At 47.6% G+C, this 144,179-nt stretch overlaps 2 protein-coding genes across 3 annotated transcripts in view; both read right to left on the minus strand.

Annotated features, from left to right (window-relative positions):
* TGOLN2 (trans-golgi network protein 2) overlaps window positions 1-642 on the minus strand; it is a 30,944-nt gene extending 30,302 nt beyond the window's left edge. For both annotated transcript variants that reach the window (XM_068121407.2, XM_068121406.2), the window contains exon 1: window positions 517-642. In XM_068121407.2, coding sequence (XP_067977508.2) covers window positions 517-556 — 40 coding nt within the window. In that variant the 5' untranslated portion in view covers window positions 557-642. The remainder of the gene's footprint in view (window positions 1-516) is intronic.
* Window positions 643-24,757: 24,115 nt separating this feature from the next.
* Window positions 24,758-110,685, minus strand: LOC137413698 (uncharacterized). Its single transcript, XM_078782243.1, has 13 exons — window positions 110,557-110,685; window positions 102,222-102,319; window positions 101,810-102,078; window positions 82,530-84,174; window positions 77,884-78,050; window positions 74,958-75,141; window positions 74,591-74,782; window positions 52,025-52,139; window positions 46,873-47,058; window positions 35,826-35,960; window positions 31,317-31,412; window positions 28,014-28,184; window positions 24,758-27,091 (listed from the first exon to the last, which is right to left on the minus strand). Exons 2-13 carry the CDS (start codon window positions 102,257-102,259, stop codon window positions 26,951-26,953), a joined length of 3,339 nt encoding a protein of 1,112 aa, XP_078638369.1. The 5' UTR covers window positions 102,260-102,319; window positions 110,557-110,685; the 3' UTR covers window positions 24,758-26,950.
* Window positions 110,686-144,179: the final 33,494 nt, after the last annotated feature.

Consider the following 144,179-nt stretch of genomic DNA (forward strand, 5'->3'; position numbering starts at 1 on the left):
GTTACTTGCAGCGACGCTGGAAAGCATTTTGAGTCGGGGGTGTTGAAGGTCAGTGGCATACATACCGTACAGTGCGTAGTACAATGTCATACTATATGCTGTACTTGTACCCCATTGAACAAAACAGACAGGATAATTTATATCTAACGATTTTAGCCAAAGAACCTCACACAAGGCAGAAAGCCAAAACGGTTATATAATTGCACAATGCACACCAAAAGACGTGAAGATTGTGAAACCCGCCTTGGCAAACCGGTGATATCGGCGTGCGCGATGTGCAAATCAAAAGAAATCATCTCTAACTCAGTTATCAAAAACTGCATTAACAATACATGCATCAGTTCAATAACTTGAACTCTTACTTAACTTAACTTTTAAGTTCAATAACTTTTAATTGCCATTGCAGTTAAACAATACAGAAAAAGCAGGGGGTGCTGCATCACCCTCAGCACCCCCAATTCCGGCGCCCATGGTTACTTGAGCGTCACCAATAACACAGAACAATCACAGACTTACCGGGAATAAGAGAGAATAAAAGCAGCGTGAGGGCTGCCATTGCGTTCTCTGGTTAATGTAGCCCAGTTGTTCAACGTCTTCGAGTCCACGTGTTCTTTTTCCAATGAATTCGCCTCCAGATGTACGAGGCTCTCTCCATGTACGCCACGCCCCCCCCCCCCCCAACGTGGACCACTGAGTGACGTCACAAACCAGGTTCTCTATACCTACCTTGCGTAACGGTAATGGTATCTGCCAGCCAGGCATGACCGCAGTGTTTGAAACCGATCCTGGTTCATACGATTGAGTGAAAAAGCCATGTATGTGTAATATGTATAACACAAGTTGATACATTGATTCAACCTCATGCCGGGGTTAGGGTTAGGGTTGTTAGGGTTAGTGTTAGGGTTGTTAGGGGTAGGGTTGTTAGGATTAGGGTTGTTAGGGTTAGTGTTAGGGTTGTTAGGGTTAGGGTTGTTAGGATTAGGATTAGGGTTGTTAGGGTTAGTGTTAGGGTTGTTAGGGTTAGGGTTGTTAGGATTAGGGTTAGGGTTAGGGTTGTTAGGATTAGGGTTGTTTAGTCTAGTAGGAAGACTAGGTCCCCCTGCACCCCCCGGAGATATACTTCTAATCAGTGTTTCTAGATTGGAAAAAATGTGTAGAAAATGACTAGCTATGGCCCCAAGCTGAAAACATGTCCCACATACCATTTTTATGCAAATTACTGCTGCAAATTTTATGCAAAATTATGCAAATTTTATGCAAATTTTTGATGAGGAGTAGAGTTGAGGGGTCTTTGAGGGCTTCATCGAGGTGCTCTCGGTTGCAAGACTGGGTCATTCTGAGAAGCACAGCAGGGTCAGAGATCATGATGTTCTCCTCCTCAGTGAATCTCTCCATCAACAGCCTCTCCATTGCCTCACACACTGTTTTGAGGCAAAAGAGGGACTTTGCGTAGGCCTTTCCACTGAGAACACCTTTGAGAGATCCACTTGTTACTAGTTGTGCCTCAAAGAGAATCTCTGCATATCCAGAACCACGCATCTTGTGTCCAGTGAGCATCCCGATGTAGTTCATGGATGTGTGGAAGGGTCCAATCGTTACTACATGACTAGCAAATTCATTTGGCCAGCGCCAGATGATGGGAAGGGCTTTCATGCAGACACCCAGATCAAATGTATTCAGGACCCATCTCTGACCCACCTCAGCAGTTGCTGCCTCGGAACGCTTCAGTAGCTCACGAACAACTGCGTTGTCTGTGATCGGTTGGTGGATAGGCGTGCAGTAGTCGACTGTTGATTTGCTGGGTGGGGGAGAACCAGTTGCAGAGGTGAAACCCCCTAGCCCAGGCACAGGCTGCAGGCCATTGCCATGCCATGCAGGCACCAGGCACAGACCGATCACAGACAACGCAGTTGTTCGTGAGCTACTGAAGCGTTCCAAGGCAGCAACTGCTGAGGTGGGTCAGAGATGGGTCCTGAATACATTTGATCTGGGTGTCTGCATGAAAGCCCTTCCCATCATCTGGCGCTGGCCAAATGAATTTGCTAGTCATGTAGTAACGATTGGACCCTTCCACACATCCATGAACTACATCGGGATGCTCACTGGACACAAGATGCGTGGTTCTGGATATGCAGAGATTCTCTTTGAGGCACAACTAGTAACAAGTGGATCTCTCAAAGGTGTTCTCAGTGGAAAGGCCTACGCAAAGTCCCTCTTTTGCCTCAAAACAGTGTGTGAGGCAATGGAGAGGCTGTTGATGGAGAGATTCACTGAGGAGGAGAACATCATGATCTCTGACCCTGCTGTGCTTCTCAGAATGACCCAGTCTTGCAACCGAGAGCACCTCGATGAAGCCCTCAAAGACCCCTCAACTCTACTCCTCATCAAAAATTTGCATAAAATTTGCATAATTTTGCATAAAATTTGCAGCAGTAATTTGCATAAAAATGGTATGTGGGACATTTTTTCAGCTTGGGGCCATAGCTAGTCATTTTCTACACATTTTTTCCAATCTAGAAACACTGATTAGAAGTATATCTCCGGGGGGTGCAGGGGGACCTAGCCTTCCTACTAGACTAGTTAGGGTTAGTGTTAGGGTTGTTAGGGTTAGGGTTGTTAGGATTAGGGTTAGTGTTAGGGTTAGGGTTGTTAGGATTAGGATTAGTGTTAGGGTTAGGGTTGTTAGGATTAGGGTTATTGTTAGGGTTGTTAGGGTTAGGGTTAGGGTTAGGATAGGCGTGAGGGAGGAGGGAGGGGGTAAGTGTAGGGGCATCATGGTGATGTTAGGGTTTGTGTGTGTGTGTTTGTCTACTGTGTGTGTGTGTTTGTCTGTGTGTGTGTGTGTGTGTTTGTCTGTGCTTCTGTATGTGTGGTACGTACTATCATGTATATATACATCTGCTATAATATAAGAGACACGTTTATCTGTGTGTGTGTGTCTCTGTGTGTGTGTCTCTGTGTGTGTGTGTGTGTTTGTCTGTGCTTCTGTATGCGGTACGTACTGTCATGTATATATACATCTGCTATAATATAAGAGACACGTTTATCTGTGTGTGTGTGTCTCTGTGTGTTTGTCTGTGTGTGTGTGTGTGTGTGTGTGTGTGTGTTTGTCTGTGCTTCTGTATGCGGTACGTACTGTCATGTATATATACATCTGCTATAATATAAGAGACACGTTTATCTGTGTGTGTGTGTCTCTGTGTGTTTGTCTGTGTGTGTGTGTGTGTGTGTTTGTCTGTGCTTCTGTATGTGTGGTACGTACTATCATGTATATATACATCTGCTATAATATAAGAGACACGTTTATCTGTGTGTGTGTGTCTCTGTGTGTGTGTCTCTGTGTGAGTATCTGTGTGTGTGTCTGTGTGTGTGTGTGTCTGTGAATAAAAGAGAGAGATGGAATTGTGAGGAACAGAAATGAAAAAACGAGATGTGTGTGTCTGTGTGTGTGTGTCTGCGCGTGTGTGTTTGTCTGTGTGTGTGTGTGTGTCTGTGTGTGTCTGTGTGTGTTTGTCTGTGTGTGTGTGTGTTTGTCTGTGCGACTGTGTGTGTTTGTCTGTGTGTGTGTGTTTGTCTGTGTGTGTGTGTGCGTGTGTGTGTTTGTCTGTGTGTGTGTGTTTGTCTGTGTGTGTGTGTGTGTGTGTGTGTGTGTTTGTCTGTGCTTCTGTATGTGTGTGTCTGTGTGCGTCTGTGTGTATGTATGTCTGTGTGTGTGTATGTGTGTGTTTGTCTTTGTGTGTGTGTATGTGTGTGTTTGTCTGTGTGTGTTTGTCTGTTTGTGTTTCTCTGTGTGTATGTGTGTGTGTGTGTGTGTGTGTTTGTCTGTGTGTGCTTGTCTGTGTGTCGGCATTTTTCTCAGAGATGGCTGAACGGATCTTCGTCAAATTTCCAGAGGTTCATAAGTGAGTCGGTGTTTTACGCAAAATATATATATATTTTGATTTTTTTTTGGATTTTTAATGGATTTTAAAAATCGCTCTGTGGTGGTTGAGCCTTGGGAGCTTAGGGTTAGTTAACTGTAAATTGATTAATTATTTAATTATTATTGATTTATGAAGTACTTATTTATTTTCTTTCTCATCTGGGCATTATTTCAGGCGCCTTTTGAGCTAGTAAGCTAATATTTGGACATGACAATGACCAAGTGATTTGGCTATAAAGGGTATTTTTGATTTATTGATTAATCAATTGTCTATTGATTAATCAATAAATTCTTTATTTAATTAATTTTTACAAAGTAACAGCTTCGGATGAAACACTGGTGGTTTGGGTATGCTGTTAGCCAATGAAGAAATTAACTATTTTACAATCATTATTTATTTATTTTAATTACGCAATTAATCGATCAAGTATTGTACACCTCTTCCTCCCCATACCATATCAATGTGCTGCACAGCGGCGTCAGCGACAAAGGCAATGCCGCGTGCTGGAGGATGTGTTTTTGCCCTGCGCTCGTACTAATGTTATATGGGTCTATATATCCACATCACTAACATCATCAAGCAGAGCAGAATTCATCATACTCAGTCGATATAAAGATCTGTGCAAGGTAATTTCTTGTGCCGGCATGGGCATCTCCGTGATGTGCATTGGGCTTGTATTGTCACCTGAGCTTGACCTCTTGCTCCCATGTTCTGGTCTGGACATGGACTCTGTTCACGTGCTGCTTGAGTGTCTAACTCTTGGTGGGAGTGTTTCACTTTCAGCCATGTATTTGCAGAACAGGTGCTGCCTTAGCTCAAGAATACTGGTGATGTCGATGCCTCTTGGGAGATAAGCCTTGCACACAAAATCTGGCCAAAGTGTTGATCATACTATCTGAGATGGAATCATTATATAGAGGAGCATCTGGAATGTCTTCATCATGTCATGCTCTACACATCGGAACAGTTTGAACCACTTGGTTTCACCCACTCCTGAGAATCTTCCTGCACCAGTAGGATGTGTTTAACTTGATGTGGACACAATGAACGAATCACAATACCACTGGAAATGAGACGGTACGGAGTATTTATTGGAGCACAAAAGCACAGCCAACAACAGGCACAAAGACCCCGGAACACACACAGCCCGGAAGCCCTACCCACAGTGGGTCATTAATATATAATGACGTGACCTCTTTCTATTAATCTCCCTTTTATATTAAATTTCTTGCTGTTGAAGGAGCTGTGCTCCCACGTAATCGGAAGAATGGACGCGCCAAAAAGCTGGAATTCGTCCGAGTTTCTTTATTGTCACAAAACAACTCGGGTACTCTGAAAAGCCCGTTTATCGGGCAGCAATATATATACACACATTATCCCGGAGCGTTTGCCCGGGAAAGGCGAGAGGGGGCGTGGCCGGGCGTCCTGGCCGCGGCCTGGCAAGTCGAGGGCGGGCATGCCCGGGCGTCCTGGACGAGCCCGGCATGGTAATCGCTCCGCGTCCTTGGTAGGTGCAAGGCGATTGTGTAAACCCAGCGGTAGCCGCTACACACGTCCCCCCAGAATCGACTTGCACCGGCAGGGTCAATTTGAGGGGGGTCCTGATGACCCGGCCGAAGCGACCCCTGGCGGGTCGTGGGGCGGGGGCGGGGGGGGTCCGGTGTGGTGGTGGGCGGTCGAGTGGGGGGCACCGCGGACGGGGGGTTGCCTCGCCGCGGCGGAAGGGCCAACCGTGGCGGTTGGTCGATGTCCACGTGCGCCGGCTTGAGGCGGTCCACCGCAATCTGGTCCGACCTGCCGCCGATGTCGATGACGAACGACTTGTCGTCCCGTCGCAGGACCCGGAAGAGCCCGTCGTACGGCGGCCGGAGTGGCCCCCGATGTGCGTCATGATGCACAAAAACGTACTCCGCTGTGCGAAGCGCTGGGGGGACGTAGGACTGGGGGTCACCGTGGTGGGATGTTGGCACGGGGGCAAACCGTCGGGCGGCCTCCTGGAGGTCCGAGCGCTGGTGAGCTGCGGACCAGGGACTGGTAGCGTCGGGCACGAATTCGCCCGGGACGCGTAGCGCCTGGCCGTAGACAAGCTCGGCGGTGGATGCCCGGAGGTCCTCCTTGGGGGCCGTGCGGAGGCCCAAAAGGACCCACGGCAGCCGGTCGGCCCAACAACCGTCTTGAAGGCCGGCCATGAGCGCGGCCTTCATGGAGCGGTGGAATCGCTCGCACAACCCGTTGGCTTGGGGGTGGTAGGCCGTAGTACGGTGGAGCTTGACCCCCAGGTTGCGGGTGACCGCGCCCCACAGCTCGGAGGTGAACTGCGGTCCGCGGTCCGATGAGATGTCGGCCGGTGCGCCGAAGCGGGCGACCCAGGTGGCGATGAAAGCCTGCGCCACGTCGGCGGTGGTGGTGGAGACGAGGGGAACGGCCTCCGGCCACCTGGTGGTCCTGTCCACCATGGTGAGCAGGTGTGTGAACCCCCGTGATGGGGGGAGGGGGCCCACCAGATCCACGTTGATGTGGTCGAAACGTCGTTCGGGCACGGTGAAAGGTGCCAGCGGGGCCTGGGTGTGTCGGTGGACCTTGGCCTGTTGGCAGGCTGTGCAGGTGCTGGTCCAATTGCGGACGTCCCGTCGAAGGCCGTGCCAGACGAATCGCGCCGACACCAGCTTCTGGGAAGCTTTCCGGCCCGGGTGGGAAAGGCCGTGGAGGGAGGCGAAGATGCGGCGTTGCCAGGTAACGGGCACGATGGGGCAAGGCTGGCCTTGGGAGACGTCGCAAAGCAGGACAGTGTCCGCGAAGGGGATGTCGGCCAGGCGGAGGCCCGTGTCCGCCGCCCGGAGGGCTTGCACCGTGGTGTCGGTGGTTTGGTCCACCGCCATAAGCGTGAAGTCCACGCCGAGGTGGACCGCGTTCGCGCTGGCCCGAGAAAGACAGTCGGCCACGGCGTTGTTTTTGCCGGCAACGTGCCGGATGTCCGTGGTAAACTCCGACACGGCGGAGAGGTGGCGCTGTTGGCGGGCCGACCACGGCTCCGTGACCTTGGCCATTGCGTAAACCAACGGCTTGTGGTCGACGAACGCCGTGAAGGGTCGGCCCTCCAGGAGGTGGCGGAAATGGCGAACGGCCAGGTGTAGACCGAGGAGCTCACGGTCAAACGTGCTATATTTGAGCTCTTTCAGCCGGAGCTGCCGGCTGAAAAAAGCGAGTGGCTGCCGAACCCCGTTCACCCATTGCTCATGTACGGCGCACACCGCGTAGTCGGAGGCATCCGTGGTGAGGGCGATGGGAGCGTTGAGCACCGGGTGAGCGAGCAGTGTTGCGTCGGCGAGGGCCCGGTTTGAGCTTTGGAAGGCCGCGTCCATTGCTGCGGACCAGACGATGTCGTGCTTGGCCGGCTTGCCCCAGAGGGCTTCATAGAGGGGCCGCATGAGTTGAGCAGCGCGGGGCACGAAGCGGTTATAGAAATTCACCATTCCCAGGAATTCCTGCAGGGCCTTTAAGGAGCGGGGACGCGGAAACGTGGTGATGGCCTCGACCCTGGTTGGCAGCGGCACGGCCCCGTTCTTGGTGATGTGGTGGCCCAAAAAATCAACGGCCGTCGTGCCGAAGTGGCATTTGGCCGGGTTGACGATGAGGCCGTGCTCGCTGAAGCGCCCGAACAGTGTTCGGAGGTGGAGGAGGTGCTCGGCCCGGGACGTGCTGGCGACGAGGATGTCGTCCAGGTAAACAAAGAGGAACGGCACGTCACGCAGCACGCCGTCCATCAAGCGCTGGAACGCCTGATCCGCGTTTTTGAGGCCAAACGGCATCCGTAGGAATTCGAATAAGCCGAACGGCGTGATGACGGCCGTTTTAGGGACGTCGGCCGCCCTGACAGGTACCTGGTGATATCCCTGTATGAGATCGATTTTTGAAAAAATGACCCATCCTGCCAGACGGGCGGAGAAGTCTTGGATGTGTGGGATCGAGTACCTGTCGGGGGTGGTAGCGTCGTTAAGGCGGCGGTAGTCGCCACATGGGCGCCAGCCGCCCCCTGGTTTTGGGACGATGTGTAGTGGCGAAGCTCACGTGCTATCGGAGCGCCGCACGATGCCGAGGTGTTCCAAAGCGTCGAACTCGGCTTTGGCCACGGCGAGCTTGGCTGGGTCGAGGCGGCGGGCTCTGGCGTAGATCGGCGGGCCCGTGGTTGGTATGTGGTGCTCGATCCCATGTCGTACTGCAACGGCCGAAAACGTCGGCCGCATGAGGGCCGGGAACTCCGTGAGCAGGCGAGCAAACTCGTTTGCCGCCGGGAGGGCGCATGCCAGCTCGGTCGGAGCAGAGCTGCTCAATGTGCATACCAGGGAGCTGAAGGTCTCGGCGTTGATGAGGCGACGCCGTTGGACGTCCACCAGCAGTCTGTGTGCGCAGAGGAAGTCGGCGCCTAGCAGAGCCATGGGCACGCTGGCGGTTACAAAAGTCCAAGTAAAGCGTTGGCCGCCGAAGCAGAGGGTGACGTTGCGCGGGCCGAAGGTGCGGATGGCCGATCCGTTGGCCGCAACCAAGGAGGGGCCGCAAACCGCGGACTGCCTGTCCTGATCGGAGGCGGGTATGACGCTCAGTTGGGCGCTGGTGTCGCACAGGAAGCGCCGTCCGGACGCTTTGTCCGTCCTGATCGGAGGTGGGTATGACGCTCAGTTGGGCGCCGGTGTCGCACAGGAAGCGCCGTCCGGATGCTTTGTCCGTAATGAAAAGTAAGTTGCCCGTGTGGCCGGCGCTCATGGCTGGTAATGAACGCCGGCCCGGCCGTTTCCCGGCCTGCCGAAGGTGCACGGGGGTCAGCATGTCCGGGCCTTCTGTCCGAACCTGGCATGATAGTAACACCACGCTTGGTCAGGTGGAGGCCCTGGTCGTCGTGCTGGTGGTGGTCGGCTCGGCGTTGCGGCCGCCAATTGCGTCGGCCGTTCGGTCGTCGACCATGCTGGGTGCTCGGGCGCCATGGGCGTTGCGTCGGACGGCGGTGGGCCCCAGGTCGCTGCTGCAATGCGTTGGCCTGCCGCGGAGATCTTGTCGGCTTCCCTGGCGAGGGCGCGGGGATCCGTGATCATCGTGCTTGCCAGGGCGAAGCGTACCGGGCTAGGCAGCTGACGGAGGAACAGCTCCCGGAACAGGATTGCCGGAGAGTGCTCGCCGAGCAGCGAAAGCATGTAGTCCATTCGCTCGGACGGGCGCATGTCGCCGAGCTCGGGCAGGTCGAGCAGGTGCCGTGCGCGTTCCGCCGATGGGAGGGCGAAAGCGTCGAGGAGGAGCTTTTTAATCGCGCCGTATTTGTCAGCGGCTGGCGGGCTCTCGAGGAGGCTCAGGGCGCGGGCCGCGGTGGCTGAACCGAGCGCTGCTACCACATGGTGGAAGCGGGTGTCGTCGGCCGTGATGCCTCGCAGGGCGAACAGGGAGCCCGCCTGGGCGAACCAAACCGCAGCGTGAGCCTCCCAGAAGGTAGGCAGTTTAAGGGCAACTGCCGTGTCCATGTCGGTAGGTCACCAATGAAGGAGCTGTGCTCCCACGTAATCGGAAGAATGGACGCGACAAAAAGCTGGAATTCGTCCGAGTTTCTTTATTGTCACAAAACAACTCAGGTACTCTGAAAAGCCCGTTTATCGGGCAGCAATATATATACACACATTATCCCGGAGCGTTTGCCCGGGAAAGGCGAGAGGGGGCGTGGCCGGGCGTCCTGGCCGCGGCCTGGCAAGTCGAGAGCGGGCGTGGCCGGGCGTGCCCGGGCATGCCCGGGCGTCCCGGCCGAGGCCTGGCAAGTTGAGCGCGGGCCTGCCCGGGCGTCCTGGACGAGCCCGGCATGGTGATCGCTCCGCGTCCTTGGTAGGTGCAAGGCGATTGTGTAAACCCAGCGGTAGCCGCTACACTGTATCAATTAACCATGGTACAAAGGGATGAACAAAGATACCCAGGCTGAATAAATGCAAACAGGTACCTCAACACAGTATTTCTCAAGCAAATACAGGGGAGCAAGGAACAACCAAATTAATGTAAAGAATATAACCACGTCTGTGTGAAAACAATCCAAACATGCATGGGCATCAACAAACCATGTACATACAGGGCCCAACGTTCAGACATACTAAAGCAGTTCACGTGAGTGGATGACATTGGAACAAGAAACAAGTATAAATTGTCCGTATGGAAAATACATTGTCAGTGCAACAGATGTTAGATAACTGGTGGCATTACAGGGCCATTATTGGGGTAGACTATCCTTACGAAACTGGGGTTTATTCTGCCCCCATATTATTCACATCACTACTGAAGTATGTAATCTGTTAGATGTTTTGGAAGGCGTCTCTGTCGAGTTGAGTGCCTCAGAGTGGGCGCTGATGAAACCGGGCTAGAGGGACAAGGAAATGGCGGGGTAGGTGTTGTAAAAGCTGATGTTCTGGGATCAGGAGCCTGGACCGAGGTCTGCAGCACATGACTAGGCGAGGAAGATCCAGGCTCTGGATCAGGTATTGGCATCTCGACACCAAGAGGCAACTCAGGGATTTGTTCCAGAGCCACTGATTTGGGCAAACTGGTGGATCCATCATAGGCTGCGGAGTTTGCATAATGGGCTGCATAGTCACCAGTATTGGAGCTATGGAAATGGTAGACAGCTCAACTCGTATATCAGGGTTGATAATAATAGAATCAATCAGAGGGGATAAATCACTGTGACCAGTGTGACGAAGGTCAGAAGTAGAGTAAACTGTGGGGTCAGCATAGAAAGAAGGGACTTTGTAGCACTCAGATCTCTTGATTCGATAAGTTGTGCTACGTAGCTGGGAACCGATGAACTTGCGAATAGTGCACCAGCCATCCTCGACAGAGGTAACCGAGTAGCGTTGGCGGGACTGAGATTTGTTGCGATCGGCATGAAGGTAAACCAGATCACCAATAGCAACTGACGTCAGTGTTGGTTGAACTCCTAAGGGGGTTTTGGACTTCTGGCTATACGGGTGATTGATCCGGCAGAGCCGATGCTGAGTCTCAATTACCCTTTTGTCGGACAGGGGAATCTGGACATTGGAGAACTGGTCTCTCTGTGTCCATAACTCTCTTGCGGAAAGCTCTTGGGAACGAAGACACAACTTGAGTCGTAGAGTGAAGATAGACAGAGCCAAAGGTGTGACAGGGCCTCTATGTGGTTCCTGCCGTAGAAGCTCGTCCTGCAGCTCCCACACTGCTTTCTCTGCTACAGGGTTCTTGTTGAGGTTTTTTGTTCTACTGAGCTCAATGGTGATGCGGTGTTCTTGTAGTACCTTATCTCCTAACATGGTGTAAAACCGAGGTGCAGGATCAGTCCGTATAACAGCTTGGGGACCATCCAGCGGAAGTAACACAATGCACAATTGAAGCAGAGCATCCCTTAAGGTGTTATGGCATTCGTTGGCAATGATACAAGCAGCTGTGTATGACGTGACACCATCTCGTACGACTAAAATGAGTTGTCGCTCACATTTGATGACATCAGCCGCAAATGAGATGCCAACCACCTATGGAAGGTCATTGGAAGACTGGGGAATGACAGTGTGCAGGACTCTCTGGAGAGCAGCGCAAGTATGGCAGCTAGCAGTGACTCGTTCAATAGAAACATCCATGTCAAGTGCATAGAAGTATCGGTGGGTGACCAATTTGAGTTGATTACATGACGGGTGAGAAAGGTGTAGATGGAGGGCAGTGATCAGGCCTTCCAGTACACTTTGCGGAATGATAATGCATTCCCTGGAGGGGGCAAGAGGCTCATCCCCCCGGATGACGAGTAAACCATCTCGTGCCATGGTAGCAACTTGGAGGTAGCGTTTGACATCGTGAATGTTGGTAAGCCTCTTTGAAGGGCGAGTACCTTGCAACAGGTGAGCATGTGTGCGCCGGAGGTGTGGACATTCAGATTGGATAGCAAGCAATGATGGCCCTGCTGGTGAAAGGAAGTTTTGTTGAGCCTGACACAATGTCATCAATAGATATCTGGTAAACAGTGGAATCAGAAGTTTGGTGTATGAAAGAACAGACCTGGCATGTGGGGTCTTCGCATTCAGGTGCATTACGACTTGCGAAGTCTGATGGAATGTTCACAGATCCGGCTAGGTGTCTGATAGAGGCGTGGTAGCGACTGACCATAGAAAGGAAGGTAATGATACATGGACTGGCAGAAAACTCCCTCCTGCATTGTTTATCAGCGGCCTGTACACACGGTTTGCTGTCTGTGAGAACACAAGTACTGTGTTTGGACTGCACAATGTACGGGCTGAAGTGTTTAATAGAAGCCGCAATGGACAGGGCTTCAATTTTACAGTGTAACCATGTGATTTGGCGACCACACAGTTTGGCACGGAAAAACACAAAGTTTGAGTTTATTGCCACTGGTCACATACAGGGTGGATGCGATGCCATACTTCTTAACAGCACCATCTGTAGCAATCCAGAGTCGATCTTCTGGTCGGGGGAGGGTAATTATTTCAGTGGATGCAAGAGCAGACTGTGCTATTTGGATGTTTGTGCGGAGGTCATCTGTCCACTTGATCCTTTCACTGGACTCACGTCCGGTAGTGACAGCACCCAAGGGGTTTGTGTACAAGGTGCATTGTGGAAGGACTCTTGCAAGCATCTTGTAGGCCCTGATGAAAGATCTCATGCCCTAAACCTTATCTGGTGGAGAGCAGGTAGAGAGAGAGAGAGAGAGAGAGTGGCCACACAGCGTGGGCTGGCTTGTAAAGTGCCCTGAGGCCAAATCCATCACAGAATAGTTGTCGTCTTGGGATAGATGACAGTCTTTGGGGCAGATAGGCGCAGATAACATCGTGACAGGGCATGTAGTACAGGTTGCCAGTTGAGAAGAAGTTCCTCAGGACTGTTGCCACTACAGTCGAGATCATCTGCAAGCTTGAGGACTCCCCTACCCTTCTAAAAGATCGACAAGGCATGTCAATTCCTCAAGGGTGGTTTCAGATTCAGGCGTGCCCATGGCAGAATGAGTGTATACACGAACACATTTGTAGGGTGTGACCACTCCACAATACTTCATTGAATATCATGCTAATGGAATCTGATAAAAGGCTTTGGTCAAGTCTGTTGCAATCTTGTGTTTCTACTGGGCAATGTTGCATAAGGTTGAGTTAACATCGCGCATGAGTAAAGGTTGAGGCTTACTGTAGCGCCCAACATCGGCAAATGCTGTGACAAGTTGCAATCCCCCATTTGGCTTCTTCGCGAGAAATGATTGGTTAAGGTACTCCACGGTGACTCAACAAGTTTATCTCTGGCATACTGGGAAAGGTGACCGTTGCGTTGTGGGGGTAGTACAAGTCCCATGTTGACATTCGCCTTGAAGGGTCCAGCTTTGCCATTGCATCCTGGGAATTCCAGATGAAAAAGGTCATCATACTCCTTAAGTAATGTATGGAACTGAATACATGTTTGAAGAGGCAAAGTGTGATCTGGGTCCACAAGAACAGACTCTGAAAACAGCTGATCATGCTTTAGCTTGGATTGCTTCAGAAGCGGCTGTGTCATGTCAACCTGGGGATGTTGTGAATGTTGGTTGTCAAGATTGAAGACAGGTCGTACACGAGCAAAATGCACATTGCGAGACAAGCCTTGAGGTTCATTGGAGAGGTTTGCGATGCGAATTTTGTCAGCAACACTATTTAAAATATGAGGTGGAGGCCAAGTCTTAACTGGTTTGACACACCCTGGTCCTGGAGGAAGAGGGGATGGCTCAACTGCAAATGTTGTGAGGTCTGCAAGATCATCAGGTAGGGTCATCTCAATAAATTCCCCAGGTCAGATTGTTGTTGACCTTGGGGTGCACGAATGACATGGGCTCACCTCACTCTACATGGGTTAGAGAAAGCATGGGGTCAGGATCCAGAAATAGATGGAGGAATCTCCCACTAGCACCTGGTGTTTGGCTGGTCGAATTGACATGTCATTGGTTTCCATGAAATGGGTGCCTGTAAGTACCTCAACATCAGGGTTCTCCATGACGAGGTCCTCAAATATAAGATTGTGATGGTCTCTGGACACCAAGAGCTGCGTTTCACCAACAACATGCGAAGGAGATGAACCATCAGCCTGTTGGGCAGATTGAGATGAGCTCTTGACGGTGACACCAAGTCTCTTAGCTGTGGAAGAACGGACCATGTTGCCTGTGGCTCCATTGTCAATGGTTACACGAATAGCATGATGTTGGAAGAATGTGTCTAAGCAGGGTGACTGACGAATCTGTACACGGAGTGTAAGTAAGTCCAGCACATCATCCAGTGGGTTCATCACCCCCTTTTTGCAAACACACACCTGAGATTGCCTCATCATCATCCTGGAGGATAGCAACTATCTTATGAGCTTTAGCCATATATTTGCGGTCTTGATCTGGTAGAAAATTACATTTACTGAGAAAATGTCTATCTGGCCGTCCGGCTTGCTTACATAATGGGCACGATACCTGCCGTGTGCGTGAGGGGAGGGAGTTATGAGGTCTGGTCTTTTCCATTGGGGGTGAAACTGTCTTCCACTTCTGGAAGGAGGAGGTGGAAGCACGGAGAGCCTTGGCATCAGCAGATGTGCAAATCTCCTCGAGCAGCGAATCCAAGGCTTGTGAGATCTCAGGCTTGATGTACGCCAGGGTGCATGACCTGAGCTCGGTGCCATACCTCTGCTTCACGAGACACCATAGGTCAGGATGAACGAGTTGTAGCCAGCGTAGGACCACGATGCTCTCCAGTGACGGTGACGTTTCCTCATTCTTGTCAAGAGATAGGCCATGATGGCTGAGCCCATCTTTCAGCAAGAGGTTATCCTCAAAGAAAGCCATCAGGCATTGATACAAGTCCTCATGCCTTTCATCTGACTGCATTCTAAAATCAGCCAAGTCTAACAGGTGGGCACCGGTGGCCTGAAAACCATAATGCTGGCGGATGGTCTGCCATATTGAAGCAAGCGACGTTGATGCTTTGACTATACAATTGCATGATATAACTGAGCAGTAATTCGCTACCTGTCCGAACATCAAATCCAGTAAATTCACCTTTTGTTGAGCTGTAAGTCCCGGGGAAGCACCAACACCTTTCGTGTCTCTGAATCCACGAAGAGCGTTAGCCTTGGTTCTCTTCTCCCAGGTAAAACCATCAACGAGGAAGAGAGCAAAGTTTGAGTCGAGTGTCAAAGTGCAGGTGAGGTTCTGGCACCAATGATCGAATTAATTGATAGTCTCGAACTTCCCCGAGCAGCACTGCTTCGGTGTTTGATGGTAGGCTACCATATTCTCCACTTGTACCGTCCCGTGGTATTGAGGCCTAAGTCGAGGTAGATATCCGAATGAATGTTCCACGTAAGCTCACTGATCTCCTTTGATGAGAGGCATGAAAATGATCCCACAACGCTGCCACAACACCAGTGGGAAGTGTTTAACTTGATGTGGACACAATAAACGAATCACGATACCACTGGAGATGAGACGGTGCGGTGTATTTAATGGAGCCCAAAAGCACAGACAACAAGAGGCACCAAAGACCCCGGAACACATGCAGCCCGAAGCCCCACCCACAGTGGGTCATTAATATATAATGACGCTGTGTTGTCAGCACCAGAGAATGCATGTAGTGCTGGTAAGGCCTTTGCTTTAGCATCACCAAGCCAAATCCACAATAGTTTAATGTCTATGATACACATTATGAAAGGGGAGGCAGCAGATTTCTGCACAAAGGACACATATCTTGCATCACGTGTATCACATTTATTTTACGTTATTTCTCTCTTTCTTTATCTATCTAAGGAGAAGTGAGTTCTTGCAAAAGCATTTTTTAAATGTAAGGCTCACTTGGCTGTGGCTGGATGGATTTGGGGGTTGTGGAGTGTAGTGGAAATCAATCAAGTCCACAACTTTGTCCCATAGGTAGGTTTAATAACAATCAGATCTCTGGCAACATCCTGTAGAATACAATCATGCAATATATATATCAGGATCTTGGCATCATATAGGAAGGATCGATAATATTAGTCAATGCAAGCAAGCCTAGAATATCTGCATGTACGTACCATCCGAGTCTACATGTCATCGAGTAAATGTCGCAGGAGTGGCCCGGAGCCACGGACGTCCGAGGTCTTATAGACGCCTCTCAGTGGTTTAAGTGAGCATCACACCTGGGTTCAACTTTGATACATTTTCACTACATGGAGTATCAGCTGAAACCTGAATCCTATCTAGTTTCCTCCTGATGGCTCCATCTTTGCTTATTCGGGTTCCTTCTGATGACTCCAATGCAGTACCGGTACCGTATTTGGTCTTCCATTTGATTACGTTTGTACCGTATCCTGATGTTGTGTGGACTGTGTTTCCCTGCTGACGGACCTCTCATAGCTTTGTACCTGTTGCTCAGTTTGAACCTGGGGAATAACTGCTGAAATCTATCTATCCGGGTCTTCCTGACATATTTGTTGTTTGTTCATTTCACATTTCTTCTTACTTTTTCATATTTCTCTGTATTCATTCAAATTCTTGCTTTTTATTTATTTCTCTCTTTCTTTATCTATCTGTCTAGGAGAAGTGAATTCTCACAGAAAGTTTTCTGTACGCGACTAACGGTCACACGCTGGTGGTTGTAGAGATTCAACCTCTTCACCCTTCTCCACCCTGAGGGGTGTGTGTGTTGAAGTGTATATCCGTATTAAGATAACTTATCGTGATGGTTTTTCCAAAGCCGCTTCTAATAACAAAAGTCATAATAAATATAATAGTGTAGCGGTTACCGCTGGGTGTACACAATCGCCTTGCACCTGCCAGGACGCGGCCAGGGCGCAATCGCCATGCCGGGCTCGTCCGGACGGGCCCAGACGCGCCTCTCCCGGGCATGCCCGAACTCGCTGTTCCCGGGCTCGCCCGAACCTCCCGGGCACGCCCGGTCTCGTCTTTCCCGGGCATGCCCGCTCTCGCCTTTCCAGGGCTCGCCCAGAGCGTCCGGGCATGCCCGCTCTCGCTTTTCCAGGGCTCGCCCAGAACGCCCGGGCATGCCCGCTCTTGCCTTTCCAGGGCTCGTCCAGGACGCCCGGGCATGCCCGCTCTCGACTTGCCAGGCCTCGTCCAGCACGCCCGGGCAGGTCCAGACTCGCCTTTCCAGGACTCGCCCTTGACACCCGGGCATGCCCGGTCTCGCTTTTCACGGGCAAACGCTCCGGCATAAATGTGTATATATATTGCTGCCCGATAAACGGGCTTTTCAGAGTACCTGAGTTTGATACGTGCAATAAAGCAACTCGGATGAATTTCCGTCTTTGGTCGCATCAATCCTTTCGACTCGCGTTGGAGCACAGCTCCTTCATTGGTGACCACGAACATGGACACGGCAGTGGCTCTTAAACTGCCTACCTTCTGGGAGGCTCACGCGGCTGTTTGGTTCACCCAGGCGGACTCCCACGTTCGCCCTGCGAGGCATCACCGTGGACGACACCCGCTTCCACCATGTCGTGGCAGCGCTCGGCTCCGCCACCGCGGCCCTGAGCCTCCTCGAGCGCCTGCCAGCTGCTGACAAGTATGACGCGATTAAGACGCTCCTCCTCGACGCTTTCACCCTCTCACCGGCGGCACGCGCACGGCGCCTGCTCGACCTGCCCGAGCTCGGCGACACGCGCCCGTCCGAGCGCATGGACTACATGCTCTCGTTGCTCGGTGAGCACTCTCCGGATTTTCTGTTCCGCGAGCTGTTCCTTTGCCAGCTGCCTCACCCGGTACGCCTCGCCCTGGCTGTCACGTCGATCACAGATCCCCGCGCCCTCGCCAGGGAAGCCGACAAGATCTCCTCGGCGGGCCAGCACATCGGAGCGGCTACCTGGAGCCCGCCGCCGTCCGAGGCGACGCCCACGACGCCCGAGCACCCGGCGCGGTTGGAGGCCGAACTGCCGGTGCAACTGGCGGCCGCCACGCCGACCGCTTCCAACACGACGGCCGGGGCCTCCACCTGACCAGGCGTGGTGTTATTACCACACCAGGTTCGGACACAAGGCTCGGACATGCCGACCCCCGTGCACTTTCGGCAAGTCGGGAAACGGCCGGGCCGGCGTTCATTACCAGCCATGAGCGCCGGCCACTCGGGCAACTTGCTTTTTATTAAGGACAAAGCGTCCAGGCGGCATTTCCTTTGTGACACCGGCGCCCAACTGAGCGTCATACCTGCCTCCGAGCAGGACAGGCGGAACGCCGTTTGCGGCCCCTCTTTGGTCGCTGCTAATGGCTCGGCCATACGCACTTTCGGCCCACGCGACGTCACCCTCTGCTTCGGCAGCCAGCGCTTTCAGTGGACCTTTGTGACCGCCAGCGTCCCCATGGCTTTGCTGGGTGCCGACCTCCTCTGCACGCACAGGCTGCTGGTCGACGTCAAACGACGTCGCCTTGTTAACGCCGAGACCTTCAGCTCCCTGGCGTGTACGATGAGCAGCTCCGCGCCGACCGAACTGGCATGCGCCCTCCCGACGGCGAACGAGTTCGCTCGCCTGCTCGCGGAATTCCCGGCCCTCACGCGGCCGACGTTTTCGGCCGTCGCAGTGCGACATGGGATCGAGCACCACATACCCACTACGGGCCCGCCGGTCTACGCCAGGGCCCGCCGCCTCGACCCGGCCAAGCTCGCCGTGGCAAAGGCCGAGTTCGACGCGTTGGAGCGCCTCGGCATCGTGCGGCGCTCCGATAGCGCGTGGGCCTCACCACTGCACATCGTGCCAAAGCCGGGGGGCGGATGGCGCCCGTGTGGCGACTACTGCCGCCTCAACGACGCTACCACCCCCGACAGGTACCCGATCCCGCACATCCAGGACTTTTCCGCCCCTCTGGCGGGACGGGTCATATTTTCAAAAATTGACCTGATACGGGGATACCACCAGGTACCTGTCCGGGCGGCCGACGTCCCGAAGACGGCCGTGATCACGCCGTTCGGCCTGTTCGAATTTTTGAGGATGCCGTTTGGCCTCAAGAACGCGGCCCAGGCGTTCCAACGCTTGATGGACGGCGTGCTGCGCGACCTGCCATTTCTTTTCGTCTATCTGGACGACATCCTCGTCGCCAGCACGACCCGCGCCGAGCACCTCCTCCACCTCCGAACGCTGTTCGGTCGCCTCAGCGAGCACGGCTTAATTGTCAACCCGGCCAAATGCCATTTCGGCACGACGACCGTTGACTTTTTGGGCCACCGCATCACCAAGACCGGGGCCGTGCCGCTGCCGACCAAGGTCGAGGCCATCACCACGTTCCCGCGTCCCCGCTCCATCAAGGCCCTACAAGAGTTCCTCGGCGTGGTGAATTTTTATCACCGATTCGTGCCCCGCGCTGCTCAGCTCATGCGGCCCCTTTACGAGGCCCTCTGGGGCAAGCCGGCCAAGCATGACATCGTTTGGTCCGCGGCATTCGCGAGCGCAAAGCGGGCCCTCGCCGACGCAACGCTGCTGGCTCACCCGGTGCTCAACGCGCCCATCGCCCTCACTACGGACGCCTCCAACTACGCGGTGGGCACCGTCCATGAACAATGGGTGGACGGGGTTTGGCAGCCACTCACTTTTTTCAGCCGGCAACTCCGGCCGAACGAGTTGAAATACAGCACATTCGACCGCGAGCTCCTCGGTCTATTCCTGGCCGTTCGCCATTTCCGACACCTCCTGGAGGGCCGCCCGTTCACGGCTTTCGTCGACCACAAGCCATTGGTCTACGCAATGGCCAAAGTCACGGAGCCGTGGTCGGCCCGCCAGCAGCGCCACCTCTCCGCCGTGTCGGAATTCACCACGGACATCCGGCACGTCGCCGGCAAAGACAACGCCGTGGCCGACTGTCTTTCTCGGGCCAGCGCGAACGCGGTCCACCTCGGCGTCGACTTCGCGCTCATGGCGGCCGACCAGACCACTGACACCTCGGTGCAGGCCCTCCGGGCGGCGGACGCGGGCCTCCGCCTGGCCGACATCCCCTTCGCGGACACTGTCCTGCTCTGCGACGTCTCCCAGGGCCAGCCTCACCCCATCGTGCCCGTTACCTGGCAGCGCCGCATCTTCGCCTCCTTCCACGGCCTTTCTCACCCGGGCCGGAAAGCTTCTCAGAAGCTGGTGTCGGCGCGTTTCGTCTGGCACGGCCTTCTACGGACGTCCGCAACTGGGCCAATGCCTGCATGGCCTGCCAGCGGGCCAAGGTCCACCGCCACACCCAGGCCCCGCTGGCACCTTTCGCCGTGCCTGAACGGCGTTTCGACCATGTCCACATGGACCTGGTGGGTCCCCTGCCCCCATCGCAGGGGTTCACCCACCTGCTCACCATGGTGGACAGGACCACCAGGTGGCCGGAGGCCGTGCCCCTCACCTCCACCACCACCGCCGACGTGGCGCAGGCGTTCATCGCCACCTGGGTCGCGCGCTTCGGTGCACCGGCGGACATCTCGTTCGACCGCGGCCCACAGTTCACGTCCGAACTTTGGGGCGCGGTCACCCGTTCGTTGGGAGTCACTCTGCACCACACCACGGCCTACCACCCCCAAGCCAACGGGTTGTGCGAGCGGTTTCACCGCTCCACTCATGGCCGGCCTTCAGGACGACGGTTGGGCCGACCGGCTGCCGTGGGTCCTTTTGGGCCTCTGCACGGCCCCCAAGGAGGACCTCCGGGCGTCTGCCGCCGAGCTCGTCTACGGCCAGCCGCTCCGCGTCCCGGGCGAGTTCGTGCCCGACGCTACCAGTCCCTGGTCCGCCGCACGCCAGCGCTCGGACCTCCAGGAGGCCGCCTGACGATTTGTCCCCGTGCCAACGTCCCGCCACGGTGGCCCCCAGTCCTACGTCCCCCCGGCGCTTCGCACAGCGGAGTACGTCTTTGTGCGTCATGACTGCACATCGGATTTTTATGTGAAAAATAAATAAATATTTTTTCACATAAAACCGCTTTTTTGCGCGCAAATTTTTTTTTTGCTATTTTCGGAGAAAAACAAATATTTCGCCCTTTTTCGGGAAAAATAAAATAAAATGCCCTTTTTGGTCGAAAATGTCTGGCAATGCTAAAAAAGATTAGGGAATTTTTCGTAATTTTTAACTGCGATCGAAATGTTTAACTGCGATCGAAATTTTTAACTGCGATCGATCTCAAAAACAAAACGTTGCGTCCACTTGCGTGCGTTGCGTCCCCAGCGTGTACAGCAGTGAGGCGGTGTACTACAGTGAGAGAGTGTACACAAAGTGTGAACAAGTCTCCTATCAAGATGAGTGCTGCTCTTCGTGACAAGTGGCTGAAGGAATTCAACGCTGGCGGCGATGGGGCCACCTTCAAGTACGTGTCGAGTGACACGGCTTTCTGTCGAGCTTGTGAAAAGACTTTCCGGGCGAAGCAGAAGTCTGAGCTGGCCCAACATGTCCGAGGAGACCGCCACAAGAACAACTTGGCCTTGAAGAAGAAGAGGACGGTCACGCAAGCCACCATGGAGGACTTTGGTGGCAGAAAGAGGCACAAGTGCGACGTCGTGGCTCAGGAGCTGTGCCAGGCCATGCTGGCCGCTGGCATCCCATGGTCGAAATTGGAAAACCCTGCCCTCCGGTCGTTCCTGGAGAAGCACATCACTCTCCAGATCCCCGATGAAAGCTGGATTCGAAAGCACTACCTCGACAAGTGCTACGACGAGGCCTTGGCGGGGTTCCGTGCCGACCTCGGACAGCAGCCCATCTGGCTGTCCGTCGACGAGACGACCGATTCGGCAGGTCGATATGTGGCCAACATCATCGCGGGACGCTTGTCCAAGGAGGGGTACTTTCGTCCCCACCTCGTCCAGTGCATGTTTCTGGAGAAGACCAACTCTGGGGAGATCGTGCGTGCAGTCAACGACACGCTGTGCTATCGTTGGCCTGATTTCAAGCCGGAGTGCCTCAAGGTCCTCGTCAGCGACGCCGCGGCCTATATGATCAAGGCCGGCCATGCCCTGAAGGAACTCTTCCCGGACTTGCTGCATGTGACTTGCATTGCCCACGCGCTCCACCGTGTCTGCGAGACAGTCCGAGAAATGTTCAAGGACGTCAACGACCTGATTGCCACGACGAAGAAGGTGTTCGTCAAAGCCCCGTCGCATGTTGTCCTTTGGAAGGAGCAGCAGCCCAATCTTTATCTCCCCCCCCGGAGCCCATTCTGACTCGGTGGGGGACGTGGATCGACGCCGCGGTGTTTTACGCCGAGCACTTCGAGGCCGTCAAGGACATTGTGGACCAGCTGAACGATGACGACGCGATGGCAATCCGGAGTGCCAAGGACCTGTTCGGAAAGGCGGACATCAAGCTCAGTTTGGTCTTCTTAAATGCCCACGTGTTGTTCATCCCGAAGATCCTTAAGCAGCTGGAGGAGGCCGGCATGGAGCTGGCCAAGGCCTTCCAGCTCCTTGATCAGGCCAAGGAGGAGCTCGAAAAGATCCGAGGCTGCCGTAAGGAGATCCTGCTCACCAAGTTCAAGGCGGTGCTGCAGCGCAATCCCGACATTGGTGTGCTGAGGACAGTGGCTTTGATCCTGGATGGAGATCAGCACGGATCTGAGGTTGGCGTGCCGGCTGGAGTCAAGCTTGCCGACATCCCCCTCTTGAGGTACTGCCCCATCGTCAGCGTCGACGTGGAAAGGTCCTTCTCCGTCTACAGAAACGTCCTCACCGACCGCCGCCACCGCCTCACCAAGGAGAACATTACCAAGATAATGATTTCAAACACCTACTTTAACCGTTCCTAAAAGGGTCTTGTCAATTTCTTCTAGTCCTCTACTTATCAAACAATGCGGTTGCAATAAAGGTACCTGAACGTCATTTTGTACCTGTTTACTAGCCCAGAGTGCTTAATGTTGTGCAGGAAAAAGCTTACCATTTTTTGTTCTTTTTTTGACTGATTTCTGAAAAACTTGGTAATAATCAAAAATGAATAAAACGGGGGAAAAAAATATTTCGGGATTTTTTCACATAAAAAAAAAAATTCCGCTTTTCAAAACATAAAAGGCCTATTTTCTTAACATAAAAATCCGTAGTCTAGTCATGACGCACACCAGGGGCCACTCCGGCCGCCGTACGACGGGCCCTTCCGGGTCCTGCGACGGGGCGACAAGTCCTTCGTCGTCGACTTCGGCGGCCGGTCGGACCGGATTTCTGTGGACCGCCTCAAACCGGCGCACATGGATGTCGACCGACCACCACGGTTGGCCCTTCCTCCGCGGCGAGGCCGCCCCCCGTCCACAGTTCCCCCCGCTCGCCCACCCACCACCACATCGGACCCCCCCCCCCCCACGACCCTCCAGGGGTCGCTTCGGCCGGGTCATCCGGACTCCCCTTAAATTGACCCTGCCGGTGCAGGTCGATTCTGGAGGGGCGTCTGTAGCGGTTACTGCTGGGTGTACACAATCGCCTTGCACCTGCCAGGACGCGGCCAGGGCGCAATCGCCATGCCGGGCTCGTCCGGACGGGCCCAGACGCGCCTCTCCCGGGCATGCCCGAACTCGCTGTTCCCGGGCTCGCCCGAACCTCCCGGGCACGCCCGGTCTCGTCTTTCCCGGGCATGCCCGCTCTCGCCTTTCCAGGGCTCGCCCAGAACGCCCGGGCATGCCCGCTCTCGCCTTTCCAGGGCTCGTCCAGGACGCCCGGGCATGCCCGCTCTCGACTTGCCAGGCCTCGTCCAGCTCGCCCGGGCAGGTCCAGACTCGTCTTTCCAGGACTCGCCCTTGACACCCGGGCATGCCCGGTCTCGCTTTTCCCGGGCAAACGCTCCGGCATAAATGTGTATATATATTGCTGCCCGATAAACGGGCTTTTCAGAGTACCCGAGTTTGATACATGCAATAAAGCAACTCGGACGAATTTCCGTCTTTGGTCGCGTCAATCCTTTCGACTCGCGTTGGAGCACAGCTCCTTCAATAGCATATTAATGTTATTACAAAACAATATTAATACTAATAATATCCCCTGTTCCCAAATAGTTTTTCCTTCTTGACCAAACGGCACATTAACATGTATAAACAGCTTATGGTGCTGCTTCCGTGGGAGCACCCCTACCAGAAGTAAAAATATAAACCACAAACACGTAATGGTCCAATTAACTTTTGAAACAGTCGCTAATGCTGTTTAACATTAAACTGAAAGGCAGGAAACCTGGGGTGCGTTCAGTTACCAAGCAGCTAGCTAGCGCTGCCCAAGCCAGCCGTTCCTTATCAACTGTTTTGAATGGAGTGATTGAATTGCTTAAGCCGCTTAACGAGCTCTCCACAAGAAACTTGGTAAATGAGCACACCCATGATGTTATTGAGGCCCAAGCCTAGATCTACTGCAATGTATATACCCCAGAGAGGAATGACCCTTTCTGCCACTCCCGTAGGGAACGGGTGTACTAGTATGATTAAACTGAAACCATATCATAGGTAATGTTGCTGGTGCCAGGAAAGGTACCACTAAAGCGAGGAGGTGAGCAGGGTCATGCGGGTTTGCAAAAATTGCCATCAACACCAAAAGTGGGTCCGTATTGCTTTGTTGATGGTAACCCCATGAAGAAAAGAATGTCTGAAAAATTGTTGAAGGCTAATGTAAGCAAGCAAGTGTACTAGTATAATTACACTAAAACCTTTTGTCCAATTGTTCTTATTTGGATCTGAGTGATGTCACTCCACCTTTAGCTTAACGACTATCTGAGGGATGGCCAACTGCTATAAATGCATTGGGTCCATTTTTATTCGATAGAACATTTCAGGTGAAAATTAATGAAACGTTGTCTTCCATCTGTCAAACTCACAATGGGGTGGCTCGTAAGCCTGAAACTTTCAAAATAATGATTAATTATGGAGGCCTCCATTCTTTATTTTTTAGTAAGCTTGTTTTATTTGCTGATGACATTTGTTTGTGAATTAGTGACAACAATTGAAAATATATGATGAAGAAACTCCAAGCAAATATATTTGAGCCAGAACAACGGGCCCCAAATGGGGATTCACACTTTCAGGAACCATGAGTCGAGTTCGGCTGTGTTCAGAAATTACAAAAATATTAACATCCGGGTAACAGTTAATGGAATATGTTACCTCCATGAAAAGTGTCCAATTCAAATAATATCTGATCAGGAAATTATTCAAAGTACCAAGACTCTGTCAGCAAAAAAGCAAAGCACCACAGGCCAAGAAGAAGTGACAAGGAAAAAAACTAAACAAAAGAAGAAGAACATCCCATAGTGGTTTTTCATGGAAGAAAATGCATCTTCCATCAAGAAAACGATGCTGGTGCCACAAAAGTACCACTAAAGAGAGGAAGTGAGCGGGGTCAGTGGGTTTGCAAAAATTGCCATCAACACTACAAACGGGTCCGTATTGCTTTGTTGATGGTAACCCCATGAAGAAAAGAATGTCTGAAAACTTGTTGAAGACTAATGCAAGTAAGAAAGCTTCAGGGCAGGAACCACTTACATTCAGCACAACGAAGATCATCATTTTACAGACTAAACAACAAAAAAGACAAAGCCATGCTTCGGGAAAATAAAATGGAAAACATTTGGACAGATCTTTGTCATGGACTTCCATCCAAAAATGCAGTGTGCACTGGTCAACATAGTCAAGAGGTGACATAGTTCCGGCGTAATAAGATCCACCTTCAAACTGTCGCCCTGGTGTTTCACAACAGCTCATTTCATCAGAGTCCGCCATTCTTCTGATGGGATATTAAGCCGGCTGTTCCATCTATTATAATTTGCTAGTGAATGTTAAACATTTCAGAGCATCTTTCAAAAAGAGTCGACCATCATGTGTGCCGGAAACCCAGGCCAATCCCAAATTCTTGCTTCCTGATTGTCCAGTGGGCTCTGCTCGTGTATTAATTTTATTTGACAGCCCATTCCCTTCATATTGATGACATAATGGATCAAGCAGGGGTGAAATTAAATTGCAGAAGCTCATGTAAACTATCAATTTTGCCTGAGGTTTGAGTTCTCTTCAGCAAGAGAAAAATATCAAGATTCCAACAGTCCTGTGCAACGATCGTGAACAAACCACACACCAAAATAAAGAAAAGTGCTCCTTAGGTATACCCATAAGGAAGTGGATTCATCAAGGGAAGTCAAAAGAAAGCAAGGGTTAGGAAAAATGCAGTTACGTCATGATTGCCCTCTGTATACAAAGATGGCGGTTCACAGGTGATAGGCGAACACCTTGATGTTACACTGTAAGAGCCACTGCCCGCACAGCAACTACTGTACTCTCTGAAATAGCTTGTGGTGTAACCTGGTGTTGAGGAATATCCGAGAAGACCATACCACTTGCTAATCTCAGTTTAGACAGAAATTTGTAATTTGTTCACCTTTAACTTTACATCAATCTGAGGGTTGGCCCACTGTTCTATGCTGACGAAGAATCAGTCCAACAGTTTGCAGTCAGGCTGAGAATCAAACCCAGACAAGATAGCGCAAAAGAAAGTGCACTCTGCACCATCCTATCAGACATAAGATAGCAGAACTTCTGTATTCCCTTTGTTTGTTTTTACATTTTTACAATGCAAGGCACAAATGGCTACCATGAGAGTGATTATCAGAAGAAGAAGAAGAAAAATGTAGAGGATTTGCCTCTTGGTAGGAGGTTCTCAAAAATAAATAAATGATCCCAAATAGGTATTCAGTTTACATCTCCTATTGCACTCGCAAAGAACCGCCTTTATAAAGTTGAACTAAGCACACAAATCCCAGTTTTTTTTTTGTTTTTTTTTGTATACTGAATCGAGGCTCGTGAAAGAGCTAACATTTATTTCACAAACAAACAAACAAAACAAACCAGACAAACAAAATATACAAAAAGAGGGAGTGGAAGACAAGATGGGGAGAGAAGGGGAAGCACACAACCACAACATTTGAGAGCAGGGAGAAGTGTGGGAGGGAGAGGGCTTGGGGGCAGGAGGCGTGGGAGGGGGATGGGGGGGGGTCTTATTTCACGTCGCTGAGCAATGGAGTCAAAAATGAATCGTCTCGGCGTGAGCGTGCTCGAGATGAAGAGCGCAGTGTTTCAGAGGTCACTCTTGCACATTGTTCGGCACGATTTCCCAAGTCTGTGCTGTGCAGGTGGCAAGGACGAGGCTCATCTTGTAAAGTGCATTATTGTCTCGCGCCAATTCCAGGCAATTCTCCGTCGCTCGACTCTTGATTGCTCCACCCTGGAAAAGCACAAAGTGGGAAGCCTGAGATAATGCAGTTGCAGCATTTTTATGGAGTACCATTTCAGAATGGTGGAGTTAAAAAATAAGCAGATAGAAAATCTTTTGAAGGAGTTAAAAAAGAAGATGTAATTGGCAGAAAAAGTAAAAGTAAGGAAAAGAAAATCAAAGCAATCAAAACAATATTCACAAAAAGGTATTCATGTCCAAACTTCAAAATGTAAACTCAATACTATTGTGTCCTGGATGAAACTCGAGCCAACGAATTATTCACAATTATTGGCTCTTCATTTTGTGGCCTCTAGAGCATTTGTTAGAGATGACCGATGAAGCCTGGTTGATATAACAGTTGTGTTTTCGTCTTGCTCTTTTTGCCAATCTATTGACAGGCAGGCTGTTTGGTTGATGGTGAACTGCGGCATTTGTATTTTCCATTTTTGAGCAGCACTGACTTTTCTTCGGAAGCATTTTCATTAGATCAGATCATAAACCAGCTTTGTACAGAGCATCAGTGCTGCCACAACTAGGGTTACAATCCTGGTCAGGTGGCCACTCCGACACAGGAGGTCAGGGAAGGAATTTGTAATTTGTTCAGTGGGCCGGTGTGACCTACTCTTCACGAAATAAATTGTCGGGTTCTTTAACATCCACCAACTAATACTGGCAGATACGACACCTGTTTAAGGTCCATCCAAGGGACGGCACACACATTGTTGAACCACCCTCCATGTGAAACACCAGGATGACAGTTTATAGCTGGGTCGCGAATCAAACCCAGGCTAGACAACTTAGAGGCGAATGTGCGTACCTCTAGGGAGTCTAGGCCATCCCGCCAGCCTGATCCTTGAATGCTTGTTCAACATAATGTGAAGAAACCTCACGAAAAGAAATATTAAAGCAAAATCGAAGGATGACCACAGACCTGTTCGAAGGACCAAAAACTGTTCAGATCTTTGGATTGTTCACTGCTGCAGGGTATGAGAACGACTTGTTTTAATGTCCGGTTCTCCGTCAGGCACGTCCTCATTGGGGATACCATTTCAAAATCGAGTCCTCCCACGATTATTTGGCCTGTCACAGCCAAGTAAACCCTCTGGTACAAGAAGAAGGGAGACGTATAAATATTTAGTTCAATGGTAAAAAATGAAATGGAAACACTTATCATGCACATAGGAGGAGCAATGTCTTAAAACGGCCCATCATTTTCCCACCGTGCAAAAGGCATGGAATGGCAAAATCACATGGTGAATGGGATGTAGATGCCAACAGTGTTTCAGAATACAATTTCATTAATTTGTGGGCAGCACATTGCGACTAGTTTGCATCATTTCTGGAAACTCGGCTGTGCTGATAATGCAAATGCCCTCTGTAGGTTACAGCAGGAATTGTGTAATTTGTTCAAGGTTCCGGCAATAACTGGCCTCTCTTCAGGAAAGACACACTGGGATCTTTAACATCCACAAAAGGCCTGTGATGGATGATGGGTCCTCTGGCCTAACATCCATCCAATGGACGGTATACACATCCAATCACAGCTCACCCTGAATGCAAAATTCCAGGGTTACAGTTTATTGCAGGAATTTTCTTTTGATTATAAGTCTTTTGAATCTTTTGATTATAAGTTACTAGCAGAGCCTATTCGTCACTTAGCTGACGGACCAATTAGGCGTCCTCTTCCCCAAAATAAATTTACCTGCGCAAAGAGTGCTTTAACCTGAGCGTCGCTCGGGTAAAAAGGGGAATTGTAATACCCTCTGCCACCACCACCAGGTGGCGTATACGATACACACATTTACATGGAGAATTTATGCCCACTTGGCCCCCACAACCCTGCGTGAGGCAACGGCCACATGTTACTCCCCACATAAAGTTGCATTTTACCCTGAGTTTGGAGTTTGTATCTTAAAAGTTGTGGCCGTGCATAGATCACGTACATATATATATATTTTCTGTCTTTTATAGGTACTAGGGCATGCCCGTACTATATCTATATCTAAAATTATATCCCCCCCTCTATTTACATGAAATGGTTTGGTCCATGAAATGTTTTGGTCCATTCGCAACGCCAAAGCGAACGGCGAACGCTTTACATGAAATGGTTTGGTGCATGAAATGTTTTGGTCCATTCGCAACGCCAAAGCGAACGGCGAACGGCTTGCGAGTACAGTGACAATCCCCCCGGGGTTTTTATTAGTTTTAAAACATAGTTTAACGCCAACATAGCGCCAACATAGTTTGCAAACGTGAAATAAATGAATACGCTCTCAAATGTGCCATCCGAGGCAGAGTGTGTTCGCCACGTTCGGCACACGCGATAGCTCGCTGCTCTCTGATTGGTTGAATCGTTTTTTGGACATAGCTCGGTAAGTAATTGTCCGATTAATATGAAACCTTGAAAAGGCACATCCTCGGGTCCCCAGCAATATACCTGGCAAGTTTAAAGTATATCGGACCCGTGGTTGTCGAGAAACAGCGGTCACAGACAAACGTACAAACAAACAAACACACAGAGATTACTGGAATTATAGATAGACTAGGGCATGCCCGTACTATATATATGCCCGTACTATATATCTATCTAAAATTATATCCCCCCCCCTCTATTTACATGAAATGGTTTGGTTCATTCGCAACGCCAAAGCGAACGGCGAACGGCTTGCGAGTACAGTGACAATCCCCCCCCTCTATTTACATGAATGGTTTGGTCCATTCGCAACGACCACAGAACCCCCCCCCTCATGCAATGGTTTGGTCCAAAGCGAACGGCTTCCGGAGTTTGGTAAAGCAATCGCCATCGCGTGCACAAACGCGCAGGAAAGCGAATGAATCGCAAATTCGTTTTTATTAGTGATACGAATTGAATTGGGAGAAATTGGGAGATGAATGAATTGGGAGAAATAATGCGCATAAGAAATCGAATTACGTACCGTAATGGCGGTCAGCTCGTAACGCGCTCAGCTCCGCTCGTGCTCGTCTCACATCGGCCACGCCTACGCAACAAAGCGTTCTGTGATTGGCTGCCGGAAAGCGTGCTGCCGGACAGTCGTCACTGTCCGGAAGTTCGCAAATCGCAGTTAGGATGAATCGTTTTAATTTAATCGCAGTTTGAATTAGTTTTAAAACATAGTTTAACGGCAACATAGTTTTCCAACGTGAAATAAATGAATACGCTGTCAAATGTGCCGTCCGAGGCAGAGTCCGATCGCCACGTTCGGCACACGTGATAGCTCGCTGCTCTCTGATTGGTTGAAGCGTTTTTTGGACATATCTCGGTAAGTACTTGTCCGATTAATATGAAACCTTGAAAAGGCACATCCTCGGGTCCCCAGCAATATACCTGGCAAGTTTCAAGTATATCGGACCGGTAGTTGTCGAGAAACAGCGGTCACAGACACACAGACACACAGACACACAGACACACAGACACACAGACACACAGACACACAGACACACAGACAGACACACAGAGATTGCTGGAATTATAGATAGATAAAAAATAACCTAGGCTAGCAATCTCAAAGGTAAAAGCATACACCTTTAACCCGAGATAGGTGTATCCCTGGGTATACCCATTCTGTACGGATGAGTATCCCCAGGGGTACACCTATATAGGATTAAGCTACCCTGCCAATGTTTAACACAATATGAATAAAATCTTCAAAAACAAAGAGGAAGAGAGAGGTGCTGTTACAGGATTTTACGGCAGGTATAAGGAAAATTTGTAACCCCAACCTTAATAACAAATATTACAATTTGACAACCTTTATATCATATTCTTCTTCATCCTCTTCAATACATGTGGTTTAAATGTGCTCTATCCTCTAAATGCTGAGTGTTACGTGAAGAAGCAACATGTACCAACATCTAAGGTCTTTCGGGTGACTCGGCCAGAGTCTGAATCAACTGCTGACCTCCCAGACTCTGAACTGACATTTTAACCACAAAGTTTGGTCTTTTGAGCATTGCTGAAAGTGAATAGAACTTATATTTCTGGGATTTATTGGAACCTGTGCTTAAACATGAATAATAGTATCAAGGCAACTGGCCTCGTCCTTGGATATAATATTTCCGGAAGCACCATTACAAACCAGAGATGAAACAGATGAGACATCAGTACGTATTACTGCGACCAACTGCAAAAAAATCTGAGAAGAGACCGGTCCAACGAAAAATGAAATCCATGTCACAATAATTGTGCTTGATTAGTTTGAACCCCATGTGTTACCTGCGTGGATAAGCTGTTACACATATTCATGATGAGCTTCTTTGTAGAAGTGTTTTCTTGGTCCAAACACAGATCTTCCTTCTCACCATTTTTCAGCTGAAAGGCATGGAAAAGTGTTGAAGAATGGCAAACTGATAAATTTAATTGAATACGTGCTTTAACCGTTCCATCTTGTTGAACGAGTGCAATGACACTATTATTAAATACTGGACTGTTATATGACAGATTTATTTTGTATGCAAAGTCAAAGCTCATGGAAGAACTAGAAAACAGAATTGATCAGAATGCAACAGACCCAAAAGGAACCGTATAAAGAGAGAAGGGGGGGATGTCAACAAGCAAGCTCACAGGAAGGAAGAACTGGAGATTTGGAAGGAGGTGGGTTTGGGTGAGGAGGTTGGGGGGTGGGGTGTTAACGGTGGTAGAAGATATCATGGTTTTGGATGGGGGATCTGAGATGGTGGTGAACAGCTGTCTTGAAAACCAGGGGGGACGAATGAGATTGAAGAGGATGTGGAGAGGTGGTTTCACAAGCGGGAGAAAAGAGTAACAAATGAGCGGAGGTATGCAGTGATGCTGAATTTTTTGGAATTTCACCAGAAGGGGGTTGTTGGTGGACCACGTGCATCATGCAGGAAACTGGGCGGACAGCGCATGGAAAAGCAGAGGGTGCGAACCAGAAAGGAGGAGGTAGAAGACAAAGACCACCAACGTGTATTCAATGACGAGTACGAGTTCTACAAAAAAATAATAATGGTGGTTCAAAATATTCCCCTTTATTGAATATGATAGTTACGTGCATGGGAGGAGTGGTAGCCTCTTGTTTGTAATTTTGTGCATAAATGTTGAAGAACAAGTATCACATCTGGTGTACCACCTACGTGTGAATATGTGGTGGAGATCGAATATTATCTAAATATCTATAAGGCTCAGTTGACTTTTTGCTCCACCAAATAACAGCGAAACGGAGTTGAGTAAAAGGGTGAAAATTCTACAGATGCTGTGATAAATAACTACCTCTGTCGGTTTGAATGTTTGAAAGAGAATAGACGTCTGGATCAATTTTTGAATTAAATTTAAATCCCGATTTATATTTATCTCTATATAAACGCGAGTTGTCTGTGTGTATGTCCGCGTTTTATTCAGAGATGGCTGAACGGATCTTCATCAAACTTTCAGAGGTTCATCAGTGAGTGCCTGGGAGTGTTTTAGGCAAACAACAACAACAAAAAAAAATTGAAAAGAAAAAGTTCATTTTTTTGGAGTTAAAAAAAACAAACAAAAATGCTCGCTAGTGCCGAAGCCTTTTTAAATTAATGACAGTTATACACATGTACACATTCGCATAAATAAATACAAAACAATTACCAGACATTTGAATAGAAATAAATCAAACAATTCCGGAAGTGTACGAATTTGGTAGTACGGCTTCTTCTTCTTCCTGATTGACATCACACTTCACTCAGACACGTGAGCCACTCCCCTTCCTCTCCTGCCTCCCCCTCCCCTTCTCCTCCCCCACTCCCCTCCCCTCCCCACCCCTTCCCCCATCCCCTCCTCCCCCGTTCCCCTCTCCTCCCCCACCTCGCCCCCTCCCCCGCTCGGCAACGCCGGGTACTTCTGCTAGTTTATGTATATATCGAGAAGGGCCATGTCGTCTTGTGAGCCCGGCTCCCCTCACATTCCTCCCTCCATATTTGACAATTATGGTTTCCTCCCAATTCTTCCCCACAATCGACCACCGCCACATCGTTTAATAAAGATGTTCTCTCAGGAACCAGCATGGGTCGAAATTGGTACGCCATGCTGTGGGTTACAGCATGGCTATAATACGAACAGCGGAGTAAGGGCAGCTGGAGTTACCAAAACTGGATAAGAAGGCTGTCAGTCAGTCAGTTACTGAGTGTTGAATCTGATAGTTGACGTGCACAGCTTTGCGGGAGATCCTCTTGGAGTGATGGGAGCGTGACCTGTCCAGAGCAAGGTCACCTTGCCTGCCCTCCAGTGCGTCACGTTGACACCCATGAACGAGCCCATCTCCCGCTTTGACATCACCCCAAGGCTTGCCGGGCTCTTCTCTGTTACCTCCCCAATTATTTATTTACCCCTGCTGTTACTTTCTGATTCTTTGCTTCCACAAATTCCTGGACCCACTCCTTTGTATGCATGGGTCTGCGACCATAGTGTAAATATTTTTTTCATAGTCATCAATTAAGTGTGTGTTCTATGCCAATCTTGTGTGGATTTCCATCGGTTTTGTGCCTTGTACCTATTGTTTAGCAATTCATTAAGTAGACTTGTGCATCTTGTTGGTTTCATTTTCATCATTTGCTTTTAAAGTAACTTCAGGGTGGGAAGTCTTCTCGTTCTGCCATCGGCAGGTTGTCAGGTTATTGGTAACCAACTGCTACACGGCTACATTCTTCCTTCTCAATCTCGTCTCACCTGTTCCTGCCTCTTCAGCTCTTGCCCCTGCCCACACCCTGTCCATCTCCCCACTGCCAGTAACCCCAATGTAAACCCTACCCTTGCTGTACCACCCAGCTACATGCACCAAATAACCCTTTCCACCTGGGCCATCAACATATTTTTCTTTCTTTTTTGTATACAAGGTCGAGGCTCATGTAAGAGGTAACATTGATCACAAAAAAGACAAACTGACACATAAAACATATGATAAAGGGAGCAGGAGAACAAGATGGAGAGCAGGGACATCGGGAGATCTATGGGAGGGAGAGGTCTTGGGGGGAGGAGGCATGGGAATGGGGGGGGGGGGGGGGGGGTGTGGTGGGAGAGGTAAACAAAACACATGGACACTGCAAGGACTTCCAGGAAAGAAATTGGTATTTCAAAAAAGTGGATCTGGGCTGCATTAACAGGGGTAGAAAAGATCAAGGTTTTGCATGGGGGAAGATAAGAGATGGTGGTGAACAGCTGTTTTAAAGACCTGGAGGGAGGAGTGGGATAGAAGGGAGTGGGGGAGTTTGTTTCAGCGGTGGGAGAAAAGAGGAATGAAAGAGTGAAGGTGAGCAGAGAGTCTTGATTTTGGCAGGTTAACCAAAAGAGGGTTGCTGGCAGATCTTGTGCGACCTGTAGGAATACTTGGGAGACAGAGCACAGAGAGAGCTGGGGGAGCAAGGCCGGAGAGGAGTCTGTAGAAGACAGAAAGACCACCAACCTGCCTGCGGTGAGTAAGTGAAAGGCCCTCAGAGTTAGCTTCATCACGGGAGATTCCAATGATTCTGAACGCTTTGGTTTCAACAGCGTGAAGACGAGCTTGGTGTGAGGCAGGAGCACCAGTCCAGAGGGGAGAGCAGTACTCCATTGAGCTGCGGATGAAAGCCTTGTATGTGGTGAGGAGCTCAGGTGTGCGAAGGAAGGACTTCGCACGACGGAGGATGCCCAGTCGGCGACTGGCTTTGGAGGCCAGCTTGGAAATGTGGTTTTCCCAGGAAAGATCATGGCAGATAGTGAGACCCAAAAGCTTGAGCGACAGAACTTCTTGGAGAGGATTGTTGAGAAAGTGGATGGGAGGGTTGTCCAGTCGGTCTTTTTGGAGAGACAAAGTGAGAGTGTGAGATTTGTCAGGATTGAAAGACATGTTCCACTTATTTGCCCAGTCTGTGAATTTGTCCAGGTCTGCAGAGAGTGAGGAGGCTGCAGACTGCCGATCTGAGGGATGAGGAATGGAGCGGCAGAGAGTGGAGTCATCAGCAAAGAGATGGAAAGGATTTTCCAGAGAGTCAGAGAGATCATTGATGAAGACCAGAAAAAGCACAGGGCCCAGAACACTGCCTTGGGAAACTCCAGCCTGAACAGGTAGAGGAGATGAGAGAAACCCATTCAGGGCCACACGTTGACTACGACCAGAGGTTGACTCCGTCGACCGTTGACTACATCTGAGGCCTGAGGTTGAATCTCATGGATTTATCTGAACATGTCACCCATTTGAACATGTCATGCACGGCGAAAATAAAGATGCCATCTGCTTAACAGATACCTTTCTTTCATTGGATATCTCAATCATTCATCTCCCTTCCTGGTTATTCGTTATACCTCTGATAGATTAATTGACCATACTGATGGTGATGTTACAGTCTACGCCAGGAGCTCCCCTTGCCACAGCCCCTGCCTTGCATGGTGTCCCTCCCCGACTCCCACTACCTCTCCCACTTCCCCAACCCCCGACCCCCACTTCCACTTCCACTTCCTTAATTCTGATAGAATGCCTCTGGATCCATATTCCTCTGAACCATACTGCGTTGCTTTTGTGCAAGGTATACAATCTTCACCATATTAACACTTGGTATGGGATACTCTCAGCCAACGTAGACTCCCTCCTCTCCCAACTGGTCTTTCCCACAACCATAAAATCAACTTTATACCAGAAAAATATTTGTCTCAGTAGTTTGAAAGGGAATAATCCGAGATTGATTGTGCAATTTTAAGTCGTAGAATACTATAAAAGGTAATGATAAGCAAAGTTACAATCTTTGATGTGTTACTCACCACACCATAAGATGTGATGTCGGTGATCGTATTGAACATGGGAAAAACATCCTTGATGAACCATGCAAAGTTCTTGCATTTCGAGCGATCACGCATGGCGACGCGAATGGACACATCACCGACGTCTACCTCATGCTGCAAGCAAAAATCAGGGCAGCATTTCCAGCAGTTTGATAGTAATGAACAATCATATTGCAAATTGATGGGAGGTTTGGTGTTACTGGCATGGCAGGAACATTTGAACAAGTTTACTTGTTAACAAAATTTGACTATAATGTAATTAAAAGAACCAGGTCTGCAGAGAGTGAGGAGGCTGCAGACTGCCGATCTGAGGGATGAGGAATGGAGCGGCAGAGAGTGGAGTCATCAGCAAAGAGATGGAAAGGATTTTCCAGAGAGTCAGAGAGATCATTGATGAAGACCAGAAAAAGCACAGTTGTAATGGATGACAGTATTAATGACACGAAAATGCTCACCAACCTCAACCTTCATTCCAACCCAATACTCTCATCAGTCCCATGGGTAAATCGCCTCATATAATCCAGACAACTTCATTGATAAAGCACAAATATGCAAAACTCAAATCTCACACCTATTAATTAGTTTTTTTGAAGGAGAATGTTCATCTGCATCCATGAGAGATGTGGATTCCCATCTGAGGGTACCTTTCCACTCAATTTTAATGAAGGAATCTTGTTGTGCAAAGTTTCACTTAATGTCCGCCGTTGTGAAACTGGCAATGGGCTAATAGTGGACAGGGGGAGGAGGAAAGGAGGTTCTGCCCCAATGCAGCAGGAGAGAGGGGTACAGTGGAGGGAAGGGGAAGAGCAACAGAAATGGACCAAACTGGTCAAAGAGTAGATCTCAGGTGTATGTCAATTGACATATGCACGCTCATTGTTGAATCTCTACTCTCTCTCGATTGTTGAATCTCGACTCGGAAAACAAACCTGCCCTAGGTTTGCCTGTTTTAGGACTTTTCACGATTTCCAAGCTATTTTTTTGTCTTTACATCGTTTTCTCTTTCTTCTATACTATTGTTATTAATATTATTAGTGAGATACCCGTGCTATGCATGGGTGGGAGGCCAGAAGCAAACAGGCAATGCAGATACGGCGAATGCTAAAGCATGAAACCAATAAATTCCATATTCCTGTAGCACCTTCAGTCGCACATCAGACATGGACAGCAAGTTTGTGAAGGACTTCCATGCAAAACGTACCCGTTCGCAAACAAACGGGTACGTTCACGTATAGAAACATCGATCATGGGTCCGTGGCGAATCTGAATATGGCGATCCGCGAGGTTCACGTTCAGAAAGTAGAAACCATCACGGCATGTCGTCATTCACTTGAACTCGATATCTCTTTTTTCATTCCAAACAACATAACTCTAATCACAAATGAATCACAAAATAAACTTTTAACAACATTGTTAATGTTTCCTTCATTGTAAAAACGACCAAGTCAACAGTTAAAAGGATTTTGAGCCGATAGGTGTTACGGCCTCGGCAAGATCGATGGAGACAGCGATCTGTTGGCTTATACACCGCCCAAATAGCTATGTGGAATTTTCTCATGGAGAGATTAAACCCACGTCGTTTTAACTTTGGTCGAGGTCATTATTTACTTTTAATGATGTTTATATACGAATCAAAAAGAAGATAATTGGTTTTGGGTCGTCCTTTCCGCATATCTCATGGGATTGTGAGTTGGAGAGACGACCGTGATGGCGGGGAGGGGGTTGGCATTCTCGCAAGCAGGGATTCAACACATGTCCTTATAAAAGGTCTTTGTCCGAGGTCACCGAGTCCGATTGGTGCAGCCAATCGGTGCAGCCATCGGTGCAGCCGTTTGTGCAGCACCCGGGAAAAATAACGTTATGCGGGAGTCCAAACCTGAAAATGCTGGAGGCCAAAGCTGAAATTTGAAAAACAATATAGCCTATTTTACTCCAGGAGATCTCAGGATTACCCACCCAAAATATCGTTGCGATCGGTTCAGCCGTTTTTGTGGTACCTTCGAACGGACGGGCAGACAGACAGACGGACGGACATTTGGTGAATTACTTGTAAGATTACTTGCAAATTACTTGCATTTGGTGAATTACCGTAAGATTACTTGCAAATACCTGCCGTGCGGGCGGAATATTTCCGATTTGTGTTGATACCGTTGTTGTGCATTCTAACAAATAGACCACCTTTAGAGGCCATTTTTCCCCGCAGTGCAGGGGTTGGCCTTTTTCGGGGACCGTGGTCCCCTTTTTGGAGCAATTTTTATGGCCGGATGCCCTTCTTGCCGCCAACCCTGTTAGTCACCTTTTGCGACACACAGGGAATTACCAGTGAACTGGTACTCAATTTGCCGACCTTGGGGCTCAGAAGGATGACAGGCTGAGTCAACCCCCCTGGCGTTAATTCAGCGATTGATCGGGATTCGAACCCAGGATCCTAGGATCCCAAGCCGGCACCCTAACCGCTAAGTTACACCCTAACTTAACACCCTAACCGCACACCAGGCTAACAAAGCAATATTTATGAAAATATTGTGCATTAATATTTGCACAATTCAATTGTGCATTCTAACAAATGAAATCCAATATTTTTTATTTTTGTGCTGCTTTTGGATTTTTTTATTGGCATGGTGATACAGTTTTTTTTTGTTTTTTTTTGGATACAAGATCGAGGCTCGTGAAAGAGCGAACATTAATCACACAGAAAGACAAACAGACACACAAAACAAATAACATCGGGAGCGGTAGACAAGATGGGGAGAGAGGGGGAAGGACACAAACACAACATATGAGAGCAGGGACCGAGAGACATGGAGACATCGAGAGAACTGTGGGAGGGAGAGGGCTTTGGGGGGTAGGCATGGGAAGGGGGGGGGGGGGGGGTGGGAGAGGTATAAAACATATGGACACTGCCAAGACTTCCAGGAAAGGAGTTGGAATTTCAAACAAGGTGGATCTGGGGTGAATTAGTGGGGGTAGAAAAGATCAAGGTTTTGGATGGGGGAAGATAAGAGATGGTGGTGAACAGCTGTTTTGAAGACCTGGAGGGAGGAGTGTGATTGAAGTGAGTGTGGGAGTTTGTTCCAGAGGCGGGAGAAAAGAGGAATGAAAGAGTGAAGGTGAGCAGAGAGCCGAGATTTCGGCAGTTTAACCATCAGAGGGTGGCTGGCAGATCTTGTGCGACCTGTAGGAATATTTGGGGGACAGAGCACAGAGAGAGCTGGGGGAGCAAGGCCGGAGAGGAGTCGGTAGAAGACAGAAAGACCACCTACCTGCCTGCGGTGAGTGAGTGAAAGGCCCTCAGAGATAGCTTCATCGCGGGAGATTCCAATGATTCTGAAAGCTTTGGATTCAACAGCGTGAAGCCGAGCCAGGTGTGAGGCAGGAGCACCAGCCCATAGGGGAGAACAGTATTCCATTGAGCTGCGGATGAAAGCCTTGTATGTGGTGAGGAGCTCAGGTGTGCCTAGGAAGGACTTCGCACGACGGAGGATGCCCAGTCGGCGACTGGCTTTGGAGGCCAGCTTGGAAATGTGGTTTTCCCAAGAAAGATCATGGTAGATGGTGAGACCCAAAAGCTTGAGCGACAAAACTTCTTGGAGAGGATTGTTGAGAAAGTAGATGGGAGGGTTGTCCAGTCGATCTTTTCGGAGAGACATAGTAAGAGTGTGAGATTTGTCAGGATTGAAAGACATGTTCCACATGTTTGACCAGTCTGTGATTTTGTCCAGGTCTTCAGAGAGTGAGGAGGCTGCAGACTGCCGATCTGAGGGAAGAGGAATGGAGCGGCAGAGAGTGGAGTCATCAGCAAAGAGATACAGAGGATTTTCCAGAGAGTCGGAGAGATCATTGATAAAGACCAGAAAAAGCACAGGGCCCAGCACACTGCCTTGGGGAACTCCAGCCTGAACGGGAAGGGGAGATGAGAGAAATCCATTCAGGGCCACACGTTGACTACGACCAGAGAGGAAGTCCGCAAGCCATGCATGGAGATTTCCATGGATACCATAGGAGGAGAGTTTGGTGAGCAGAGCTGGGTGCCAGACCGTATCGAAGGCACGTGATATGTCAAGGGAGACAGCTCTGATTTCCTGTTTGGCATTGAGGACCTCCATCCATTGTTGAGACAGCAGAAGCAGCATGTCCAGAGTAGAGTGACCTGGTCTGAAACCAAATTGATGATCAGAGATCAAGCCATTGGAGAAGAGGAAAGATTTCATATCTGAAGCAATGATGGATTCCATGACTTTGCTGATAATTGGGAGCAGGCTGATTGGTCTGTAGTTGCAAGGATCTGTTTTTGCACCTTTTTTGTGTAAAAGCGTTAATGTTTGCTGATTTCCAGGATGCTGGCAGATGACCTTGAGCAAAGGATAGGGTGAAAAGAACAGAGAGAGGGTGAGATAGAGCGGCAGAGCAGGATTTTAGGACCCGTGGGCTGATGCCATCTGGTCCAGTTGCAGAATCAGAGTCGAGGTTTGACAAAAACTCCTCCACCTTGTCAGGAGAGAAGGTCACAGAGTCCAGGAGCAGTTTGGTTCGACTGGGAAAGGTGGAACAGAGAGAGATGGGTTTGGGACTAAGGATTTTGAGGCAAACACAGAGTTGAGGCATTCGGCTTTGTCACGTGCGATGTCAACTGTGTGGCCATTTGAGGTAAGGGAGGGGATGGAGGGGGAACAAACACCAGAAACGGATTTGACCAGACGCCACCAGGATTTGGAGGAAGGAGACAAGTTTGAGAGTTCATTCTTGAGTGAGGAGAGATAGTGCTTCCTGGCACTCCTGAGGGTAGACACACACTTGTTCCGAGCTTGGTGGAAGGAACTGAGATTTCCTTCAGTTGGATTAGCCTTCCAAGAGGCAAAGGCAAGTTGTTTCAGGGCAACTGCCTCACCACAAGATTCAGTGTACCATGGACGGGAGGAAGGGTAAGACAACTGAAGGCGAGATGGGATAAATCTGTGCATGAGAGAGATCAGTTTGCTTTGGAAGAATTCCCAGGAAGAATTGATGTCAGAGGCAGTGGAGATGGGAGACCAATCCAGACGATTGATGGCTGCTTGAAGACCGTCCCAGTCGGCCTGAGTGAAATGCCAGACTCGTCGACGCTGAGGAGGCTCTCTGAGAATGGCCAGAGAGATGTCCACTTTTACAAGCACATGATCAGAAGAACCGATTGGAGCAGAAGAAGAGCAGCAGACATTAGCAGGGAAGTTAGTCATAACCAAGTCTAGAAGAGAAGATACTCCATTGGCTGAGATCCGGGTCGGGAAATTGACAGATTGTGTCAATCCCAGTGAGTCACAGAAGTCCTTTGCTGAGGTGCCATGACTGGTGAGAGAGGAACCTACACCCAACCAGGTGGCATGATGACAATTGAAGTCACCACATATGAGGAAGAGAGAGTTGGGATGAGTGGATAGAAGTTGGTCCATGTTGTCAGACAGTGAAATGTAGATGGAGTCATCACTGTTTGGGGGACGGTACAGAACACATATGAACAAAAGGTGGGAGCGGAGAGGAGGCTGTAGCCAGAGGTACTCCTGGGGGTGAGGAGGAGAGAGGGCAGTGCAAGGAGAGTGAGGAAGAGAGTTTTTGATAAAGATAGCCACCCCACCACCAGGCCGAGGCTCAGGTCTATCATACCGGAGGAGGGAGTAACCAGGAAGAGATATTAAGGAATCAGAGACATCTTGAAGGAGGAAAGTCTCTGTTAAGCAGATCAAGTCTGGATTGTCAGAAGCAACCTGTATGGAGAGATCAGTCAGGTTTGAGCGAAGGCCCCGGATGTTTGAGGTCCATACCGTTAATGAAGAGAGAGGGGGAGCATCGGGTACAGGACAGGGGAGGGGAGGAGTAGGGTAAGATGAAGGATGAGAGGGGGAGGTAGGGAGAGCAGTTGTTAGTGTGTCAGCGATTGCAGAAGAGTTCCAAGAAAGGGAAGGATGAGGAGGATGAAAGGTTTGAAGGTGAAGGGATGAGGCACAGAGAGGGGTTGTTTGAGGGGGGCAGAGGAAAGAAGAAGGTTGGGGGGGGGGGTGGAGGTATGAGATAGAAGGGAGACGAAGTGGGGAGGAGGCAGCTTTGAGGAGGAGGGGGGAGGAGGGAGAATTGGAGAGGAATGGTATGGGGGGAGATTTGAATGTGAGGGGTTGGGGGGGAGTTTTGAAGGGGAGGAGTGAGGGGGGAGTTTAGGAGGGGAAGGGCAAGGGGGGAGTTCAGGAGTGGAAGGGCAAGGGGGGAGTTCAGGAGTGGAAGGGCAAGGGGGGAGTTCAGGAGTGGAAGGGCAAGGGGGGAGTTCAGGAGTGGAGGGGTAGGGGGGGAGTTTAAGAGTGGCGGGGCAAGGGGGGAGTTTAGGAGTGTAGGTGCAAGGGGAGGGATTTGGATGGGAGGGGCAAGAGGGGAGTTTAGAAAGTGGATGATTAATGAAAGACGAACATTGAAAACAAATTGGGTTTGTTGTGATTTTCAAGTTAGCAATCCGGTTCAGAATGATGGAGGAGGGATGGAATGAATGTGAATTTAGACCATGTAGTGAGGGAGACGTATAAGATATTGAATTTCTTTTTTTTGAGGTGGAATGAGTTGGAGAGGAAATTGAGAAAAGCCTTTTAAATAGGAAGAAAAACAGCGTGTTGTAAAATACCACCGAGTAAAACACTGAAGGGGAAAGGTTATACATATTTAAATAATATTTAAACAGAACTGTGAACAATCTTATGTGCACAAAAATACCAACGGGGGGAGAGCCGAGAGGGACCACCACGAGTCACGTGAAGGGCAAACGGTGGATGGCAAGGAGTTAATGGGGACGGGGCGAACAGCACACCTGGACAGAAAATACAGGATGAGTCAACAGTACACGTGGAGAAAGGAAAATAAATGTTTTTGGTTTTTTTTTTTGTTTGTTTGGTTTTGGGGGGTGGGGGGGGGGGGGAGGTGGGGATTTAGAACGTTAGACAGAGTATTATGTTTGGGGTAGAAGGGAAAAAAACTAAGAGCCAAGCAAAACACGATTAAGATAACAAACACCGACGGGGGTACAACTACAAGGCCGCACACGAGGAGCAGAACACGATTAAATAATTACAAGTTACAGGAAATTCAAACCAAAAGTAACTATAATCAAAACAATATCGCATGGACGATAAAATAACGAGTTGAAATTTGACAATCTATCTGGGGAAATGGGGGAGAAACACGTCGTCGAAGAACGAACGAACGAACGAATAAGAATGAATAAACGAATGAGAACAGAGAAGGAAATGTTTTTTTTTTGGATTTTTTTGAGTTGTGATTTACACAAGGAAGCGGGCTATGGGGTGAAAAGATTGGGAAAACAGAGAACGAAAGTTATTGGATCACAAAAACACGGACCACTGAGAGAAAAACAAAGCCTCAAGGTTGTACAGTGTTCACTGTACAACTACAAGGCCTCAAAACACGACCCGAATTAACACGATTTTCAATACAGGTATGAAAGATTTGCACCGAAAATCTTCGTCGGGAGACAATATATACACCATAAAATAAATAGTTATAACGAAAATACAAATGGGAACAATTACTTAACTTCGATTTCGATGGATAGCATGGAGAGCTGAGAATAAACGAACCCTCGCCAGCAAGACCGGAAACGGAAGTCCAATTTGAATTGCAATTCAATTTTGTTGCAAACAATAGATTTTCCCAAAATCAATTTTCTCTTCATTTTGTTCCAGGAATTCTGGCCAAAGTATTCAATACTTTAAACATTTGAATAGCTAAAAAAAAAAAAAAACACCTTTAGAGGCCATTTTTCCCCGCAAGCGGGGGTTGGCCTTTTTCGGGCACCGTGGTTGTTGTTGTTTTTCGGTCCCCTTTTTGAAGGAATGTTTTACGGCTGGATGCCCTTCCTGCCGCCAACCCTGTTTGTTGCCTTTTACAACAAACAGGGAATTACCAGTGAACTGGTACTCAATTAGCCGACCTCGGAAGGATGACAGGCTGAGTCAACCCCCCTGGCGATTAATTCAGTGATCGACCGGGATTCGAACCCAGGATCCTAGCTGGCACCCTAGCTGCTAAGCCAACGCTAGGCCTCCACAAAACATTTGAATAGCTAAGCCGCCACAAAATGGACCATTTCTGCAACTTTTATGTTGTGACATTTTCTCGAATTAGACTTCCTTATTTGACTTTTGAAAATTCGCGACCCCCGCCCCCCCCCCCCCCCCACACCTTCCTTCTCCTCACAAATAAAGAAAATGCCAAGCTGGGCAATTTAAAAAAAAGAAGTTGATGGAATCAAATTAAACTTGCAAAGGCACAACTTCCGAGTGCCCTCAATAATCTCTGAAAGTTTCAACTTCCAGGTTTAAATCTTCTCAGAGGAGTAGATAAAGCAGACAATATACTGTTACGTTTGTAAAGGGAAAGGGTATATATTACCTTAGAACAGTTAGAAATGTATAGGTTTAGTATGCTCCGTGTTTTGGGTGGTTTAGCCAATCTCAATATATTAAGTAGGGAAATGTTAGCTCAAGGATTGTCCTGTTTAAATGTACGAAGGGTGATGTGTTGTCATTAAATAGCCAGGGTTTGATGTAAAGGACCTGTATGTAAGGCCTTCTGTGAAGATCCGAGTGAGGCGCCAGTGTGCTATTGGAAAGAGAGGGGAGGAGTTCATCGCCTACCAAGGGGAAGAGTTTTTGGGCTCTCTGGTGTTCTGCGCACTTTCACGAGAGGTGAGAGGGCGCAGGAGAGTTCGTTCGGCCTCAGAGCGAGTGGCTGAGTTTATTTTTGGTACTCCAGAGGGGAACGATTTTGTTCAGAGGGGAACGCTCCAGAGGGGAACGTGTCTCTGTTCATTGTCCCGCTTTGTGTACCTGGTTCGTTCTCCTGCCTCGCATGTTCATCATGCCTGCTTTGTCACCTGCTCGTGGTTGCTTTGACGCCACCTTCAGCAATGAATAACAGAGCTAAGGTCTCACTCGGTTCTCGTTTCCCTCCCTGTCCGTGCTTGAGTCTGGTGAGAGGCCCCTAAAATTTTCGTACATTTGGTTATTCCCATGTAAATAATTCTTTAACTACAGACTTGGCATTTAATATGGAATATTTTTTTTGTGGGGGTGAACTTACTTTTCAAGATGTCTTAGAACCAAAAGTTCATTGGAATTATGTTGAAATTATTCTAGATTTTGTTAATGTGAATAAATTAAATGTGAAACAAATAAATTGATCCTTGAAAGTGATGTAAACTGATATCGAACTCAATTCATGGACAGTACTGTGTTAAACTTCTGTACGTTTTCCAGAAGTATCTCTTTATTTTGCACATTAGCCAAAATTTTTTTCAACAAAAACAAAAGTTAAATTACGACTGGGATTACGGACAGTAAAATTACAGTTCAGTACTTCGTGTAACCCCCACGAGCATTCAGGAGAGCACGTACATGTTGAAGCATGCTGTTCACGAGATTTGCCAAGGTTTGGAGAGGAATCGCTTGCCATGCAGTGACAATAGCCTGCTGCAATTCACGCACAGAGGTCGGCTGCTGGTCCAAGTGGTCGATTTGCCGCGTTAATTCTGCCCACAAGTTCTCTATCAGATTCATATCCGGGGACATGGCAGGCAACTCCATATGCTCTACACCACGGTCAGCAAGAAAGTGTTGGATCATGCGAGCACGATGAGGCCGTGCATTGTCATCTTGAAAGACAGTTTCCTCGAAAGGCTGCACGAGCAAATGGAAGCAATGTTTCTTCCAGAATGACCATGTACTTGAACTGGTTCAGGTTTCCATTCAGACCAACCAGGTCAGTTTTGCCCCCTGCATGAAAAGCAGCCCAAACGGTCACCCCACCATCTCCAGCTTGGACTCTTGGCCCTATACAATCTTTGTTGTAGGCTTCATGCACTTGTCTGTGCACTCAGACACGGCCATCTTGACGATAGACCAGAAATCTAGACTCGTCACTGAAGATCACATGATTCCAGTGTCCTGGCTGCCATTGACGGTGCTCTCTGGCCCACTGCAATCGGCGCTGGCGGTGTTGTCTGGTCAGGCGTGGTTTTCTCAGGGGACGCCTGGCACGATAGCCTGCTTGAACCAGTCGTTTGTTGACTAGCCTTCTGGATACAGGCACATTTGTCAGTTGCTGCCACTCAGCCCTAAGCCGATTAGCTGACTTGGTACGGGCATTGCGGACTAACCGGTGCAGCTGGCGATCATCCCTCCTTGTGGTTCTGCGGGGACGTCCTGGCCTCGGTATTGGAGTAGGGACACCCCTCTGAGCATTTCGTTTTGAGGATCTTTGTCACCTGACTTTGAGTGATGCCATACTGCCGAGCAATAGCACGCTGTTTCATGCCGTAATTTCGTAAAGCCACCACTCCATGACAAACAGCATTGTCGACTTGACGGACCATCTCCAGAGGAAGCGGCAATAACTTTTGGAGACGTGCAGCAGTTGTTTTCCACTAATACAGAACGCAACAACCCTTGTATACCCGACTGTGAAGCCACTCATCAAATGCACCTGTCTGTACATTTTGCCACGCCACCTGTGATATAATCCTGTTGTTGACTTCTTGCTGCGACAGACAATCAGTGACATGGTTCTTTTGACAAAGAAATCACCAAAGTGTAAAAGAAACTTACCAGATTGATATACTGAGTTAAGAAAGTAAACCCAAGTCAAGAAAAAAAAATATATTCCATATTAAATGCCAAGTCTGTATTATGGATCTGTGTTTTTCCCTTTATCCCCTCAACCCACCTTCGCTCCCTGCAGTCGTAACCATTCTTCCCCTATTATTGGGCTGGACATAAACCCTGTCAAATCAGAGCTAAGGTTCTCGTGCGATTCCCATGAGCGAATCTGCCATTAATTGACGCAGTCCAAGGGAGTAAAAGCCAGTTCAGTCCATCTGCCCAGTGGTCCCTGTTAACAGATCGCTGGATACGGCAATACTTTCCCTCCATGATATATAGATTATTGTTAGTATTATTAGTGTAGTTTGCTTTTACTACTGTGGGCTTTGCCGTACATTTCTAGGAAGGTCCCAAGCCATGCGCACGATGTGGAGGTAGTTGGGCAGCCAAATGGTAGCCACTCGCAATGCCTCATTCATCAGAGATAGCCCTGTATTTGGGTCTTCATCTGCATCCCAACGAGACAAATGTGATACATGCGAACACGGAACAACTGCCATTCTGCCTCCACATTGCCATACCTGCACAAACACACAAGATAAACATGAACATTTAAAACTCAGGTTTTTTCAGTGCCTTCACCTCATAAAGACTTATCAAGAGCACATCCATTTTGAGAAAGCTTAAAACACATCTCCTGTTGAACCATGATAGAAGGTTGATGATTGGCTGTGTTCTCATCAATAACAAGTACATTTAATGATACATTTGCTCAAGTTATCGAAGCTAGGAGAAAAATAGAAACTGCAAAAGGAGCCAGAGGAAGAAGGAATCAGGGATGGCATTTGAAAAATTTGTACCTGACGCGTACCTCAGCTATGCATAACTGCGTCTCATATGCAATGGTGAGTTAACGGGTTTCTAAACAGTTATCTAAATTTTAAACTACAAACATGGTGTATACGTATATATATATATATATATATATATATACAGTATATATATATATATATATATATATATATATATATATATATATATATATATATATATATATATATATATATATATATATATATATTGTTACAGCCATGGGTTTTGGGTATACTACGAGGGGGATAATCGGTTCCCCTCGAACTTACCGTGCATGAGGCTACCGAACACGAATAACTTCATACCACAGCGGGTTGCTAGGCAACCGTGAGCGCCAAATGGTCTACCACATGGTCCCAGCGTCCTCCGTTTGATCACCATTTACCTGTGCCATGAGGCTTTCAAATCGGGGGACGTGCCCTTGGCTTGTCCTCTGTTTGATCACCGTTTACCTGTGCCATGTGGCTTTCAAATCGGGGGACACGCCCTTGGCTATGCACCAATCTTATCTTAATTGGATCTTAATTAGGGCTGCCAAGCAACCGCTGGTGCATGCCGGACTTCAATGAGCCAATCAATTGGGGAATTATAACCTCCCAGTCTAATGTGTGAACAGCGCTGGGTCAATAGGGAAATGAGAAACACGGACAGATTGAAAATGAAATTCAACAAGGGATGAATTATTACAGCGGGATCATGCAAAGGGGGGAGGGAACTCAAGGACTTTAATGTACAGCAGGGTAATCAGCATGGATCAAAAAGGGGGAATGCAAATCAAAATGTACAAGTGGTCATGAATATTAGAGAGTGCAGTGATATTTACACAGCAAAGAAAATGGACAAGAGCAGAACTCAAGCTATGCCTTACCTACTGGCTATACAAAACATGGGTACCAAATCAGACTATCAACAGAGGGAGATAGGAACAGGAAGAGCAAGGGTTAATGGCCTCTTAATCTTACTGGGTGGGAGCCGTCGTGCTCCTGCAACCTGAACGCTAAACGGGAGGTGTTGAGAAGAGAAATACTGGTGGTGTCTGGGATGAGTGATTGTAGAACGTGCGGTGGGGTGCGTGAAATGCGGGTGGTGCAAGAGAAACTGTGAAGGTGTGTTATTAGTCGTTATCGGGGTAAAAATGAATTATTGTCATCTCTGGACCAATCAGAGACAGCCATGGGTGAAAAGCATGTTGGGTAAATGCATCATGTGATATAGTTGGGCCAGGCCAAAGGAAAAATGCTTGTTTGTACAGAATTGGCAAAAAGTCATTTCACAGTTGCTGGGCAGAATTGCTTCTATGTGCTGAGCTTGCGAAAACGTTTTTAAAATCTGTAGTTTGACCTTGTGCAACAAAATGTGAAGCCAAGGGTTCGTTACATCAGTTTTTGTTCTTATCTAATGCTCCAGCTTGCCTTCTACTTCCCTTTTGTAGTAAAACAATTTGTATATATATATGGATGCAGTTTTGAGTAGAATTTAGAGATCTGCTTGCCTGGTATCAAACATTTATCTCCATACATACGTAAGTAATAAATTATCCTTTGTCGATCAAGTGTTGTCTGTCATATTTTGATAAAGGTGGGCAGACTCCCACATGGTTGTCACTAAGGAGTCGGACCGTGGCAATGCCGCCATTGTTGATGCCTTCTTTATTAATCGTGAGTCTACATTCAAGCGAGAACAATAAAATAAAGATAGCTGAGAAAAGAATGCATAAGATAAATAACCTACTGTGTGAGAACTAAAAGATATGTGGAAGCATGGCTTGGTCTGCCCTTAATTGATGCGCTCTCCATGGTGCCTGGTCCAACCCACTTTTGCATCAACCGCTCCCCTATGTTTCTTCTCCCCACAAATCACCACGAGTCAGCAGCAGACAGGACGAGCACCAGTACCTTGTTCACAGCCAGACCAAAAACCAATGTACAAAGTATTTGCTTTCTGGTTCTTTTATAATCCCTTAGCGGGGGCAGGCCCTAAAAGTGAATCAAGAATCCCCTTGGTTCAACTACACCTGCTGATTAGTGCATCTCTGTTTATCCCCACCCACAACAGACCTCTGCACCCAGTTTTGTTCAGTCGGTCATTCAGTTGCGACACGCGACGGAGCTCCATGATAAACATGAACCGTACACGCGGGACCGGTTTACAGATGCAGCGAGGGTGAATGCTGAGAAGCTGGTACTTCTTCGGGTGAGTGAGCGGAGTGATAAGGTGTCAACCAGACGCCTGTGACCAATTAGCGCCTGCTGTTTGTGTTAATCCCGGTACAAATGGGAAGTGTCGATCTACCGCTGCCACAATTTACCGTGCCTTTCCCTTCACGCACGTTTTGATTGGTGATGGTATCTGTGGGGTGGTTAGATGATGTTGTGGTTATACAAGCCGGTTCGGACGAAGTGGTGGTTATTGGGTTGAGGGGTTGTCAGGTCGGGGCGCTTACCATGTTTTTTAACGTCTTAATGTCATGTAAACTTAATGTGAAAATTATAATGAAACCAAAATAAAGCGTAACTAAAAATGTGTTCATGAACAGCTAAGTCTTGTGTCTTTATCGTGTATCTAAAGGGAAGATTTGGAGACGGGGAGGACAAGTGGCAAATTTGGCGCACGATTCAAACGCCTTTTGGTGAGCGACGGCGACTAACTCAGCGTGCTATGGAGTTATTAAACTAAAACACGATGTGCATATGTAACAATTACCTCTGAGGAAATGCAGAGGAAAGGGGGAAAAAACCTCTCTAACCCTCACCAATGCTTTGTGTCACATTCTAACCCACGACACAAGGGAAAGGGACTATTCTGGTCTTGTATTATGAAAATAACTATGCTGAGGGACCAGCTCACAGAACTGCAACTATATATATGTATTATGAAATATTGGTATATACAGTCGTGGCCAAAAATATTGGCAGCCTTGCACGTTTTTCAAATAAATCACAATTTTCTCTAAAAATAAGTAGAAATTGACAAAAGCATTTGGTCTCCACAATTCTATATTTCACCGTTAATATTACAGAACCTTTGTTTTTGATTCAGAACTTAATATATCCTTTTAAATCACAAAATAAAAAGACATGGCATTGAAAAAATGATTGACACCCTCGACTTAATATTTGGTAGCACATGGCCTTTAGACAAGATAACTGCAGTCAAGAGCTTCCTATAGCCATGAATGAGATTCCTACACCTCTCTACTGGCAGTTTGGCCCACTTTTCTTGTGGAAACTGTTCCAGTTCTCCCCGATTTGAAGGGTTCCTTCTCCCACTGCTGTTTTCCCATCTCCCCACAGGTGTTCAATGGGATTTCGATCTAGACTCTTTGCTGGCCACTTCAGAACAGTCCAGCATTTTGTCTTGAACCATTCCTGGGTGCTTTTTAAAGTGTGTTTGGGGTCATTGTCCTGCCGCAAGACCCATGACCTTCAAAAGAGACCCAGCTTTCTGACACTGGGTTGAACATTGCGCTCCAAAATGCCTAGGTAATCTCTTGATTGCATGATGCCATGCACACCCAGTGCCAAGGCACCCAATGCCAGAGGCAGCACAGCAACCCCAAAACATTACTGAACCTCCTCCATGTTTGACTGTAGGGAAGGTGTTCTTTTCTTTGAAGGCTTTATTTTGTTTTATGTAAACAGAGTGATGATGTGCTTAATAAAAAAGCTCTAATTTGGTCTCATCTGTCCACAGGACATTCTCCCAGAAGGATTTTTGGCTTGTTCGGGTGTGTTTTGGAAAACTCCAGTCAGGCTTTCTCAGCAGTGGGGTTCTCCTGGGTATCCTACCATATAACCCCTTTTCAATGAATTGGCGACAGATGGTGTGAGTTGAAACTGTCATACCTTGTGTCTGAAGGTCAGCTTGAATCTGTTTGGCAGTTGATCGAAGTGCTTTCTCCACCATTCAAACAATCCTTTGCTGCAATCTTCGATTAAGTTTTCTCTTGCGGCCACGTCCAGGGAGGTTGGCTACAGTGCCATTGGCCTTAAACTTCCTGATAACATTGCGTACGGTGGACACAGGAACATCAAGGTCTCTAGAGATGGACTTGTACCCTTGAGATTGTCAATGCTTGGCCACAATCTTGTGTCAGACCTCCTTAGACAATTCTCTGGTTTTCTTTCTTTTCTCCATGCTCATTGCAGTACACACAGTGACACAAAACAGCAGAATGACTCCTTTTCTCTATTCAAACTGGTTGAATGAGTGATTTTTATATTGCAGGCACCTGCAACTCACCATTGGTGAGTTCAATTCCAAAGTAAGGAAGAATCACCTGCTTGAAATCTAATTCTTTCTAACAACTTCTAAAAGGTACCAATAATATTGTCCGGGCCATTTTAGGATTTCTGTGTGGAATAAGCTACGATTTCGTAATTTTTCAGCTTTTTTGTTTTTGTTCAACTGCAAACCAAAGAAATACATATGTGGACACCAAAATATTTTTTTATTTCAACAATTTTCTGGAAGTGGTGCATTATTTGAAAAAAGTGCACGGGTGCCAATATTTTTGGCCACGACTGTGTTTGTGTGTATATATACTCTTTGTTGCACTTCAAAGAAGCTCCCAAGCAGGAAGTTTCAAGCCAGACATTTTGCAATTGAAGAGGACGTTGCTCTACATCCTTGACTAATTTGTGTGTGCTCCACATCCAGGCAGAGGATACAGACCCGCAGTGCCAATTCGACTTGACCCACATCTGAAGATACAATGCCTTCATCAAATGGGCCGAGGCTGGTCAGGAATCCCCGATCAGCCACAATGCCTTCACCGACTACTGGGGATCTGCAAGCACAGACAGTGGGAACAATGTTCCTCGGGTATGAGAGTGAATTGAGGAACACAGTGGCTGCCATAAATCACAATATTATATATATATACAGTGGTCTATATAGTACTACAGTAGTAACAGAAAGTTTTACAATCACAACCCACACCTAGTCACATCCAACCGAGACAAGAAACCACCCATGTTCGTGTCCCAGAAACACAATAACAACACCAAGCACACACAAATGCTCATGGACATTCATCAGATCATGTGTAAGTGATAACAAAACAAGACCGAAAGACTAACAGCGGCATAGCCGGGCTTGTAAAATATTATAAACCACAAACACACATGATTAGCTTTTTAAACAGTCGCTGATGCTGTTTATAACATTAAACAAAGAAATTTTGAGGAATCCCGACATGCATGAGGTAAGTTTTACTTACAGAACTGAGCGAAGATCTACTGTAATCTATATACCCCACAAGCAAGGGATGGAGGTGTGCTCATTTGCCAAGCTAGCGCTTGCCAAGCCAGCCATTCCATAAAGGTTTTAAATGGAGTGCTTGCTCGAATGCTTAAACCACTTGGTGATCTCTCCACAAGAAACTTGGTAAATGAACACACATCCAATGTTCTTGAGACCCGACCATAGATCGACTGTAATCTATATACCTCGAATAGGAATGACCCTTTCTGCAGCTCCCGCCATGAGCGGGTGTCGGCCTACTTGTCAATTAAAATGTCGGTCGGTGGAGCAGCCGTCGTAATGGCATCATCGATGTAATGATGTAACGGACACAAAACTGCCGCTTCTATAATATGTAGAACATGATATATTTTAACTTCCAGTATGTTTGCAGTCACGACGAAGGGATTAGTGTGATGATTAAATTTACTATAATATTAACGTTACGGTGTCATCATTTCGAAAATGATTTTACAATAAAAAAAAACCGAGGTGAATTCCTTACTTCCTCGGTTATTAAAATTAGTACCAACCGCCGCTCATCACTGATTATGAACCATACACCGCTTCAATCCATCAACCTTCCATTCATGACATTGGGATTAAAGTATTATGGTTATATTTACTATATTATTATTATTATTACGAAAACGATACAGGTACTACTGAAACGATACACTACTGATACTGTATTAAGAAACCTGGGCTTAATTTGTCTGAAGAGGTTCGAAGATGAGTCATAACGCCAAGGCCTATACGTACCGTACCGTATTGTTGGAAGAGACGTAACGCCGATCCTTTCGATATTTCATGGTCATTTTAACAATCGGTTTGTTTTTGTTTCACACTGAATAAAAAACGTCAAGGTAGAGCATGGCGATTGTGATATATGACAGTGTGGTGCTGGGCACACACGTTAAACAAAGGTAGGCCACAACGCTTTGGGTTAACTCGAGCTCTTTATTGCTTGCTCACTCGTCAGCACTGCCGTGCTCTGGACTGCGAGCCCGCGTGTATATCCGGAGGCCATGCCTCACCTGGGGCGTGGCCGACACCTACTGGTGCTCGGAATTATGTCACTGCGCCAGCGAGTCATCGTGTCCGCCACACGTGCCCCCCCAGAATTCCCGCGCACCTGAAGGGTCAGTTTGCGGGGCAAACGGATGACCCGGCCGAAGCGCCCTCTGGCGGCTGGCGGCGGCTGGGATGCCTATGGCGGCATCTGGGATGGGTGCAGGGCAGGGGGGTGGCGTGACGGCGGGTTTGGGCAGTGCCGGGGGTCCGCCCGCCAGGGGGCGGACCCGACGCGGGGGCAGAGCCGCTGGCGGGGGGTGGTCCAAGTCGAGGTGGGCCAGCTTGAGGCGGTCCATGGAGACGCGGTCAGGAGTACCGCCGATGTCCAGGGTGAAATGCTTCGCCCCGGTCTCCAGCACGTGGAACGGCCCGTCGTACGGGGGCCGCAGCGGTGTCCGGTGGGCGTCGTGGCGGACGAACACGTACTCCGCCGTGCGAAGCTCCGGGGCGACGTGCGTTGGCGGGCAACCGTGGTGCGCCGTCGGCACCGGGGCGAACCTCCGGGCGGTCTCCTGCAGGGCGGAGCGCTGCTGCGCCGCGGACCATGGTGCCGTGGAGTCGGGGAGCAACTCGCCCGGCACCCGCAGCGGTTGTCCGAAGACCAACTCCGCCGCGGATGCGCGCAGGTCGTCCTTGGGCGCCGTCCTGAGGCCCAGCAGGACCCAGGGGAGCCTGTCGACCCAACCGCCGTCGCGGAGGCTGGCCCGGAGCGCGGCCTTCATGGCGCGATGGAAGTGCTCGCACAGGCCGTTGGCCTGGGGGTGGTAGGCCGTGGTGCGGTGCAGCTGGACGCCAAGCCCCCGCGCTACCGCCCCCCAGAGCTCCGAGGTGAACTGGGGGCCGCGGTCGGACGAGATGTCCGAGGGGGCACCGAACCGGGCAACCCAAGTGGCGATGAACGCCTGTGCGAGGTCTGCCGCCGTCATTGCTGCCAAAGGCACGGCCACCGGGTGGTGCGGTCCACCATGGTGAGGACGTGGGTGAAACCCCGCGAGGGGGGCAGAGGTCCCACCAAGTCCACGTGAACGTGGTCGAACCGACGTTCGGGCACCGTAAACGGGGCCAGCGGGGCCTGGGTGTGGCGGTGAACCTTCGCACGCTGGCACGCGAGGCACGTCCTGGCCCAATCGCGGACGGCCTTCCGGAGGCCATGCCAGATGAACTTGTCGGCGACCAGCTTTTGGGAGGCCTTTGTGCCCGGGTGGGACAGGCCGTGGATGGCGTCAAAAACCCGGCGCTGCCAGCCCGCGGGCACGATGGGGCGAGGCCGGCCGAGGGAGACGTCACACAAGAGGGCCGCGCCCGCGCCGTCGAATGGTACCTCGGTGACGCGGAGGCCCGTGACGGCGGTCCGAAAAGCCTGGACGGCGGGGTCGGCGGACTGGTCCGCCGCCATCCGGGCATAGTCGATCCCGAGGTGGACCGCGTGGGCGACGGACCGGGAAAGGCAATCCGCCACTGGGTTGTCCTTCCCCGTGACGTGCCGGATGTCCGTCGTGTACTCGGACACGGCCGAGAGGTGACGCTGCTGCCGGGCCGACCACGGCTCGGCGACCTTGGCCATCGTGAAAACCAGGGGCTTGTGGTCGACGAAGGCCGCGAACGGGCGGCCCTCGAGCAGATGGCGGAAGTGCCGGACCGCCAGGTGGAGCCCGAGCAGCTCGCGGTCGAAGGTACTGTACCGCCGTTCGTGCGGGCGGAGCTGCTGGCTAAAAAACGCCAGCGGCTGCCAAGCTCCCTTCACCCATTGCTCGTGCACCACGCCCACCGCGTAGTCCGACGCGTCGGTGGTGAGGGCGATCGGTGCATCGGGCGCCGGGTGCGCGAGCATGTTGGCGTTAGCCAAGGCGAGCTTCGCGCCCGCGAACGCCGCATCCATCGGCTCGGTCCAGGCGACGTCGCCTTTGCCCGGCTTCCCCCGGAGGGCCTCGTGCAGGGGGCGCAGGAGCTGGGCGATGCGGGGCAGGAAACGGTGATAAAAGTTCACCATGCCCAGGAACTCCTGGAGCCCCTTGATCGTGCGGGGGCGCGGAAAACCCCTGACCGCCTCCACCTTGGCCGGTAAGGGGATGGCCCCGTGCCTGGTGACGCGGTGCCCCAAAAGGTCGATTTTGATGACGCCGAACCGGCACTTGGCGGGGTTGATGATCAGGCCATGTCGGCCCAGGCGTTCGCAGAGCGTGCGGAGATGGCGGAGGTGCTCCTCACGGGACGCGCTTGCGACGAGGATGTCGTCCAGGTAGACGTACACGAGGTCCAAGTCGCGCAAGACGCTGTCCATAAGCCGCTGGAATGCCTGGGCCGCATTCTTCAACCCGAAGGGCATCCGCAGAAACTCGAAGAGGCCGAATGGTGTGATGACGGCCGTCTTCGGTATGTCCTCTGGCCTGACGGGGACCTGGTGGTATCCGCGGATGAAGTCCACCTTGGAGAAGAGGGACATTTTCGCCAACCGGGCGGAAAAGTCCTGGATGTGAGGGACCGGGTAGCTGTCGGGGGTGGAAGCATCGTTGAGGCGGCGGTAGTCTCCGCACGGCCGCCACCCGCCGCCGGGCTTGGGCACAATGTGCAGCGGCGATGCCCATGCGCTGTTGGAGCGCCGGACGATGCCCAGTCGCTCCAGCGTGGCGAACTCCCCCTGCGCCACGGCGAGCTTCGCCGGGTCGAGGCGGCGCGCCCGGGCGTAGACCGGTGGCCCGACGGTGGGGATGTGATGCTCCACCCCGTGCTTGACGGCCACCGCCGAGAAAGTGGGCCGCGTGAGCGCCGGGAAACTGGCGAGGAGGCGGGTGAACTCGTCCGCTGCCGGAAGCATGCAGACCAACCTCGCCGGGACCGAACCGCTCAGCAAGCCGCTTGGCGAGCCGCTTGGTGAGCCGCCCAGGGAGCTGCTCAATGAACTGCTGAGCGCGCAAGCAAGCGAGCTGAAGGTTTCGGCTTGGACAAGGCGTCTGTGCCTCACGTCCACCAGCATCCCATGCGCACAGAGGAAGTCCGCTCCGAGTAGGCCCATGGGGACACTAGCGGTAACGAACGACCACTGAAAGCGCTGCCCCCCAAACCGCAGCGAGAGACAACGCTTTCCAAACGTGCGGATGGGCGTGCCGTTGGCGGCAAACAAAGCGGGGCCCCGGCCCTCAGCTTGCTTGTCGGATGCGGAGGCAGGGAGGACGCTCACCTGCGCTCCCGTGTCGCACAGGAAGCGACGACCCGAGGAGGTGTCCGTTATGAACAGCAGGCTGCCAGTATGGCCGATGCTCATGGCAGGAAGCGAGCGCCGGCCTGGCCGTTTCCCGACCTGCCAAAAGTACAAGGCGGGCGGCAGGACATGGCCTTGTGGCCGAACCTGGTAGGGAAATGACACCAGGTCTGGCCCGGTGGTGGTTGTCGCGCCGGTTGTGACGACGGTGGTGGGCGGGGCGTGGCGGCGGCCACGTGCGGATCCGCCAAACCTACGCCGTGTTTGGGAGGATCCGAACGCCATGCCACGTGGCGATCCGAACCACTCGCGCCGTGCGCGGCGCCGGGATCCACGACGGCCGTGCTATATGCCGGCCGTGCGTCGTGTGCCGCAAAAAACTTGTCCGCCTCCCTGGCCAGGGCGCGCGGTTCCGTAATGGTCGAACCGGCGAGCGCGAGCCGTACCTGTACAGGTAGCTGGCGGAGGAAGAGAGCACGGAAGAGGAAATCCGCGTGGCCGTCGCCGAGCAGGGACAGCATGTAATCCATTCGGGCGGACGGTCGTGTGTCGCCGAGGACGGGAAGGTCCAAAAGACGGTCAGCACGGTCGGCCTCTGTGAGGCCAAATGTGTCGAGGAGGAGTCGCTTGAGCGCCGCGTACTTGCTCTCGTCCGGCGGGTGCCTGAGGAAGGACACGACTCGGGCGGCCGTGCCGGATCCAAGGGCAGCGACCACGTAAAAGTACCTCGTGTCGTCCGCCGTGACGCCCCGGAGCTGGAATTGGGCCTCGGCCTGTAGAAACCAGGTGTCGGCCTGCGCTTCCCAGAACTCCGGTAGCTTGATCGCGACAGCGTTGGTGGCCATAGCGCGTTCGGGGAACAGCAACGGCTGAACCAGTCGGAGGTCACCAGTGTGGTGCTGGGCACACACGTTGAACAAAGGTAGGCCACAACGCTTTGGGTTAACTCGAGCTCTTTATTGCTTGCTCACTCGTCAGCACTGCCGTGCTCTGGACTGCGAGCCCGCGTGTATATCCGGAGGCCACGACTCACCTGGGCACGCCTCACCACGTCAAAATGGCGGAGTGTGGGGAGACAGCTGCCGTACCGCCATTATGACATCAGACGTAATCACATAACCCTGTCATGTGACCAGATTCTCAGCTCTTATTGATATACGTTTGAGCGGACATATACATACATACATACATACATACATACATACAAACACTGTTCTAGACGGCTCTGCCTGATGGGATATGATATGATATGATGAAGGAACTGCGCTCCAACGCGAGTCGAAAGAATTGACGCGACCAAAGACGGAATTCGTCCGAGTTGCTTTACTGAAACAAAACAGCTCAGGTATTCTGACAAGCCCGTTTTTCGGGCAACAATATATATACACATTTATGTCGGGAAGTTTGCCCGGCAAAAGCTATACCGGGCATGCCCGGGTATCAAGGGCGAGCCTTGGAAAGGCGAGTCTGGACCTGCCCGGGCGTGTTTGGCTGCGGCCTGGCAAGTCGAGGCTGGGCGTGCCCGGGCGCTCTGGGCGAGCACTTGAAAGGCGATAGCGGGCATGCCCGGACGCTCTGGGCGAGCCCTGAAAAGGCGATAGCGGGCATGCCCGGACGCTCTGGGCGAGCCCTGGAAAGGCGATAGCGGGCATGCCCGGACGCTCTGGGCGAGCCCTGGAAAGGCGATAGCGGGCATGCCCGGACGCTCTGGGCGAGCCCTGGAAAGGCGAGAGCGGGCATGCCCGGGAAAGATGAGACCGGGCGTGCCCGGGAGGTTCGGGCGTGCCCGGGAACAGTGAGTCCGGGCATGCCCGGGAGAGGCGCGTCTGGCCGTGTTCTGGCCGGTGCAAGGCGATTATGTACATCCAGCGGTAACCGCTACACACGCCCCTCCAGAATCGACCTGCACCGGCAGGGTCAATTTAAGGGGGGTCCGGATGACCCGGCCGAAGCGACCCCTGGAGGGTCGTGGGGAGGGGTCTGACGTGGTGGTGGGTGGTCGAGCGGGGGGAACTGTGGACGGGGGGCGGCCTCGCCGCGGAGGAAGGGCCAACCGTGGTGGTCGGTCGACGTCCATGTGCGCCGGTTTGAGGCGGTCCACAGAAATCAGGTCCGGCCGGCCGCCGAAGTCGACGATGAAAGACTTGTCGCCCCGTCGCAGGACCCGGAAGGGCCCGTCGTACGGCGGCCGGAGTGGCCCCCGGTGCGCGTCATGACGCACAAAGACGTACTCCGCTGTGCGAAGCGCCGGGGGGACGTAGGACTGGGGGCCACCATGGCGGGACGTCGGCACGGGGGCAAATCGTCGGGCGGCCTCCTGGAGGTCCGAGCGCTGGCGAGCGGCGGACCAGGGACTGGTAGCGTCAGGCACGAATTCGCCCGGGACGCGGAGTGGCTGGCCGTAGACGAGCTCGGCGGCGGACGCCTGGAGGTCTTCCTTGGGGGCCGTGCGAAGGCCCAAAAGGACCCACGGCAGCCGGTCGGCCCAACCATCGTCCTGAAGGCCGGCCATGAGTGCGGCCTTCATGGAGCGGTGAAACCGCTCGCACAACCCATTGGCTTGGGGGTGGTAGGCCGTGGTGCGGTGCAGCGTGACCCCCAACGAACGGGCGACCGCGCCCCAAAGCTCAGACGTGAACTGTGGGCCGCGGTCGGACGAGATGTCCGCTGGTGCGCCGAAGCGCGCGACCCAGGTGGCGATGAACGCCTGCGCCACGTCGCCGGTGGTGGTGGAGGTGAGGGGCACGGCCTCCGGCCACCTGGTGGTCCTGTCCACCATGGTGAGCAGGTGGGTGAACCCCCGCGAGGGGGGCAGGGGACCCACCAGGTCCACGTGGACGTGGTTGAAACGCCGTTCAGGCACGGCGAAAGGTGCCAGCGGGGCCTGGGTGTGGCGGTGGACCTTGGCTCGCTGGCAGGCCGTGCAGGCGTTGGCCCAGTCGCGGATGTTTCGTCAAAGGCCGTGCCAGACGAAACGCGCCGACACCAGCTTCTGAGAAGCTTTCCGGCCCGGGTGAGAAAGGCCGTGGATGGAGGCGAAGATGCGGCGCTGCCAGGAAACGGGCACGATGGGGCGAGGCTGGCCCTGGGAGACGTCGCAGAGCAGGACGGTGCCCGCGAAGGGGATGTCGGCCAGGCGGAGGCCCGTGTCCGCCACGCGGAGTGCCTGCACCGAGGCGTCGGTGGTCTGGTCGGCCGCCATGAGCGTGAAGTCCACGCCGAGGTGGACCGCGTTCGCGCTGGCCCGCGAAAGGCAGTCGGCCACGGCGTTGTCTTTGCCGGCGACGTGCTGGATGTCCGTGGTGAACTCCGACACGGCGGAGAGGTGGCGCTGCTGGCGGGCCGACCACGGCTCCGTGACCTTAGCCATTGCGTAGACCAACGGCTTGTGGTCGACGAAAGCCGCGAACGGGCGGCCCTCCAGGAGGTGTTGGAAATGGCGAACGGCCAGGAATAGCCCGAGCAACTCGCGGTCGAACGTGCTGTAGTTTAACTCGTTCGGCCGGAGTTGCCGGCTGAAAAAAGCGAGTGGCTGCCAAACCCCGTCCACCCATTGCTCATGGACGGCGCCCACCGCGTAGTTGGAGGCGTCCGTAGTGAGGGCGATGGGCGCGTTGAGCACCGGGTGAGCCAGCAGCGTTGCGTCGGCGAGGGCCCATTTGGCACTGGCGAAGGCCGCGTCCATGGCCGCGGACCAAACAATGTCATGCTTGGCCGGCTTGCCCCGGAGGGCCTCGTAAAGGGGCCGCATGAGCTGAGCAGCGCGGGGCACGAATCGGTGATAAAAATTCACCATGCCGAGGAACTCTTGGAGGGCCTTGATGGAACGGGGATGCGGGAACGTGGTGATGGCCTCGACCTTGGTCGGCAGTGGCACGGCCCCGGTCTTGGTGATGCGGTGGCCCAAAAAGTCAACGGTCGTCGCGCCGAAGTGGCATTTGACCGGGTTGACAATTAAGCCATGCTCGCTGAGGCGACCGAACAGTGTTCGGAGGTGGAGGAGGTGCTCGGCGCGGGACGTGCTGGCGACGAGGATGTCGTCCAGATAGACGAAAAGAAACGGCAGGTCGCGCAGCACGCCGTCCATCAAGCGCTGGAACGCCTGGGCCGCGTTCTTGAGGCCAAACGGCATCCGCAAAAATTCGAACAGGCCGAACGGCGTGATGACGGCCGTCTTCGGGACGTCGGCCGCCCGGACAGGTACCTGGTGGTAGCCCCGTATCAGGTAAATTTTCGAAAAGATGACCCGTCCCGCCAAACGGGCGGAAAAGTCCTGAATATGCGGGATCGGGTACCTGTCGGGGGTGGTAGCGTCATTGAGACGGCGGTAGTCGCCACACGGGCGCCATCCACCCCCCGGCTTTGGCACGATGTGCAGTGGCGAGGCCCACGCGCTATCGGAGCGCCGCACGATGCCGAGGTGCTCCAACGCGTCGAATTCAGCCTTTGCCACGGCGAGCTTGGCTGGGTCGAGGCGGCGGGCCCTGGCGTAGACCGGCGGGCCCGTAGTGGGTATGTGGTGCTCGATCCCGTGCCGCACCGCGACGGCCGAAAACGTCGGCCGCGTGAGGGCCGGGAATTCCACGAGCAGGCGAGCGAACTCGTTCGTTGCCGGGAGGGCGCACGCCAGTTCGGTCGGCGCGGAGCTGCTCATTGTGTACGCCAGGGAGCTGAAGGTCTCGGCGTGGACAAGGCGACGTCGTTTGACGTCGACCAGCAGCCCGTGCGCGCAGAGGAAGTCGGCGCCCAGCAAAGCCACGGGGACGCTGGCGGTAACAAAAGTCCATTGAAAGCGCTGGCTGCCGAAGCAGAGGGTGACGACGCGTGGGCCGAAAGTGCGTATGGCCGAGCCATTAGCAGCGACCAAAGAGGGGCCGCAAACTGCGTCCAGCCTGTCCTGCTCGGAGGCAGGTATGACGCTCAGTTGGGCGCCGGTGTCGCACAGGAAACGCCGTCCAGACGCTTTGTCCCAAATAAACAGCAAGTTGCCCGAGTGGCCGGCGCTCATGGCTGGGAATGAACGCCGGCCCGGCCGTTTCCCGACCTGCCGAAAGTGCACGGGGGCCGGCACGTCCGAGCCTTGTGTCCGAACCTGGCGTGGTAATAACACCACGCCCGGTCAGGTGGAGGCCCCGGCCGTCGTGTCGGAAGCGGGCGGTGCGGCGTGGCGGCCGCCAGTTGCACCGGCAGTTCGGCCTCCAACCGCGCAGGGCGCTCGGGCGTCGTGGGCGTCGCCTCGGACGGCGGCGGGCTCCAGGTAACCGCGCCGATGTGCTGGCCCGCCGAGGAGATCTTATCGGCTTCCCTGGCGAGGGCGCGGGAATCCGTGATCAACGTGCCAGCCAGGGCGAGGCGTACCGGGTTAGGCAGCTGACGGAGGAACACCTCCCGGAACAGGAATGCCGGAGAGTGCTCGCCGAGCAACGAGAGCATATAGTCCATGCGCTCGGACGGGCGCGTGTCGCCGAGCTCGGGCAGGTCAAGCAGGCGCCGTGCGCGTGCTGCCGGTGAGAGGGCGAAAGCGCCGAGGAGGAGCGTCTTCAGCGCGTCGTATTTGTCAGCAGCCGGCGGGTGCTGGAGGAGGCTCAAGGCGCGGGCCGCGGTGGCGGGACCGAGCGCCGCCACAACATGGTGGAAGCGGGTGTCGTCCGCGGTGATGCCTCGCAGGGCGAACTGGGAGTCCGCCTGGGCGAACCAAACAGCCGCGTGAGCCTCCCAGAAGGTAGGCAGTTTAAGCGTCACTGCCGTATCCATGTCGGTAGGTCACCAATGAAGGAACTGCGCTCCAACGCGAGTCGAAAGAATTGACGCGACCAAAGACGGAATTCGTCCGAGTTGCTTTATTGAAACAAAACAGCTCAGGTATTCTGACAAGCCCGTTTTTCGGGCAACAATATATATACACATTTATGTCGGGAAGTTTGCCCGGCAAAAGCTATACCGGGCATGCCCGGGTATCAAGGGCGAGCCTTGGAAAGGCGAGTCTGGACCTGCCCGGGCGTGTTTGGCTGCGGCCTGGCAAGTCGAGGCTGGGCGTGCCCGGGCGCTCTGGGCGAGCACTTGAAAGGCGATAGCGGGCATGCCCGGACGCTCTGGGCGAGCCCTGAAAAGGTGATAGCGGGCATGCCCGGACGCTCTGGGCGAGCCCTGGAAAGGCGATAGCGGGCATGCCCGGACGCTCTGGGCGAGCCCTGGAAAGGCGATAGCGGGCATGCCCGGACGCTCTGGGCGAGCCCTGGAAAGGCGAGAGCGGGCATGCCCGGGAAAGACTAGACCGGCGTGCCCGGGAGGTTCGGGCGTGCCCGGGAACAGTGAGTCCGGGCATGCCCGGGAGAAGCGCGTCTGGCCGTGTTCTGGCCGGTGCAAGGCGATTATGTACATCCAGCGGTAACCGCTACAATGGTATATATATATACATACATATATATATATATATATATATATATATATATATATATATATATATATATATATATATATATATATATATATATATACTGTATATATATATATATATATATATATATATATATATATATATATATATATATATATATATATATATATATATATATATATATTATATATATATATATATATATATTCATTTGATGGGATATGCTGTAAAAAAAACTAGAACGGCGCTCAGTAGAGAGCATACCTCCGCCTGTTTGGCCACATCACTCAATGGTGAAGAATCACTTAAAAAATTAAATAAATCTCATATCCGAATCCATGTTCAGATCTTCCACAAAATCAAATGGATTCTTCCTTGTCACACACACAACCGGTCCAACAAGTTTCGTCCAAATCCATCCATAACTTTTTGAGATATCCTGCTATGTATCGTTTTAGGCCAGCTGTAGACGTAACGCCGATGGATCCGTCGATGGATCCGCTATCTCCCAACGGTGAAGAATCACTTAAAAAATTCACGTAGCGTAGCCGGATCCGCATTCGGATCTTCTCCAAAATCTAATCATTTCATTGGTGTCACATACACTACATCTCTGCCAAATCTCGTCCGAATCCGGCCACAACTTTTTGAGATATTTTGTTCACAAACGGACAAACAGACAGAAAAATGGACAGACAGACGGGTGAAAATATAACCTCCATCCACCTTAAGTGGCGGAGGTAACGAGAACGTCGGAAGAGCGCACACCTCCACCAGGCTGAACAGTTTACGTTTTGTCTCCCACTGATAGACCGAATCTGCATGTGGACCTGAACTGAAATCACATTGGCTTGTTTTTGTCACCTAACCAACTCATCCACCAAATTTTGTCATAACCTGTCCCCAACATTTTGAAATATCGTGCTATATATTGTTTTTGGCCCCATCTCTCAATGGTGAAGAATCACGAAAAAATTAAATAATTATCATATCCGAATCCATAATAAGATCTTCACCAAAATCGAATCTATTTGTCCTTGACAGACACCCAAGCGGTCTACCAAGTTTCGTCCAAATCCGTCCACAACTTTTTGAGATATCCTGCTATGTATAGTTTTTGGCCCGATCTCCCAATGTTGAAGAATCACTTAAAAAATTATAGTAGCCGGATTCGAATCCGGATCTTCACCAAAATCTAATCATTTCATCATTATGACATACGCTACATCTCTGCGAAATTTCGTTTGAATCCGTCCACAGATTTTTGAGATATTTTGTTCAAAAACAAACAGGGGTGAAAACACAACCTCCATCCACCTTTTGTGGCGGAGGTAAAGAGCAGAACATCCCATCAACTAGAACAGCACTCAGTCGAGAGCATACCTCTGCCAGGTGAACAGTTTATGTTTTGTATCCCAGAGTAGACCAGAAAATTACAATACAGAATCACATTTAATCAAAATCATCTGTCCACAACTTTTTGAGATATCCTGATATATTTCGTTTTTGGCCATATCTCCCAATGGAGAAGAATCACTTAAAAAATTATACGAGTCGGATCCGGATCTGGATCTTCACCTAAATTGAATCGATTCTTCCTTGTCACACACATAATCTGTCCAACAAGTTTCATCCAAATCCGTCCACAACTTTTTGAGATATCCTGCTATGTATCATTTTTGGCCCTATATCCCAATGGTGAAGAATTACTTAAAAAATTCTACTAGCCGGATCCGAATCCAGATCTTCACCAAAATCTAATCATTTCATCCTTGTCACATACGCTACACGTCTCTGCCAAATTTCGTCCGAATCCATCTACAACTTTTTGAGATATTTTGTTCACAAACAAACGGACAAACAAACAGACAGACAGACAGGGGTGAGAGCATAACCTCCATCCACCTTTGGTGGCGGAGGTAATAAGAACCCGGTACGTGCCGGGGCTCATGGTCTATTGACCTGAGAAAGCCCGCTGTGAAGTAGGTGAAACATTGCCTGAGACCAGGTCTGCTCTTGCTCGTTTGATCAAATTTGCAGATTAGATCCAATTTTTTTTTACTTTCTGGTTGGAAGTGCCTTTCTTTCTTTTATTAAAAAAAAAGAAGTATATAGTGTGTGTGTATATATACAGGGGGCTGCAAAAGTAGGTATACAGTAATGAAAAACAAAACGTGCGCACAAAACGTATTTTATTGATTACTAGCAGAAGTACCCGGCATTGCCGGGCGGGGGAGGGGAACGGGGAGGGGAGGGGAGGGGAACGGGGGGGAGGGGAGAAGAGGGGGAGGGGGAGGGGGAGAGGGGAGAAGAGGGTGAAGGGGAGAGGGGAGAAGAGGGGGGGATGGGGAGGGTGAGGGATGGGAAGGGGTGGGCGGGGGGAGGGGGAGGGGGAGGGGGGAGCGGGATATGCTAGCAGCATTACAAGCATATCATACAAGCATATCAATAATAACATATCAATAATAAACATATCAATCATAAACATATTAATCCCTCAAATGTTCAAACTGTTTGCCCCTGGCATTCATGAATCATGAATTCATGAATTCATGAATGAAAAAGGCCAACCCCCGCTTGCGGGGAAAAATGGCCTCTAAAGGTGGTTTTTATTCATGAATCCTAGCACCACTATTATAATACTGGTAATACTCGTATAATCCTTACTGTATACCTACTTTTGCAGCCCCCTGTATATACATATATATATATATATATATATATATATATTGTTGCGGATCTCCCGAAGCCCGTTCCCGTTACATAGGGGGGATTAAACCCCTTTTTTCCCCCTGGGTCTTTGGGTCCGCGAGACCGAATCACCACTTCCGGGCAAATGTGAAAAAGGGTTTCAGGACAAATTCGCACGTACCTTTGGTACCCACGCTGCCACGAAAGCGGGGATCGAGCCTCGCATGAGCCACGCTTAATCGAGTACGCCCGAGCAGAATGCGTATCACGTGACTCGTGCTGTTACTTTTATTGGAACCCGATTTGAGCGGTTTTATTCATACCATGCGAAGCCAATGGATGGAAGGGACAGACGGTCAAATCAGAGGTAGAACACAATTTATTATTTATGTACAATGATCAGAATGAAAGGAAAGGGACACAGAGCAGAGCTTAATCAGTTTAACTTATCCCCAGACAAATGGGCCCAATCACTCACACGGGGTAATGGAAGAAGAGCAGGTTCGCGCGCCAAGCGCGCTTTGCCGTCAGTCGCCCCGGGGCAGCTCGCCCGGCAAGGCTCTCCGATGTTCACGGCACGTATCCAGGCGAAGGCAGGCAGGAGGAAATCCTCGCAGCACGTATGCAGGCAAAGGCAGGCAGGAGGAAATCGTGCGTCTGTGGCCCGGCACGGGTCGTCCTTTCGAGCGCGCGATTAATACAGCGGCAGAGCACGGGGAACGGGGAAAGTTCGTGTACAATCGGCAATTCAATTCGTTCTGCATTCTCGTGCCGACCGTTCTCGTGCCTTCTCCTGCTGTTCTCTCCTGATCTGGTTAATGGGCTCGGGGCAGGACCTTATATGGCACCTCCCCGATCTTACCCGAATGTTACAAGCCCCGCCTCCTGCCGCAGTGGTAAGCCACTCCCCTCGAGCCTTGATTGGCGGCTCGTTGCTTACCGGCCACTCCCCCTGCAGCTCGTCCCTTCGGCCTCGGTAGACTTGCCCAGGCCTGCCGCGTGGTATTTCAGCGCCAAACCAAAAGCATCAAAGCAAAGCGCCGAAAGAACACCCAAGCTCACTGGCCTACTCAACGCAAAACTAAACACAGGAAAGGACTACGCTTACATTTACGAAGAAATAACTGAACTATTGTGAGGCTTCATGTTGTGGTGTAACGAACTAAGAGGGGGATTAACCTTTATTCCAAAACCGCAACAATATATATATATACACAAAGAATTAAGTTAAGCACCCCCCCCGTTTTTTTACAACCTTGCACATTACAAGTTTGTTGTCGTCAAAACAGTGTAATATACCCATGATATTGCTATATTTTCTGGAGAAGTGATATTATGGTCACATAAAAACATAACAATCATGCCGTTTTCAATATTTTATTCTGAATAATTTAAGGTGAAATTTTTTGGGAATTTTAGGCATATTTTCACCTCAATTTAAGTATGGAGCTATAGGTCCATCACGGACAGTGTGGATGACGTTTATGTTTTCTAACGTACAGTCATTGTTCTGAGAAGACCTCTAGCGATCTTTGCGTCAATAACGTGTGTAGGACCCACGTGATCGGATCACTGACTCAACCCTACGTCTCATAGACCCTGTAAGCCGTCGTATGCGTTGCTGTGGCAGGTTGTTCCATTCCCGATGTAATGCACGTTCCAATTCATCCAGATTGGCTATTGGAGGGACCATCTTCGCAATTTGTCGTCCCAACATGTCCCAAACGTGCTCGTGGGGGTTCAGGTTCAGGACAGGATTAGGGGGTGCTTAACTTAATTCTTTGTGTATATATACATACTAGCTTGGCTCGGCGTCGTTACTGAGGAACGGGCTTATTTTAGCTGAGGATAATGACTGTACCTGAGTTGCTGTGTTGTCATGATTTACACCAATCATAATACAAACAATTATTTTGCATAAATGTATTTGTTGTGTTTGTGATATTACATTTTAATGGGCAATTTAGGTTGAAGATTTAGGTTGAATGTTTTTTTTTTCAAGAAAGAACCCCCCAGCACATACATAGGGCTTCATGTTGTGAGGCTTGATTACGGGTAGGTGCAGACTGGAAGTTTGGGACGATTACACCTCACCACCACGTAATTCAAAACACCTCACCACCACGTAATTTAAAACACCTCACCACCACGTAATTCAAAACACCTCACCACCAAGTAATTCAAAACACCTCACCACCAAGTAATTTAAAACACCTCACAGCCATAAAACACGTAATAAAAACACCTCACCACCACGAAATTGAAAACACCTCACAGCCATAAAACACACAATAAAAACACCTCACAGCCATAAAACACGTAATAAAAACACCTCACAGCCATAAAATACGAAATAAAAACACCTCACAGCCATAAAACACGTAATAAAAACACCTCACAGCCATAAAATACGAAATAAAAACACCTCACAGCCATAAAACACATAATAAAAACATCTCACAGCCATAAAACACGTAATAAAAACACCGCACAGCCATAAAACACGTAATAAAAACACCTCACAGCCATAAAACACGTAATAAAAACACCTCACCACCACGAAATTGAAAACACCTCACAGCCATAAAACACATAATAAAAACACCTCACCACCACGACATTAAAAACACCTCACAGCCATAAAACACGTATTAAAAACACCTCACAGCCATAAAACACGTAATAAAAACACCTCACAGCCATAAAACACGTGATAAAAACACCTCACCACGACATTAAAAACACCTCACAGCCATAAAACACGTATTAAAAACACCTCACAGCCATAAAACACGTAATAAAAACACCTCACAGCCATAAAACACGTAATAAAAACACCTCACCACCACAAAATTAAAAACACCTCACAGCCATAAAACACGTAATAAAAACACCTCACAGCCACAAAATTAAAAACACCTCACCACCACGTCATTTAAAAACACCTCACCACCAAGTAATTCAAAACACCTCATCAGTATCACCACATAATTAAAAGCACCTCACCACCACGTAATTATAAATACCCCACCACCACGTAATTCAAAATACCTCAACACCACGTGATTCAAAACCACCACAACGTTATTAAAAACACTTCACAACCACGGAAACAAAAGTTTGAGGGAGTCGTTAAGTGACAAAACAGACACTACCCAGATGTGTAGATATATACAGACTTGGCATTTAATATGGAATATTTTTTTTGTGGGTTGAACTTACTTTTCAAGATGACTTAGAACCAAAAGTTTATTGGAATTATGTTGAAATTATTCTAGATTTTGTTTATGTGACCTTTAAAAGAAATAAAAACCACATTTGACATTTCAAAGCAAATAAATTGATCCTTGAAAGTGATGTAAACTGATATCGAACTCAATTCACGGACAGTACTGTGTTAAACTTCTGTGCGTTTTCCAGAAGTATCTCTTTATTTTGCACATTAGGCAAAAATCTTTTTTAACAAAAACAAAAGTTCAATTACGACTGGGATTACGGACAGTAAAATTACAGTTCAGTACTTCTTGTAACCCCTACGAGCATTCAGGAGAGCACGTACACATTGAGGCATGCTGTTCACGAGATTTGCCAAGGTTTGGACAGGAATCGCTTGCCATGCAGTGACAATAGTCTGCTGCAATTCATGCACAGAGGCAGGCTGCTGGTCCAAGTTGTCGATTTGATGCGTTAATTCTGCCCACAAGTTCTCTATCGGATTCATATCCGGGGACATGGCAAGCCACTCCATATGCTCTACACCACGGTCAGCAAGAAAGTGTTGGATCATGCGAGCACGATGAGGCCGTGCATTGTCATCTTGGAAGACAAAGTTTCCTCGAAAGGCTGCACGAACAAATGGAAGCAATGTTTATTCCAGAATGGCCCTGTGCTTGAACTGGTTCAGGTTTCCATTCAGAACAACCAGGTCAGTTTTGCCCCCTGCATGAAAAGCAGCCCAAACGGTCACCCCACCACCTCCAGCTTGGACTCTTGGCACTATACAATCTTCGTTGTAGGCTTCATGCACTTGTCTGCGCACTCGGACGCGGCCATCTTGACGATAGACCAGAAATCTAGACTCGTCACTGAAGATCACGTGATTCCAGTGTCCTGGCTGCCATTGACAGTGCTCTCTGGCCCACTGTAATCGGCGCTGGCGGTGTTGTCTGGTCAGGCGTGGCTTTCTCAAGGGACGCCTGGCATGATAGGCTGCTTGAACCAGTCGTTGGTTGACTAGCCTTCTGGATACAGGCACATTTGTCAGTTGCTGCCACTCAGCCCTAAGCCGATTAGCTGACTTGGTACGGCCATTGCGGGCTAACCGGTGCAGCTGGTGATCATCCCTCCTTGTGGTTCTGCGGGGACGTCCTGGCCTCGGTATTGGAGTAGGGACACCCCTCTGAGCATTTCGTTTCAGGATCTTTGACACCTGACCTTGAGTGATGCCATACGGCCGAGCACGCTGTTTCATGCCGTAATTTCGTAAAGCCACCACTCCATGACAAACAGCATTGTCGAGTTGACGGACCATCTCCAGAGGATGCGGCAATAACTTTTGGAGACGTGCAGTAGTTGTTTTCCACTAATACAGAACGCAACAACCCTTGTATACCCGACTGTGAAGCCAATCATCAAATGCACCTGTCGGTACATTTTGCCACGCCACCTGTGATATAATCCTGTTGTTGACTTCTTGCTGCGACAGACAATCAGTGACATGGTTATTTTAACAAATAAATCACCAAAGTCTAAAATAAACTTACCAGATTGATATACTGAGTTAAGAAAGTAAACCCAAGTCAAGAAAAAAAAAGTATTCCATATTAAATGCCAAGTCTGTAAATGCCAAGTCTGTAGATAAATGACTGTACCCGAGTTGCCGTTTTGTCATGGTTTAAACCAATCATAATTCAAACAATTATTTTGCACAAATGTATTTGTAATATACATGATAACACATTTTATAAACAATTGAAGTTGAAAAAAAAAAATTCCCCCAAAACTTCCCCCCCCCCAAAAAAAAAATCGAACATTTTTCAAAAGAAATACCCTTAGGACATACCGACGGGAGAGATATGTGCATGCCAGAAGTTTGGTACGATTTCACAAAAGTTTGAGAAAGTAGTTCAGTGACAGGACAATACAGGACAATACAGGACAACATAGGACAGGACAGACACTGCACAGATATATATATAGATACAGTCACGTGAAAAAGTAAGTACACTCCATGTAAAGTTTTGACTTTTTAACATATTTCAACATGCAGCTATTTGATCTTCATTTCAACAATATTGATAGATAAAGGTGATATAATATAACAAATATCCGCCCCAGCAAGTTCAGCCCGAGAGCAGACCTTAAGATGCTGAAAGAGGTCTCTAAGAACCCCAGAATGTCATCACGGGACCTACAGGTAGCTCTTGCCACTGTTGATGTCAAAGTGCACGAGTCTACCATGAGAAAGAGGCTGCACAAATTTGATCTACATGGGAGGTGTGCCAGGAGGAAACCTTTGCTGTCCAGAAAGAACATCAGGGCAAGATTAAAGTTTGCCAATGAACACCTAGGCAAAGACCAGCCCTTCTGGAACAATGTGCTCTGAACAGATGAGTCAAAGGTAGAGCTATTTGGCCAAAGTACCAGAAGACATGTTTGGCAAAAACCAAAGACAGCATTTGACCACAAGAACCTGATACCAACTGTAAAGCATGGTGGTGGAAATATTATGGTTTGGGGCAGCTTTGCTGCATCAGGGCCTGGGCAGCTCACCATCATATAATCCACTATGAATTCTTCATTGTACCAGACGGTGCTTGAGGATGATGTGAGGCGATCTGTCGGAAAGTTGAAGCTCAACCGAAGGTAGACCTTGCAACATGACAATGACCCTAAACATACCAGTAAATCCACCAACGAATGGCTGAAAAGAAAGAAATGGAGGGTTCTGGAATGGCCAAGTCAAAGCCCGGATCTAAATCCCATCGAGATGTTGTGGGGGGATTTGAAACGAGCTGTGCATGCAAGAAACCCCTCAAACATCACACAGCTGAAATAATTCTGCATGGAGGAGTGGGAAAAAATTTCTCCCAGTCAATGTCAGAGACTGGTAGACAGTTATAAGAAATGCCTACTTGAGGTTGTTTCTGCCAAAGGGGGCAATACCACCTATTAGAGCCAAGGGTGTACTTACTTTTTCCACAGAAGGAAATGGCATCTCTGTTAATTTTTTGTTGAATAAATTATTGCAAAGTCAATTTTTCATTACCTTCGCAAAAGCGGAAGGTTATGTTTTGATCGCTGTGTATTTATTTGTATGTCTGTGTGTGTGTGTGTGTGTGTGTGTGTGTATGTTATTCGCATAACTCAAAAAGTATTCAACCGAATTGCATGAAATTTGGTGGGATGATTGGTTATTATACGGGACACATTTGATTAGATTTTGGGAGCAATCGGGTCAAAGGTCAAGGTCAAGGTCACGAAAAGGTCAAAATCGTATTTTTATTTGTCATAACTCGGTCAATTCTTATCCGATTTGCATGAAATCAGCACCAAACTGTTCACTGTTCTGTTCCCTACACTCCCATGCCAAGTACAGAACAGTAGCTGCGGCGAAGGTATGCGCTCTACCGAGTGCCCGTTCTAGTTGTTTTTTGTTCGATTAGATCACCTTTATCTCTAGATACTGTTTAAATGAAAATCAAATATTGACATGTCCACATATGTTAAAAACATAAAAAACTAGAACGGGCACTCGGTAGAGCGCATACCTTCGCCGCAGCTACTTTTGTTGCCAAAATAAAAGACTACACAAGGGTTATGACGTCAGAGTGTCATGTCGCATATCACAAGATTGGGCATTGAATTCTGAACATTTTGGCATTAGTTTCATACAAATTGGACACAAATTGACCGCGCTATGGTAAAAAGACGATTTTGACCTTTTCATGACCTTGACCTTGACCTTTGACCCGATCGATTCCAAAATCTAATCAAATGGTTCCCGGATAATAACCTATCATCCCACCAAATTTCATGCGAATCGGTTGAATACTTTTTGAGTTATGCGAATAACATACACACACACACACACACACACACACACAGACATACAAATAAATACACAGCGATCAAAACATAACCTTCCGCTTTTGCGAAGGTAAACATTTCATGCGGTGTACTTACTTTTTCCACATGCGAAATTTGCATTTATGTTTATTTAAATTATACAATGGACTACAAAATGTAAATGTTTCATGACATTTGTTATATTATATCACCTTTATCTATCAATATTGTTGAAATGAAGATCAAATAGCTGTATGTTGAAATATGTTGAAAAAGTCAAAACTTTACATGGAGTGTACTTGGGTGTAAACACATGGGGTGTAAACACAACCATGAAACTCAGAGGAAAAGTGATTATCTTAAAATAAAAAAGTGAAAGTGAAAGTGAAAAGTGAAAATCTTAAAGTTATGATCAAAAATGAGTTTTTTGTTAATTTGGTCACAATCTGAAAAAAGTAGGTCAAGTACACCAATCAAATGTCAGTCCTCCATTTCTCCTCGGCAACTCCAAGATGGATGTGTTTTCATCTTCCTCCAGATTAAGCTTTTAAAATCCAGGCTGCCTGAACACCCCAACACCCCAACTGGTTTATTCTACACTTTTCCTGTCTAAGGACCCACCTTAAATTGGGTGTTCTGTCTCACTCTTCCCTCTAGGACTGTAAGCAGTACACCACCATGTACTGTCTTGTCTTGTCATGTCTTGTCGACATCTCTTGTCATCTCCACTTCTGCCCTTAGCCTTTCCTAACTCAACCGTCTTGATAGTTTCAGGGTGTCCTCCCCTCCTCCCTCAGCGTTTTTCCATTCATTAATTCCCTTCATGTTTGGCCCACTGTCAGTCCCATAGGCCATAGGACATGTTCCATAGGACATAGGACATTTCACTCTTCATACCATTCTCACACCCTCATTCAAATGCTCCTTCGATATACAAATCATGCATCATAAAGGATACATCACAACAGGGTAAGAGCCTAGTTAACTGAACACAGTCAGCTGACTATCATGTCCAACTTTTCCATCCAAGTGAAGGCTCATACTACAAATGGGGTGGAATTTACTGATAAATGGAAATGACACGAGTGTCAATTTTCATTTTCCATTGCGGTTAAAAAAGGTTTTTCCTGAAACAGAGATGGAGGCTCATGGACGATCCGAACCACAGAGAGGGTAGTATGAGGAATAGATCTGTGTAATATGAAAGCTAAATCTTTAAGTTTTTGAAATATCGCGTACACAAACATAGTTAAGAAGTTACTGATAATTCAGCCAACCACAGCAGTGATCTAATCAGGTTGAAATAATGTCATGTGGAATAGATATCTGCAATATGAAAGCTAAACGTTCAACGGTCTTTGAACAAAAGTACATGGACAGATTGTCGGTCCGTCAGAGGGAGCTCATTTCAATGTCCTTGTCGGACCTTGTCGGAGCGGCAGGGGATAACAATGTTGAGTATCAAGAACTAAAGGACAAAGGAGGATATCTACAAGGGGGGAATCTTTTCCCACATTTCCTATTTGGGAGAATCTGTACAGACATTACTCTAATGTTGCTGACTTACAGGAAGTTTGAGCTGGGGTCAGTTGTGGAAGCACCCATTGTTGCAAATGGTACAGTCATGAGTCTCCAGTTCAGGCCTTGTGGTATTGGTATCATCTCTTGTACAGAAAGGTCATCATAGGCTGTCTGGTCCATGGCTGGGGCAGCAATGGTGGATGTATTGGCTTTGATCTCTATCAAAAGAGGTTCTACCCTGCATAATCGAGGATATGGATGGGGGAAAATTATCTTAAAGTGTGATGTTCCAGTCCTCTTGAAGATACAGTGAGTTTGACACTTCCAAGACACTATATCAAAACAGACACTTCCTAATAACCAGCATCCTTTACCCTTCTCAGTGTAATTAAGCATCACATGTCTCTACTCACCAGTCAAACCCAAATTCCACATGTGCATCAAAAATAGCCACTACTGGGCCAATGGCCTCTCTAATGCCAACATTGCGGGCATAGTTTCTTCCTTTGTTTTTGGACAACTGCAGCACACGTATCATGACCTTCCACTCCTTTGTCAGTAGCATTGCTGCATTTGGCAACTCAGATGTCACCTCGGCTGGATTGTAAATGGTGAAAATCATGTGGAAAATGGGAGGGTGAAATGTCAGAGGTCAGATTTACAATCCTCTGAACAATGCATGAGCCTTTAATTCATAACAAAACTAGAACAATGCGACTGTGTCGCCAATATGCCTCCACATAGTCCCACAACAGGTATATGCCATCACTCTGCATATGTATGGGTAGGGGATCACGTTTGTGAAGTTTCGTGTTGATAGGATAAGGTTCGTTTTTCTATCCAAGATGGTTGCCAAACCACGTGACCTATGACATCATCAGTTTCAAACGATATGCAACAGTGCTGTTTGATGATATTTGTAAAAATTCGCATCGATAGGGTGAGCGGTTTCAGAGATATAATTATTTAATATTTTCCTTCAACCCAATATGGCTGCCAAACCATGTGACCTATGATGTCATAAATTTAATATTTCAATACAAATGGGTCATAGATCATGAGCATGCAATTTCAGATTTTTAGGATAAGGAATTCGATTAAAACATTTTTGACTGGTAAAGGCCAACCCCTGCTTTGCGGGGAAAAATGGCCTCTAAACGGTGGTATACCACTTCACCTATGATGTCATCATTATCAAGCTTTTGTTCCCCATTGGGAATACTTGACAATGTGTCAAGTTTCAAGTTGTTCCATTCAGCGGTTTCCGAGAATTTTTTAATTATTTGCTTTTAATCCAAGATGGCTGCCATACCACGTGACCTATGACGTCACAATTATCGTAAAAACATTCTGCATGGGTGTCACTCTTACCCTGAAAGTTTCGTCTCAATCGGACATATGGTTGCTGAGAAAAACGAGGTTTAGCCCGTATGGATGGACAACCCGAAAACATAATATTCCGTCGCCGGAGGCATAAAAATAGAGAAACCCACACCCAGCTAGATATGTGAGTGCTGGCGCAAAGATACAGTGCCCTCCATAAGTATTAGAACAGTGAAGTCAAATTTGTCATAATTTCTACATACTCGAGAAATTTGGATTTGAGATCAAAAGATGAATATGAGGCAAGAGTGCAGAAGGTCAGCTTATATTTATTGGTATTTTTTTTTGTATTACCATTGCAGAACAATAGCACTTTTTATGTTCAGTCTCCCCCATTTCAGGTAAGCATAAGTATTGGAACAGATTAACTTAAAGTAAATGAAAGTAGTATAATAGTTTGTATTCGGTTACATATCGCTTGTGTGCATTACCTGAATCGAGTCTGTGATGCATTGACATCACCAAACTCTTGGTATCTTCTTTTGAGATGCTTTGCAAAGCCTTTACTGCAGCCATTTTCTGTTGTTGTTGGTTTTGGGGGCTTTCTGACTTTAGTCTCCTCTTCAGAAAATGAAATGCATGCTCCATTGGATTTAAATCAGGAGGATTGACTTGGTCAGTCTAAAACCTTCCACTTTTTCCCCTGATGAACTCCTTAGTTGTGTTGGCAGTATGTTATGGTCATTGCTTGATGTATGGTGAAGGGTCACCCAATGAGTTAGAGGCATTTTCTTGTACATAGGCAGACAAAATGTTCCTGTACACTTCTGAATTAATTCTGCTGCTGCCATCATTAGTTACATCATCAGAACTCTACTGGCTCACCTCTGGACTTCTTGGTAAATTCTAATCTGGCCTTTCCAATTTTTGTGCTGATGAGAGGTATGCATATTGTGGTGTAGCTTTTGTAATTCTGCTGCCGAAGTCTTCTGCGAACGGTATTATTGTGATACTTTAACCCCATGCACCCTGGAGGTTGTTGGTGATGTCACTGAGAATTGCTTCAGGGTTTTCTTCAAAGATCTGATGATTTTTCCATCATCAAATGCAGTTGTTCTCCTTTCCGACCTGGCCATTATATATTGCTCAAGTATAGTCGTTATATAGTATACTCAGTATACTCTTTACTTTTCAATACATTCCAAATTGTTGTATTTGCTATGCCAATTGTTGTGCTATTGAATTATTCTTGAATTATTCTTGAATTATAATTGAATTATTCTATTCGTTCAGCTTCCAAATTTCTTGCGTTTCTTTCATAGTCATTTCGCTGGTCTTCATGTTGGTTTATCCCTACTGACTCCAAAGGCAGATTCCCAAGAAAAAAGCAACGGCTAATCCTCCTTCATAATGGAATGAACGGTGTTGAATCTTGCGGATCGTTTCCACTTGGGAATCGCCAAGCTTTACACAAAATTTGATGCAGTAGCGTTGTTCAAGTTTTTCCGTCATTTTGTCAACAACGAAAATCCGACGGCGCTCACTTACATGTCCTCACTCATCGGCGGTCTGCCGTCGAATGACAGCTTCTGCAGGTGGGAAAAAATTCACGCGTGCGCATTAGGATCGCCTACATACGTGCACCAATCAACGCCTCCCTAGCTTCTTTTTTTTTACGCACGAAAAATAAAGGTCGGATACTTTTTGAACACACTACGTATATGTATATAAATACCAAGAAATAAAAGCTGACCTGTACTCTTGCCTCATATTAATCTTTTTATCTCAAATCCTAATTTCTTGAGTACAAAGCAACAATACAAAATCTGACTTCACTGTTCCAATACTTATGGGGGGGGGGGGGGGGGGGCACTGTATGCACATTATAATTCCCATTAAGACAAATAATCATTTAAACAAATAATGCACGGAAGAAATATATATATATATATATTCATCTTAACGGATCCTACCACATTTAAACCTGATTTATTTAAACCAACCTGTTGTACATACATTGGATGGCTGAACCGTCCAACAGGATGACCTCACTCAACAAGCGTATCGGTGTGTTACGGAGGACCGAATGCAGGGAGCGCAACACCACAGACAGCGCATCATTTCCCATCGTCAGCACCACACTGACATGTGGCAGTGACAAAGTATAACTCCTTCGTTTGCACCTGTGTACACAACATCGAGACACGCATCACATGAAACTGCTTACAATTACGAAACCGCAACACAAAGTGTACTATACAATAAATACTTTGATCACTCGTTGTAAGGAACTTGTAAATGCTGAGTGAGAATACCACTACGAGTATAATCCATGCCTCTGACAATAAGTTAATGTCTGTCTTTCCCTTTTTGAAAAGGAATTTTTGAATTTGAAATTTTGAAAATTTGAATGCTTGTTGAAAACTCTATTCCTCACCTCACCTCTCCTTAACCCCAGTAGATCTCTTATGTGCTCTTGCGCCTACCCCATTATTTTTCAACATTATTCCACAGAGCCACATTGATTCATGAAGATAACACTGACAAGTTTACTCAATGAAGGAAATAATCTCTCAGGTGCCTCCAAAAGCATTCACAGATTCATCCATTCTCGTCTTCACTTATCCTACCCTTCTTCCCACCAAAGTTACACTTGAATCCTGTGGTGAAGCAGTTTCTCTTAAATAACTTGCCTTCTCTTCCTGGAAGGCAAATCTGACCGAAGGTAATCTCAGTGCATTCCAAAAATTCCTCAACAAGTGTGTGTCCACTCTCAGGAGAGCCAGAAAATAACATCTGTCCAATCTTAAGAATAAACTTTCAAACGTGTCTCCCTCCTCTAAAGCCTGATGGCGCCTCGTTAGGTCTGGCTCTAGTGTATGCTCTCCTTTCATCCCATCCCTCTCTTCAAATGGCACCACAGCCGACTCCGCTCGTGCGAAGGCCGAATGCCTCAATTCTGTATTTCCTTCGAAATATTGTGTCCCAAAGCCCTCATGCTCGACACCCAATACCCATAATTCCCTATTGTATCCAACTGCTCCTGGACTCTGTCTTTTGCACCTGAGAAGGTGGAGAAGGTTTTTGCAACCCTAAACCCTGACTCTGCTGCTAGACTGGATGGCATTAACTCATGTTCCATAAAAACCTGCTCTGCTGCTCTCTCACATTATCTCCCTCCCCTTTTCACACAATAATTTGCCCTAGGTAATGTTCTATCCTGTAAATTAGCCAAAATCACTGCATCACATGAAAATAGGAGCAATACCCCTGGGCACTCACCTGGTAGAGTAAAGCAGTATACTACATGACTAAAAGTAGTGTTTTAAACCGTATCCCGGTATTTTAAACCAATTTTAATGGTTTCTAGGAGACAGGGAAGCATGTAGAATCATACCAACGTAATCATAAGACTTTAAACAAACCAAAAAAAACGTGAGGAATCTGAAACTTGAGGAACCAAAAATACGCCCCCCCCACCTCTTCCTCTCCCTCCCTCCCCCCCCCCCCCCCAACCCGTAGACCCCGATTCCCGATTTTTCTAATGTTGTGAACAATCTTTGCTGCACCTTGGGTGATTAAGGTTGTGTTCAAGTTTCATTGAAATAGTGTGTGTAGTTTCGGAGAAGAAAACAAATATCTACTTTGGGGGGCTCAATCCCCCCCCCCCCCCGTAGACCTACTTAGACCTCGATTTATTTAATGCTGTGAACAAACTTTGGTACATCACGGGTGATGAACAGAATGTTGTTGTCAAGTTTCATCAAAATCTTGTGTGTAGTTTCAGAGAAGAAAACAAATACCTATTTTTTTTGGAAGGGGGAGGGGGGGGAGTCAAACCTGGACCCACTTTTACCCCCCCCCCCCCCCGCCTCCCGTCGACCCATTTATACCCCGATTTTTTTAATGCCGTGAGCAAACTTTGGTACATCACGGGTGATGAAGGTTGTGGTCAAGTTTCACCGAAGCTGTGTGTGTAGCTTCAGAGAAAAAAGCAAATTCCTATTTGAGGGGGGTCATTTTGGGGTCATATCAGGGGTCGCCTGGACCCATTTTGATACCCGGTGGACCCCCTTAGACACCGATTTTGTTGATGCCGTGCACAAACTTGAGTTGCAACAGACAAAGTATAATTTCAGCCAAGTTTGATCACAAATCCCATCAGCAGTTTCAGAGAAGAAGTTGCGAGTGTTTAAAAACTGATAGACTGCTGGACGAATGATTCGCCATCCCATGAGCTCCAAGGAACTACGTTCCAGGTGAGGTAAAAGGTGCAAAAACGAATTCCCTTAATGATAGACCGATCAGATTACTTCCAATCATCAGCAAGGTCTTGGAATCCATAATCGCAGTTGGTAGGAAATCATTTTTCTTCAACAACCTCATCTTAGATCATCAATTTGGTTTCAGACAAGTTACTCCACCTTGGACATGCTGCTTCTACTCTCCCAAAAATGGATAGAGGCCCTTAATGTCAGACATCAGATCAGGTCTGTCTGTCTGGATATATCTTGTGATTTTGATAGTCTGGCATCCTGCCCTCCAAACTCTCTGCCTATGGCATGCTTACTCCACACATGGCTTACTGACTTCCTCTATTCTCGTAGCCGGTGTGTGGCACTCAACGGAATCCTTTCATCTCCTCTTAATGCCGTCAATAAGCCTGAAAGAAGTTCCTGAGCCTGATGCCAAAAGTGTCAAAATTGGTATATAACAAGGTTGGAACATACTAAAACACTTTCCTAAAGGTGCCCAAAATTTTGGGCCAGGAACCCCTCGCATCGGCCTAATGCAATATGGCCACCATTGGAAAGTGGATATTTCATAACTTTTGAACTAAAAGTCAGAGTAACAAATAATACTTCTTTCTGGGTTTTTTTTAGGGTAAGGAATCTAGTGGTGAAATAATGTTTATGATCCAAGGTCAAGGTAAAGATCAAATTTGACCCGAAATTGCTAAAATAGTCCTAATTAATGGTTTACTTAGTCAATTACTATGATGTTGTGGCCAATAACAATTTTCCAGATTAAATGATCGATATATTGAGATGTGCCTTGAAACAGGGGTTCAGGAGTAAATAGACCACAGTGACATATCTTTGAGGCCCTTGCTAGAGTCACATTCTCATTGTCCATACTCCCTTGACATGCAGCTCGCAAACCAGTACTGACATCTTCCTTGAAGACGAATAAAACCTGATTGATATTATCCTTTTCAGCCGAGAGATCAGGTATAGCATGTAACAGGAGCACTGATGGTTGTTGTTCATCTTCTTCAACAATCATTGTTGATGGTTGTTCATCTTCTCCATATTCTGTGTTTCCAGATGGTGCTTTTATAGTATCTTGTCCCTCTTCTGTGTCCTCAGTGTAGTGCAGACCCTACCTCTGTCTTGCTGATCGATGTGATGGCACATTGCTGTCTGGTTTCTCTGGTGAGTTGTCAGCATCAGACTCAACTGGGCTTCAAGTTGTTCAACACGCTCGGAATACATGCGATACACCTCCCTTTGAACTCCAGTACAGGGACTACATCTGACTATCTGACTACGAATACAAAATTCTCTGATACAGATCCGGATCCGGATCCGGATCTTCACCAAAATCGAATCATTTCGGCCATGTCACATACCCAACCTCTCCACCAAATTTCGTACAAATCAGATGTTTGTTTGTTTGTCTGTCTGTTGTTTACAAACAGACAAGAAGATGTCAATTGATATAGCCTGACAGGTATGACAGAATCAAGAGAATCAATAATTGATTAATTGAGTAATTGTTTAATTAAAACAAAATAAATAAAAATCGTAAAATAATTAATTTCTTAATCAATTGTCTAATAGCATACCTAAACCACCACTAATTCATCCGAATGTGTGACTTTTTGAAAATCAGGTAGTTAATCGAAAAAATAAATAATTAATCGATTGATTAGTTAATCAATAAATGAAAAATACTCTTTATAGCCAAATCACTTGTTCACCGTCATGTCCAAATTCAGCTTACTCGTTTAAAAGGTGCCCGAGATATTGTCCAGATGAGAAAGAAAATATACAAGTAGTTAATAAATCAATAATAATTAAGCAATTAATTAATTCTTTGATTAATCAAAAAATAAAAAGATAGCCTTCCGGGCCAAAACACTTGTTCACTATTGTGTCCAAATTTCAGCTGCCTAGCTCAAAGGATGGCTGAGATATCGCCTTTGACCTATATAGTCAAATGACATTGACAGCCTCCCCGTTTTCTTCAGACTTACAGACAAAACAGACAAACACACAAACAAGTGAGACAGCCCGACGTATATCGAAAATTTTCAATTTTCGTTATAACAAACAGACGGGGGTGAAACATAACCTCCATCCACCTTCGGTGGCAGAGGTAAATATTGCCATATATGCTATACAGAGACAATAGCTCATACATTAAAAAAACACTTAAGCCTATTTTAATTGGTGATATTTGAAGTGGCAAGAGTGGTTTACTGAGCAGGATTTTAAAGTTGTTGAACTTCAATTGGTGGGTATTCAAATGGAAAAGAGTGCACTACCACTATACGAGTATATACATTATACCATTATTACAAACTATTGCAACCACAACATTGGAAAAAATAAAACAGAAAATCGATGGTAATAATTGGCCTGGTGTGATGGTCATACCGTACAGGTCTGTAGTCGGGGATGTCACGATCTTGAGAAAGTTGGTCGCTGAGGTAAGCATTATAGCCATATAAAGAGAAATCTTCCAGTGCTTTCTGTTTTTCTTCCAACAACAGATCTTCACCCCAATGATCAAACAGGTGGCGCTGCAACAGCATTATACCTTCCTTTTGGTTTTCGTCATCCAAATCGTTTTTGGGAATCTTCTGGTCTTCTGCATTTGGCTGTACTGCTGCAATTTGGAGAGGCGCTGGGAAAACTGCCGCTCGCTTTGGTGGGACAGGAGCACCTACTGCTGGCATTGGTGGGACAGGAGCACCTACTGCTGGCTTTGGTGGGGCAGGAGCACGTGCAGCTGGCTTTGGTGGGGCAGGAGCACCTGCTGCCGGCTTTGGTGGGGCTGGAGCACCGGCCGCCGGCTTTGGTGGGGCTGGAGCACCGGCCGCTGGCTTTCGTGGGGCTGGAGCACCTGCCGCTGGCTTTGGTGGGGCAGGAGCACGTGCAGCTGGCTTTGGTGGGACAGGAGCACGTGCAGCTGGCTTTGGTGGGGCAGCAGCACGTGCCGCTGGCTTTGGTGGGGCAGGAGCAACTGCTGCCGGCTTTGGTGGGACAGGACCACCGGCCGCTGGCTTTGGAGGGCCTGGAGCACCGGCCGCTGGCTTTGGTGGGGCAGGAGCACCGGCCGCTGGCTTTGGTGGGGCAGGAGCACCGGCTGCTAGGTTTGGTGGGGCTGGAGCACCGGCCGCTGGCTTTGGTGGGGCTGGAAAACCGGCCGCATGCTTTGGGGGGGCTGGAGCACGTGCAGCTGGCTTTGGGGGGGCTGGAGCACGTGCAGCTGGCTTTGGGGGGGCTGGAGCACGTGCAGCTGGCTTTGGTGGGGCAGGAGCATGTGCAGCTGGCTTTGGTGGGGCTGGAGCATGTGCAGCTGGCTTTGGAGGAGCTGGAGCATGTGCAGCTGGCTTTGGAGGGGCTGGAGCACCGGCTGCTGGCTTTGGTAGGGCTGGAGCACCGGCCACTCGCTTTGGTTGGACATGAGCACCTGCTGCTGGCTTTGGTTGGACATGAGCACCTGCCGCTGGCTTTGGTGGGACAGGACCACCGGCTGCTGGCTTTGGTGGGACAGGACCACCGGCTGCTGGCTTTGGTGGGACAGGACCACCAGCTGCTGGCTTTGGTGGGACAGGACCACCTGCAAGAGCTATTGCCATGGGCTTAGCTGGACGAAGAACACCTAAAGAGGGTTTGGCAGGGGCTGCAAGAGCACCAACAACCGGCTTGGCTGGGCCTGCATGAGCATCTGCTACAGGCTTGGTGGGGACTGCAGGACCACGTAAAACAGACTTGATGACAGGCTTTTTCGGAGCTGCATGCTGAATTGCCTTTCGCCCCACAATTAGTGGACGTGGTCTTGGTGGGGGGTCTTCGTCATCCTCTGGCAGTTCCAATGCTGCTTTTTCAAACTCGTGAAACTTGGGAATTACATGGTTGAAACCTTTTCTGAGCCGGGCCCAGTCTTCTTGCAGTTCGTCGAAAGCAGCCTTTTCCAAGCCTTTTCCATAGAATTCTTTTCCTTCAACTTGATCTCCTTCTTGTCTGTTACTTTGTGGACCTGCTGTTGCATCAGCCTGTTTTTGCTTTTTGATCTCTGAGAGCAAAGGAGAACAGAAGACAAGTTATGAGACAATGTCAAGTAAACAGTAGTAAAACAGATACTTTCTGATAATCTCTTATCTTCCCCCATCCAAAACCTTGATCTTTTCCACCCCCGCTAATTTCACCCCAAATCCACTTTTTTGAAATACCAACTTCTTTCCTGGAAGTCCTTGGTGTTTATACTTCTCCCACTTCCCCCCCTTCCCACGCCGCCTCCCCCCAAGCCCTCTCCCTCCCACACATTCCCGATGTCCCTGCTCTCAAATGTTGTGTTTATGTGCTTCCCCTTCTCTCCCCATCTTGTCTACCGCTCCCCTTTTTATATACTTTGTTTGTTTGTCTGTTTGATTTGTTTGTGTGATAAATGTTAGCTCTTTCACGAGCCTCGATTATGTATCCAAAAAAAAAACAAACAAAAAAAAACATAACAATAAAATATCTATCTTTTTTTTTTTCCAACACCAATGTGGAATTACTTTAAGACGAGGTCAGTTTCTCGAAATTTAGCATGCAAATCATTAATGCTCAAATCATGTAATAATTATCTCTTGGATGTAAGGGAATTAAAACCTTGACCCAAGTATTCTTCAGAATGGTTATTACTTACATAAAGTATATGTTTGCTAGTATAGATGCTGCTGTTGTTGTTGGGGTTTTGAGGTCCATCCATTCAAAGGATGATTACCACCTCTTATGAATAAAGAGAGATTTTAATTTGTGAACCTCCAACTGTATGTTTCTTTTATAATAATACAATATTACCTCCACCACCAATGTTGGATGGAGGTTGTCTTTTCACCCCGATTTGTTTATTTGGCTCTCTGAGCAGGATATCACAAAAAGTTATGGACAGATTCGGATGAAAGTTGGTGGACAGGTTAGGTGTGTGACAAGGACGCATTGATTCGATTTTGGTTTAGGTCCGCCTAACTCCACATGTACACAACACACAGTGGTCCCGATTGTTTGCTGTGGATGATATTTTGAATGCTTCGCACTTTTTTATTTTTACAATACATGTTTTCTCTAGCCAAACAGGTTCCACAACCCCACATTAAATGTCTTGCCCTAAAGCAGTAAAACTCTTCAAATGGTGAATTTAAAAGGTCAATTTGCTGCCATTTTAAAACTCCACTTCTTACCTGAAGGCATCATGAACTACACTGTAGCCTACTGTTTTATGCTTTGTAATTCGCATGAATAATGAAAACTCCACAATCTCTATTTAGGCCTCTGCCCCTGAAGGTGGCCGGATGCATTATGTTTTGGGGTTGTCCGTCCGTCCGTACGAGCTAACCTCGTTTTTCTCAGCAACCACATGTCTAATTTTCTTACACAAAATTATTTATTGGAAACCGCTGAAATGGACAAATTTGAAACTTGGCACATTGTCAAGTACTCCCAAAGGGGAACAAAAGCATGATAATGATGGCATAATAGACGAAGTGGTGTACCAGCCAAAGATGTTTCAATCGAATTACTTATCCCAAAAAATCTGAAATCGCATGCACATGATCTATGACTCATTTGTATTGAAATATGGAATTTATGACATCATAGGTCACGTGGTTTGGCAGTCATATTGGATTGAAGGCAAATATTAAATAATTATATCTCTGAAACAGCTTACCATATCGATGCGAAATTTTACAAATATCATCTGACAGCACTGTTGCATATAGTTTGAAAATGATGATGTCGTAGGTCATGTGGTTTGGTTTGGCAGCCATCTTGGATAGAAAAACGAACCATATCCAATCAACACAAAACTTCACAAACGTGGTCCCTACCCATACATATGCAGAGTGTACATTTTTAAGGTCATATGTCACGTGGTATAGCAGACATATTAGCTTGAAAGCCGATATTTAAAAATAATCCCTTTCCTGAAACCACTTTACTGATCGATGAGAAACCTGTCATGGCTGGTGAAAATGTGATACTTGAAAATAGCTGAAGGGATTTGAATCAAACTTGTTTATTTTTAGGACAGTGAACGAGGACATCTACCTGTTGTGGGACTATGCGGAGGCATATTGGCGGCACAGTCGCATTGCTCTAGTTATTCAATTCTTTCATTCTACGTTTTACCACAACCTGTTCCCTTCTTTTACTTTTTGCTCTTCCAGGTCTTCTACTTTTCATTTCATTTCAAGACATCTTTATCTGACTATAGGCGACTATAGGCGAGGCGACTAAGAGGGTTGGCGTCAGGAAGGGCATCCGGCCATAAAAACATTGCCTCAAAAAGAGAACCATGACAATTACAACTACATGTGGGCAGGGTACAGCCCGAAGTGGAGATCGGTTTCTGAGGTTTGGGACATGGAATGTAGGGACAATGACAGGGAGATCAGGAGAAGTGGTGGAAGTATTGGTCAGAAGAAGAGTGGACATATGTTGTGTGCAAGAGACGAGATGGAAGGGAAGTGGTGTGAGAATGGTGAAGGGTAGGCAGGGACAGAAATACAAGTTTGTGTGGCAAGGGTGCCCGGAGGGCGTGAATGGTGTTGGTGTCCTGTTTTCTGAGGAGTTTGTAGACAGTGTGGTGAATGTGACTAGAGTGAGTGATAGGTTGATGATGGTGAAAATGATGATTGGAAAGCTCTTGGTGAACGTCATCTCGGGATATGCTCTGCAGGTTGGTTGAAGCGATGAAGAGAAGGACAAGTTCTGGTGTGCGATAGAGAAGCTGATGGAAAACGTGAAAGATGAGGAAGTTGTTGTGGTAGGAGGAGACCTAAATGGACATGTGGGAAGGAGTATGGATGGTTTGGACAGAGTTCATGGGGGTTACGGATATGGTGTGAGAAATGGAGAAGGTGAAAGGATTTTGGAGTTTGCTGATGGAGCTGATTTGTTGATTTGTAATACTCAGTTCCAGAAAGAGGATAATAAGCTTGTTACATACATGTCAGGTGGGTCGACGACAACCGTTGACTACCTGATGGTGCGTAGGCGAGATAGGGGGCACCTCCGGGACACAAAGGTGATCCCGGGGGAGGAGGCTGTTTCACAGCACCACTTAGTTGTCTGCGACGTAAGGGTGAAAGGTGCGAGGAGAGCTCGGCGGGTGAAGTACCAACCAAGAATGAAGGTGTGGAGGTTGAAAGAGGTGACAGTAAGGGAGGCATTAAACGAGAGGCTGAGTAGGGTCGAGGATGATGTGGTTGAGCTTGAAAGTGGTTGGATGTCAATGAAAGCTAGTCTGTTGGGAGCCATTGGTGAGGTATGTGGATGGACAAAAGGACCACCGAGGCACTCGGAAACATGGTGGTGGGATGATGAAGTTGGAAAGAGGATTGACGAGAAGAGGAAGAAGTTCAAGGAGTGGCAGAAGGCGAAGGGTACGGGAGCAGAAACAGCAGAGCATGAAAGTTATAAGGCAGCCAGGACGGCTGCAAAGAAAGAGGTAGCAAAGGCGCAGGAGGCATGTAGGAAAATGTTCGGAGAACGCTTGGATTCGGAAGAAGGTCAGAAAGCAGTATTCAGGATTGCAAAGCAGATAGCGAAAGAGAGGTGTGATGTGATGGGGGTGAGTTGCTTGAAGGATGAAGTGGGACAAATCGTTGTCGACCCAGATGGAATTAAAGGAAGATGGAAAAGATATATGGAAATGCTGTTGAATACAGAGAATGAATGGGATGGCAACATAGAGAGTAACCCAGTTTTAGGACCGGCAGAGAAGATAACTGAGAAGGAAGTTGAGGAAGCGATAAAAGCAATGAAGGGTAGAAAAGCGGGAGGGCCGACGGGAGTTGTGGGAGATATGTTGAAGGCAGCAGGAAGTTGGGGTGTGAAGAGAATGACAGAGATCTGTAATCTGGTGGTGAAACAAGGCCGCATTCCAGTGGATTGGGAACTGAGTACCCTCGTCCCTCTATACCAGGGGAAAGGTGACCCTCTGGAGTGTGGCTCGTACCGAGCGATAAAGTTATTGGAGCATGGAATGAAGGTATTGGAAAGGGTGTTGGAGAGGAGGATAAGGAAGAAAGTGAAGATCGACGAAATGCAGTTTGGATTCATGCCAGGAAGAGGAACGACAGACGCGCTTTTCATTGTGAGGCAGTTGCAGGAGAAGTACATGGAGAAGAGGAAGAAGTTGTTTCTTGGGTTTGTTGATCTGGAGAAAGCATTTGATCGGGTTCCACGCAAAGTATTGACATGGGCATTGAGGAAGTTAGGAGTGGAGGAATGGTTGATCAGAGTAGTGATGGCAATGTACAAAAGAGTGCGCACAGCTGTAAGGACGAAGGACGGGAACAGTGGTGAGTTTGAGGTGAAGGTGTGAGTGCATCAGGGGTCGGTACTAAGTCCACTACTATTTGTAGCTGTGATGGAGGTGCTGGCTCAGAACGTAAAGGAGGGTTTACCGTGGGAGTTGTTGTATGCAGATGATCTGGTGTTGATTGCGGAAAGTATGGATGGACTGAAGGAAAAGACGAACACGTGGAAGGAATGTATGGAGACAAAAGGTCTGAAGGTGAATATCGGAAAGACGAAGGTGATGGAAGTGGTAAAGCATGTGGTGAGGTGGAAAGAACTGGGAAGTGGCCCTGTGCTGTGTGTAGGAAGGGTGTCGGAGTGAACTCCATTCAGTGTACAATGTGCGCTGAGTGGGTTCATCAAAAATGTAGTGGTCTGAGAGGGTCATTAACCAGTGTGGCAGCTACATTCAAATGTAAGGTGTGCACAGAGGGAGCTGCAGATGGAGGAAATGTTGAGTTGGATCTTGGAGACGGCGTGAAGCTGGAAGGTGTGAAAACATTTTGCGACCTCGGAGACATGCTGAATGGAGAAGGTGGATCAGACTCGGCAACGGTTGCTCGAGTGAGATGTGCATGGAAGAAGTTTCGGGAATTGAGTGGCATGCTGATGATGAGGGGGGTGTTGTTGAAGCTGAAGGAAAAGGTGTATGCTGCATGTGTGAGAAGTGTTATGATTTATGGGAGCGAGACATGGGTAATGGACGTAGAGCAGCAACGAAGGTTGGAAAGGGTGGAAATGCGAATGGTTCGACGGATGTGCGGAATATCTTTGAGAGAGAGGAAGACAAATGATGAATTGCGAAAGATGATGGGAATAGAGCCTGTGATTGATGCTGTGAAGAGGAACAGGTTGAGATGGTTTGGTCATGTGTTGAGGAAGGATGAAAGTGACTGGTTGAGAAGAGTGATGGAAATGAATGTAGAAGGAAGTAGAAGACGGGGAAGACCGAGAAAGACTTGGCTAAAGATGGTGGAAGAAGAAATGCGGGCAAGGGGGTTAACAAGGAGAGATGCAGAAAATAGGGCAAAATGGAGAAGATTGTCATGTGGACCGCAAGGCAAACCCCCGCTCTGGCAGGGAAAATGGCCTTTAAAATGCATGTTGTTGTTGTTGTTGTTGTTTATCTGACTATAGTGGTCCTTTTGAAGAAAGATGGTCCTTGCCAGATGGTCCTTTTGAAGAGAGATTGTGAGCGTGTGAGATTTGTCAGGATTGAAAGATATATTCCATTTTAAAATTATCTCATCTCGATTCTCGAAGAGATGTACTTTTAAAATGGGTCGTGATGTACGGGTGTTTGTCTGTCCGTCCATCCATCCGTTAACATTTTCCAATTTTTGCTGCTTCTCCCTCATCACCTGGCTGTTTGTTCTAAAACTTGACACATAAATACAAGACAGTATCCTGCACAATTGCTCGGGCTTCAATTTTTCAATTTAAGATCATTGGCGCCCTCGGGGGTGGGGGGTTGTTACGACCCCAACTTTCGGATCCTGTACTCGTCCCTCATTTACCAACCGATTGCTCTGAAACATGACATAGCTCTTCTACTTGATGGTCCGCAGGATCTCCCAGTCTTATATTTTACTATTTCCTATCAGGAGGGCCTCCCAGAGGGGGTGAAGAGGCCTTTCAGCTAGTTCCCCCAAAATCAGCAGAGGTCTGAATGACAACATCAAGGGATGACATTAAGCCCACTCGGGGCTATTTATTACTTGCAAAATCGAAGATTTTTCAAGTACAGTATATAAGTATATTGGTCGGTTGCATTTGTTATTCTGTCTGTTTGTCTGTCTGTTTGTTTGTCACTCACCTACAGGTCACAATCCCAAACCAATCGTCAAGAAACTTCACCAAGTCGTAGAGGTCGTCACAAGTGAGAAGCCTATTGATTTTGAGGTCAAAAGTCATCTGAGGTCTAATTTCTAAAATCCCCATTTTTCATCCAATTGACTTGAAAATTGAACAGTATTTGCATATTGAGTCACTAAATAGGGAGAACAACTATTTGTGAGGTCAAAAGGTCAAAGGTCAACTCAAGGTCAAATTTCCAAAATCATCAATTTTCATCGAAAAGATTTTCATCTAAATTGCTCTGCACGACGTCTTCTTGTTTTATTTATTCTAATTTTATACTCAAGCGATAATGAATCGAAAATATTTTATATTTACGCCAATGAATCCATTACGATTTTTCACACGATTGCTTGGTAATCCATTGGGATTCGACTTAAGCTTTACACTGACTTTGTACGCCCACTAAATAAACATTGATGCTGAATGAAGCAAAAGTACCAAAAAAAAAGCATAACAACATTCTAGCAGCCCAACAGCCTGTCATCTTTTAACACTGAAACACCTATGTTTTTCCCATACAAGTTTACAAGTGGGATATAAATATATGTAAATTAATCCAAAGATTTAATTTGTGCTAATAATTATTTTATTACATATTTCTGATGAAGGAATTTATCTTTCAGATTATATTAAAGCATTCTTATCCATACTTAATGCATCCTTATATTGATAGACATTGTAATGAGTTAATACACTAATTTTTAGTCTTGCCTCAAAGGGGATGTGAGTACTGAAATGCGTGTGTGTGTGTGTGTGTGTGTGTGTGTGTGTGTGTGTGTGTGTGTGTGTGTGTGTGTGTGTGTGTGTGTCCACGTCTATGTATTTTCACTTGAAAAATGTTTTTCTGTGCAACCGCTTGTCTGATTGATGTGAAAATTTAAACATATGAGGGCCTCCCCATGGAGAATATTTTAATGATAAATGTGTCATCATTGGTCACATGGTGTGGCAGCAATGTTGAATTGAAGGAAAAAAAATTGACGTCTTTTTCTCCAAAAGTGCTCAACGAAAAAGTTTGAAACTTGGCATACGTCATTAACTCCCCTTGGGGTATGCAGGGTGATAATGATGATGTCGTTGGTGAAATTGTATTCCAACCATAAATGGTTGAATAAAAATCCTCATCCGAAAAATCTGAAACTCCGTATATCTGATCAACGACCCAATGTGAGTGAAGATTTAAATTTATGATATAATGGGTCATGTGGTCTGGATATAATATTGAATTGAAAATAAAAACGTTTTAAAAAATCTTCTTCTCCAGAACCGCTTAACAGATCGATGCGAAACTTCATACATATGTTTGACTCGCAATGGGGAATATAGTTACGTAAAAAAGTAAGGACACCCCATGTAAAGTTTTGACTTTTTCAACATATTTCAACATACAGCTATTGATCTTCATTTCAACAATATTGATAGATAACGGTGATATAATACAACAAATATCAAGAAACATTTACATTTTGTAGTCCATTGTATAATTTAAATAAACATAAATGCAAATTTCGCATGTGGAAAAAGTAAGTACACCCCATGAAATGTTTTTAAAATCTTTTTAACATATGTGGACATGTCAATATTTGATCTTCATTTAAACAGTATCTATAGATAAAGGTGATCTAATTGAACAAAAAACAATGAAAAATTGACTTTGCAATAATTTATTCAACAAAAAATTTGTTGCACAGCATGCATAATTGCATGCACAGCTCGTTTCAAATCCCCCCACAACATCTCGATGGGATTTAGATCCGGGCTTTGACTTGGCCATTCCAGAACCCTCCATTTCTTTCTTTTCAGCCATTCCTTGGTGGATTTACTGGTATGTTTAGGGTCATTGTCAAGTTGCAAGGTCCACCTTCGGTTGAGCTTCAACTTTCCGACAGATGGCCTCACATTATCCTCAAGGACCCTCTGGTACAATGAAGAATTCATAGTGGATTCTATGATGGTGAGCTGCCCAGGCCCTGATGCAGCAAAGCTGCCCCAAACCATAATATTTCCACCACCATGCTTTACAGTTGGTATCAGGTTCTTGTGGTCAAATGCTGTCTTTGGTTTTCGCCAAACATGTCTTCTGGTACTGTGGCCAAGTAGCTCTACCTTTGACTCATCTGTCCAGAGCACATTGTTCCAGAAGTGCTGGTCTTTGCCTCGGTGTTCATTGGCAAACTTTAGTCTTGCCCTGATGTTCTTTCTGGACAGCAAAGGTTTCCTCCTGGCACACCTCCCATGTAGATCAAATTTGTGCAGCCTCTTTCTTATGGTAGACTCGTGCACTTTGACATCAACAGTGGCACGAGCTACCAGGAGGTCCCGTGACCACATTCTGGGGATCTTAGAGACTTCTTTCAGCATCTTGCGGTCTGCTCTCGGGCTGAAATTGCTGGGGTGGCCTGGCCTGAACAAGTTGGCAGTTGTTTGGAAACTTCTCCACTTGTAGATGATCTTCTGGACAGTCGAATGATTGATTTCAAATTGTTTGGAGATCTTTTTAAATCCCTTCCCATACTTGTAGGCATCTTTCTATTAGACAAACACCTTCTTTCTGAAGGCCTCAGAGAGCTCTTTGGATCTAGGCATGGTTACGCCGCACACTTCAACAACAAAGAGCAAACCAAACGAAATGTCTGAGGTTTAAATAAGACAGGTTTCTCCAAGATCCTCTCTAACGATGTTCTAATCATTTGCACCTGAGCTGGTGCACCTGATTCTAATTTTAGGTATCTGAAGTAGTGATAAATGTAGGGGTGTACTTACTTTTCCCACATGCAAAATTTGCATTTATGTTTATTTGAATTATACAATGGACTACAAAATGTAAATATATAAATATATAAATAACCACCTTTAGAGGCCATTTTTCCCCGCAAAGCAGGGGTTGGCCTTTTTCGGGAACCATGGTTGTTGTTGTTTTTTGGTCCCCTTTTTGAAGCAATGTTTTACGGCCGGATGCCCTTCCTGACGCCAACCCTTTTTGCCGCCTTTAACGACAAGCAGGGAATTACCAGCAAGCTGGTACTCAATTAGCCGACCTCGGAAGGATGAACAGGCCTCGATTCCCGAGGAGGATAACACTTTCTGTCTACAAAGAAATACACAGCAAGAAAACAATAACCCTTATGAAACCAAGGAGAGCACGTTACAATTCACAAAAACACATTGCAAGATTCACAGAAGGTCCCAACCCCCCTGGCGTTAATTCAACCCCCCTGGCGTTAATTCAGCGATTGACCGGGATTCGAGCCCAGGATCCTAGGATCCTAAGCTGGCACCCTGGCCGCGAGTCCAACACCAAATGTTTCATGATATTTGTTATATTATATTAAAGCGCGATGCTGCGCACGCTAATGCTTACGCAAAGAGCAAGCGGACAACGCGGTTCATAAAAGAGTCTTTATTAAAAGTACTCAAACTGCAGCACTCAACCGCTCAGGGCTCCGCGCTCCGCGTATATCGTGAGGCCACGCCTCTCTCCCTGGCGTCGCCCATCCCCACTTGGTGTGATGTCACCGCGTCAGTGCTTTCGTGTCCGCCACACGCGCCCCCCCAGAATCCCCGCGCACCTGAAGGGTCAGTTTGATGACCCGGCCGAAGCGCCCCCTGGCGACTGGCGGCGTCTGGGATGCCTCCGGCAGCAGGACCGGGGGGCGGCGTGGCGGCGGGGCTGGGCGGTGCCGGGGGTCCGCCCACAGGGGGGCGGCCCCGACGCGGGGGTCGGGCCACTGGCGGTGGATGGTCCACGTCGAGGTGGGCCGGCTTGAGGCGGTCTACAGAAACGCGGTCAGGAGTACCGCCGATGTCCAGGGTGAAGTGCTTCGCCCCGGTCTCCAGCACGCGGAAAGGCCCGTCGTACGGGGGCCGCAGTGGTGTCCGGTGGGCATCGTGGCGGACAAAGACGTACTCCGCCGTGCGAAGCTCCGGGGCGACGTGCGTCGGTGGGTGCCCGTGGCATGCCGTTGGCACCGGGGCGAACCTCTGGGCGGTCTCTTGCAGAGCGGAGCGCTGCTGTGCCGCGGACCATGGTGCCGTGGAGTCGGGGAGGAACTCGCCCGGCACCCGCAGCGGTTGCCCGAAGACCAACTCCGCCGCGGATGCGCGCAGGTCCTCCTTGGGTGCCGTCCGGAGGCCCAGCAGGACCCAGGGGAGCCTGTCGACCCAACCACCATCGCGGAGGGTGGCCCGGAGCGCGGCCTTCAATGAGCGGTGAAATCGCTCACACAGGCCGTTAGCCTGGGGGTGGTATGCCGTGGTTCGGTGCAGCCGGACCCCGAGCCCCTGCGCGACCGCCCCCCAGAGCTCCGAGGTGAACTGGGGGCCGCGGTCGGACGAGATGTCTGAGGGGGCGCCGAACCGGGCGACCCAGGTGGCGATGAAAGCCTGCGCGACATCCGCCGCCGTCGTCGACGCCAAGGGCACGGCCTCCGGCCACCGGGTGGTGCAGTCCACCATGGTGAGGACGTGGGTGAAACCCCGCGAGGGGGGCAGAGGTCCCACCAGGTCCACGTGGACGTGGTCAAACCGGCGTTCCGGCACCGTGAACGGGGCCAACGGGGCCTGGGTGTGCCGGTGCACCTTGGCGCGCTGGCACGCGAGGCACGTCCTGGCCCAGCCGCGGACGGCCTTCCGGAGGCCATGCCAGACGAACTTGTCGGCGATCAACCTTTGGGAGGCCCTCGCGCCCGGGTGAGACAGGCCGTGGATGGCGTCAAACACCTGGCGGTGCCAGCCCGCGGGCACGATGGGGCGAGGACGCCCGAGGGAGACGTCGCACAAGAGGGCCGCGCCTGCGCCGTCGAACGGCACCTCGGTGACACGTTGGCCCGTGACGGCGGTCCGCAAGGCCTGGACGTCGGGGTCAGCGGCCTGGTCCACTGCCATCCGGGCATAGTCGATGCCGAGGTGGACTGCGTGGGCGACGGCCCGGGAAAGGCAATCCGCCACCGGGTTGTCCTTCCCCGCGACGTGCCGGATGTCCGTCGTGTACTCGGACACGGCCGAGAGGTGACGCTGCTGCCGGGCCGACCACGGCTCGGTGACCTTGCCCATCGCGAAGATCAGCGGCTTGTGGTCGACGAAGGCCGTGAACGCACGGCCCTCGAGCAGATGGCGGAAGTGCCTGACCGCCAAGTGAAGCCCGAGCAACTCGCGGTCGAAGGTACTGTAACGGCGTTCGGGCGGGCGAAGCTGCCGGCTAAAGAACGCCAGCGGTTGCCAAGCTCCACGCACCCATTGCTCGTGCACCGCGCCCACCGCGTAGTCCGAGGCGTCGGTGGTGAGGGCGATCGGTGCATCGGGCGCCGGGTGCGCGAGCATGGTGGCGTTAGCCAAGGCGAGCTTCGCGCCCGTGAACGCCGTGTCCATCTGCTCGGTCCAGGTAACGTCGCCTTTGCCCGGCTTACCTCGGAGAGCTTCGTGCAGGGGGCGCAGGAGCTGGGCGATACGGGGCAGGAACCGATGGTAAAAGTTCACCATGCCCAGGAACTCCTGCAGCCCTCTGATCGTGCGGGGGCATGGAAACCCCTTCACCGCCTCCACCTTGGCCGGCAGGGGGACGGCTCCGTGCCTGGTGACACGGTGCCCCAGAAAATCGATTGTGGCGGCGCCGAACCGGCACTTTGCGGGGTTCACAATTAGGCCATGCTGGCCCAGGCGTTCGAAGAGCGTGCGGAGGTGGCGTAGGTGCTCTTCGCGGGACGCGCTGGCGACGAGGATATCGTCCAGGTAGACAAAGACAAAATCCAAGTCGCGCAGGACGCTGTCCATCAGTCGCTGGAACGCCTGAGCCGCATTCTTCAGACCGAAGGGCATGCGCAGGAACTCGAAGAGTCCGAATGGCGTGATGACCGCCGTCTTCGGGACGTCCTCCGGCCTGACGGGGACCTGATGGTAGCCGCGTATGAGGTCCACCTTCGAGAAGAAGGACCTGCCCGCCAAACAGGCGGAAAAGTCCTGAATGTGGGGGACGGGGTAGCGGTCGGGAGTCGTGGCGTCATTGAGACGGCGATAGTCCCCGCACGGTCGCCATCCCCTGCCGGGCTTCGGCACGATGTGCAGCGGCGACGCCCAAGCGCTCTCTGAGCGCCGCACGATGCCGAGTCGCTCCAGGGTAACGAACTCCGCTTTTGCCACTGCCAGCTTCGTCGGCTCGAGGCAGCGTGCCCGGGCGTAGACCGGTGGCCCGACGGTGGGGATGTGATGGGCCACCCCGTGCTTGACGGCCCCCGCCGAGAAGGTGGGCCGCGTGAGGGCCGGGAAGCCGGCGAGGAGGCGGGTGAATGCGTCCGCTGCCGGAAGCGTACAGCCCAACGTGGCCGGAACCGAATCGTTCGGCAAGCCGCTTGGCAAGCTGCTCGTTGAGCTGGGCAACGCACAAGCGAGCGAGCTGAACGTCTCGGCCTGGACAAGCCGTCTGCGCTTGACGTCGACCAGGAGCCCATTAGTGCACAGGAAGTCCGCGCCAAGCAGTGCCATGGGCACGTCGGCGGTGACGAACGTCCATCGGAAAACCTGCCCTCCAAACCGCAGAGAGAGGCAGCGTTTTCCGTAGGTACGGATGGGCGTCCCGTTCGCGGCAAGCAGCGCGGGGCCCCCACCCGCGGCGTGCTTGTCTGACGTGCCGGCGGGAATAACACTCACCTGCGCTCCCGTGTCGCACAGGTAACGGCGCCCGGAGAAGGTGTCCGTTATGAACAGCAGGCTGCTCGAACGGCCGGCGCTCATCGCCACTATTGAGCGCCGGCCCGGGCGTTTCCCGACCCGTTGAAGGAGCACGGCGGATGACACCGCCGAGCTTCGTGGCCGAACTTGGCGTGGAACCAGCACCAGGTGGTGGGGCTGGAGGAGCGCGGCTGGCTCCGCCAGGCCGGTGGAGTTGGCGGGTTTCCCCACGGTGGCGGTTTTCGCCGCGGCGGTGGGCGGGGCGTGGCGGCGCTCACGAGGCGCGTATCAGCATGCTGCTGAACATCAGCGTGCTGTAGAAGCGGATGCTGTGGAACATGCTGCTGAACATCAGCGTCGAGGGCCGTGACGGCCACGCCGACGCTCGCCCGCGTGTCCGAAGCGGCGAAGTACCTGTCCGCCTCGGCTGCCAATGCTCGGGGCTCCGTTCGCTCGGTCCCGGCCAACGCGAGGCGAACCTGCGCTGGAAGTTGGCGCCGGAAAAGCGCCCGGAATAGCGAACCGGGGGCCTCGTCGCCCAACAGGGACAGCATATGGTCCATTCGGACCGACGGGCGTGTCTCACCGAGCTCGGGGAGATCCAGGAGGCGGTCGGCACGTGCGTCGTCTGTGAGGCCGAACGTGGCTAGGAGTAGCCGCTTGAGTGTCTCGTACTTGTGGCCGTCCGGTGGGTGGCGAAGGACGGACACAACTCGAGCGGCCGTGCTGGGCCCGAGGGAGGCGACGACATGGCAGTAGCGCAGGTCGTCGTTGGTGAGGCGCCGAAGCTGAAACTGGGCTTCGGCTTGAACGAACCAGACCTCGGCCTGGGCCTCCCAAAATTCGGGAAGTTTAATCGCCATTGCCATGGCGTCGTGTTCGGAAGGATCGCTACGGCAGATCCAACGTCGAGGTCACCATATAAAGCGCGATGCTGCGCACGCTAATGCTTACGCAAAGAGCAAGCGGACAACGCGGTTCATAAAAGAGTCTTTATTAAAAGTACTCAAACTGCAGCACTCAACCGCTCAGGGCTCCGCGCTCCGCGTATATCGTGAGGCCACGCCTCTCTCCCTGGCGTCGCCCATCCCCACTTGGTGTGCGGGGTGATGTCACCGCGTCAGTGCTTTCGTGTCCGCCACAATATCACCTTTATCTATCAATATTGTTGAAATTAAGATCAAATAGCTGTATGTTGAAATATGTTGAAAAATTCAAAACTTTACATGGGGTGTACTTACTTTTTCACGTGACTGTATACTTAGAATTTTTTTGATTGACGCATTTAGCCTTAATGAGAAAAAAGTGGTCGTTAAATATCCTCATAATGAATCAATAGCCAATAAGGCAATGGACAATGGGAATGTATGTGACATAATAGGGTGCATGGATGATACGGGTATATTTGCCATAATAGCAGTGGGCTATAATAGAAGCGTGTTCGGTTGATGATGGTATTTTTGTTCAGAATGAGCGTGCGAGGTGAGACTATGCACTCTACTAGTACTGTCCAGTTATACATGAGGCACAAAGATGCACTGAACTCGAATAACTAACCAATCCCTGATATTTGTCCCCACCTGACCCAATCGTACCAGCTGCTTCCTGCACATTGTGATTTTTTTCACCCGAGAAAGTAGTGAAAATAGTACTGACCAGCCTTGACTTGAAGACCAGGTGAAGGACCTAGATGATGTCAGTGCATGTGCTCTCAAATCCTACTGAGCTGTTTTCACTTATCCTGTGTCTGTTCTCTTTAGCCTGTCCTGTTTGCTTGGAAAACAGCCATCACTCCCATCCATAATATGGGTGAAAAAAACAGATGCTATTAAGTACAGATCAATGAGCTTACTTCCTATCCTATGCAAAATCATGAAATCCAGAATTGTTGTTGATGTTGACTTTTCCTGTTTCCAAAATGCCTGATCTCTGATCATCAGTTTCTATTCTGTCCTGGTAACTCGACTCTCGACTCAAAGCATAAGGCCTGTTGCTCTCATCACAGGTACGTTGGTGGACTAAGTTTTTCACACCTTCTCTCCTCTAGTCTAACCCCCACTGTTCTTTCAGCCCTCTGACCCATCACAGAAACTCCAGGATTCATGCACGCATCCTTCCATTCACCACTCTTGGTTAAACTTCCAAATTCCAGGCTGACTGCACACCTCAACTCTTTTATTCCTTCCACCTCTCGTCTATGGAACCACCTTCCAGAGGCTGTTCTGTCTCACTCTTCCCTCCAGGACTTCAAGCATGCAGTGCACCACCATCTCATCATCCTCTATCCTTGCTCACAATATTTATTAGCCCTGTTAACCCTTCCTAAACCAACCGTCTTACATGGAAGGTTTCTGTTTCCTTCCATCGTGTTTACCTTCGCCACCAAAGGTCGATGGAGGTTATGTTTTATCCCTATCTGTCTGTTTATCTGTCTGTGAGTAGGATATCACAAAAAGTTATGGGCGGATTTGAACGAAACTTGGTGGATGACTTGGTTCAGTGAGACGAAGGTGGCGATTAGATTTTGGCTGAGGTCGGGATGCATATCCAGCTGCTCGGTGGGATACAAAACGTAAAATGTTCAACCTGGCGGAGGTATGTGCTTTAGCGAGTGCCGTTCTAGTTTCTTCTTTATTCATTCCCTTACTTATTATGCCCAAAAATTACCCCACTGCCCTACTGTCATTTTCTCCTCTCCATCACATTGCTCTTCCATGAGCCTCATTCTTGTAACTAAATAAAATAAAACAAGAGTGAAAATGGCAGCTCAGGTGGCTTGAGATACTGGATAGGTCACTGTGTTTTTCCTGATACCTCGTGCAAATTGCTTTTAGCTGTTAAAACTGACTATCATAGTATAATGTTAAGACTGCTCTGCAGTCCAATACAGGCCTTCGAACTGTTCTCAATTTTCATCAAGAAAACCTTTCTAACTCACTTTTTTATTGACAACTACATACTTTCTTGGAACAATAAAAAAGGCAAAACTAGCACTGCACCTGGTAGAGAGTCAACCCCTCTCCCTCCCCCCCCCCCCCCCAACCTCACCCTCGTTCCCCACCAGGCTGAACAGTTTACGTTTTGTTTCCCACTGATAGGTCTGATCTGGATCTTCACCATAAACGAATCAATTTGTCCTGGTCACACACTCAATTTGTCCAAGTTTCATCCGAATCCGTCCAAGATTCGTCCACATTTGCGGTGGTTGTGCCACCAATGCAAGTCGGGGGCCAAATCTTCCCCATTCTTCCCTGCTGCCCAGATTCGTCAGGGAAGCGCCGTCCAGTCAGAGTGCCCATCAGTCCCCATGGACCGGCCCTTTCCCTCTTGTCTCTCTCTCTCTCTCTCTCTCTCTCTCTCTCTCTCTCTAACTGTCATGACCCTGAATTTGTGAAGTTGGGGTACACCATGCTGAATGTGAGGGATCTCTGGGTCGCTCCTGCTAGATTGATCAGCTGTCTCCGCGCCGTGGGCTTGTTTGAGAGAACTGTCTGGGGCTATACAACAACAACAACAAAAACACCAACCCTTGTCCACCGATAACAAACAGAAAAGCATCACAATATTATTTGAAAGGGATATTCTTGTGTATCACAGCACCCAAGAGTAACACCATAATTCCCCTGATAAACAAGAACTCGTCGATATTCCCTTCGAATGATACATCTGCAATATAAATGTCGATATTTGCATAGCATTATCTCAAGAGTGTTAAAGCGTTAATTATAAGATATCACTTTTGAACAATGTGATATTATATAGAATACACAGATTTCCATATTTGATGCGAGTCCAAAGTGTTAAAGCTCAATTTCCAAAAGGTGGAAGTTCATTGCATTGGGGTGGAGGGGGGGGGGGGGTAGGGGAGGGAGGGGGGAGAATTCTGAATGGTATCCTGGCAGATGTGGTGTTGGTAGTTTAGTGCAAAAGAGAGAACTTATCCCTAGGTAATGGAATGTACTGAGAACCTGCGCCGCAAACGTATTTGTCATGAGGGGTTGAGGTAGGTGTATACCATCATGGCGAGAAGCCCCACCATTCTATTGCAAGTGATATGAAAACACTCAAACACCAAGGAAAACCACAATGTCATCATGGCTTTAAATGCACAAGCCAAGGGTAAAAACAAACAAGCTTGGCCCCTTCATCTCAAAAGGATAAGAGCAAAATTTGCCTGTTTTATGGTTAACATTCTTATGCTTATGTAGACCCTCTCTCCCAGGTCAATCTCTTTGTGGGTACAAAAAATAACCTCTCACTTAAAGTGGGGAATTATAATTGGTGAATTAAATTATTTTTTATAAGTGGAGATGCACACGCTTGTATTCCGAGAGCCACTGTGGCATCAGGAGGTCAAGCCCACAATAGCCCGACCAATACATCAGAATCAGAATGATAGGGTTTATGGACCTCGGTGAGAACTCAGGACTCAGGTGACTCAAGTCCATACTTCAACATTCTTATCATACAAAACACAAGTGTTAAAACCCATTGCATACTCACCCTTGCGGCAATACTAAGCAAGGAGATTCCAGTGAAATTGCTCAGCAAATAGATTAGATGTCATCTATTTAATACGTGCACATTAGGAATAAGAGGTAGGGATGGAGAGAATTAAACGAGGGTAGGGGAATGTGGGAAGACTTGGAAGGGAAGGATCGAGTCTGGAAGAGAGGTGTGCAAATTTTGGGTGTGTATTTGCATATTTAAGAAATTGATGACTGGGGCCGGCAGGTGGCCTAGACCTCATAGTCTAGAGGTACACACACTTGCCTCCAAGCTTATTTTATATTCATGCTTATTAACGTGTACTCAAACTTCCATCTCCCCCAACACACCACGAAGGATGATTTCCAGCCGCTCCTCCATATGACCCATGCGGTCTTCCACAACATGGTGCTCCATCCCAACCAGTGATCCTCGATCCTGCTTGTACGACTGTTTGCTCCTTATGTTCACCTCAGTTGCAACGGTTGCCATTCCCCACAGGCGCACGAGGAACACAATGTTGGTGATGGTGCAGAGTCCCAATGCCACGTAGCACAGTGCTGGTGGCTTGCGGACACCTTTGACCATCCTGTCTCTCTTTGCATTCCTGGGGTGGAGACTGAACACATGTGCGACATCCTTTTCACATCAAAAAACAATTCATGAAAAACATTTATTTGGTTTTACTTTAAGAAATAACGTTGTCAATTACATTTAGTGCATCATCACCAAGTAGATATAATTTGGGGTAGAAGATATCACCTGTATGGATAGGGATGACCTGAGGTAGTGGTGAACATCAATCGTGAAACACTGAGGGAAAAATGGGACTGAACAGACTGGGGAAGTCCGTTCCACAGCTGAGAGAAAAGAGGAACAAAAGAGTGGACGTGAGCAGTGAGCCTGGATTTTGGGAGTTTAACAAGAAGAAGGTTACTGTCAGACTGTGTGCCTTGCAGACATCTTAGTCCCAGAGCTCGTGGGGTTTTATTTCAGTTTTATTAACTTAAAGTTGTTTCTAGGGTAGAAATATCTGTAGAATTCAAAAATCCATTTCTGACAAAAATGTACTTGGACTCTATTTTCCACAATTTGGTCTTGAAGTGGGGTACTGTACACCCTGGCTGCAATATAGTGATTTTGCGTCACGTCGTATTTCAGCTTTGCACAGTTTTGTCTTAGAGAGTTGTAAAACTGTACTGATACATACAAATAAGGTATCATATGAACAAATGTCATCTCCTGGTTCATTTTCTATGCTGGAGACCCTCTGATTCATCACAAAATATCCCAATGATTTTGAGGGCCTTACTTTCCACAGAATCAAGAAGGGCAAGATGTGAGGCAGGTGCGCCAGCCCAAAGGGGAGAGCATCACTCCACCAATCTTACGAAGGCCTTGTAAGTTGTCAAAAGTTCAGATTGGCGAAGGAAAGACTTTGCACGACAAAGGATGCCCAGTTAGCAGCTGGCTTTGGAGGTCATATTGGAAATATGGTCTTCCCAAGAAATATCATGGTTGATTGTGAGGCCCAAATGTTTGAGTGACTTAACCTTTTTAAATGGTTTGTTTCGGAAGTTGGTGGGAGGGTTTGCCCATAGAATAGCAGAGTTCAGCGAACTCGGTTTGAGCGAAAACAATCGTGATTGGAGGATATGTGATCACATGACTGCAAGGTGCCATCTTGTTATGCATATTTGCCGGGTGAAGCGTGCATCTGTGTGAACTCTGTCATATTTACATATCGTCATCATTATAATTTTTCATTCTGAAGTCGGTTTTGGGGTGTAAAAGATGGCGGGCTGTACAACATGAGGCAGTTCCAATCGATCAGGCAGAGGAAGGAAGATGCATCTTTATCCTCATAATCCAGAAAGGAGGAAAATAATATGGTAAAGTAAAAGTTTGTCTCATGGAATGGAGAGCTAACAATGACTTGTTATTCCCGCCAGGGAGTAATGCATTCGATCGTGTCCGTCCGTGTGTGTGCGTACGTTCGTGAACGAGATATCTGGAAAAGTTCTGAATGGATTTGGATGAAAGTTGGTGGGATGATTGCCCTTGGGATAAGGAAGAATTGATTAGTTTTTGGTGAAGCTCAGGATATTATTCCGGATCGAGGAATTTTTTGAAGGATTTTTTACCATTGGAAGATAGGGCTCAGCAGCGGGCACCCACTGCGGGAGTATGCGCTCTACTGAGTGGCGTTCTAGTTTGTGTGTGCAGAGATGAGAATAATTCTGTCACTGTTAAAACGAGCTAAGTAGAATCAGGACAAATAATAAGTAAATAACTAAAATGGTGAGAGAGATTGAGAGAGTGAGAGAGAGTGAGTGAGTGAGAATATATATATATATATACAGTGGGGAGAACAAGTATTTGATACACTGCCGATTTTGCAGGTTTTCCCACTTACAAAGCACGACAAGGTCTGTAATTTTTATCATAGGTACACTTCAACTGTGGAAGACGGAATCTAAAACAAAAATCCTGAAACTCACATTGTATGATTTTTAAGTAATTAATTTGCATTTTATTGCATGAAATAAGTATTTGATACATCAGAAAAACAGAACTTAATATTTGGTACAGAAACCTTTGTTTGCAATTACAGAGATCAGACGTTTCCTGTAGTTCTTAACCAGGTTTGCACACACTGCAGCAGGGATTTTGGCCCACTCCTCCATACAGATCTTCACCAGATCCTTCAGGTTTCGGGGCTGTCGCTGCGCAACACAGACTTTCAGCTCCCTCCAAAGATTTTCTATTGGGTTCAGGTCTGGAGACTGGCTAGGCCACTCCAGGACCTTGAGATGCTTCGTACGGAGCCACTCCTTAGTTGCCCTGGCTGTGTGTTTCGGGTCGTTGTCATGCTGGAAGACCCAGCCACGCCCCATCTTCAATGCTCTTATTGAGGGAAGGAGATTGTTGGCCAAGATCTCGCGATACATGGCCCCATCCATCCTCCCCTCAATACGGTGCAGTCGTCCTGTCCCCTTTGCAGAAAAGCATCCCCAAAGAATGATGTTTCCACCTCCATGCTTCACGGTTGGGATGGTGTTCTTGGGGTTGTACTCATCCTTCTTCTTCCTCCAAACACGGCGAGTGGAGTTTAAACCAAAAAGCTCTATTTTGGTCTCATCAGACCACATGACCTTCTCCCATTCCTCCTCTGGATCATCCAGATGGTCATTGGCAAACTTCAGACGGGCCTGGACATGCGCTGGCTTGAGCAGAGGGACCTTGCGTGCGCTGCAGGATTTTAATCCATGACGGCGTAGTGTGTTACTTATGGTTTTCTTTGATACTGTGGTCCCAGCTCTCTTCAGGTCATTGACCAGGTCCTGCCGTGTAGTTCTGGGCTGATCCCTCACCTTTCTCATGATCATTGAGGCTCCACGAGGTGAGATCTTGCATGGAGCCCCAGACCGAGGGAGATTGACTGTCATCTTGAACTTCTTCCATTTTCTAATAATTGCGCCAACAGTTGTTGCCTTCTCACCAAGCTGCTTGCCTATTGTCCTGTAGCCCATCCCAGCCTTGTGCAAGTCTACAAATTTGTCCCTGATGTCCTTAGACAGCTCTCTGGTCTTGCCCATTGTGGAGAGGTTGGAGTCTGATTGAGTGTGGACAGGTCTGGAGACGGCTTTGCGGTCGGTCTTTGCGGTCTTTGTGGTCGGAGACGGTCTGGAGACGTCTTTTATGCAGATAACGAGTTCAAACAGGTGCAGTTAATACAGGTAATGAGTGGAGAATGGGAGGGCTTCTTAAAGAAAAAACTAACAGGTCTGTGAGAGCCGGAATTCTTACTGGTTGGTAGGTGATCAAATACTTATTTCATGCAATAAAATGCAAATTAATTACTTAAAAATCATACAATGTGATTTTCAGGATTTTTGTTTTAGATTCCGTCTTCCACAGTTGAAGTGTACCTATGATAAAAATTACAGACCTTTACGTGCTTTGTAAGTGGGAAAACCTGCAAAATCGGCAGTGTATCAAATACTTGTTCTCCCCACTGTATCTATATATATATCTATATATATATATATATCTATATATATATATATATATATATATATATATATATATATATATATATATATATATATATATATATATATATATATATATATATATATATATATATATATATATATATATATATATACGTATATATATATATATACATATATATATATGTATATAAAAGAAAGTTTTTGTTTGTTTGTTTGTCTGCGCAAGCTAATCTCCTGAACGGTGAAGAATAGGAGGAAACCTCCAATACAAAAAATGTCGGGATGGGCCCCTGGACGGTTTTAGGCTAGATGGCGAGGCCGGTCGAGGCCCACCTCGGCCGGGTCGGGCCAATTTCGCAATTACAAGCTGAGCTGAATTACAGTAGTCAATCTTCTACGGCCGCGAGTAAAAGCTGAATTATGGTAGTAAATGCATTCAAAAAGAACCAAAAATGTTGGGACGGGCCCCGGGATGGTTATAGGCTAGGTGGCGAGGCCAGTTGAGGCCCACCTCGGATGGGCTGGGCCCATTTCGCAATTAAAAGCTGAGCTGAATTATAGTAGTCAATTGTCTACGGCCGCGAGTAAAAGCTGAATTATAGTGGTAAATTCATTCAAAAAGAACTAAAAATGTTGGGACGGTCCCCGGGAAGGTTATAGACTAGTTGGCGAGGCTGGTCGAGGCCGTTTCGGCCGAGCTGGGCCCATTTCACAATTAAAAGCTGAGCTGAATTATAGTAGTCAATCTTCTACGGCCGCGAGTAAAAGCTGAATTATAGTATTAAATTCATTCAAAAAGAACCCGGGCAACGCCAGGTGCTTTCGGCTAGTGTGTGTGTATGTATATATATATATATATATATATATATATATATATATATATACATATATATATAGATATATATATATATATTGTTGCGGATATAAGGACTGTTTTTTTTGATTGTGTGCTTTATTATTATTATTATTGGTTATTCTGCGCCTCCTGCCTCCGGAGCTGTGTAAAGGTCAAAAGGGCGTCCCATAATTAGTCCACAAGCATACACGTCAGCCAATCATAGAATACCCCTGTTCGATAGTTATATCTTATTCTGTGTTTTAGGGTAAGGCTGTGTCTCCCATTAATAGAAGTACTCCATTGCACCAAGTGAAAGAGATAGATTCCCTTCATTCCCATTCCCAAAACCTCCATTCCCCCTTTTCGTCAATTGCCAACTGCATTTTGGGCGGTTTTCCCTTCATCCGCCATTGACCACGAGGCAGGGTTGGGGAAGAAAGGCGGGTCCCCACCTCGTCATAGAGGGGAGGAGTGAACCAGCCCTTGCCGACCAACCCAGAACGAGGGGTTGGCTTTAGAGGGCGGAGAGAGAACGTTTTGGGGAGGTTCGCAAAGGGTCAAGGGTGGGGCTTATATAACCCGAGGCAGAGGCCCCCGGAGAGAGTCGAGGAGGGAGGAGATCAGAAGACAGAAAGGCCTTGAGTTGGACTAAGCAAGATAGGAAGTTGTTGGACTGGGTGGGACTAAGAAAGAGAGAGAGAAAGAGTCCTGAAGCTTGTGAGGGAAGGAGAGAGAACCCGTCACACCAACCCCCCACCAGCCGCGTTGGCTCCACCAAGCGTTCACCTCCACCAAGCTCCGCGTTGGTTCCACCAAGCGTTCACCTCCACCAAGCTCTGCGTTGGCTCCACCAAGCGTTCACCTCCACCAAGAGTTCACCTCCACCAAAGCTCCACCAAGCTCCGCGTTGGCTCCACCAAGCATTCACCTCCAGCCATCCACCTCCTGCGATTCCTGTCATCATTCCCCGCGTGAGTCTGTCTTTTGTTTGTTCTGTCCTGGGTTAATTAAGACTGTAGGTAAGCTAGTATTTTCACTGTGTCACCTGCGTCTTATGTGCTGTAAATAAACGTGACTGCTTTCTTTTTGCTTATGTGTGTAAATAGTAAATAAAATTAGTAGTATTTCCAAACCTTTCTTTGCCTTCGTCTTCCTCTTTGCATTCGTCGTATTAGTCTTTTCCCTCATTGAGCAGCCGCGGTGCGATCCGGCCAACGTTTGGGTGGAATCGGGTTCTAATCGGGGAATAACTGTTCGGTCGCGGTAATACCAACCGCTCGGTAAAATAACATCTTTAACCGCGTCCGCAACAATATATTCCCTTTTAGATTCCCTTTTACAGGGGTCTTGAGGATGCCTAAAGTCTTGAAGGTCTAAAGTGTTTTAAGGGATCTTGAGGGTCTAAAGCGTCTTAAGGGTCTAATGGAGTCTTGAGGGTCTAAGCTCTAAGGTGTCTTAAGGGTCATAAGAGTTAAATGTTGTAGTGTCTAACAGTATTGAGGGTATTGAGGGGTTAATCGGTCTGAAGGGGTCTTTCAATAAGGGTCTAAGGGTAAAGCTCTGAGCGTCTAAGGGTCAAAATGTTTTGGGTCTGAGGGTCTAAAGTCAAAGGTCTGTAAAAAGGTCTAAGCGATCTTAAAGGTCTCATAGTTACATTCCAATAGCACGTAATTAACGCTACCCTTATGTGAACAGTTAAGTAACAACATGGCGCCGATTGTTAAGTTCGCCGAGCTCTGGTATTCTTTGGCTCTGAGTTTGTCAGACAAGTGGAGTCGGCTGTGGTGCCATTTGAAGTGAGGGAAGGGATGGAAGGGGAGCATACTCCAGAGAATGATTTCACAAGGAGTCACATGTTTTTAGCAGAGGGAGACAAGTTTGAGAAGTGAGCCTTGAGGTTGGACCGATGTTGTTTTCTGGTTTTCCTCAGAGTGGACACTCACTTGTTCTGGGTTTTGTGGAATGATCTTCGGTTGCCTTCAGTTAGATTTGTCCTCCAGGAAGAGAAGGTAAGTTTTTTGAAAGCAACTGCCTCACCACATAATTCTGTCTACCAGGGGCGAGAAGCTCGGTATGATAACTGTAGATGAGATGGTATAGATCTGTACATAAGGGAAAGCAAGCTTGTGTGTAAGAACTCCAGGGCAGTATTAATACCAGGAGAGGTGGAAATGAAGCGAGTCATGACATGATAGGGCAGCTTACAATCCCTGTCAGTCAGCTTAAGTGGTCTGCCGATGATATGGTGATGAGGCAGCTCTGTGACAATAGCCGGAGAGATGTTGACTCTCATAAGCACATGATCAGATTACCCTATTGGAGCAAAATAGTAACAGGAGACAGTAAGAAAATTTGTCATTACCAAGTCTATAAGAGGGCGTGACATTGGGTCCAGGTCAGAAGGTTCACTGATTGGGTGAGACTCACAGAAGACCTTTGCTGCAATGCCATGGCTGGTTGAAAAGGTACCAACACCAAGCCATTCAACCAACTGGCATTGTCACAGTTGAAATCACCGCATATGAGGAAAAGAGAGGATGGGTGGTTATAAGATGGTCCATGTGGGCAGAGAACTGGAGTCATCCCTGTTTAATCGATTTGTTTCCAAAATTATTCATAAAAAATGAATAAAGGTAAGGTGGGATCCTTTTCGGATTTTGCATGTTCCAAGGAAACTTGAATAACAACCTTCTAGAAATCAAGACAATTACAAGATAAAACACTCTTATTGCTCAACATATTGACAGTAGAAGGCCCCATTGATTATGTCTGCCACCGAAGGTGGACAGAGGTTATGTTTTCACCACTGTCTGTTTGTCTGTGAGCAGGATCTCCAAAAAAGTTGCAGACGGATTCGAACGAAATTTGGTAGAGAGGTTGGGTGTGTGACAAGGACGAAATGATTAGATTTTGGTGAAGATACGGATCCGATAATTGTCAAAAGCGATTCTTCACCATTGAGAGATAGGGCCAAAAACGTTATATAGCATACGACATATCAAAAGGTTATGGCTGGATTCGGACAAAATTTGGTGGATGAGATGTTCAGGTGACAAGAACAAGCCGATTAGGTTTTGGTTTAGGTCCGAATCCAGATCTGGCTTATCAGAAGGATACAAAACGTAAACCGTTCCGCCTGGCGGAGGTATGCTCTCTACAAAGTGTTGCTCTAGTTTCATCTGTGGCCCATATGATTACAGGATAATTTCCATGTTATGTAATAACATACATATACATTATTAACACTCCTGGTTTTAGATAATTATCTATGATCTATGTGTGGAGCATGAAAGGGTTAAATTGAAAAAAATAATCTGAATTCCAAAAAGAAAGAGGAGGGAGGATAATAGGAGAAATGACGCCATGGGAAGGAAGGAAGGAGTATGGAAAACAAGGAAATAAGTTTAGGGGGGGTTGGAGGAGAGAATAAGAGAAAAGGGAGGGAAGTATGAATGAATGAATGAATGATCGTTTTGAGGCCATTTTCCCCGCTAGAGCGGGGGTTAGCCTTGCAGGCCCCATGACAATCATGGTTCCCTGTTTGAGGCAATGTTTTTATGCCCGGATGCCCTTCCTGACGCCAACCCTTAGTCGCCTCTTGCGATGCGCAGGGATACAGTGTACCTATTCTAAACCGGGGTACACACCGGGTTCATTCATCCCAGCAAGCTGGTACTCAATTTACCGATCTCGGAAGGATGACAGGCTGAGTCAACCCCCTGGTGTTAATTCGGGGATCGACCGGGATTCGAACCCAGGATCCTAGGATCCCAAGCTGGCACCCTAACCGCTAAGCCAACACCCAGCCAACAGGGAAGTATCATGTGATGTAATTGGAGGGGTGGGAGGATCAGGGATATAGCATATTCTATTTAAGTATGTAATAAATAGAGGATCCCACTTTTTCGTTCCTCAACCTGAGACTTTGCCACGTAAACCTATCATTGCAACGTGTGTCAGGATGGAACAGACATATCCTTGATTGCATCATGTTCATGAAAATAAAAGTAAAGTAAATAAAATAAGCTTTAAATCTTCAGTCTTGTAAGAAAACTGCTCGAGTATCCACGACAATGGCGGGAGGTCGTTCCCCACATTCGCCAGTGCCATGACGGACACTTTCGACCGAGATCCCCGGAGAGATGAAGGAATTTCGAATGAACGAGAGAAGCCCGTCGTTTAATAGTGCAGAGATGACGTCATTGCAAAAAGAGAAAGGCAAATGTCCAGGTGAACCTACCTCTCAACAGGTGAAGTGTGTGTACGGGAGATAAGATGCAACCAGATCCCCAAGCCGTCCGCCACCCAAGTAGAGTACGTATTAGCAAGTACAGTATAGTATGTAATATCTGCTGAAGCAACGTGTCGGGTGTGACGTATATGAGCCAGTTAGACTTGTTTTCCCTCCTGCACTATTTCCACACCCTTACCTCTCACGTTCATTTGGAGTTGAAAGTTTTTAACGCATTTTAATATTTTTTCTGTTTGCATTCAAAAACATTTTCATTGGAGGAACGTCACTGCATTTTAACCACCACGTGTTCATGGAATTGTCGTTGTATTGTTGTACGATCAGGTTGTAACCTGATAACATTATTTGTGGCAACAATAAGTGGAAATATTATGTTATCCTTTGCTATAAGTGGTGGATACTAAAAATACTACTTCAATGGCCCAAATTATTGCACACATCTTTTACTCTTCACACCTCGATCACATACATCCTCTCTGGACTTCCCACCTCTCTCGTAACCCCGATCCACCCCTCTAGTTGGGCGGATATGTGAAAAAGATGTTCACCTCTGGCAGGAAGCATAAAAATTGGTATGTAAGGGTTTTAAGGTATGCTGAATTGAAATAGATGTGGAGACATTTGACTTTTTTGACATTTTACATTTGACAGCCATTCAACGTGGTACAAATTTTTGATGATGTCAGAGAATTGGTTGAGAATGTTCTTATTAGAGGTTTACATCTTATTTACATGTCCATTGTGTTATATATACAATAATAGATATGTCCGTCTATTAAAGAACACACAATCATAACATAACACAACATGTACATTTGTTATGAACAAATAATGTAATTTTTTATTTATTAATTAACATTGTCCTTGACATATAACTTATGGAGGTGCACTTGTGGACTGTTTAACCATAGACTTTATTTTGTCTGGTTCTATGAAATTCAGCTGGTTGGCTTTATTTCTGGTGTATTTCTAAATATCGATAACTTGCGTAACAGAGTAATTGGTATCTTAAAATTCCCCTGTCATACATTGTTGCCTATGTTTGAGCAGCCATGGGGTATATTCAAGCATTTAGAAAATTAACAAGAAACTGACATTGTGGGTAAATGTAGGCGATCAAGGGCTCTGTATGTTTGTTACCAAATTTCATGCTTATGTTGCATATTACATCTTTTTGTGAATTAAAGAAGTCTTTCCATATCTGTCTGTTGTCAACTTTCTGAACAGAATACATACGTATATTACTGCCCACACATCTAACTTCCAAAAAGAGAAAAAAAGTACGTCTTTTTGCAATTTTCGACTACCAGTAGCATAGCACATAACATCACATGTTCCCAGAGAAACACTGTCTATATTACTTATTTGGGACTGTTATTCCATTTAGCAAGGATTGGAAGAAATATACATGCAGGTGTATTTTGAAATTTATTAAATTGTGGCACATTTAAAGAAATCGAAATTTTTCTCATTTCGCAGTGCAGTTGATGCCAGCAGTTATGGTTGAGAGTCCATGTAGAGTGAGATATCTAACACAATGTGATAAGTAATACACCATATTAGAGGTATTTATATACCCATTCCAGTAATGTATGCTGCTAAATGATCATTGAAGCCACAATAAGATGGCAGGCCAAGAACCCTCCTCCCACGAATAGCACGAAATTGGCAAAAAATGCAAAAACACCCCGTCCCCCAAAACCTCATTTTTGAGAACGTTACGTTGATCCTATCAAATGTCTCCACATCTATTTCAATTGAGCATATCTTAAAACCCTTATATACCAATTTTTATGTTTCCTACCAGAGGTGAACATCTTTCTGATATTTTGTCACATATCCACCCAACTACTCCTTCCACCTCAATGTTGGTGTAACAATCTCCTCCTGCCAACTCCATTCATATCAAAGACCTGCCAGAGCACCCTCTTCCACCCCCAATCGCTACATCCTGAGCACGTCCCCCATCCTCCCTCCTGAGCACGTTGCCCATCCTCCCTCCTGAGCACATTCCCTCCTGTAGCGAGTATCGATGCTGAGGGTGTAGCGAGTGCAGGCAGTGCTGAGGGTGTAGCGAGTGCAAGCAGTGCTGAGGGTGTAGCGAGTGCAGGCAGTGCTGAGCGTGTAGCGAGGCACAGACAAGACAGCAGCATCCAAGATGTCATTCAAAGCCTGGATTTTGGTTTTGACCCAGGAAATCCATAATCCCAGCAGCTCCGCCTCCTCATTCAGTGCCTGGAGGGCCCCACTGCCTGCACTCGCTACACCCTCATAACTGCCTGCACGCACTACACCCTCAACACTGCCTGCACTCGCTACACCCTCAGCACTGCCTGCACTTGCTACACCCTCAGCACTGCCTGCACTCGCTGCACCCTCATCACTGCCTGCATTAGCTACACCGTCAGCATTGCCTGCATTAGCTACATTCAGTGCCTGAATATCCAACGTCTCCACAAAGATGAATGCATCATCTGTGATATCAAGGTCATAGATCTTGACACTCCCAAACGATGCACCACAGCCTGACCTCTCCGACATACTCCCCATAATCCAGTCCATACAAGCACTGAAGAGTTTGGGAGCCAGTACACACCCTGCCAAGCTCCAGTAACAACTGGAAATAAGTCAGATGGAGCCACCACACCTCACAGCACTCTCAGTACCAGAGTATAGTTCAGAGATCAGATTGATCCGCGTTGGTGGGTGGTGGCACCCGACGAAGACCAAGAATCCTCGAGAGGGCATCCTGATTCACCGAATCAAACGCTTTGCGGAGATCAACATAGGCTGCAAGCAGCCCCTGATGAAACTCTCGCTTGCGTTCGTTGAGGACCTGAAGCGCAAGGATATGGTCAATCGTTGACCTCTTAGGTGTAAAGCCAGACTGCTCTGGTCGCTGGTGCTCGAGCAGATGGCGGCGAACCCTCTCAAGAATGATCGAAGCAAAGACCTTGCCCGGCACCGAGAGTAGCGTCACCCCTCGGTAATTGTTGGTCCTGGTGATCACCCTTCCCTTTCCAGAGGGGGACAACAAGGCCCCTCTTCCAATCAGTTGGGATGATGCCTGTACTCCAAACAGAGCACAGAACTGCATGCAATGATTCAAGTACAGCATTTCCACCAGCCTTGAGAAGCCCAGCATGGATGCCACAAATGCCAGGAGCTTTGCCGCCTTTCAACCGGTTCACCGCCGCCTGTGTTGCGTCAAGTGAAGGCGGTTCATAGTTAATTGGGGGTTCATTCCTTAACGGTTTTAAATGGAGTGCTTGCTCGAATGCTTAAACCACTTGGCGATCTCTCCACAACAAACTTGGTAAATGAACACACCCAATGTTCTTGAGACCCGACCATAGATTGACTGTAATCTATATACCCCAAAGAGGAATGACCCTCCCTGCCACTCCCGTAATAAGCGGAGGCGCGTGCGATTTGCACTTCTGGAAGAGGAAGAGACTCCCGGAAGACTCTTCCGGCGTTCGATTTGGACTCTTCTCTTCTCGGAAGCTCTTCTACCTCTTCCGTTATCTAGCAGAAGAGGCGGTTAGAAGAGGAAGAGGAAGAAGAGGCGGAAGAGAAGAGGTTATACTTACGCAGCAAAACTTGCAAGTGAAAACACAATCTGGATATTTGCATCAACTTGTGATGTAGTGTCATCTTTGTCTAATTCTTCCATCATGAGCGCGAGTAATACATGTTTGGCCGCCATCTTGCTTCTCTTCTGCCTGTTCGGCGCAAAGAAATCTTCCGGAGGAGGCTTCTGTCTTCGGAAGTGACCAAATCGCACGTGCCTTGGGTGTAGGCCGACCAATATTCATAAAACGCGATTATTTTTGGCCAAAGTCGTGATTTCAGGATATCGCGATACGCTAACAATTTGGGCCAGAAGCCGTGAGAATTTCTGGTTATCGCGAGATTATTATGATTTTTCCACAAACATGGAGGTTTCATGATCATTCGTGAAAACTGGAATGCATTTATCCAGATTTAAAATACGGTAAACTCGATGCATGGAAATGAGGAAAATATACTTTATTTCCTTATTAATTTCCCGTTTAAAACATTATTATACAATATAATTGAAGCGGTGTATAGGATTATTTTACTATTCGATATGGTAGGCTACTTTTATTGCATTTCATTTATGAAATTTATATTTCGTTATGGTTTCATTATCTGCCTGTGCATTTTCGTCTTTTATCCGTTTCCACTTTATGACGGCAAAAACAATTATTTTTTAGTGGTGGTGTATTGACATCCCCAACGATTTCCATTCAGATTTCAGTACTTGGTGGAACCTGTTAACGACCCTTAATATAGGAATTGTGAGGGACGCGTCTTGTAGAATTCACAGGCCATTTGGCGGGATCGGATCGGTTTGGTTGTGTTGCCGCGTTCGGCTGGAAGTCGAATATCCACTCCCTTACGTTTTCACTCAGATTTACACGCACAGGCACAGCCCCACCTGTGCGCCCACTTCTGAGTTTATAAGAGTGGAGTTTGTGAGCGAAGGTGAGCGAAGAGTGGAGTTTGTAATATTTTAATTCTTTGGTAGTAACTGTGTGAATTTCCGCGCTTTACAAAGACGTTTTTCAAGATATTTAATTGACCTTTTGTCTTTTATTTTGCTTGGTGCTCGACATTTAAAACTAAAAGGGTTAGAGCATTAAAGGGTACAATTCGAGGGGGTTGGTAGGAGGGAGGGTACCAGTAGAAAATGGATGATAGCATGGTTGGTGGTGGGAGGCAAATGGCGCGAACTATGTCGGTTTATGGGCCGCAAACGGGAAGGTGGTGGTACAGAGGGAAATGGCGCGTGCGATGTCGGTTTATGGGCCGCAAACGGGAAGGTGGTGGTACAGAGGGAAATGGCGCGTGCGATGTCGGTTTATGGGCCGCAAACGGGAAGGTGGTACAAAGGGAAATGGCGCGTGCTATGTCGGTTTATGGGCCGCAAACGGAAGGTGGTGGTACAGAGGCAAATGGCTTGAGCTCTGTCGGTTTATGGGCCACAAACCGGAAGGTGGTGGTACAGAGGCAAATGGTGTGTGCTATGTCGGTTTATGGGCCACAAACGGGAATGTGGTGATACAGAGGGAAATGGCGCGTGCTATGTCGGTTTATGGGCCGCAAACGGGAAGGTGGTGGTACAAAGGGAAATGGCGCGGGCTATGTCGGTTTATGGGCCTCAAACGGGAAGGTGGTGGTACAGAGGGAAATGGTGCGTGCTATGTCGGTTTATGGGCCGCAAACGGAAGGTGGTGGTAGAGGGAAATGGCGCGGGCTATGTCGGTTTATGGGCCGCAAACGGGAAGGTGGTACAGAGGGAAATGGCGCGGGCTATGTTGTATGTCGGTTTATGGGCCGCAAATGGGAAGGTGGTACAAAGGGAAATGGCGCGTGCTATGTCGGTTTATGGGCCGCAAATGGGAAGGTGGTACAAAGGGAAATGGTGCGTGCTATTTTTTTTTTTTTTTTTTTTTTTTTTTTTTTTGTGTTTGTATACAAGATCGAGGCTCGTGAAAGAGCGAACATTAATCACACAGAAAGACAAACAGACACACAGAACAAATAACATCGGGAGCAGTAGACAAGATGGGGAGAGAGGGGGAAGGACACAAACACAACATTTGAGAGCAGGGACCGAGAGACATGGAGACATTGAGAGAACTGTGGGAGGGAGAGGGCTTTGGGGGGGGAGGCATGGGAAGGGGGGGGGAGGGGTGGGAGAGGTATAAAACATATGGACACTGCCAAGACTTCCAGGAAAGAAGTTGGAATTTCAAACAAGGTGGATCTGGGGTGAATTAGTGGGGGTAGAAAAGATCAAGGTTTTGGATGGGGGAAGATAAGAGATGGTGGTGAACAGCTGTTTTGAAGACCTGGAGGGAGGAGTGTGATTGAAGTGAGTGTGGGAGTTTGTTCCAGAGGCGGGAGAAAAGAGGAATGAAAGAGTGAAGGTGAGCAGAGAGCCGAGATTTCGGCAGTTTAACCATCAGAGGGTGGCTGGCAGATCTTGTGCGACCTGTAGGAATATTTGGGGGACAGAGCACAGAGAGAGCTGGGGGAGCAAGGCCGGAGAGGAGTCGGTGGAAGAATCGTTGGAGGCGCTATGTCGGTTTATGGGCCACAAACGGGAATGTGGTGGTACAGAGGGAAATCAAATGGCGTGAGCTATGTCGGTTTATGGGACACAAACGGGAAGGTGGTGGTACAGAGGCAAATGGCGCAAGCTCTGTCGGTTTATGGGCCACAAACGGGAAGGTGGTGGTACAGAGGCAAATGGTGTGTGCTATGTCGGTTTATGGGCCACACACGGGAATGTGGTGATACAGAGGGAAATGGCGCATGCTATGTCGGTTTATGGGCCTCAAACGGGAAGGTGGTGGTACAGAAGCAAATGGTGTGTGCTATGTTGGTTTATGGGCCTCAAACGGGAAGGTGGTGGTACAGAAGCAAATGGTGTGTGCTATGTCGGTTTATGGGCCACAAACGGGAAGAACTGGGGTGGAGAAGCAGGAATTCAGGGACGCAGTGGAGAAGGATGAACTAAACCATGGGAATGGTTTAGCTGGAACAAGGAATAGAGTGGTGTGGAGCCAGCAGAGCTGGTGGCAAGGAATTGAAGAATGGCCATAGCTTCGTTTCAAAAGCAGCAAAGCCACAAGATTACCTGTCAGAGTGGACAGCATAGAAAATAACTGGATTTGGTGGTGATAAGGAAGCTGTGGAGGGTTAAGGATTGTAATGCAGTGGTGGGAGAGCATGTTACCATCCAACACAAGCCTGTGATGTTTGAGGTTAAGAGCAGTGGTCGGAAGATGATTGGGCGGCTCAAGTGCAAGGGAAACGTCGTTGAGTAAAAGGAGAGGTTGAGGCAGGCCTGTAGATACAGGGGTGAATTGCCCCCACTCATCCCCTCCCTTTAGGTGTAATTCCCCACCCCCTCTAGATAAGAACCTGACCGACCAAAAATACGAAAGCTTAGCACGAGAAAAATCTGAGCGTTTTCCGAAAATCCGAAAATCAAGGGTGGTGTATTTTATTTTTTTCGGAGGATTTTGGCTCTTTTTATTTTTTTATTAACGCAGTCAGTCCACATATCTTAAATGCATTGTTCAACTCTGGTATAAGGGGGCCCTTCCTCATATGTTCTCGCAGAAGCACCATTGTCTCCAATCGTTTTGATCTGTTTTTCTTCAAGAAACGCCCTCTTTAAAATAACCCCCTCCACCCCCCAATCCCTTGGATGCACCGGCTGGCTACAGACCTGGGTTAAGAGCCAGGTGAACAACCTTGTGATGAAGCGGAAGGTGTGGAGGAGGATTGGAATAAGTACAGATATGCGTTTGGGGGGAGCCTTCTTGATTGAGAAATAGGGTGCAGTGGATGGAGGAAGTAGCAGTTGGGGGGGGGGGGGGGGGGGGGAGATTGGGAGAGGATAGAGGGAGACAACCGAATGTAGAGTTGCTGCACCTGTTGGGCAAAAGAAGAAAGCAGCAAGAAGACTTGTGGATAAGGTGAGGAATGATGTGGAAGACTAGGTATATAACAAGTTGGAGGAGGATGGTGCGAAGATGATCCATAAGTTGGCTCGTGACAGGGATATAAGGACATGTGTAAGGACATGAACGGGGTGGTGATTAAGGATGGCGCTGGATGCTAGTGACAGAAAGGGGGGCATTATTGAAGGTATTGGAAGGAGCTGTTGAACCAAGAAGGAAGCAACGACGAGCTGGAGCTACCATGTTATATAGCGGTAGTACAGAGGGGGTGGTGTGAACAACAGTAAGGAGAGGATGAAGAGGGGAAAAGCACCAGGCATTGATGTTCGTACAGGATGATAGTTGCTGTAGGAGAAGTCTGAGTCAGTTGGACAAAGAGACAGGTGAAATTGTATGAGAAAGTGTTTGATTCCGGAGCATTGGAGGACACTAATTGTGCCGAAATGGAAGGGGAAGAGCGATGTTCATGATCTGGGGAAGTATAGAGGCATTACACTCCCAAGTCAGATCATAAAGGTACTGGAGAGGATTCTGGATGGGAGAATAAGGAAGACTATGGAGATGTAGATCGGTGAAAAGCAGGGGTTTTTTTCCTAAACCCAGCAGGGGTTTAGTAATGGTTGAGGGAAGCTGGATGGGATGGATGTTTACATTGAGGCAGCTGTTGGAGAAGAGGTTGGAGGTGAAAAGTGAAATGGCATTGGGATTTGTAGATCTGGAGAAGGCCTATGACGCTGTCCTGAGGAGATGGTGATGGCAACACTGAGATGGATGGGAGTGCCGGAAACAGAAGCTTGGTTGGTGGGAGGGATGTACAAGAGAACCTGGGATGTCGGAGGAGTTGTGAACATTGGTTTGAGGCAGCGAAGCTCTCCCATCCCTCATGTTTATAATGGTGATGAAGCAGGTAAGCAGGAGGGTAAAATAAAAGGTATTGTCGTGTGGACCCTTCGGTTAATACCAGGGCTCGCGGATGGACCAAACGGATTTAATTGGAGGCTGACGACCAAACACGGATTTTACTATCAAACGCGGGAGGAAGAAGAAGTGAAGAGGAAGAAGCGGCCGAAGCGCGTACCTGTGGAGGGCGAACGAACTCAAATGGCAGGTCCGATCCTGCAGGGAAATTAACGAACTGGAACACAAGATTTAGAATGCACAAAAATAAAGATTTATTCACGGACCCGATAACGAGGAAACGCGACGGTAATCAAATAAAAGTCCTAATTTGGGATCCCACACACCAGACTTCAGAAACGAACAAGGGATGAATTAACGAAAAGAACACGTCGTGTATTTGTGAGTATGGTGCGTCTTAACTCGTCTGTAGTCTTGCGTCTGTCGACGTCCCACGCGGCCCCCTCCGTCCGGCTCCAAGCACCACGCGTCCAACGCAGGCTGGCAAGCTCCACACACGGTCGATCTCCACACACGATCGGTCTGCCAAGTCCCAGTCAGCTTTCCCAAGAGTTGGATGTGCCAGAGAGACAAAGGAACGTGCAAGAAGCAAGCGATCTCCACTCAACTCAAGAGAACTCCCAGAAGCAAGCGAACGAACTCGGGCTAGGACTGTGCATAGAGTTCGGCGCGCCCTTTTTATAATCTTGCGGCGATGACGTCAGCCTCGGCGCGCCACCCAATCAGTGCCCTCCACCGATTCATTGGCTGGAGGTTCGTGCCTACCGCGCCAACCCATCACTCGTTCCCTGTAGCGTGGTGATACCGCATGCTACTCGAGGCCTAGCGGAGGTGTAGCTGGCTGCGGTCCATGCGGCGGTGCCCTGGACTGGCTTCCTGTCTGTTTTCTTCCAAAGTCTTGTCGGGGAAGGGAATTTAATTAATGCGTGCACTAAAAGGCCTAACTAAGTGTCTACAGGTGTGCATTGCCATAAGGGACAAAGGTTTGATGACCAGGTGTGACACACAGGGGCATTATTCTTAATCCCTACTCTAACAATCGAACATCCTGGTATGTCCACAGGTATACTTCTTAACCGACAAACCGCCTAAACACACAGAACTTATTACAGGTAGATTCCCTATCACGACAGTCGGATACCTACCTACATAGATCTATCTGGCTCTAGATATTGCGCTACCCTCCAGACATAACAGTATACTTGGGAGGATGTTGTTTGCAGATATATATGGCTCATGTGGTAGAGAATAGGTGGAAGATGCAGGAAGTACCGGGAGAGTGGAAGAAGGCATTTGAGAAACAATGGGCGGAAGATGAGTATGGAGAAGACCGAGGTGATGTCGGTTGGGCAGCAGAGAAAATAAATTAATATCAGGTTATAGAAGGGAAGGAGATTAGACAGAGAAATAGGTTTGAGTATCTGGGGGGAACAGTGACCGGGGAGGGTAAGTCTGTGGCAGAGGTGCAGAGGAGTATTCAGGAGAGGGTGAATGCATTGAGGGAATAATGGCAGACAGAAAGATATCAAGGAAATTGAAAGGGAAAGTTTTGATGGATTATGTGAAACTGGCCTACTTTACAGTCTTGAAATTGCAGGACTGACAGATAACAGAGGTTGCAGGTTTGCGAGAACAACTGGGTCAGGAGGATTGTGATGGTGAAGACTATTAATTGAAGTAGGATGGATGAATTGATGGCGAAGATTGGTGTGCAGATGACGTTATTTTTGTATATATTTTTTGTATACGATGTAGAGGCTTGTGTTAGAGCTAACACATTAAACACAAAAAACAAAAACGGACACAAAACATATAATAAAGGGAGCGGGAGGCAAGAGGGGGAGAAAGGGAAGTACATAAGCACAACAACAGTAGAGAGCAGGGACATCGGAAGGTCTGTGGAAGGTAGAGGGCTGGGGGCGAGGTAGGTGGGGGGTGGGGGGGGGGGGGAAGGGGCGATGCATGGTAGAAAACAAAGTGACACTACTAGGAATTCCAGGAATGAAGTCAGAGATTGAAAGAGGTGGATTTTGGGTGTTTTAACAGGGGTAGAAAAGATAAAGGTTTTGGATGGGGGAAGATAAGAGATGGTGGTGAACAGCTGTTTTGAAGACCTGGAGGGAGGAGAGGGATTGAAGAGAGTGTGGGGCGGAGCTCGGCCGGAGAGGAGTCTGTCGAAGACAGAAAGCACACCAACGGTGAGCCTGCGGTGAGCCATTGAAAGGCCCTCAGAATCAGCTTCGTCATGGAAGATACCAATGATTCTGAAAGCTTTGGTTTCTACAGCGTGAAGCCGAACTAGGTGTGAGGCAAGTGCGCTAGCCCAGAGAGAAGCGCAGTACTCTAAGCTGCAGATGAAAGCTTTGTATGTGGTTAAAATTTTGACGGGGAGATCGATATAAAGCTGGCTGAAGTGTGCTGGCACTCTGTGCAGATGAAGAGAGAATGACAAAGAGCAGATAGGTTGAGGGAGGAAGCTAGGATGAAAAGTGGTAGACCGATGTTGAAATGGGAGAATGGTGTATATATGAATGAATGATCGTTTTAAGGCCATTTTTCCCCGCTTAGAGGGGGGTTAGCCTTGCGGGCCCCATGGCAATCATGGTTCCCTGTTTTGAGGCAATGTTTTTATGGCTGGATTCCCTTCCTGACGCCAACCCTTAGTCGCCTCTTAAGCGCAGGGATACGGTATACCTATTCTAAACTGGGGTACACACAAATGGGAGGATGGTGTGAAGAGGGAATATCAATAAGGTGGGTGTGTTTTGAGAGAGAGAGATGGCTGAGGACAATGGGAAGTGGAGGAATATTGTGGTCAAGGCAGGGGAGAAGCTTGATACCGTTGGACCTCACCCCCTTATGAAGGGAAGAGAATGAGAATAGGGCATATAGACACATACTCATAGGTTGGCAATTATTGTGCAGGCTTGCTGGGCCGAACGATCTATCTCCTGCATTGAAGTTCCTTGAAAAGGTCACTCCCTCCCCCACTCACTTCTCTCGATCAAGCCTGTGGCACAGAGACAGGTGTGCGACACAATGCAGGATAACCAGGTGTGGTATACGATGCTTCAGTCAACCAGCGACACGAGTCTTCTCCCCCGTCATAACGCTAGCTCCATAAATGTTTGCACAAATAACTTTGCTAAGCCATAACTCCTGTGAAATCCCATCATTTGCAACAGCTTCGTCGATTGCCTCAAGAATACGTTCGTGAGAACCTCATACTTTTCCCTGTTCATTAAAGCACGTCTTTCCCGTGGCTGTGACTTGTGGATGTTCCTTAACCCTCTTGGCAAGAACACACTTTTTGCGAGTCTTAGATTGATTGAGAGTTTCAAGAGAACTTGTTCGAAAGGTATTATCAGTACCAAGAAAAAATAGACTTTCACCGTCCGCATGTTTGGGAAATTTCCTACAAAGATGACAAAACGTGGAGTTTCGCGCTTTATGCTACTCGAGCCAGGTGAACTCCTTCGACCAAGAGGGGATGAAACTCCTTTTCCTCTGTGAGCTCGTGTTCTCTCTTTCGATCCTTTGACGTTTGTGCTTGAACTGCAGTATGTTAGTTTCACGCTGTGGTGGGTGGAGTCAAGCTACATAATGTTGATGTGGTCCTGCAGCTGTCTCACCAATGGGTGCACATTTCAAAAATCGACCCCCAACAAGAATCCCAACAGCAATGCGCAGCTCTTGTAGATCTGACATGTCGCAGGTAAAAACGAGAATCTATAGAACACCTTAAACCATGCAGTGCTCAAGTATACAATTAAATTACAATGAGAATGGCACTTGGTAGAGCGAATACCTCTGCCAGGCTGAACAGTTTGTTTTGTACCCCACTGATCGGCTGGATCTGTATCTGGGCCTGAACCAAAATCAAATTGGCTTTTTCTTGTCACCTACCCAACTCGTCCACCAAGTTTTGTCATAATCCTTCCAAAACATGTCATGCTATGCATGCATCTCTCAATGGTGACGAATGACTTCCAATCATTCGGATTCATTCGGATCACTGCTAACCCCCGCTCTAACAGGGAAAATGGCCTTAAAATGCCTGTTGTGTTGGTGGATCTTCACCAAAATCGAATCAATTTGGCCTTGTCACACACCCAACCGACCTACCAAGTTTTTTTTATTTTTATTTTTATTTTATTCTGTGTGTATACAAGATCTAGGCTCGTGAAAGAGCTAACATTAATCACACAAAAAGTCAAACCGACACATAAAACACAAAATAAGGGGAGTTGTAGACAAGATGGGGTGAGAGGGGGAAGGACACAAACACAAGATTTGAGAGCAGGGACACCGAGAGAACTGTGGGAGGGAGAGGGCTTGGGTGGAGGTGGGAGAGGTATAAAACATATGGACACTGCAAGGACTTCCAGGAAAGAAGTTGGAATTTCAAAAAAGTGGATCTGGGGTGAATTAGTAGGGGTAGAAAAGATAAAGGTTTTGGATGGGGGAAGATAAGAAATGGTGGTGAACAGCTGTTTTAAAGACCTGGAGGGAGGAGTGGGATTGAAGGGAGTGGTGAAGTTTGTTCCAGAGGCGGGAGAAAAGGGGAATGAAAGAGTGAAGGTGAGCAGAGAGCGTAGATTTTGGCAGTTTAACCATAAGAGGGTTGCTGGCAGATCTTGTGCGACCTGTAGGAATATTTAGGGGACCGAGCACAGAGAGAGCTGGGGGAGCAAGGCCGGAGAGGAGTCGGTAGAAGACAGAAAGACCACCAACATGCCTGCGGTGAGTGAGTGAAAGGCCCTCGGAGTTAGCTTTATTGCAGGAGATTCCAATGATTCTGAAACCTTTGGTTTCAACAGCGTCTAGCCGAGCTATGTGTGAGGCAGGAGCAACGGCCCAGAGGGAGGAACAGTATTCCATTGAGCTGCGGATGAAAGCCTTGTATATGGTGAGGAGCTCAGGTGTGCCAAGGAAGGACTTTGCATGACGGAGGATGCCCAGTCGGCGAATGGCTTTGGAGGCCAGATTGGAAATGTGGTTTTCCCAAGAAAGATCATGGCAGATAGTGAGACCCAAAAGCTTGAGCGACAGAACTTCTTGGAGAGGATTGTTGAGAAAGTAGATGGGAGGGTTTTCCAGTCGGTCTTTTCGGAGAGACATAGAAAGAGTGTCAGATTTGTCAGGATTGAAAGACATGTTCCACTTGTTTGACCAGTCTGTGATTTTGTCCAGGTCTGCAGAGAGTGAGGAGGCTGCAGACTGCCGATCCGAGGGATGAGGAATGGAGCGGCAGAGAGTGGAGTCATCAGCAAAGAGACAGGATTTTCCAGAGAGTCGGAGAGATCATTGATGAAGACAAGAAAAAGCACAGGACCCAGAACACTACCTTGGGGAACTCCAGCCAGAACAGGAAGGGGAGATGAGAGAAATCCATTCAGGGCCACACGTTGACTATGACCAGAGAGGAAGTCCACAAGCCATGTGTGGAGATTTCCATGGATACCATAGGAGGAGAGTTTGGTTCGCAGAGCTGGGTGCCAGACCGTATCGAAGGCACGTGATATGTCAAGGGAGACGGCTCTGATTTCCTGTTTTGCATTGAGGACCTCCATCCATTGTTGAGACAGCAGAAGCAACATGTCCAGAGTAGAATGACGTGGTTTGAATCCAAATTGTTGATCGGAGATCAAGCCATTGGAGAAGAGGAAGGATTTGATATCCGAAGCAATGATGGATTCCATGACTTTGCTGATAATTGGGAGCAGGCTGATTGGTCTGTGGTTGCAAGGGTCTGTTTTGCACCTTTTTGTGTAAAGCGGTAATGTTTGCTGATTTCCAAGATGCTGGCAGATGACCTTGAGCAAAAGAGAGGGTGAAAAGAACAGAGAGAGGGTGAGATAAAGCGGCAGAGCAGGATTTTAGGACCAGTGGGCTGATGCCGTCTGGTCCAGTTGCAGGATCAGAGTCGAGGTTTGTTTTGTTTTGTTTTCGATGAATCCATCCATAACTTTTTGTGATATCATGCTCACAGGCAGACAGACATCGATTAAAACATTCGTAAAAACAACAACAAAAGGTCGTATTAAAGAAATTAATTCCCAAAGTTTACCACCGTTGATGCAGTGACTATTGCACCACCTTTAATGTCACAGTTCATCGTGCCTGTTGTTTGTGTCCTTTATGCCATCCTTAAAAACAATAAGTGCACTGTTTGCAATGATTTTCAATTCAAGTTTGACTGCCAGACAGGCAGACAGAGTTTAAAAAAAATAATATCGTACGCGATCAGGGCACATTCAGAGCCCAAATACTGATAAACGACAACAACAACAGGTATTCTTGCCAAACCAAACAAGCCAAACAGTTCAATCTTGGTTTCATCAGACCACAGAATCGTGTTTCTCACAGTCTGAGAGTCTTTTAGGTGCTTTTTTGCAAACTCCAAGCGTGTTTTCATGTGTCTGTCACTGAGGAGAGGTTTCCGTCTGGCCACTCTGCCATAAAGCCCAGATTGGTGGATTGTTGCAGTGATGGTTGTCCTTCTGGAAGTTTCTCGCATCTCCACACAGGATCTCTGGAGCTAAGCCAGTGACCATCGGGTTCTAGGTCACCTCTTTTACCAAGGCCCTTCTCCCCCGATTGCTCAGTTTAGCCGGGCGGCCAGCTCTAGGAAGAGTCCTGGTTGTTCCAAACTTCTTCCTATTTAAGAATTATGGAGGCCACTGTGCTCTTGGGAACCTTCAATGCAGCAGAGATTTTTTTTGTAGGCTTCCCCAGATCTGTGCCTCGACACAATCCTGTCTCTGAGCTCTGCAGGCAGTTCCTTCGACCTCATGGCTTGGTTTTTGCTCTGATAAGCATTGTCAGCTGTGAGACCTTATATAGACAGGTGTGTGCCTCTCCAAATCATGTCCAATCAATTGAATTTACCACAGGTGGACTCCAATCAAGGTGTAGAAACATCTCAAAGATGATCAAGAGAAATGGGAGGCACCTGAGCTAAATTTCAAGTGTCATAGCAAAGGGTATGAATACTTATGTCAGTGATATTTCAGTTTTTTCTTTTTAATAAATTTGCAAAACTTTCTAAAATCCTGTTTTCTCTTTGTCATTATGGGGTATTGAGTGTAGATTGATGAGGGAAAAAATGAATTTAAACGATTTCAGCATAAGGCTGCAACATAACAAAATGTGATAAAAGTGAAGGGGTCTGAATACTTTCTGAATGCACTGTTTCTCTTCCATCTTCCTTTAATTCCATCTGGGTCCACAATGATTTGTCCCAATTCATCCTTCAAGCAACTCACCCCCATCACATCACACCTCTCTTTCGCTATCTGCTTTGCAATCTTGAATACCGCTCTCTGACCCTCTTCCGAATCCAAGCGTTCTCCGAACATTTTCCTACATGCCTCCTGCGCCTTTGCTGCCTCTTTCTTTGCAGCCTTCCTGGCTGCCTTATAACTTTCATGCTCTGCTGTTTCTGCTCCCGTACCCTTCGCCTTCTGCCACTCCTTGAACTTCTTCCTCTTCTCGTCAATCCTCTTTCCAACTTCATCATCCCACCACCATGTTTCCGAGTGCCTCGGTGGTCCTTTTGTCCATCCACATACCTCACCAACGGCTCCCAACAGACTCTCTTTCATTGACATCCAACCACTTTCAAGCTCAACCACATCATCCTCTGCCATACTCAGTCTCTCTTTTAATGCCTCCCTCACTGTCACCTCTTTCGACCTCCACACCTTCATTCTCGGTTGGTGCTTCATCCGCCGAGCTCTCCTCGCACCTTTCACCATTATGTCGCAGACAACCAAGTGGTGCTGTGAAACAGCCTCCTCCCCCGGGATCACCTTTGTGTCCCGGAGGTGCCCCCTATCTCGCCTACGCACCATCAGGTAGTCAACGGTTGTCGTCGACCCACCTGACGTGTATGTAACAAGCTTATTATCCTCTTTCTATAACTGAGTATTACAAATCAACAAATCAGCTCCATCAGCAAACTCCAAATACTGATAAACTATCGGCTAGTTTTCCGATTTATTTTCCAATTTGTGTTCAAAATGTAACATTCAATTGAAATCAAGTTGTTTATCGATCCTATATTGACGTTCGTAGACGGACGGACTGACTTGTGAACCAATTGCTGAACGCCTCTTTTTGCTTCTCATGCACAGGGTAAAAATGGCATCATTGCTGCTGGAATTGTTTTAGGGTTATGGCACTACTTTTCTGTATGCAGTTCTGTTTTCAGATAACTGGTCTCTGCCCATCATTCTTTGAAGGTATTTTACATGATATGGAAGGTACGAGTCACCACAATCCTGAGCAGAGCATCTGCCGGGGGATTCGAGCTGTGCACTCTCGTACAGAAAGCATTGGTCGTGGAGTGGAGTCTCTGCGTGAGTGCCAACACTTACAGATGCCATCACACTCCTGTGGCACTGATGATGCTCAATGCACACCCCGTATCAGGTATTGCACAGACCACAAACCACTCACTTAGTGTGATTATTTGATGCATGCCTTCTTCCTCACTTAAATGAAATATTCAAGTTTATTTTATGGTTGGAGGATATTCCACTGGTTTCCTGTATTTGAGCTTATTACAAGTATCGTCACTTTTTTTTTTTTATCTCAAAGACAAGAGATTAAAATGTCATGGAAGATTTTCCATGACTTTTATTTCGTGATTTTGAAATACAGAAAGGACAAATGAAAAGGAAAGCTGTTGCATCATGACATACATGGAACTCATCACCACACTGAGCCCAGAATGTTTCCATTTTGCACCCCCTCCCCAACATGACTCCCCCTGCTGCTCCCATAGTGAGCGGGTGTACTAGTACTAAAAATTAACCAACGGAAGCACCAAATGGTAAACACTCGACTGAGTCAATAATTTTCCCATGCCACCTTGCGGACCCCCTGGCGGTACTCTGCAGCCCCCTTGGGGTCCTTGGACCTCCGGTTGAGAAACCTAGCTCTACATCATTCCAAACCTCCCGCGATGAAGCTAACTCCAAGGGCCTTTCACTCACCGCAGGCAGGTTGGTGGTCTTTCCGTCTTCTACCGACTCCTCTCTGGCCTTGCCCCCCCAGCTCTCTCTGGGCTCTGTCCGCAGGTCACACAAGATCTGCCTGCAACCCTCTTATGGTTAAACTGCCAAAATCAAGACTTTCTGCTCACCTTCACTCCTTCACTTCTTTTCTCCCGCCTCTGGAACAAACTCCCTCACTCTCTTCAATCCCACTCCACCCTCCAGGTCTTTAAAACAGCTGTTCACCACCATCTCTTATCTTCCCCCATCCAAAACCTTGATCTTTTCTACCCCTGCTAATTTCACCCAAAATCCTACACTTTTTTTTGAAATACCAACTTCTGTCCTGGAAGTCCTTGGTCCCCTTGTGTTTTATACCTCTCCCCCCCCCCCCCCCCCTTCCCATGCCTCCTCTCCCCAAGCCCTCTCCCTCCCACACTTCTCCCTGCTCTCAAATGTTGTGCTTGTGTGCTTCCCCTTCTCTCCCCATCTTGTCTTCCGTTCCCTCTTTTTATATATTTTGTTTGTCTGGTTGATTTGTTTGTGAAATAAATGTTAGCTCTTTCACGAGCCTCGATTCAGTATACAAAAAAAACAAAAAACAAACAACAACAAAAAAAAAAACAGTATCATTCCAATCACAAATTAATACTATAGCATAATATAACACGTTACAAACACTCTTGATGTAAACGAATATTGACCGATCTGATGTGATATCGAATACAGACGACTCTGCCGGCGAGAAAGGGGGGATGGGAAACACACCTTTGTACAAATATAAGTCAAAATCATAATTGTATTGATAAATTTATGAAACTTCCCACCCACCTTAGGATTGGTAAAAGCGGTGTCGTTTGGGTTGGAACTCAAAATCACAATTGCATCGAGATATTATCAAACCAGAAAATCTTCTTCATCGTGTTTACTTCCGGATCGGGATCAGCTTCATACGGTTTTAAAGTCAATATCATAATTGTATTGAGGAATTTCTGAAACCTACCATTGTTTCACCCACCTTCGGACACCCACGGGCACCCGAAATCGTTCCACAGAAGGTTTGGCGGGGCTAACCTCAAAAGTGAGTGAGTAGTTTCAGGATGGACGGACAGACACTCCTGTTTTATAATATAAAAACTTCATATTTATATGCAGTACTGTAGAACCTTGACATTCGCAGGGCATGCTTTCCTGAAAAATACCACGAATGACGGGGCATTTTTTCAATGGGAAAAAGGAATGCTGATGAGTCGTGCACTGAAAGGAATGTTGCTGATGACGCAGGTGAGGTCACTGATGACACAGATGAGGTCGCTGATGAGTCGAGTACCGAAAGGGATGCAGGCGAGGGTGCTGAAAGTGTTGAGGTGGAGGGGCCAGGGTAAAAAAAAAAAAAAAGGGTGATCGTGAGCTGTTTCTCTGAGTGCTGCAGTTTTCTGTGCAGCTCTTTGTATGTCAGCAAAGCATCATCCAACCCATCTTGAACTTGAGGTACTGCTCCATCACCGGGTTGGGATGTTGCAATCTGTCAGTGACTGACCTCGTATACTGCAGCACCTCAGCCAGGAACTTGACGGGCAGTTTGGGCCTTGCAGCTTCGACCTCTTCTTCTCTGCCCTACTCCTTATCGGAAGCGTTAATAATGGCCCCCAACTACTCCTCAGTCAGATTCTTACCATGCGAGTGGATGAGCTCCTCCAATTCCTCAGGCGGCATGTTTTTGAAGCCTTCTCCTCTCACCTCCGGTGCCAACCCGGCAATTTTCCTCTCTTCCATGGTGTTGGGAAAGCCTCTGAAGTCGTCGACTATCTGTGGTCAGAGATTGTGACAGCAAGTGTTGAGTGTGGAGGCTTTGACATCATCCAGAGAGTCCTTCGTGGTGCTGATGCAGTGTGAGATATTTAAGTCCTTCCAACATTTCCCGACGCTAAGTTTGGGGGTTAGCTCAACAGCATCCAAGATGCGATGGAAGGTGGGGGCGAGCGTAATATTAGCTTCGCTTACTTAGCCCTTTAGCTGGAGTGGCTTTATGCCTTGTTTGGGGCGATTTCGATTAAAATAAAGGTTTAAAAAGGCACCTTCGTCGAATGGTTAGATCACGGAGGTAGTGTTGGGTGACAGGAAGATGATCGTGACATTGGGATGGGCCATCTTCAGGTCTTTGGGGTGGCCTGGTACGCTGTCCACCAGCAGGTGAACCTTGAAGGAGATGTTCTTTACTGCCAGGTAACTCTGAGACTTGAGGGACAAAACAGTAGTGGAACCAATCCATAAAGATGGTATCTGTTACCCACGCCTTTCTCTTGGCCCTCAAAAATACAGGCAGATCGATACAGCATCATCCAGTTAATCATGCAATCCCCCTTGGCGTTGGCGCAGGGGAGAAGAGACATCAGGTCCTTTGCAGCACACACATAGCTGCTTTATGCGTGATGTGTTAAAGATGCTTTTAGAACTGTTATGTGCATGGCTGCTGGGAAATGGTTTAAGCGTGGCTGGAAGTGGTTTTATGCATGACGTGTGGAGTGTGGACGATGCCTTTGGAACTGTTATGTGCACGGCTGGTGGTCGATGGCTGGTTTCAGTTGCTTTGTGTTTATGCACTGCTGGCGGAAGATTGTTTTGGAAGTGTGTCCAACAGTAGAAGCCCCCTACTAGTGGATATTTTTCTTATTTTCTGTGAATTTTCATTGATGCAGAAACTGATGGAGAAAAAAAATTAGGATTAGCTAAAATATTTTCTCATACATGTCGTTACATTGTTGATATTTGTGTGGTAACTAGAATTTTTTTGATCGGCTGCTTTACAAGATTTATCCAGATAGCTTGTTTGCAAACAAGAGTGGTAATGATTGTACAGTTGCTGCACATCTGGATGTGTTGGTTAGAGATATAGGTGTGTGGATAGAATGGTTTTAGCACAAGTGTGTATCATAAAGTTGATGATTTGAGTTTCCGTGTAATCTTGTACACCTTTCTGTGTAGCAATGTACCAATTAAAATGGGTTACAGTGTCTTTTCATCTCAGCTACTTAGATTTGCAAGAATTTGTTCAGTAAAGGATGATTTTATGGAACATGCTGAGAACGTATTTTCAGTCGTTAAACATGTGATATTTGGCTGATTGTTTGATCAGTTCTTGTGAGAATGTCTTAAGGCTCCATCATAACCTTTATTTAAGTTTGGCTGGTTTTCATGTAAACAAGTTCCTATTGCATTGCATTTGATATAGTAAGGCCAAAAAAAATAAAAAAATTCCGGTCTCTGGTCAGCGTGTGCATCAATTTTGACCCTGCGCGTCAACAATTTTTTTTTTTTTTTTAATTTCCAACGTTACCTACAACAGCGTGCCGTCTATATAATATAGAGCACATCATAAATTGTAGAGCACATTAAACATAAACAATGCCGCGCCGCCTCAAGTATTCACGCCTCGCGGGAATTGCGCTGCCGGATCATAACACATGTATGTTAAAATGGCGGCTTTGTGAAAACTAGGACAAACATTGTGAGTCAAATTAGTTCTTTTGTGGTCTAAATATGCCGCTTATTTCTGTATCTCTTGTCTGTGGAGTGAAAACTCTTCGACCTTTCGGCATTGCATCGTGTGATGGCTCGGCAAGTCTTCTTTTTGTGTACGAATCGGTGTGCGATGGGACTCTGACCTCGGGCAGTGCGATCAATTTGTTCTGGACACAGAACACGCTGGATCGAAGGTCACTGCAATGGTTGGATCGTCCCCCGGCGGATTTTTCCAAGCTATCCCCCTTACGGAACAAGTTAGTGACTGTCTGGAATTCGGGAAGTATTTTAAATTCGTGGTAGACATGCCAGTTGTTCAAAAGAGGGCCGTGGTGACTAATGCTTTTGAACTCATGATGCAGTCTGCCAAAGAAAAATGCCTGCCCCATGCCCGAGACACGACACGAAAAAATGCGAAGTTTGAACTTTACAACTCCATCCTAACGTTCTTGCGTGCCGGTGACCTCGGTTTGAGGAGGGAATACCTACACCTTGGAGAACATTTTGTGGGGGTTCTCTGCGATACACTTTGGATGTTAGACCCCCATAGACCAACCCTGCAACAGCAGCTGTGTGGAGTTCCTCACATTTTTGACTCTTTTATGGGATTTAATGACCCCAGAAAACATAAGCACTTGCCACAGCGACTCAACCATGATGAATTTGTGACACTATCTCAGCAGCTCTTCAACATTTTAGAACAGGTATGAACATCATGATCAAAATCACTATCCTATAAATCCATAGCTTTATATTATGATTTTCCAATACCTGATTCACTGTCTGCACTAGCTACATGAGTCAGGCATGCAGCTACGTTACAAGATCTGCATCTTTTTGCATGTATAAGTTTTGTCATACACAGAATTTTTACCTGGTGTAAAGCTATATTTTCGTACTTGCTTTTCCATCTGCACACTTGTGAACGTGTATTGAAAAATGTTGTTCACATCTGATCCATATTTCAAACTGACTTTGATCTATACCTAGTTTGTACTGACACTATTTTCATACAGTCCTCCTAAATAGGGATCAGTGCTGGTGGTTTAAGTCACCCAGCATGATCAACAATACATCACAGGTGAGGGGTATTGGGTATCTTGAAAATGCTGTTACCTTGCCTACTTGTAGAAATAGTATAACAAGGTATTCACACCATGTTTGTATTAAAAAAAACAAAAACACTTGTTTACCAACCATGCAAGTCAGTCTGTCTATAATATGCTTGAAGAACTTAATGATTTTCAGAATAAATACATTTTAAAATAACTTAAGCTTGTGTTCATTATTTACAAAAAGGCCTACCTGTCCCATACATTGGCTGTCTTTAATTTCTCTCTGGACGGCGCCACGGCAGATGAGGACACAAAAAACAACACCTTTATATGTGCAATCCATGCTTTTCAAAAAAAAAAAAAAAAAAAAAAATAACCGCATCGCCGCATCAATTCTGGAACTTTAGTCTGACCAGAGACCAGCAATATATTTTTCTCAGCCTAATATTGAATTGATTATTTTAGTGCAGTTAATTCTTTAATTAATATGGTTGATTAAACATATCTTATCTATCTATAATTCCAGTAATCTCTGTCTGTACGTTTGTTTGTCTGTGACCGCTGTTTCTCGACAACTACCGGTCCGATATACTTGAAACTTGCCAGGTATATTGCTGGGGACCCGAGGATGTGCCTTTTCAAGGTTTGAAATTAATCGGACAAGTACTTACCGAGCTATGGCGATTTAGCCGTTCGCCGTTCGCTTTGGCGTTGCGAATGGACCAAACCATTCATGTAAATAGAGGGGGGGGGGGGGGGGTTCTGTGGTCGTTCGCTTTGGCTTTGCGAATGGACCAAACCATTCATGTAAATAGAAGGGGGGGGGTTCTGTGGTCGTTCGCTTTGGCTTTGCGAATGGACCAAACCATTCATGTAAATAGAGGGGGGGGGGGGGGGGTTCTGTGGTCGTTGCGAATGGATCAAACCATTGTTTTTTTTTTGCAGTTTTTTTTTTTTTGCAGTTTTTTTTTTTTGCAAGGAACGGGCACCCACGTACGGGCACGTCCTAGCTTATATATAGTACGGGCATGCCCTAGTATATATAAAGCAGTAAAGTATGTTTGTTTGTCCTCTTATAACTCGAGAACTACTCATCGCAGAGAAAAACCAAAGGCATATTCGGAATCAGTACGTCTCAGAGCAACTACAGCACACCTTAAATTTTAAAAAACTTCGGGTTTTAAAATTAGCGTGTTAGCGCAGAAGCGCTAGCAGAAGAGGGAGGGAATCGAAGGGAGGGAGCGCAGCGCTCCCTCTAGCGCTTCGCAGCGCCAGCGCTTCTGTTAGCGTAATTAGCGTATTTCGGAACGTTAATTTTTCAACTTCATTATTCGGAATCAGTACATTCCAGAGAAACTTCGTAATGTTAATTTTTCAACTTCATCCGATTGACATGGGACCAACGGCATGTGACAGAGAGTGAAACATACATGCTACATTTATTTGACGACAATGAGTTCCGACTTCCGGGTTCGTGCCGCCAACCCTGTTAGGCGCCTCTTGTGGCACACAGGGAATTACCAGTGAACTGGTACTCAATTTGCCAACCTCGGTAGGATGACAGGCTGAGTCAACCCCCCTGGTGTTAAGGGGGAGGAGGAGGGGAGGGGGAAGAGGAGGGGAGGGGAACAGGGGGGGAGGGGGAAGGGGGGGGAGGGGAAGGGGGGGAGGGGAGGGTGTGGGGGTGCCTGGGGGAAGAAGGGCCCCTCCCCTCCCCCCTCCCCCTTCCCCCCTCCCCCCTCCCCCTTCCCCCCTCCCTCCCCCTTCCCCCCGTCCCCCTCCCCCCTCTTCCCCTCCCCCTCCCCCCCCCCTCTTCCCCTCCCCCCTCCCCCCTCCCCCCTCTTCCCCTCCCCCCTCCCCCCCCTCTTCCCCTCCCCCTCCCCCCCCTCTTCCCCTCCCCCTCCCCCCTCTTCCCCTCCCCCTCCCCCCCTTCCTCCTCCCCCTCCCCCTTCCCCCCCGTTCCCCTCCCCTCCCCTCCCCTCCTCTTCCCCCTCCCCCTCCTCCTCCCCCGCCCGGCAATGCCGGGTACTTCTGCTAGTATATATATATATATATATATATATATATATATATATATATATATATATATATATATACATACTGTATATACTGTGTATATATATATATATACACATTTATTTTTGAGAAAGTAAAAATAATGGAGGTATTTAGCTAAAAAAAAAATATTTGGAAAATACATTATAAATAATGCATTAAAATGATTGGTTGGTGGTTGCTCGGATACGCAGTGCAGAATGGTAAAATTGGTTACAAATGACAGTTTGAATATTTGAATAACAGTTTGAGTCTATGGTGGATGGATGTGCTGTGTAATGGGCATGTCTATCGGGTAAAGTGTTTATCGCTTAATATATTATCATATAAAGTGATGTGTGATTTAAGTTATTAGTATGTGGTAATCTATATAATAATAGCGTAAGGACTCGACTTTGTTATCCCTTTTACGCCGCACCCAGTGACCCGATGCCCACGGCACTAATGGATTTACGATCTACGAACCGCGCTCTTTGTTGATCACGTACAGCCATTCTCGAAAAATCTGAATTAGCCGACGTTGGGGCCCAAAAGCATCCGATTAACTGCCGATACGACGCCATCTTACGAGGCCATCGTATTTGCGTCTGCTGGGCGAAGGCGAAGCAAGCCGTCCGCTGGATTGGACAGGCGAAGGCGAAAGCAAGCCGTCCACTGAGTGGCCAATCCAGAGCATGCATTTGTGCCCGGTGTCGGCGATCGTTGTTCATATACGCACTCTTCATTCTCATCTTTCTTCCTAACTCTTACTCGGACAAGCAAATCCCCTATGCCATCCATAATGGTACACTCTATCCATACACCACATCCTCCCTTCCGTGGATGTTCCACGGGTTTCGGCTAGTACTTTAAATAAAAGTAGTAATTAAATATGTTTGAATAAAGATATTGCATTGCTGTTTTGACTGACTATCTGGGCACAACTTTTAGGTTGTGGGTCCATTGATGTTGAGTAATCTACTGATGTGGACCTGCGGCTAAGGTTGTGGATCCGCCGTTTGGAGAGGTTCTGGGCTGAAAGGATCGAAACCTCGACTGGTGCCCAGCTGATGATCCGGGCAGTTGTAAAATCAGTCAATTGCTTATAAGTTAAGGTATCTATCTATAATTCCAGTAATCTCTGTCTGTACGTTTGTCTGTGACCGCTGTTTCTCGACAACCACGGGTCCGATATACTTTTAACTTGCCAGGTATATTGCTGGGGACCCGAGGATGTGCCTTTTCAAGTTTTCATATTAATCGGACAATTACTTACCGAGCTATGTCCAAAAAACGATTCAACCAATCAGAGAGCAGCGAACTATCGCGTGTGCTGAACGTGGCGGGCACACTCTGCCTCGGATGGCACATTTGAGAGCGTATTCATTTATTTCACGTTTGCAAACTATGTTGGCGTTAAACTATGTTTTACAACTAATAAAAACGAATTTGCGATTCATTCGCTTTCCTGCGCGTTTGTGCACGCGATGGCGATTTCTTTACCAACTCCGGAAGCCGTTCGCTTTGGACCAAACCATTGCATGTAAATAGAGGGGGGGGATTGTCACCACTCGCAAGCCGTTCGCTTTGGACCAAACCATTTCATGTAAATAGAGGGGGGGGGGGGGATATAATTTTAGATATAGATATAGTACGGGCATGCCCTAGTAACTTCAAATACAATAGATTTTATACAAGTACTTACAAGTTAACATCTTACCCTTTGTTTAAAGTCTCAATACAAAAAAAAAAAATTGATGTTAATTTCCGTCTCTGTCCTCCCCCAACCGCGACCACGTGTTGTCTCGCCCTGCCCGATTTCTCTCCTCCCTTCATATCTCAATCCTCTCCAGCCGATACCTTTCCAATTCTATTTTTCACCATACTCCTTCAATCTTTCTCCTTCTTCCTCCGACCCACTTACACTTAACCTTCAATATATATATATATATATATATATATATATATATATATATATATATATATATATATATTGTAACGATTTTTGAGAAGTGTAACGGTTTTTTGAGAAGTGTAACAATAACAATGGTGCAGTAACAATTTTGGAGGAAGTGTAACGAATGTGAAAACGTTACAATGTGAACGTTACAAAAGTATGGTAACACCCTGTTAATGTAAATAATGGTCGCAGCCGTCCTCCTAGTTAATTCCATGAAACTTACACGCAGGTCACGATATATCTTTTAAATAGTGTATTTCCTTATTCCATGTAGGCTAAATATGTGTTTCCCACTAGATTGACTTTGCATTGTATCAAACAAAATAAGCATAGGCCCTTGCAATTTCCCCAAACATCTCCGCTCTCCAAAGTTCCTTTCAAAAGGGTGGGAGTTGTTTTCAATCCCGCAGGCCTCCATTGCCCATGTGCTAATCTCGGAGAAGAAAGGCGTGTCTCCACCTCGTCATAAGAGGGGAGGAGTGAGCCAGCTGTGGAAGTGTAACTCAGTGTAACATATTGATTGGCCCTGGTAACTTATTAATTAACCTGGTAACAAAGCAGATACATTTTATGTGTATGAACAATGTAATCTCTTGAAACACCTGGTCAAGGCCCCAGGCTAGAGCACCCCCCCCCTGCTGTGATTTCCATTTACACAGCAGGAGGGGAGCGAGCTGATGCCAGGACTCGGTGCGATGCATGACCTCGGGACATTAGCGGAGAGGAGATTAAGTCCAGTTTGGCGATATAACGAGAGCAAACGTTGAGTAAAGTACACTGGTCCTCAGAAGCCCTGCCCGACGGAACGATGGAATGAACGAGTACTTGCTACGTGAAGCGCTGACCGAACGGGAGTGTCGGATGGAGAGAAGGACCAGCGAAAAGAGTTAAACCTGATCCATTATATTATGCGGTATCATTTTGGTAATTGGATGAAGTGAATACAGTTTAATAAACGAGACCTTTTGTAACCTGTGTCCGGTCTTTGGAGTCCTGTGAGTCCCCCAGTAAATTCCCTGACAATCTTGGAGGCACCGCTGCGATCAATTGTACAAGCAAGTCTTCTTTAAAAGGTGAGTGTGTCTTGTCTTGCCCAATATGATTACGAACTTGGAAGTTATGGGTACATATATGGGGGAGCAGGTGATCTGGGGCTTCTTGGCGCTGGTTATTAAAGGGCCTTACTGTGACCTGGAAGCGGGCGGAGCAAGTGTGCACCTTGCGACCGCTTGTTTCAAGGACGTGTAAGGCCGGTACACTCGTTTACCCACTCGCACACGGATAAAGTACTACTTTTTTTTTTTGCACTTGTTCGAAGCACTTGACTTGATCGGCGCTCGGCGAGCGACAGGGAACCGGGAAACGGAATTATATTTATATATATATATATTTCCAATATGGTACACCGGCCACAACGATTTTAGCGATTATCCGAGTTTTTTTTTTAACGATTTCTGTAAATACGTATTTTTCCTGCGCTGTGTAATTCTTCTGACACGCGCCACGAAGAAACGCACCACTGATGTGCATGAAGCGACTTGTTTGCCGGTTCGGTAAGGTCCGTCCGTACACGTGTACAATCGTGTACACCCGTTTTAAATAGAGAATTTTGGGAGCAGTGCTGTTGTATTTTTTTTTGACGAAATTTGCTAGATAAATAGCATGGGTGACACGGAACCAGTGCTGTTGTATTTTTTTTGACGAAATTTGCTAGATAAATAGCATGGGTGACACGGAACCAGTGCTGTTGTATTTTTTTTGACGAAATTTGCTAGATAAATAGCATGGGTGACACGGAACCAGTGCTGTTGTATTTTTTTGACGAAATTTGCTAGATAAATAGCATGGGTGACACGGAACCAGTGCTGTTGTATTTTTTTGACGAAATTTGCTAGATAAATAGCATGGGTGACACGGAACCAGTGCTGTTGTATTTTTTTTTGACGAAATTTGCTAGATAAATAGCATGGGTGACACGGAACCAGTGCTGTTGTATTTTTTTTGACGAAATTTGCTAGATAAATAGCATGGGTGACACGGAACCAGTGCTGTTGTATTTTTTTGACGAAATTTGCTAGATAAATAGCATGGGTGACACGGAACCAGTGCTGTTGTATTTTTTTGACGAAATTTGCTAGATAAATAGCATGGGTGACACGGAACCAGTGCTGTTGTATTTTTTGACGAAATTTGCTAGGTAAATAGCATGGGTGACACGGAACCAGTGCTGTTGTATTTTTTGACGAAATTTGCTAGATAAATAGCATGGGTGACACGGATTAAATGATTTTATGATTATGAATTAATGAGAAAATGATTTTATATTTAAATATAAAAATTGATCTGCTTGGTGTTAGTTTAAAGGGCTGTTCCAAATTTATCTTGATTATGAGACAAAAACAGCAGAATGGGAATCAACAGACAATGGAATAGCTAGCGACGAGTGTTTGTGGGTGACAACCACCCTCTGGTCGAGGCTCATAGAAGGGGTGATGCTTACTGATTCGGCACGCTTAAAATAGGTGTTAATGGTGGGATGTCAGAGGTCTTGGCGTGGGCTTAATAGTCACACTGTTTGAAAAATAATGCTCTGCAACATGATCCTAAAAAGAACCGATCCCTACATCGAAGGATAAGGAAGGGAAGGAATGGAAAATTTGAAGTATAAAAGTTACGGAACTCAAAATGTCTGGGTTTGGATGGAGTCATTAAAGGATTGAGTCATTCATTCGTTTGATGATGGTCCTAATATTTTGATAAATGTTTGATAATGGTCCTGGTGATTTTAGTCCTAGGAATAATATATGCTAGTGGTTTGTATGAAGGTTTTAATGAGATCGGATTTTTATCTATCTATAATTCCAGTAATCTCGGTGTGTGTGTCGGTCTGTCTGTATGCGACCGCTGTTTCTCAACAACTACCGGTCCGATATACTTGAAACTTGCCAGGTATATTTGTGGGGACCCGAGAATGTGCCTTTTCAAGGTTTGAAATTAATCGGACGGGTGGGTCCCAGGGTGTGGTCGCCGTGCTCGCGGGTCGTTCGCTTTGGCTCTGCGGATGGACCGAACCATTGCATGTAAATAGAAGGGGGGTTCTGTGGTCGTTCGCTTTGGCTTTGCGAATGGACCAAACCATTGCATGCAAATAGAAGGGGGGGTTCTGTGGTCGTTACTGCCACGTGGTTTCAAAGTTTTGTTGTTGTTGTTTGCACGCATGTTTTTTGCAAGCACGTACGGGCGAGCACGTACGTGCGGGCACGCCCTAGTATATATAAATTGAGGTAATATTAAGTTATGGAATTAATTGCTTTCAACAATGCAAAGGGTGACAAAATATGGGATTTTAATGGGATTTTTTAATGGGATATTGGTTTAGGAATGTTTAGAGGTCATTGCAATGTGATAATGACTTGTGACCATTTGTTGTCAAAACGTTTGGGACCATTCAAAGGTTGGGTTGTGCTAACGTTTCCACAACGTCGCTACAACGTTTCACTTTCGTTGTTGCAACGTTTTGCTCCAACGTTTTGTGAACATTTAAATGTTGTGTTTTGCTGACGTTTCCACAACGTCGCTACAACGTTTCACTTTCGTTGTTGCAACGTTTTGCTCCAACGTTTTGTGAACATTTAAATGTTGTGTTTTGCTGACGTTTCCACAACGTCGCTACAACGTTTCACTTTCGTTGTTGCAACGTTTTGCTCCAACGTTTTGGGAACATTCAAATGTTGTGTTTTGCTGACGTTTCCACAACGTCGCTACAACGTTTCACTTTCGTTGTTGCAACGTTTTGCTCCAACGTTTTGTGAACATTTAAATGTTGTGTTTTGCTGACGTTTCCACAACGTCGCTACAACGTTTCACTTTCGTTGTTGCAACGTTTTGCTCCAACGTTTTGGGAACATTCAAATGTTGTGTTTTGCTGACGTTTCCACAACGTCGCCACAACGTTTCACTTTCGTTGTTGCAACGTTTTGCTCCAACGTTTTGTGAACATTTAAATGTTGTGTTTTGCTGACGTTTCCACAACGTCGCTACAACGTTTCACTTTCGTTGTTGCAACGTTTTGCTCCAACGTTTTGGGGACATTCGAATGTCAAGTGAATCGAATGAGAATTCAGGAATTATTTCATTATTAACGATTAATGAAGTACTTATTTAATTAATTACATTTCTTATTACATTACAGTAATTACATTACAGTAATTACCTGAGGTAATTACAGTAATTACAGTTCCGGTAATTGCAGTAATCATTACAGTAATTGCAGTAATCTTATTACAGTAATTACATTACATTAACTCAGGCACCTTTTGAGTAAGGAAGCTGATATTTGGACATGACACTGACCAAGTGATGTGGCTGTCAAGGAAAATATTGATTTATTGATTAATCATTTAATAAATTAACTCGTTGATTTATAAATGACTTATTTAATTAAAATTCCTGAGAGATACATCTTCGGATGAAATACTTGCAGATTGGTTATGCTATGAGCCAATTGATTAAGGAAAATATTTTGTGATGGCCATATTGGCAATTTCGTGGCCATATTCGTGGCAACTCAGTTAGTGCCACTGCACCTTTAAAATGCATCCCTGCGTTCATTTTTCGATCGATTGAGTTGAAATTTTGAACAATCGGATCTGGACTGTCGTTGTTAACGACTCTAGCACGCACTCGTCCAATCAGGATGGAGCGGTATGGTCCCCGGATCATCACTGCCCGCAGTTTTAATTAATTTTACTTTTTCTCTTGGGCATATAATTTTGAAGACATGCATGTCATGATAGAGGAAATGTTTGTTCTGTTAAACGGAATAAATGTTGTTTATTTGTGTGGGTGTGTATTTTTGTGAACTTGGATATATTTTTCACGACTAATTCCAGTTAACATCCTGCACAATTTGCTCGTTTGCTGGCCGAGTCGAAATTGCGTTGAGTTTCTATGGCATGCGCCATTAAAAGCGCAGTGTAATGGTTGAGCTCCCTTTATTTCGTTTTGGTCATGCGGATGAGCAAACAAAGTGACAAATGCTGCGACTGGAGCAGTAAAGGCGATGTTTTTTAAATGGAAACGATTTTTGTGGGTGTCTATTTTGAGTATTTTGGATATATTTTCACGACTAATTCCAGTTATCGTCCTGCAAAAGGTCTGCTCGTTCTTTTCCTTTGAGTCGTAAATTCCTGTTGAACTCTCATTAAAAAGCGGAATTAAGTACGCTGTGTGATGATGGAGATCCTTGATGACGAATCAGGAATAGTGAATGAGCAGACAAATATCACGGATGGTACACCAGATAGGGAAAATGTAGATGAAACCCCTTTTGCTCAGGTGCTGTGTAGCGCTGCACAAAGATCCATATGAGCGGGGCCTGGGTGCTGTGTAATTAGTACACAAAGAACCAATTACTAGGGTGCTGAATAAACACAAAGATCCATTTTTGGAGCTGGTTCTCCCGGTGCTGTGATTTATTCAAAGAACCAAATCTTGCAAGAATTAAGATATGATTTGTCGACATTAGAAATACTTTAATATATGTAACGATTTTGTAACGATCATCCTGCAAAAGGTCTGCTCGTTCTTTTTCCTTTGAGTCGTAAATTCCTGTTGAATTCTCATTAAAATGCGGAATTAAGTACGCTGTGTGATGATGGAGATCCTTGATGACGAATCAGGAATAGGGAATGAGCAAACAAATATCACGGATGCTGCGGCTAGAGCAGTGGAAGCGAGTTTTGAATTGTTCAATGATTATTCGATATTGTTATGACTTATTGTCAATAGGTATACTAAGTGGCCATGAGGTAGCCTGTTGCTATGTACAGTTTTATTCTATTGTTGATTATACCACATAGCTGTGGTGATAAAGGAAATGTTCGTTTAAATAGATGATTATGATAGGACCATGACTATAAAATCATGATGATTATTATGAATGATATCATAGGGTTCAAATGCAGAATGATTGCATGAACTTGGGAAAGAACTTTCAAGCCCTATGGGATAAATTGGGTATTACAAGCGATGGAGTTTCAAAATTTAGCATGATTGAAGGAATTTGACAGTCCCATTTCAGGAGTTTTACGAAATTTATATTGCCAAGAGATTTTGGGTACTATTAAAAGGAAAATGATGAGATATTTTTCCCAAAGAACTTTAATATCTGGCATCCATTTTGGCTGTCTCACGAATGAAGGATGAGTTGCCTTTAGTGGTTGCAAAGAAAAATTTGTGGAGACCAGGCAAAATGGGAAAATATGTCAGATATGACCCTAGGACAGGACGGCGATTCATCAATTGACATGAGGTACGAATCCGAGGTGACGACCGATGAAATTCGATCTCAGTCAATGGATGGACCTGTCCTGACATCATTGGGGAAAGGGCTTATGCAAGGAGTCATTCAAAATGATTAATTTGATTTATTGATGAATATTGATGAATTAATTGAAATTGAATAATTGATTGAATTGTTAATTGATTGAATATTATTTGATTGAATTTAATTGCATAAATTGAACTGAATAAATTGAATTGAATATATTGATTGTTTGATTGATGAAAATGCGGTCTCAAGAAAGAAGCTTTGATATCTTTGCGAGATATTATCAATGTGGAGACAACCTGGGAAAATTGAGCAAGGTGGTGAGTTTATATACAGATATATATGTGCGGTTACCATTGTGTGATTTCCCCGTCAAACAGAGCGGACACCTGAGGATTCACCCACTTCATACTGACCCTCCGGCTCATCTGCAAATACTGATCTGTGAGATTGGATTGTGCAAAAGCCACAGCTGAGGGAGATTCTCTGGAAATCACCGTGCGAACAGGTGGAGAGATCCTTCCTGGAGGTACGAGTGAAGCTTTAGAGGAACCTGGAACAAGCTACAACACATCCAACGCTACTTTGATAAAAGGCAGAATGGGAAATGGAGCCTGCAAGAACACACAAGGACAACCAGAGATTCCACAAAAAGGTACTTGTACACATCATATGTACGACCGTTATGGTGCCGAAGCTATAAGGCAGGTCGAGAATTGGTATTTGTGGACAAAGGGACATGATGAGGAGTTTCCAAGAGATGGTACATTTGAGCGAAGTCGATTGGAAAGATTGGAACAAAGATTGAAAGCCAGGAAGAGACAGAATCTAACGGTAGACTGGCTTGCATTCCATCTTTGGGATGGTGAATCCAGACAACGGGAACAGCAAGAACGGATAAGGGAACTAGAACTTAAAATAAAAAGGATACAGGATACAGTGGAGGAGACAAATGCACAACTGCCCTCGAAATTAGGAATGAAAGTCACAGTTGTCCCATCTGATTTCCAGTTGTCTCCCCAAAAAGGACGGTACAGAGAATTTTTTCGTGTTTCAGGAGATAACGAGAGATTGCAGTGGCAACTCAGGGATGTAGAGATGCAGCCCAGCAATACAAGTGCACAGGCGCACAGATCAGACAACGACAGAAACCGGTGTTTCGAGTGTGGAAAGATGGGACATTGGAGAAGAAGATGTCCGTATGTCAACAGGAAGACAAGGTCATGGGGCAAACCAAGATCAAGGGTACCAGTGCTTACCGGTACCTCAGACAATGATTAGGCC

This window comes from Myxine glutinosa, chromosome 7 (assembly GCF_964187855.1).
Source record: "Myxine glutinosa chromosome 7, kmMyxGlut1.1, whole genome shotgun sequence".
In the NCBI taxonomy this organism is placed as follows: domain Eukaryota; kingdom Metazoa; phylum Chordata; class Myxini; order Myxiniformes; family Myxinidae; genus Myxine; species Myxine glutinosa.

What these genes read in the sequence shown, in the direction of transcription:
- LOC137413698 (XM_078782243.1), bottom strand. Translation starts at nt 102,259, where the DNA reads ATGTTCACCACTACCTCAGGTCATCCCTATCCATACAG. An exon ending in GTGGAATTTGGGTTTGACTG is followed by an intron (nt 74,783 to 74,957) that starts GTGAGTAGAGAC and finishes TCGATTATGCAG; the next exon opens with GGTAGAACCTCTTTTGATAG. An exon ending in GTAACAGCTTATCCACGCAG is followed by an intron (nt 28,185 to 31,316) that starts GTAACACATGGG and finishes TTCTTGTACCAG; the next exon opens with AGGGTTTACTTGGCTGTGAC.